General features: G+C 37.8%; 6 protein-coding genes across 14 annotated transcripts; 4 read left to right on the top strand and 2 right to left on the bottom strand.

The window, feature by feature from the left end:
* The first annotated feature begins 39,393 nt into the window (after window positions 1-39,393).
* Window positions 39,394-54,096, top strand: hao2 (hydroxyacid oxidase 2 (long chain)). Of its 4 annotated transcripts, none has more exons than XM_066706503.1 (9): window positions 39,394-39,673; window positions 46,936-47,005; window positions 48,889-49,041; window positions 49,573-49,724; window positions 50,892-51,148; window positions 51,842-52,060; window positions 52,447-52,605; window positions 53,047-53,116; window positions 53,501-54,096. In XM_066706503.1, the coding sequence occupies exons 2-9, from the start codon at window positions 46,977-46,979 to the stop codon at window positions 53,554-53,556; spliced, it is 1,095 nt and encodes a 364-aa protein (XP_066562600.1). In that variant the 5' UTR covers window positions 39,394-39,673; window positions 46,936-46,976; the 3' UTR covers window positions 53,557-54,096. The 4 variants fall into 4 exon arrangements, with proteins under 4 accessions (XP_066562600.1, XP_066562597.1, XP_066562598.1 ...); XM_066706500.1 differs by having other exon boundaries at window positions 50,892-51,175; window positions 51,827-52,060; XM_066706501.1 differs by having other exon boundaries at window positions 39,397-39,673; window positions 50,892-51,175.
* Window positions 54,097-54,172: 76 nt separating this feature from the next.
* On the top strand, window positions 54,173-63,513 carry LOC136751148 (kelch-like protein 9). The gene is made up of 8 exons (XM_066706495.1): window positions 54,173-56,061; window positions 56,923-57,003; window positions 57,093-57,237; window positions 57,424-57,556; window positions 58,631-58,827; window positions 59,209-60,004; window positions 60,317-60,430; window positions 61,076-63,513. Exons 2-8 carry the CDS (start codon window positions 56,996-56,998, stop codon window positions 61,564-61,566), a joined length of 1,884 nt encoding a protein of 627 aa, XP_066562592.1. The 5' UTR covers window positions 54,173-56,061; window positions 56,923-56,995; the 3' UTR covers window positions 61,567-63,513.
* A 1,485-nt stretch (window positions 63,514-64,998) lies between these two features.
* On the top strand, window positions 64,999-69,164 carry hsd3b1 (hydroxy-delta-5-steroid dehydrogenase, 3 beta- and steroid delta-isomerase 1). The gene is made up of 3 exons (XM_066706508.1): window positions 64,999-65,307; window positions 66,709-66,873; window positions 67,688-69,164. The coding sequence occupies exons 1-3, from the start codon at window positions 65,157-65,159 to the stop codon at window positions 68,503-68,505; spliced, it is 1,134 nt and encodes a 377-aa protein (XP_066562605.1). The 5' UTR covers window positions 64,999-65,156; the 3' UTR covers window positions 68,506-69,164.
* Window positions 69,165-69,447: 283 nt separating this feature from the next.
* pla1a (phospholipase A1 member A) lies at window positions 69,448-80,964 on the top strand. Of its 4 annotated transcripts, none has more exons than XM_066706496.1 (11): window positions 69,448-70,534; window positions 71,567-71,780; window positions 72,169-72,346; window positions 72,888-72,996; window positions 74,250-74,351; window positions 74,812-74,904; window positions 75,105-75,290; window positions 76,751-76,837; window positions 77,122-77,230; window positions 78,905-79,057; window positions 79,771-80,964. In XM_066706496.1, exons 1-11 carry the CDS (start codon window positions 70,465-70,467, stop codon window positions 79,874-79,876), a joined length of 1,407 nt encoding a protein of 468 aa, XP_066562593.1. In that variant the 5' UTR covers window positions 69,448-70,464; the 3' UTR covers window positions 79,877-80,964. The 4 variants fall into 4 exon arrangements, with proteins under 4 accessions (XP_066562593.1, XP_066562595.1, XP_066562594.1 ...); XM_066706498.1 differs by having other exon boundaries at window positions 69,453-70,534; window positions 71,535-71,780; XM_066706497.1 differs by having other exon boundaries at window positions 69,455-70,534; window positions 75,123-75,290.
* Window positions 80,965-81,306: 342 nt separating this feature from the next.
* popdc2 (popeye domain cAMP effector 2) lies at window positions 81,307-87,341 on the bottom strand. 3 transcript variants are annotated; one of them, XM_066706506.1, is made up of 4 exons: window positions 86,519-87,339; window positions 84,827-84,935; window positions 83,899-84,228; window positions 81,307-81,717 (listed from the first exon to the last, which is right to left on the bottom strand). In XM_066706506.1, the coding sequence occupies exons 1-4, from the start codon at window positions 87,022-87,024 to the stop codon at window positions 81,565-81,567; spliced, it is 1,098 nt and encodes a 365-aa protein (XP_066562603.1). In that variant the 5' UTR covers window positions 87,025-87,339; the 3' UTR covers window positions 81,307-81,564. The 3 variants fall into 3 exon arrangements, with proteins under 3 accessions (XP_066562603.1, XP_066562604.1, XP_066562602.1); XM_066706507.1 differs by having other exon boundaries at window positions 83,850-84,228; window positions 86,519-87,337; XM_066706505.1 differs by having other exon boundaries at window positions 81,579-81,717; window positions 83,717-84,228; window positions 86,519-87,341.
* A 5,610-nt stretch (window positions 87,342-92,951) lies between these two features.
* Window positions 92,952-96,399, bottom strand: cox17 (cytochrome c oxidase copper chaperone COX17). Its single transcript, XM_066706494.1, has 4 exons — window positions 96,282-96,399; window positions 95,796-95,941; window positions 95,213-95,336; window positions 92,952-93,147 (listed from the first exon to the last, which is right to left on the bottom strand). The coding sequence occupies exons 2-3, from the start codon at window positions 95,918-95,920 to the stop codon at window positions 95,252-95,254; spliced, it is 210 nt and encodes a 69-aa protein (XP_066562591.1). The 5' UTR covers window positions 95,921-95,941; window positions 96,282-96,399; the 3' UTR covers window positions 92,952-93,147; window positions 95,213-95,251.
* Window positions 96,400-101,562: the final 5,163 nt, after the last annotated feature.

Here is a 101,562-nt window from a genome sequence, read left to right as displayed (position 1 = left end):
TTACAATCTATGGTGCTTTGCAGTTGCTATGTTTATGGTCTTGGAAACCCGGACCCAGCAGTAGTATTGTTGGTGGCAGCCCGAACAGTTATTCATTTTACATCTGAGTTTTGTTTTAGACCTCACTAGCAGTGTTTAGCTGCTTTTCTTAGGCGCTCTATGTGGAACAGTATGTATCAATACACAGTAATGCATATTTTAATAGAGGTTTGAAGGCACACACTCACTCCCCTCCCCAAACCCCCTATTTTTCCCCAGCATCTGCTCATGATTTATCTCACTTGCATCTGGTTGTATTTGCACAAATATCATTCCATATTCATTATTATTTCCTGGGGCTGTAAGCCCTAACACATAACCCTGTTAATATTCTCTCACGTCTGCTCTAGACCATTCTGATTAGAACTCAATCTCTATTCCCCTCTTCACATTCTGGGTTTCTGGCCCCTGCTTCCTGACCACCCACACAACTGTGCTTCTTCTCCTCTATCTCAATTTCAAGGAATTTCCTCCCCTCATATTCAAAGTGTGTCAAATATTTGTGTTCATCTCCTCCAAGTGGTAGCTTTAACCACCTCCTTATGCTTCTTGCCATTTAGCTCTGCTAAGACCTCTAGCCAAGTGAATACATATATGGTGTTTACAGGTCACAGTATTCGCTATATGTTATGCTATCTGTCAATAGCTATTTCTCATGTTGTTACAAAGCATTGACTGGAGGATGACACGGTGGATATACCAGATCAAGCATTAACCAATGGAGCCTTGTGTGGCTTAAGAGAAACAGATCATATATAACTTCAACATATGTATGTTTTTCCAAGCTGCCTGGCATTCAGAGAAACAGACTAGAAATGCAGGACGGGATGTGCAGAAAATACAGGGCAGAGCTAACTGAGGGGACCACATGGTTATTTACAATTATGTATTTAAAAAAATACATATTCACTGGCAATATAAGCACAAACCAGACCAAAGAGCCACACCAACCAAGTACTAAGTGAGGATTTTCACGTTGAATGCAGCTCAGAGAGAAAAATAATTTATCTGTAGCAGCCAAAGTATTCCCTTTGAAAACTGACTTTCAAAAACCTCTGTCTAGCTCTTTTGAAGGCACAGGAAGAGAGTGGTGATACACCAAAGACTTCCAACCCCCCATCACCAGATTTACGTCTACTGCGCTGTCTAACCCCATGCCGCTGTGCTGAAAGACAGAACCCTCTCGCTGTTTGTTTTCAGCGAAATGTCTGACCTAAAGGTTCAGCACACTGTGACACTGCTTTCACCAGCCCCATCAGCACAGAGCAGGATTGAATGCAGGACCTCATCCACTGTACCACACAATTTACAATGTACAAGCCAGACTGAATGCACTATTTCTTTGGAGCATTAAAACAAAAACAATAATAATAATAATAATAATAATAATAATAATAATAATAATAACTCTTTAAACATGTCTTATGCATTAATACTTGATGATACCATACAACTTTGAAATGAAATTACAGATTCATCCATTTGAAGAAGTCTAATTTATAAGCCACAGAAAGAATTCACATTGTGAGATGTTGTCATGGAAAGAAAAGAGCATAAAGAAACAACTTGCTGAATTGCTGACCCCTGTGCAGGTCAGGACATTTATTGGTTGATGTACAGAAAGTCACAGGCAGGGGACATCGGCATCATTGCATTACATTAAAGTGGTGGCAATGTACTGCGAGTTAATGAATTCCAAATTTCCAAGTCAAAGCTTTCTCTCACTACCATTACCATTACCAAAATACTGCCTTTCTCTCAACTGAAAGTTTTGGAAGTGATCCTAGTCAGGCCCAATGGGAATAAGGGAACCTTGTCTTTATTTAAACCGCCTTGACTCCCACACAGACCCGCATGTTCAGGCCAGGGCCTACTGACTCCTCCTTCTGTTCTGTCAGAAGAGCCATGAGGGTGGCACTGTCTGACCCCCAGCTGTAATAATACACTCACGTAGGGGGCCACAGCCCAGAACGAGAGCGGCCAGGCTGGGATCTCAAGATGCATGAAGGCCTTAGTCTTCAACAGCCCCTCTAAACAGGCCTGTATCCTGTCACTGAAAGATGGGCCTTCTGCTCTGACTGATGTCTGAGTGACAGAACAGAGCCTAGTGCCACCCAAGTTGGAAGGAAGTCAAATCACTATGAATATCCTAAAAGCTTCACTCCATCATGACAATATCAAGCATACACACCATCTATATATATTTTTAGTTTCAATCCATTAAGGATTTGCAATGAAAATAATCATAGAAGAAACCCATTTTGTCAGAGTTTGCCTTCAAGATGGCATTCTGTTTTTACATCAAATATTACAGCAATGTTATGTGGTGGATATGTGTTGGTTAATTAATGCTGGATGTTAATTCCTTGGTAAATACTATACATTACTGTCACTTGTAATAATATTTATTAAATATTTTATTTAATAATGTACAGTTTATACTTCATTTTCCAGACGGGTCAGATGTTGTAATTAACAAAATAATAATAGAAACAACACTGCCTCCTTTCCAAGTCTGGTATCCGTGTTTCACTGTCCATCCATATTGTTGTGATTTGAAGCTTAAGGCATTTTATTATAAATCATTGAATCTGGCGCAAAAAAAGGCATTCTTGTAAGAACATCTACATTTCTCTAATAAATAAATGTATTTTGTATTTTTTAAAGTTTTTCTCAGGTGTGGAGATATAAACTTGAAACATGTAATATGATTGTATGGTGATATAGTTGAGCATTTCTTTTAAGCAAGGGTGTTAAAATATGTCAGCCTAGATAGTCCTTACTTTTCTTTTACAAATCCCACTTTTGGGGTTACAGTATATATTACAGTATAATCTCATCTGTTGAGCTGATACTGAAGAAAGATGTTATTTGAATCTTCACATCAGATACAACTGTATTCTGCAAAACCAAAGAGTCATAGGTTGGTCTTGCCATTACAAAATGGATGCCATGAAGAGATTGGGGGAAAGGACAGTACAATCATGTACTAATCTGTTGCCTTCCGCCGTGGTTACACGCTCACCCCAGGAGCCCACTTTGACGCTAAGAACTTCATCCACTTCCAAAGCCCCGTCAAACCCTCCCTGTCCATCAGATCAGATCAGGGCCGAAGTGCTGGCGGAAGGCAGAGCCTGCAGCTGCATGTGAGGGGAGTCAGTTTCAGCACCTTGTCTCCTCCAGTGTTCTGTGTTGATGTCACAGGGGGATTCAAGGCTTGCTCCCCCTCAATCGTCCTGGCTGTCAGCTTGAGTAATTCAACTCATACTTCAGGAGATTCGTAGGAGGGGTCACTTCTGAGGGCTAACATTATACTGTACCACAGAATGCATAAAATGTAGAAAAAGAGCCTCCGTTTTATACTAATAGGCTTTCATCCACTCAAAATGTCTGCATACAGCACACAATAACTGGGATATTACCATATATGAATATTGAGGCTGTATTGCTACAGGATCTCATTGATATTTACAGGAAAGTAGTGCAGCACCTTCTTGGGTGTGAAATGCAAGCAAATCACTCCACAAAAGGCAAGATAGAGGAATAATACATTAATTAACTGATAAAATGCCACCTGACATCATAAGGAAATAAAGGCCAACCAGCAGGTAGTCCTGTTCCTGTATCTCTAGAATATTATTGGGGAGAGACATCATGTGTATGCATCTTTTGTCCTATGAATGAATGGTGCTACATTGAGGGAGATGTTTTACATTGGTAAGTAAAACTCTCTTAATCCCACCTCATAAAACAAACTGACATCAATATTTTAATAGCTTTAAATACTCTACATATTCTCTACATATTAAGACTTGTCCTTACAAGGCTGTAGAATCCCCCTAACTTCCAGGGATTTAGCTAATCTCAGGTTGGGCAACACTGATCCTTTATAACATCCTCCCATCTGTTTTACCAACATCAACTCATTTTATATTCAATGCCGAGTTGGCTCTGTCAGCTTTGGAGCCAGAGCTTGAAAAGAGATGAGCATGCATCACTCGTGTTTAAAGTTTTTTTTAAAGATCTGAGTCAGCATCTGTTAGTGATTTCGGTCTGTACAATCTTCTTCTAGCCTTGATACCTTACCAGCCAGCTCGTGCAATCTGATACGGGCACCGAGCGTGGAAGAGTGCCGAGTAGAAATACACCCAGGAGGAAGGCCCTGAAAGTCTCTAATGTGTTCATTACAACAGTTTGGCCCACACAGGGAAAGGGAGGAGGGCTCGTCAAAGCATAAAAAATTGATTTGCTTTGGCACAGACTCACGTCTTTGATGGTTAAATCACATATTGTTTAAAATAGTCATTACGAAACATTAGCACTTGTTACAGCTATTAATGACTTTAGCATCATGGTTTGTCAGAATGTGTAGATTGATTAAGGGCAGTAAAGAAAGGGCCTAAAATAAACACTCTGAAGGACCTGTTAAGGATGTTTGATGTTGATGGTGATGATGGTTTTCTTTTTTATGTATTTAAATAACTTGTATGGAAGTCCACACTAAAAGAACAATTCAGAGTCTCTCTATTTATTTTATTTATACTGGAGTTAACCTCTGGACATCTGCATTTCCGTACATTTCAATTAATGTAATTTCTATTTGGAATTTGAAGAAAATTCAATTTATGATTCATATTCATTTGAATGAGGTGAAGCAGTATAGTGTTCATCCCTTGCGCACAATCTTCTCTATATCCATGATGGTGCATTGACTTCAAAACATATATCTTTAGCAAATTAGATTAGACACTCAAGCAAAAACAACCAAATATATCTCATTTTAATATTTGTATTGTAGAGGTTAGCAAACATATAAAACAAGCATGTTTTGACAAAATGGCTGTCCTCAGGATTTCTCAACTTCAAGGCCAACTGCACTCAATTTATGTAGCCAACAACCAATTAAGGTATTCAGCTATCTTAATGATCAGTTCAACAATTAAACCTTTTTTTTTTTAATATCACTTTCCATTATGTGTTGTAAATTCAATGTATAAAGTTTAAAAAAGTTATACAATTGAATAATGATGTAGTGTATAATTTTTTATACTGAATAAAAAATCTTCCTGAAAGTGTGTATTTATAACAAGGGACGGATTGCTTAATTGCTTGAGTGCGGATATCTAATTTGCTAAAAATTAGATGAAGTAAAAAATCAAAACATGAGCATTTCCATTTGCACTTAATGTGTGTACTGTTGTCAGGAAAGTACATTGTTCAGCTTGATAATCTACTGATACTCTGAACACACTTTTCTTTCAAGCTTTGATAGATAAAATAAAAGGGTACACACAAGAGCAGGCCAGTAGCTGTTTGATCTCAGAACTTCATGCTTGGTGCCTTGCAGTCAAATTTCTGTCCCTAGGGATTTGTAAGTGATTTGGGACAACAGCTTGCACTGTAGCCTGGTGGAGAGCTCAGCATTTAATCTGGATCCCAGATTAATTCAATGTTCACTGCACGTCTCCCTACCTAATACCATCCTAACAACTCTTGGAATTAGCTAGTCAATGAAACTATGTTAATTCTGCCCATAGTTGAATGTGCCAGAGGGGCTCTGTAAAGGCTCCCAAAAAGGGCCTCCCGATCTGAGCAGGATCTTAACTTGATCCCATAAAAACCCTGTGAATAACATTGCCTGGTAAGGACCTAGAGAGTCCTTAGCTGGTAATAGAAGTCTACAGACCACTAACTCCAAAGGGAGAGGACATTTTAAAATTCTGCTCGGGTCACCTCACAAAGGGTCCAAAATGGTGAAATAAGAGACACGATCCTGCAGGAAAGGCAGTATTCAGAACAAAAGAATATATAAGTGTAGATCACACTGTCTTTTGCTTTTATCTGTCTTGAGGTTGTCTTTAACACACAAAGTGTGGATTTCAAACATTTCAAAACACAAAGCAGAAGTTCATCACCTGGTGTTCAATTGTAAACCAGAGAGGCAGTATTTACAGTCAGTACAATTCAGGGTCTGGCAGAATTTCTGTGACACAAGCAGGGAAAAAAGTGCCAAACATGTGCGTGGTTAACAACATCTAGGATTTTAGTAAAGGCTCAATGGAAAAAACAGGATTGAAGATCAAAAATATTAACGACCAGAGCATCCTTATAAAACCCATATAAAATATAAATATGCACCGTGTTCAACATAGGAGCAGGATGGTAATGTGAAGTAAGGCAATCCCTGGAGGAGAACACTGCATACTGGACCTGTTAGACACTGCTGACTTCCAACTCAGCTGGACAAGAAACCCAGACCTTCACATACTGCAAGACCAGTATGAGTAAAACACAAAAGGGAAAATCAGAGTATTAATAATGAAGTAAAGCTGCTGGGACCGAAGCCTGATTTCGCTAAATAGCAATCCCACATGAGGGCGCAGTGAACGTGTATTGTTACAGGACGGTTTTCGTTTCTCTCAGTTCTCTCTGTCAACATGGTCCTCGTTAGCACACGAGGGTATCACTTTACACTGAAGTCATACACTTGGACCCCCACTCCACACCAACCCTACAATTTCAATTTGCATTTCATTTCAATTTAATCTCTTTTAATTCCCGTGGCAAAGGAAAACTGGTGTTACAAAACTGAAAAATCAGCAACAAACGTTCTGTATTAGGATACAGTCTTCAGCATCATGCTCTCAGGGAGTATAAAAACAAAAAATATACATGCATACACATACATACATATACATACCAGTAGTTTTGTTTCTGCTAGGCTCACAGAGGAATTTAATATTGTATATTTTATGCTACAGAGCAGTTGGTAGTTTGAAATTATCTAGGCCATACTCGGACTGCATGCTCCCAAGTACGGACATAGTAGGGCTATCAAGGACTAAAACTAAAAACGACTAGGTCTGGGGGTTCTCCCAGTCATTCCCTTAGGCTACAGTCTCAGACACTCCTGTAAAGAAAAATTCCAGTCACTCAAAAAGGAGTCAGTTTAGTCTTTGTCTTTTGGACATCTAAGTTGTTCTCAAGTTGTATCAGACTCCAGGTCTTAATATGAGGTCATCTGATTTGTTATTCTATTCCATATTTTATACATGTACCTATAGAAAATCTACACCCCCTTTCAACATTTTCATCTAAGGTGACTAAGGAAGGTAAATGTCCCTGAGTGACCCAGTCAGAGCACCAATCTAAATCTAATGAAATATTTGTCACAACTTGAAGATGGATGTCCATCAGCACTCCTCAAGGAACTTGATAGAGCTTTAACAGTTTTGTAAAGAATGGTTAAATATTGCCATATCTAGGTGTCCAATGTTGGCAGCCAAGTAAAGTTTAACAAAAGAGGAAGAGTCTGGCCTATCACATCCTGAAGTTGAAGAATTCAATTAAATGTCCAGGTAATTCTCTCAACTTCCATTATGCCAGTCCTCAGTCCTCATTATGCCAACCTTCCTGATGTGGACTCTGCCCTCTCGGGCTCTAGAAGATAGACCAGACCTCAGAGAGACAAAAGGGAGGGAATCAACACATGCACACACAAGCAATCAGGGCATCAGTTCTCTTTTTCACATTCATACAATCTACAGCGTCTGCGTGCACGTCCCTTCCTCACCACTTTAACCAGTGCATCTCCCCTCAGGTATCGGCACTGACCCAACCACTGGACAGAGCTGCACAAGTGCCTGTAGATATATTATACTAGGCTCTGACATTGCCTTGCTTACTCTATTACAGGTGTAGTCAGTCAAGAGCGCAGGAAGGCAACAGCAGCTGAACAATAATCAAAGTCTAGCTGCAGGTGTGCTTAAAGAGGGGAGAAACAGGGCTCACATGTTGACACATGAACAGTTTGTCCCATCTCAGCCTTGGAACACAGTAGGTCTTTCAAAGTTGTCAATGGCCTCTTGGTGGCTTCTCTGACCAATGCCCTTCTTACTAGTTTGAGAGGACCACTTGCCCTAAGGAGATTCTGGGTGGTGCCTATACCTTCCCCAGAAGTCCAGAAAGACATTGCAGCCTCCCACCTTTCTGTTAGAGTCTTGGGTATCATCTCCTTTTTATCTTTCCAGTGATGCCATTACAAAGGGCTTTTACTTCTTTGAGTGATATTATGAGGTCTATTAGAACTATACATCCTCCATATACGTCTCTCCATACATCCCCTCCAGACCGCTTCGGTCTTCCAGTGCCAGAAGACTAACTCTGCCTCCTCTGCACTCCCCTTCCTCCAGAGCCCGCTCCTTCTCATCCCTGGCCCCTAAATGGTGGAACGACCTTCCCACTAAAGTCAAAACAGCAGAGTCCTTGACCTAATTCTGGCGATTACTCAAACCGCATCTTTTCAGATAGTACTTATTAATAATATTAGTCCTTTTTAATCCCTGTTAGATAGCACTTCACAGATTGTTATTATGCTTCTTGCGTTTTTGATTGTTTTCCTCCTTGCTCCCTTTCCCGTAGCCCTTGATTGTGACCCTACATTAAGATGAGAAGGTCACATAAAAAAGGAGAAATACAATAACAATAAAAACACACACGATGTAAAATGTTGTTCAGTATTGGAATTGTGATTACAATGGAAGCAACCAACAGTGCCAAGTGATGCTGTGAAGAGAAGGATCAGCTAATAACAGCCTAGCAATGTCAGAGCCCTTCATCTCCGACCCTCGGTGTGATCTCTCCTGGGCAGGCAGACTCAGGGTGATGGATTAGTGGCACTGGGGACTTATTATACGTATGTGGCTTTATGCAACCTGTTAGAGATCGGGGAATCATTTCCTGAATAAAAGCCAAATGTTACAATAAGGAACCTCAGTGCTACATGATTTAAAGACACAATTATAGCGCAATTAGGGAACCCGCTGGACATTAATGTCAGTCTGTTGTGCCATTATTATAATGTACAGACATTTCCGCTGGAAACAGAGAGAGAAAATTAGAAGGCCGACAGAATACAACCACAACCCGAAGTTTGCATGTAATTTGAAGTCCAATTATAGCTTGGAAATAGAAAATTTGAAGTATTGTTTTAACTATTTTATGCCTGTTTGCTTTAGGATTTTATCTTGCAATTATTACCCACATTTTGGTTTCTCTAGGTTTTGCAATGAAGGGTTAATGTTGTCAGTGCAGTTCTGAGGAAACTAGTTGTGGAATTCAAGCTTTAGAATAATGAATGAAGGAGAGAAATGCTTCTTCATAAGTACAAAATAACAAGAATTCATGCATTGGCATCATAAGAAAGATAACATGGAATAAGACTTCATTCACCCCAAAATATGAACATTTTACACATTGTTAGTGTTTACTGTTCTAAGACTGAAACACAGAAAAAGTTTGTTTCCAAAAAGTATACATTCTACATTGCTTACAGTGAGCTTCAGACACCACTAGAAAGCTGCCCGATATCAGCCTTCATAGGCAGCTCCTCCTGTGCCTTGTGAACATCACCTCAGATTGAAATCCACCAGCCTTTGGGGGCCCAGTGAGAGAATTTACACAGCTGTGTGCAGCCCAAATGTAGACTTTTTTTTTCCCCCACAACGTTCTGTAAAATTGATTGCTTGAGTCCCGGATTGCTTGTGATAAATGAACCTGACTCAAGCTGGCTACAGCTGAAAGAATAAAGCAACAGGTTTAAATGAAGGAAGGAAACCAGTTTATCATAATTCTTTTGCTTTGCATGCTCTGTTGAAATCTGCAGGTTGTTGTGAGGGTAAACACAAGACGATCTCTCTGTGCTCAAGTGTGCTGGGCAGGGAGAAGCTGGTGAAACTGTAGAGGCTCACAATGTTTCTGTAAAACGCTTTGATGGTGGGGAAGAGCAGAATGCAACACAGAGACCCTGGGGAATAAAATCCCACCTGGCACGTGTGTAGCCATACTCTCATTTGCAGAAAATAAATACCCCCGGAGAAGATCATACATAGGGGTTATCTTCTGAAATTTCCAGATTGAACCGATGAGGTGAAATAAGGCAATTTACCCCTCACAAAACATTTGTCTCATCTGATTGTGTAAAAGCCTGGTTGGTCTAACATGATCCTAGATTTTGCAATGGGATCGAATCTGCACATACATTCTTTCTTCTTTTTCAGTTACTGAAAGAGAAATTCATCACAATGTCTTGGAAAGATACAGCACTGCACTGACCACCATCTAAGTGATTAAAGCATTTCAAACGCATCCACCTCACTTTGCTAAAAACATACTCTTCCTTCCAATCAGGAGTCTTGTTACAGAAAGCAATAAATAGTAATGTTTTATTTTTTAAATCCTTGCCAGGGAGATTTCTGCACCTCTGAAGTGTATCTAATATCCCTCTTTTCAGAAACAGTTTAACCAAATTAATTTAAATCATCTGAAGACCTTCACAGTAATTATGTCCCTAATTGCCACTGAGGCCACCGTTATCTCGCTAATAGAAAACATTTCAAAGCCAGAATTTCTTCACTGAGATATGAATCTCATACCATATGGTTTCTATTGTTTCACTTCCAAGAAGAAAGCATCTGTCTGAAAAGATTACCTTGACCAAAGCCTAAACAAGTGATGATATTCTTTGCTTCCATGTTACAAAATGTACAGCTCTGGGGAAATCAATATCCACGCATCTTTTGATTGTGATTCACTGATTTGGGCTGCACCAGCATATTGCAAAACCAATGTTCACAGACCAATAATTAGTCCTGCTTTTAAAACGTTGATCCTATTTTTTAAGAAAAACTGTCGCTATGATTAAGATATCGGTTGCTCAAAAGACTCTGATTGAAGGGATGCCAAAAAATATCTAAATAATTAATTAAAGTGAAGAACAAAAAGAACAAATAGGCTAAGCATAAAGGATTTTGTAAATGCCTTAATAAAAATCAGAATTCAGCGATTTAAATGTAACACTAAAGCCATTTCAGATGAGAAAGAGCACTCACATTCTACATGTAACATTATCCCGTCCTGAAAAAAACAGGCTGAAATAAAATGCTACATCTTGTTTAAAACAGGATTTTTACCCATTAGTTTACATAGATATTTTAAGCTGATAACGTGTTATATGAAACCCTCAGGTGGCTTGTGAGGGAAATAGCTTTTCTTTCTGTTAAGTAACATTAGTCAGAAAAACTAAATTGAAAAGTAAACATGTAACAAGCTAACACCTATTAGCGAGTCTAAATTGAGCACTTTAAATGGCTTGTGATCTTCCTGATAGCCAGAGCAGGTGGATCTCCATCTGGTGTGGATTCACAAAGTGAGTTTCTGTTTTCAAGCACAGTTGAAATAAAACATGAGGCACAATCTAGGTCTATGTTTTAGTAGTACACAGTACAACATTTATCATTCACAACAAGGAATATACAAGAATTGGAAATACATAAATTCAATCACATGGCACTCTAAACTACACCATATAGAAAACAACTTATATTGATCTCTCTTATCTTCCTACCGAAGCTAAAGATTGCACTTTGGAAAAGGTGTACACTTTACCTTTTGCCGAGACTTGAGTTCTTTCTTATTTCCTTACTCTGCAGGATAATTTCTAAAGATAGTGAGTAAAAAAATATCATGCCTGACTAATAACAGCTTTCACAAGAACAATTATAATCGACTTTTACTTTTATTGAGAAATAGGTGCCGATTAGAACATGTCAATGCAAACTGTAGCTGAAGAAATTCCATCTATGTCACAGAGGTTAAAAAATGCATGGATGATCAACCAACCCAAATGAATACTATTAACTATAATATTCTATATATGAAAGTACATTAAGTATTTTTTCACAATCCATCTTCTCTCATTTTGCTTTCTTCTCAATGCCTGACAGGATCCTCCTGAAAGGAAAGCAAAGATATACCTACTGTATTCTGTGAGCAGTCAAGAAGCAGTCAAAAGAGACTGACCATTAAAAAAACAATACTCTGAATACCTTTATAATTGTAAGTATTATGGAAAGGCAAGTGTAGATAAAATGTAAATGGAATTTGAAAGAAAAACACAAAGCATAGGCAGTGTACAACAGACTAACAGAGCCATCTGCTGGTGCTAAAGGCCAGACCAGGAGCTATTACACTGCTGTGTGTATTAAAACTGAATTAACTAAACCAGCTGAACTGAGTCAACAACTACCTATAATAATAATAATAATAATAATAATAATAATAACAATAACAATACTACTACTACTACTACTACTACTAATAATAATAATAATAATAATAATAATACTACTACTACTACTAATAATAATAATAATAATAACAATAACAATACTACTACTACTACTACTACTAATAATAATAATAATAATAATAATAATAATAATAATAATAATAATACTACTACTACTAATAATAATAATAATAATAATAATAAACAAAAATATAATCACTTAATAAAACATGGCTCATGTCATTGAAAGGCAGTATAAAACCATTCCAACACCCATTAAACCCATTAAATTTTTATATATTTTATGTATATATGTGTTTTTAAATAAATACTATCATAACTGTGAGCAGATTCCTGCTCTACCGAAGCCTGCATTCTTATATAAACACACAGTTTTAAAAAGTTCTGCATGAGTAGAATTTGATTAATAATATCTAATGAGATGTTCACGTTGTAGTCAAGCATTTCACATTACATACAGGTTTCCTGGCTGAAAAAATCAAGGAAGAGGAATGTGGTGGCTTGAAGGAAGGCCAAGAACAGCTTGGCTGAACAATGAATGTTGGAAGAACTCAAAACAACCCTGACAAACTTATTTTTTTCTCAGTTTGGGGCAACTGTTTGTACACAGTGGCTGGGCTCTGCGTGTCAGTAACAGACCAGTAACATAACTAACATGTTCGGGGGTTTTGTGGTAGTATATTTAAGCCTCAGGTAATTTCTGAACTTTCCAGTGTAAACCTGGATTTCGCACCATAATTAATTGCTAATAAGATTTATGTGTTGCCTTTATAGCATTTCAAACCGTCTAATAAGGTCAATTTACCTGGTCACTATCTAATTCCCCAGTTCGGTCATGGTATAGCATGGTATATTGAAACTTGGCAGACACAAAGCAGACTTCATAATATTTAAGCCGTAAGCTATGCACCAGACTGTTTAGATATCTAAAGGTATAATCTTTCGCATGTGCCTTTTACAGACATAGTTATGCTCCCAAATTTAATTTTGGCCTTATTCTTAAGAAGCATATTAAAAATGTGTCAGGCAATGTCACATCCAACCTGACATATTTTTTAAAGACACTAATACAATATATTATTATGTATTCATTTATTGGCACACACAATATAATACAATATAGCAAAAACAGAGGTTTTATAAGAGACTATTGTAGAACAATGCAAATGTAAAAGAACAAGACAAAATTGCTGTAAACTGAGGAATAGTGAGGTGGACTTAAAACAAAACCATTAAGGTACTTTTGCTCCAGTGTCTTATTTACTAATTTTTTTTTCCAAACTAATCAACCAACTTCTAAGGTTACAGAAGTTCATTTCTCAATTTTCTTGCTTAAAGTTATCTTCAGCTTTACTATATAAAAGCAACGATAACTGTAACTGTAAGAGCCCTTTTGCCAGCAGTGGATGCACTGACATTCCTAAGTGCCCCTGTAGAGGGTAGCTCGGGCACAATGGCAGACCAAGAGACGTTGTGGTATGGACCACTCACAACTAAAGGCTGCCAGCTACAGCATTACTTGGCTGTTCCAGCTGAAACCCAAGAAACTTTACCCTTTGGACTTCAATTTCCTATATGTACTTATTTCTGCAGCTCAGAACAAAAGTACCTATTTTTGAGATTCGAGTGGTTTAACTTGGACTGTATAACTCTATAACTCAAGGTTGTGGTTAAGTGGTTAATCGAGGGTGTACAGTTCTTCTGGAGCAGTGAACAGATGGTAGAGCTGGACTGTGGACCTGACCCCTGTGAACAGCTCAGGCCTTCCTTTCACATCTTCAACAACCACCCCCCCACCACACACACACACACTCGACTTTTCTACAAATTCAAAGGTATCAAATCAACATTCTGATCAACCACAATTTTGAAATCACATGTAAACTCTTAGACTTATCACAATTTGAAAGCCACACCCAAAATGTTTTCCATAATGCATTACTAGTCTGAATGTATCCACCCCAATCAATTTAAAGGTATAAACTATGATTGTTCTTGCATTTAAATAAGTCAGTGTGTACCTACCAGTGCACCAGTACATTACATGAAGCTGTGTAGTGTTATACAGTAGTAGGTCAAGAAGGTTGCCATCAAGCATTTTGACAGAGCATCATTTGACATTCCTTGCATAGGATATTAATGGTTGTCCATCATTATTGGTGATGACAGCTTTTGATTATTCTCCTGTTGCTGTGCTTGTGGGCTCTCGTGTGGCTGTACATTTAAATTTGTGCATGGGATATTTTTCTGCCACAGAACATTGCATGTTGACTTGACCTGGGGGTTGTTCTCTCCTTAATTTCTTTGGAGCCCTTTTCATCCCAAACTGTGCTGAACTATCATAAATTAAGGAACTTGGGTGAGAAATGTAAACTATGTTTCAAATATCTTCCCCCATGTGTCAGCTTTTTGTTTTTTGTTTGTTTGTTTGTTTTTGAATAGTGGGACAGGGTGAGCTCCACCCTGACACGTGGACTTGAGCTGCATTCTGAAGACACTGCATTCTGAAGAAAAAGTGCCTTTACCTGCTTCTTGAAATATATGACAAATTAGGCATTTGTTCAAAGAATCCTGTTGGACAATTCTATGAGGCCAGTCTGAAATACAGTGCAAAGGGTACACCCAAGTGGTCACATATGGAAGTGCCTCAATCCAGAAAACCCATCACATCAGACACAGACAAAATCTCAAACGTTTAATAAGCATTCCAACTGTCCATGACAACAGCAATAGATTTTTTTAATAAGAATAATGACACACGTAATGGGTGAATAAACAAGTGCCAGAGTGATCTTATGGAGATGGCATGGATAACCGCTTTTATGTGTGTTAAATGAAAGTATTAAATTTCAGAAGAAACAGTCAACGTTTTATGAAGGTACATTTTTACGACAGATTGTACATCCCCATGAAAATGATCTTCACTCCCCCTAATCATGTCTTGAAAAATTATTTGAGCAAGAATTATTGAAATGGAGCTGGGTTGCTGTGGAAACCAAATACACGTAAATAATGTGATCTATTGGTGCCATCTGGAAAAAATTGGATCGGGTGCCATTTTTATTTTCCTTTTTTTATTACAGGATCCTTTTCCATATTTATTTGCGTAGCTAAGCCTTGGTTCATGGATAGGATTATGTAGGGGGATTGAGAGCATATCCTAAACAAACAGAGTTATTGAGATGGATTTTGGGTACATCCTGAACAATAATAGATTTACAAGGCAAAGTTTTTCTTTTCATAACCTCTTTATTTTTCCAAAAGATTGAAACCAGATCTGGCGATGTAGTGTGCACAGTAAGGGGGAGGACACTTTATTTTTTATTTATTTTTCAACTGGCACAATAATAAAATAAACACCCTTATCATGCAATACTACTAAACACAAGAGTACTGTAGAGAATTATAGGAATACTATATTAAGTATTTTTTTTTACTTTGCTCATTCAGTTTGGTATTTTTGTGCTCTTTAGAAATACTTAACTGAGGGCTAGGAAACTAGGCATAACTAACATTCATTCTTTCTTAGTTGTTGCCTATACATATAAAATAATACAGAAGGAAAAGAAAAACAGAGCTCCAACAGAGTTCTGGGGGACAGTATAATCAGACTGCAAAAGTACACAAAAGTATAAATTCTCTGTGCAGTATAATACAGAACAACTTCTCACATTGGGGCACCAGAATACATCTAATGGAAATTAAGCACGTCACTACTTGCCTGCGACTTGCTGGGCCAGGAGAACCAGTTACACAGAATTATCGCTTTCCCAACAAACCGAGGTGACTTTGTAGGAAATGTAGAAAAAATAATGAAGAGAAGAAGGCCTGGTTGTAAATTAATCAGTCAGTTAGCTGGAAACAACCCCCAAACAACTGAACGCTACCAGTGTTAAATGAACTATACGGCATGAAACATTGTGCACTGGAAATCATAAGGGAGGTCAGGTTCTAATGCAATATGTAGGGCCTGTCTTCTGTAACTGATTAGACATATGTTTTACAAAACCTAAAGTCAAAACATCACCTCCTAGCATTATGAAACATTAAAAGTGTATCCAGAGTAGAACAAACAGAAAAAAAGGACAAGATGTCAACTACAGTACAACACTTTCTGAGTATCTGAGTAAAATAAAGCTGATTGGTTCTGGGGATGTCAGAGCTGCCCAGAGATGAGATAAATGAGAAATTAATTCCAGATTGACAAAAGTATTGTTAACAAAGTTGCACAACTGATCAGCACCTCCTTCTCTTATAGGTACAGGTACATACAAGACAGAGTTGCTGCACTGTGGATCTCCCTATCTAGTTCAGACACGGAACCCCAACAATTATAATAATTAGGTAAAATGGGGGCATTCCTATCAAGTTATTGATCTGCTTCTGTGGAGAGGACAAACATTTCTTAAATATTGAATGAGTGACAATTTTTCCATGTAAAGACTGTAACATCACATTGGCAATGCTGAGAAAACATTTTATTGTTGTGCTTCTGCTTTAAATGAGACCTCTATGTAAAGTATTTTGCTTTGCTTTTTTGCCTGCTTTGACCTATTGCAGGTCCCTCATTGATAGACAACTGAAGCAATGATTAAAACCTGCCAATGACTGCCATTCAACACCTCCAAACTGCTTCCAAACACAATCACAATCACATTAATATGCACAGTGCAAATGGGGCTGTCATCAAGAGAACCATAAGGCAGTCTGAAAAGTAGAATCAGATGTCTTGACCCCTTGTAGTGGCATCCTGCAGAATAGCCCAGAGAGGGGCTGCCAAGTCTCATCGCATGTTGTGGTTTGAGCAGGATTAGCATGTCTCTCAGGGGTTCTTAAAAGGGAGTGAAATCTATGCGAATGACTTCAAAATGTAGGCGTGCAGACAAAACCCAAAAGTTTCTCTCATTTATCGGGTGTCTTCCAACTAGTCGCCACTTGTAAAGGGGGGAAGCCTCATCAACCCCACAGACACACCTCATGTCTACAGTACCCATAATTATGCTATGCCAGACTCCTGCTTTCACACATTTCTGTTGCATTATGAATAGAATATATTTTTAAATATACTGTTACTGTTCTAAAAGTAGTGAGAAGGCAAAACACCTTTGGTAAATATCCAGAAAATACATTTTGGTAGATGTTGAGCACACAGTACTTATTAAAATATGTTTGTGGCAGTGCAACTTAAAAACAAAACATTTCACCTTACTGTATATTTTATTAAAGACAGATCAGATTAATGAAAAAATAACACAAATCAATTTTTGGTGCACAGTTAATTACAGATATATGTATTAGCTAATGGTGAATATTCATTCATTGCCATTATTTTGAAATATAATCAAATTTTTAAATAGGAACTACTTGTAATGTAGTGGTCTGTACTTTTTTAAACTGTAGTTTTCATGATTGAACATGCCAGCTGAATTTATATTTTTAGTTTAGGAGTGTCATTAAATTACATATTATGTTTTGTTCTGATAATCTTAATATTATACAGTATGTAGTTTATGTATTTTTCAGAAGTTACTTTAGTACACAATACAAGATATACTTCTATCTTAGTGAAGGACTTTGTTTTATCTCTATATTGATAATTTCTTAGTTCAGGAACAAACTAAAAATGTTCACTATACAAGATGCATGATGGTAATGTACTTATATTACTGGTGTTTTTAATCAGTCTGTAGTCCTATATAGTGTTGGTATTTTTGACTCCATACTTAAGTGTCAAGTTCTCTTTGCCTTCGCTGCCCCAGGCCTCCATGTCAAAGAAGGAAATGAAACAACCAAGTTCCATATCATTAAACCTAGAGATTCGGTTAGCTGATACCATTACTGCGCTTCAAACAGAATTTACACAATAAATGACTTTGCACTCAGAAAGAGACCCTCAGTTGTTTACCTCCATGTAACACACCCATTCAGTGGTTATCTATTTAGGAAAGACACACACTTGAAACTAAAGTTATAAACTGCATCACATCTTCACTGTAACACATGACACCACATACATAACTGGATTCATATGTGATCTGGTTTCTCAAGGACATTGCTCTCTTACCACACTTTAATTATGTATTGTTACTTTCTACATTTTAACTGAAATTATAGAGATTTTGTTAAAAGATTTGCCACCCTCCAAAAAAACAGGATAGAAAGAGAAAGTTATTTCATAATTACCAGGCCGGTAAGTTGAACGGCCGGCTGGACGTCACAGCTGTAAATCAGAATAACCAACTGGTGAACATAGAAAGGCCTGAATGGGCTCCAATGTATTCCTTCTCAGGGTACCATTGTCACCCTTGGTTAACTTACTTTTCATCTTGTCCATCATGGGTTGTTTTTAAACATGTGCGTTGCAAGTGTAATGTAATCGCTTTTGGGATGGCAGCTTGCATTCTTGCAGAGTATGTGTCTTCGAGATTGTTTGTCTGTGTAATGTTATCAACATCTGCTAGACATAAAGCATTCCTCCAGGCGGGAACTGTACAGGCGTCAGACTCTCCAGTAGCAGGCAGGCACACAGATAAAAAGTTGCCACAAAAATACCCCCTTTGCAAGAATGCCATATTTGTTTAGAAACTTGTCAGCAAGGAAAGGAAGAATTACGGAGGGGGGGATCAGCTGAAGCAACACAAGGTCATACTCTTTAAATGTTTTCTTGATGTCCATAGGTACAAATTCTAAATTTAATTTCCCTTCTGCTTCTGCTTGTATTGTACAGTCTCTTAAGGCATAACGCCTCCTTTTGAGCATATCAAGGCATTGCTCTCTTGTGCCTCATCTCATCTCTCAACTGCTACTTCTGCCTGTCTCCTGACAACTAATTAAACCCACTTAAAAACAACCCATGTTACGTTCAATTGCATCTCAATTAACCATTGTATTTTACCCAGGGGAAGAAAATGTTCTGCAAATAAATAAATACATAAAAATGAACTCATAGGAATGTTTTCAATGACTGTAAAAGAATGAATGTTCACTTTTTTTGGCAAGCATAAAAAAAGATTTGAAAGGGTAATATATGTGTTTTTAACATTTGAGTTCCTTCCAAACCCTGATCCTAAATTCATTCTTCCAATGCAGCTTCCCAGCCTGTTTTCACTTGGCATCTCACTTCAGGAAAGAAAGTTAAGCTTTTTAAGAAATTATATTCTCAGGATGTTAAATATTCTAAGCTTGTTGACTTAGAGTTACACAGATTAGAAACCTCACTGGGGGCTGGGGGCCGGGGAGGCTGATAGGACCAAATGAAGCAACTTCTTTGTAACACACAATTTTTTGAATCGGGGACTGTATTTCCTTACTGCCAGCAAGGTATCAATGTTAAAATGTTTAAATACCTTAATGCAAGCAAGAGATGGTTTGTAAATCCAACCTGTTTTTCTTAGGGTATTGTGTTTATTTGCTCAGTATTAAAACACTTCCAGACTGAAAGAGAGGTTTTTCTTTTCACATTTATTGGAAGAAATCATGGCATCACTCAACACTAATGTTATAGAATGTTATTTATAAATGACTATCCAGGGAATCTTGCCTGAAATGCAGACTTATTCAATAATGAAGTGGCCCTCTGATATACTTATGGTTTTGAGTAGTTACAATTTAATCAACCTGAAATAGCATTATATGACCTGTAAGAAGAGAATGTTTTGTCCCTTTGTATATTACTGTTGGAATACATCATTGCCAATTCCTTAGGCAGAGAAGATGGGGTGCAAGATAGACAAATACGAACTAAAAACATTTTTATGAATGTGCCATCTGTACCTAGACACAAAACAGAACAGAAAATGACCAAGAAAAATGACTCAATAACTAAAGGCAATAAAGGAGCAAAACAAATTATACTAGATTCTTCACAACCTTCACCTGAGGCTTCCACTTGCACAAGATCTGTATTGCTACTGGTGAGTCCAGACAGAATAAAAATATTTCTATTCCAATGCCTCTTAGCCCAGGAGCTAAGCTGACTGACCGATTAGTCAATCAGGGAGCGCAATCATCAGACAGATATACATAAATATGGCATGGGAGATTTCTATCTATAGCTTAGGCCCCTTTTTATTTCAGCCCAAATTATACTACTAAAATAAATAAATAAATAATCAAAGACTGTATGCGCTGTATGTTTTTCATGGATTACTACAGTTAACTACAATTAAACTGATAGTTTGCATCTAGCTTGTGGCAGATTAAAATACAATTACATAAACTGACCAGCAATTCATTTTCATTTAGAGTAAGCTAGCATGGAAAAAGCATACTTCCCTGATAGCATTCTTCCTTTTAGGCTGTTGTACAGTTTCACATCACTCTCACAATGCATCACCCACAACCTCAAACCCATAATCATCAGCTCTGTTGAAAACTTAAAACAACCTGTCAAAAAAGCACATTATCCAGCTGAGGACATGGAACATGTTAACATGTTTGTATCAAGATGAGTTTGTTTCAGTTTTCTGTTATGCGGTTTTTGGCAGCAGCAGCTAACAATCACAGTAGTTGGAGATAAAATTATGATCAGGTGGGATTGCAGGATTTTATATATATATATATATATATATATGAAAATGAATTAATTTTAATAGAAAAGTAGGAGTTCAGTTATTCTTCATTTCTTGCCAGACCCCTGCAAGGATCACATGGTACTGCAAGCTAGCCAATGTCCTCACAAAAAGAGAGGGGGGTAAAAATAGTTTTCCTACCAAACTAAATCCGTGTTCAGAAGCACTGACTGCAGATCAGTTGGGAATAAACATCTCCTGTATTTTTTATACACCGATACCATACATACATTTTTTGGTAAAGGATATTTACCTGAAGACAAAGATTGTTTCTGTAAAAAATTCCATCAGCTAGTTTGAAACACTATTTCCTCAGATCTAAGTTACACAAATTAAATTAACACAAAAATAAGAGATTTTTATTGAAGACTAACTTGTGCTTGGATCAAATGAGAAAGTAAGAAACCAATTTTTCCATTGAGAGGGAAAGCAGTCCTATGCTAAGTCTTGCTGTATTTATGGGGGAAGTGATCAAGGTGTGAAACAGCTGAATGAAAGATATGCAGATATAAGGAAAATTAAAGGCAAGCTGATGAAATCTCCTCTGATATACATGAATAACAAGGTAAGGGAGAAAAGTCCCTTTTTTTTGCCTTTTGCTTCCCATCTGTTTTTGATTTCCTTCTGCTAGCCTCTTAGTGCTGGAACATTTCCACATCAACACACACAGAGCTCTGCAAACTAATTAGACTTCCACAGAGCCAGAGGAAGTAAGACTGCCAAGTCCTTTTTCCCCCACAATCCCTCACCTTGCCGGCCTGCCTTAGGCCAAGTGACTAAGTGTGGGCCTCTCTGTGTGTGAGATGCCGGGTCCAATTTTCCCAACTTCTCTTCACTTTATCATGTCGGCCCCAGGGGAGAGTGTACTTAGGGGATTTTGGTGGTGGTATTTCTTTTCATTTTCTGCATAAATTGTGACTTGTCTCATGTCTAAGATTACAGTGTTGACTTGTTAATCTGTCTTTTATTTACTTATTTTTCATCCCTGGAGTCAGGGGGGCATCAGATGAAAATGCATCCATACAAACATTACAATTTCACACACACACGCACACACACACACACCACACACACACACACACACACACACACACACACACACACACATACACTTTTTAAAGCATGTTCAACAGATGCAAGTGTAGTCAAGGCAGTCCGCAAGCATTATTTAGGCAGTACATGAAGTCACCTGATCATACATGTTCTCTGTGAGACAGCAGCATGTATTGCTGCTTTACTGCTGCTTTAAATCCATTCTTCTGCAGAAATCAACTGTAATGGTAATCACTTTAGGTACAAATAATGCAGGCATTTATTTAATATATAACAGCTTATACTGATTACTCCACAGATTAGAAATCACTGCATCAGTTGTAAGGGCATAGAGTGAGCAACTGGGCGTTCTCACTTGCATTCAAGAATCTAACCATGATTTAATTAAAATCAGGCAGATGATTAGGACATGTATGACACAGTAGATGTATGGACAGATGTGTTTATTTGAATTGCTCAGAGTTCTGAAATGTAGCCATCAATAATTGTGACAAATGCTGCATATTTCTTCCAAGTTGATGATTTAAGTATTCTGACATGCATGTGATATTCATTTCTTGCATTCTCAAACAAATAATGTGTATATTGATAGAATAAAAGATTTTTAAGAATCTGAAAATGAAGATGAAAGAGATTACCCTATTTCAAAGACTGCACATTGATCTATATTCTCTTTAACCTGCAATGGGAACAAACAGCCTGACTCAGATGATGCTACTAACTGCCTACAGTCCACCTTGCTTTGCAGAGCTTTGTCAGATACGTTTCCATCAGCAGTGGGAAACAAAAAGAGACAATCTGTGTACCAGATGTTGCCGAAGACCCATTAAATGATACGTTAGAATCTTGGAAATATGTTTTGCAGCAGAACCAGCTAAATGGAATTGTATACTTTTACTTTTGTCTTATCTGACAGATGTATCAATAAAAAGTTTATTAGTGCATCAATGGCTCCTAAGATCAGACTGATGCAAACCTCCTGTATGGCAGGCTGTGTACATTTTTTCAAAGAAAATAATGTTAATAATACTTTTTATTTATATACCAGTTGTACATTTGTATCCCAAAGGATACCCTAGGCACTTAATCCAACACTATGGAGCACCAACCTTTGGGGCTGTTCAGAGTAGGCATTTGCACCATGTCACAACACAACACAACAGATAATTTGGAGACATAATCTTTTATGTAGCCTATTAACTAGAATAAGGGACATTACTTTTCAATAAATGGCTTTGACAAGCAAGGATGAATTGTTTTACTTTTGTACCCATATATCAAGTTAAATAGAACTTACAACACTTAACACAGATCAAGAACACAAACAATCACAAAAAAATATTCCTAATAGAAGGCCATTTAAGGAATTTATGAGAAACACCACAGCGTTATATAATATAACTCTGCATGCTTGAAAAACCAACATATGACTCATGTTTTCAGAAATATGGTCATGAACCTTCTTATCTACAAACGCATAATTAGAACAAGGTTTTGAATGACATGACATTATTAGGATAACTCCCTGATGTAAATTCCATTTCAGATATTGTTTTCAAATAAAACGCACAATATGACCCTAGGAAAAATTGAACGTTGCCAAAAGTACAAGTTATCCAATCATCCAAAAGCCATACGAATAGGCTTCTTTTGATCAATCCTTCTGGGAAAATTAATATTGCTTTGGAAGTGATAGAAAGTTTATGGTCCAAATGATATAATACACACACACACACACACACACACACATACACACAAACAGATACGGTTAGGTCTAAAAATATTTGGACAGTGACACAAATGTCATCATTTTGGCTCTGTACGTCATCACAATGGATTTGAAAGAAAACAATCAAGGTGTGCTTTAAGTGTAGACTTTCATCTTTAATTTGAGGGTAGTTACATCCAAATTGGGTGACCGGTATAGGAATTACACCCATTTTTATATGTGGTCTGCCCTATTTTAGGGGCTCAAAAGTATTTGGACAAACTAACATAATCATGAATTAAATTGTGAGTTTCAATACTTGGTTGCAAATCCTTTGCAGTCAATGACTGCCTGAAGTCTGGAACCCATAGACATCACCAGATGCTGGGTTTCTTCCCTGCTCTGCCAGGCCTGTACTGCAACCCTTGTGAATTAAACATACTGGTTTCTGTAATTTTCTATTAAAAGTACATACATGTAAATGTGCCCAAACATCTAGGGAGCATGTGGATATTTAATACAGGAGTTGCGTACTGACAGCATCTTTTAATTATTTACATCAGCTGAATTTGTAAGTAACTTCGTTAATTTATATGCAGCTGCAAAGCCTTGCAAAAGTAACAAGGGAGATATTCTACACAGAGGGTGCACTAAATCATCTCAATAACCTTCATGACATTTCTGACAAGTATATAAAAGATCCTTTTTTCTATCAACAATACTGTGTTCATATCCCTAATTTTAATGACACTGTGGTGCGCCGCCAAATTGAAAATGATTTGTTAAAGATGTTTAATTGTGCAATTACCTCATCTCAACCTATATTGTTCTAATAAGCTTCAATTATCATAGGTCCTTCTTTTTCAGCTGCTCGTGTTTCAAGCCCTTAATGATAATTACAGTGTGAGACAATAGACTCTCCCATCTCCCCCATTGTCCCCCCAATAACATAGATCTGGAACTAAATTAGAAAACAGTCTCATTCTGATTGTAAGTCCAATGTTCTGTCTTTCTTGTTGACAGAATGCCTTTGGACCATATTTCTTGGCAAGGTTTTGTTTAACTGTCATATTCATAGAAAAATAATCGCATGGAAAAAGGATATCATTTCAGCAGAGATAAACAGAACCACATTCGGTTGTCTTTTGCAGCTAACAAGCTTTATTTTTAACCAGGGTGAACTTTTCTTTGACCAGATATTTTTACTGGTTTTGACACTTGCCGCTCACTCCCTTTTTAATTTTGTCTGTGGCAGCTTGGAGGCAGCATTTGAGGCTTCAGACAGAATCCCTTATCGCAATGCATCATTTCATTATATGCCATTTCCCTGTGGCAAACAAGAGTACTCTGTTCTCGTTGCTTTCCTAATGGCAAAGAACGATGTTCTTATTCAGTGAAAACATTGTTTTTTTAAATTATGCTGGATTGTTTTACTAAGAAAAACACTATATATGAAGGGTGAATACAGTTTAATTAACTGCTACTGTATGTTCTCTGCAAAGAAACAGTGCAACTGAAAAGGATGATGTTTAGAAATAAATTAGAAAGCATGTATAAAGCATTGGACAAAGGTAATTGTTTTATATAGCTTGTAATGTAAACATTTTAATGTTTTAAAAACCCCAAACTTTCCCCTTTAAGACCCCAGACTACCTGGATCTAAAGCTGTGGACTGGCATTATCCCTCCTAAATGAATTGTGGAAGTGAGAACCCCCAACCAGTAACAGTTTGTGATGAGAAATAACTTCACTTTATGAATGTGGATATTGATTTTTTAACTCATCATGCAGGTATCGGTAGATAGCTCAGAACTGCTTTCTCAGTGTCAAAGTGAGGGTGAAAGTCAAGACACGAGGAGTGTGACTGCTGCTTCATGTCTGTGATTTCTCTCTCTATCACAGACCATAAATGTGTCATCGCCAACACACGCCTTTGAGTTTCTCAGTTGTTTCCCTTACTGGCAAAACAGAAATAATAAAACTCAACAGTATGGTTGCCGTGACTCTCAGAGAAAACACACATGTGTGGGGCACAGTCCAAACCTCATAATGATGATATAAGGCAGATATCATTCTTTTACATATCTGACTCATCTTTTAATATTCTTATTTAGCATTTCTAATTAATCTCATTATTATTATTATTTATTTATTAGCAGACACTTATCCACTATCACAGGCAAACAAAAACAACTACCTGATGTATTATGTTGTTTTTAAATTAAAAGTAAAATATGACAAAACTATACATATTGTAGTAGCCACAACAACATAGCAACAGCTTTCTCTAAGGTCATGCACTTATCAAAGTTCTAACATGTACATATCGTCAAGACTTGAAGAATCCAACTAAAAATATGATAAATCAAATTTTGTACAGGGCCTATTATTGTGTAGCTTTATTCTAAGGGAAATTGAGTTTTAGCATAGTGCATCAGGGTTGAAAAGCAGAGTATTGTAATTATAATGCCCATGCAATTCATACATTATAACAGCTAAAGGCATTAGAAGGCCCTGCCATGACCTTCGACCTCTATACCAGAACTGATCTGTAAATGGTAAAATCCCCCATCTGAAAATAATGTTTTTACAGCATTTCATTAATATAAAACAGGGCTCCAATACAACTCACCTTACATTCACAAATTGTAGACGTGAAAGTTAATTCCTCAATTTCTTATCATACAAGCAGAAGCCTGCGTTTGTTTAACTGGCCATGTACCCCCTTATTGCATTTCAAAGGCTTCTAAAGACTTCCAGAGCTGGAGAGAGAGCGGTACAACAATGAGGAGAGATTCCTTCATTAAATACAAGTGAATTTGATCACTTTGCCCCCATTACATTTTCTCCGAATTGCATTGAAACCCCTCCTTTTGTTGCAGACGGTATCTATGCTGTTTTGGATATTGATTTTGTTTGACAGATCTATGGGTTGGGAGAAAATGCAACCTGACTTTTACCAGTCTCTCTCTTTAGCTGCCGACTGATTTGACTTGTCAGGCTGGGCTACTTATTATTAGATGTCTTCTCCTTGTGAGATTTGAGATTTTCAGAGTGAGCACTCAGGTCACATTCTTTATGGAGCACTGATTACTTATAATGGAAACCAGCACGTGCTAGAATTTCATATTAATAACACAGAATGTTGGGATGCATTCTGGAACAGGTTTTCTTTAGTGCTTGGGAAACAAATACAACAGAACACATGTAATCAGATAGAGAACGCTCTCATATTAGGAGGGGGTATGTTACTTATTTACTGTAAGTCCTTCTTCAGACTGCCTCGGTGGGCTTCCTCTGCCATCTTGTTTGTCAGCAATTTGTTACATTATTCAGCAATGAAACACAGATCATCCAGGTTTTGGCAATTCCAGTTCTAAGGAAACACCACCACTTTTAAAGTTACATAATTGTTGGTAACATCGTTCATGAGTATAATTCAAATTAACACTTTTGACCTTGAGGTAGATGTGCCAGATCAGAGACCAGCTGGGAGGCTTCCTGAGGGTCAGACACTGACATAGGTTTTTGTAACAGTTTCAAACTGTAGGTTTCTCAGACAAAAGAACACACCATGCTCGTACGGCCCTTTATTCAGAAACTGCACTTATATAACCCTTTCATATAATCCTGAATTCTGAGAAACAGGCTGAGGGGAAAGGCTGTATCAGGTGCATTCTGACAAAGCCAGGGTGGGACAGACAAAGGTTAATAAAGAAGGGAATAGGGAACACGTGACACTAGACCCTCCTTAACACCCTCAACTATGTACAAACAGACACTCTCCCCACCATCCACCATTTGTCCAAGCAGGGGGGGCACTCCCGACACGCACCGGTCCACAATATACTAATATCAGCCTCAGCCCCCAAGTGCGGCATCACCAGATGGTGTTACAATACTTTTCCATTATGGGATAAGAATTGCATGAAGCTTGTTTGGGGGTAGAATAAAAACATCAATAAAATGAAAGATCCATAAAAAAGGGGAGCATTTAGTACAATGTACATCTTCAGGAAAGCATTGCCATATGAAAAGTCAAGACAGGACTACACCCAGGACTGCATCTTATCTTGATAAGTGTCTTAAATCTTTCCTATATGAGGTCTGAATAGAGCCACTGCTCTTATAAATACACTTTGGATTAGCAACTGTATATTTCATAACCTACAGCCTGCACTGACAGACAGAAGCAGTGGTTGAATTGGCTGTTTCAGTTGACTGCAAACTGTGGCCTATTAGCCTTTGGTTTGAGGATTGGTAAAGAAGTGATTAAGGAAGAGATATTGCTCATAAATACTACATTTAAAGATTAAGGCATTAAGATATGTTAGGCTCCCACAAACCATTTTTATTATTAAAGAACTTCATGAACGTCATGAGCGATTCTTGTTTTGGTTCTGTTTAAGGAAAATTAGTCTGCAGTGGGGGATGTTCATTCAAAGATCTTAAATCTGGAAAGGAACAAAGCTTTGAAATTGAAATACTGGAACTGCAGATTACAAAGGCCAAGAAAAATGATATTTTGCTTTATAAGGCTCTTCAGAGGATATGGATCCCTTTGTTGTGGGGATTCTACTATAACTCAAAGCATGTCTGTGTTCCTTTTCCTCTGCCTTTTGCTCTGAGAGCCATCCAAATGGCATTATTTGTACCCACAAAAATCTGCCAATGCCACAGCTCATCATTTAGCCAGCCTCCTAATTGCGAGTGACAGCTTATTAAATGTTAACTGCCAATTACACACTTGTCTTGCTGCGAGAAAATTTCTCCTCACGTGGTGATGAATCATTAGTTTAATAATCGCTCACAGTGGACCCCCAGACCAAGGTGAATTACAACCAGACAGGTAGTCGTGATGCCGCAAAGAGGAAAGTGCATAAAGCGCCAGAACAATCTCTTCTTACCTTGTAAATCTGTCAGCAGGCTCTTTATGCTTTTCTTTGTAACAATGTTGCCTTAATCAAAGTTTGGCAGGGATTTACCCATTTCTCCTCAAACAATGTGTGAATTGAGTTTAAAGGTGCAACTTCCCTTCTAAGCATGTATGTGCTTCTTTCTCTCGTTTTCACTTAGGACATTCTTGCTTTCAAGAGACAGATGACAATTCCATGGGCTGCAGATTTTTTTTTTCCCCAGAGGGTGTATTTATTAGCAACATCCCTCCGCTTTCAAACTTCGTAAATAAGTATTGTATTACACTGATCATATCAAGAGATTCAGCTTTAACCATACCTGGTCAGAGACCTCAAAAAGTATCTCTTTCAAAGGGGTTCACTGGACTCAATTTGAATTAAAAGGCAATTAAGACAGGTACATAAAAATAATTTGATATGCTTTACTGCTAATATAATGAAATACATAAATATTAAAGACACAGAGACAGAAAACCAGTGACCAGTGTGACGAGATAACGGCTAAAGAGAGGGAAGCTTATTTTGTTCCTTTAACTGCAGTTTTTTCCATATATTGCATTTTTAATCCCAAAATTCAAACATGGTTCATTTGTATCTGTTTTACTGTCAGAAATCTGACAAACATTACTGTTAGCTATCAAATACGTGACTATAAACAAATGATGACACCATCATTTTTATAGTAATTATGCCTTTTGAAACTCTTTCAAACTCCTTATTGTTTTTTGCAAAAAGACAACAGTCAAACCTTACTAAATCTGTAGGAGTTTGTGTGTCATTCCTGTGGCCTATGCTGGTTTTTAACCTGGCTGCAGTGTTTATTATTTTTGTCATTTAGCTGACACTCTTATCCAGAGCAACTTACATTTGTACCCATTTATACAGCTGGGCATTTTACTGGATCAATCTAAGTGAAGCACCTTGCTCAAGGGTACAGGATTTAAACCCACAACCTTCCAGTCATGAGTCCAGAGCCCTAACCACTACTCCACAGTGCTGCCTTTATACTCTTGAGGTGACAAGACTTGTGCAATTGCTAGGTTGTCAGGGCTTCCTTGTGATGTTCCCTGTAAATATTTGTGATTGCTTTTCTTGGGCTATAAAAGCATGCATTGATCTCTAATTGTAGTTTGTTGGTGCTGTTCCCAGTTAAATTCACAATTGTAAACTGCAGTCCCACACCCTAGTCTTTGCTACCCTTTCAGCTAGACATCTCCCAAAGACATGGTGTACGGAAGAAGCATTCAATGGTTATATGTTTTGCTTATGTAATTTGAAACTGCACTTGCAACCTCCATCTGAGGTTAGTATTTCTGTTTAATGGACATCCAGATAAACCGATATGTATTTATCATCTTCCATTTGTAAATAAATTCCTGTGCATCTATTTCATGCAAAAAACTATTAGAAATTGCTTATTAGCTTGTTTAATTGTAGACAATTTTACAAATAACACAATTATGAAATGAAATACTACTACTACTACTACTACTACTACTACTACTACTACTACTATAACAACAGCAAAATGCCACATAAAGGATTCAATATATATACATACTGTATGATGATAGAACCGCTTTAAGTAAATTATATAACACATTTTACTGTTACTTATATTATTTATTTTCCTTTTGGACCTTTAGAGTGCTGATGTGAATCAGGAACAGATATGATTTTTCCAGTACTGGCTTCTTTGAACTGAACAATGAAATACAACCTCATAATACAAAACAGACTGGGAGCAGGGGAACTGTGTAAGTCTTGGCAGCTAAAGTCAGCTAAGTTTCCCCAATCATGGTAAGGTCCAGACAGAGAGACCAGTGATAACTGAAATAAACCTAAATTAGAAATTAACATTTAGAAATGAAATTTAGAATGGATATTAGGTCAGATTTAACACACTCTGATACTGGCAAAATACCAATATTGTATAAATAATAATAATAATAATAATAATAATAATAATAATAATAATAATAATAATAATAATAATAATTATATATATATATCCCAAGTCAGCTAATAATTCTAGTCACTAGAGGTCAAGAGAAAATCGCTGACCAAGTTCTTTGTTGTCTTTTAAAAGAACCATAATAAAAACCAGTGATGCCAATAATTAATAAATAATGTCAGTGGTGTTGCTTCAGAACTATAAATCCACTTGCAGGGGTTACACCTCAGTTAGGGACTTCAGAAATGTCCTTCAGCACTAAGCTTGTGTATTACATGTAATAATATATGTTTCTTTTGCGACTGCAAGTGACATAAATCACAATAATATTTTTAGTGGTAGCACCCTGGAGACAAACATGTAAAATCAAAACAGAATTTCAAACATCTGTTTCACGAGGCAAACAGAATAATTCACTGCAGAAAGTTTCCCTGCTGTCAGAGATGTACTGCCCTGTTATCACATGGTACTGTGCTTTGAGTATTGAGGAAAACCGCTCAGCATGGCATGTTTTGGGTATTTTTCTGAAGTAAACTCTACTCATGTATATTTTATTTGCTAGTTAACAAAATGCTACCATAGGGAGTCAACTGTACACAAAAATCTAGAAAGGAAATCACTGGATCAATATTTACAAAAGGAGTAGATTAATAATTAAATATCCCAAATAAGCCTTAATATTAATTTTGATGTGTCCTGTTTTTATCATCTTGGGAGTGCTATATGTAGTGGTTTGAAATGTAAAACTAACTTGCACTCGTCTTATTTGTGGAATTGTAGGGTTCAGACTATTCTTTGTGTTGTGCTAGGATTGATGTTTAATTCCATGAACATTTAAATTTTAATTAAAGGTTAGATTTGTGTTTTTAATTATAATCACAGTTTATCACATTTTGTTAATCATGCAATACTGTATAATAACAATATTAAAATAACAAACCCACCACTATACTAAAATGTATGAAGCCACTTTCTTCTAATCATAAATATAACTGCTATGATGTACAGGTTTGTAGTTTGCTATTAGCACGTGGGTCAAAGTTTTGACTTAATCCGGGCCTTGGTTTCAGGCTGTGTGGAGTATGTAAATTGCCATGGATAAGGGTGTCTGCTAAGAAAGAACGGGTAAACATTACTGAGTACAGCTGATAAAAATGTAACTAAAAATATTGAATTTATAGTAAACTTATACATTTTCTGTTGTAGGTATCTAAAGAGTCAAGCATATGGATGGATATGAAAACTTTAATCTTTTTAAAGTCTGAAATACAAAAGTAATGAAATGGAAGAAACAAATAAATTAATGAATAAAAATGATTTAAGAGGCCCCTATATACGAGTTTCAGATTGCTAGTGGGTCCGTTTTTAAAGCTATTATGTCATATGATAAATCTTCCCGGACCACATCCTACCAGAGTTGGCAGCCTGTCTTCATCCCTGTCTGGTTAAAGACGCTATCTGTTATTTAAGAGTCCCAAACGAGTGAGTAATCTGTGAGATGAATGGTCTTTTTGTCCATATTTGTGGATAGGTTTGAGGCTAAAATTGTTCTGACCTATTAAAACTAAAAAATACATATTTTGAAAGTGATTTAATTTATTGTTATGGTCAAAGAACTCTAAATTAAAGTAACACATAATTCCTCCAAGTGAAACATGGGACAGTATCATTATCATTATTAACTGGTTCATAAGTACTATCCGGACTAATACAATACTAATGTTTTTATTTTTTACAGTAGTTAACTGCACTGATTTCTGTTACAAGAGTACATTTTTTTAACATAAATCTGAAACATATGTATTCAGTATTAGTTCTATACATTATTAATTTAAATATCCTATCCTAGGGTTTGTTTTTTAGCCACCATTGAAATCCTATAGAACAACTCCACTATGAACAAGATGGAAAATCAGAGAGGTTCAAGCTTTCTACGGGGCAAGGAACACATTTAAAATACATATGTTGCTAATACAATATTGTTCAGCAAAAGCTTTTCATAATTTACCAAAGGACAGAATACCTCAATTTTCTACATTAAATGCATTGGAAAAGGCATTACACATGAAAAAGGATTTGATAAGGACAGAACCATGGTTTGATATAGGCGTTTAATCATTTCCAAAGCATCATCAGATTTTTAATCCATTCTCAGAGCCATTTGCTCCACATTATTTAAAACACATAAACATCATTTAATAGTCCACAAAAATGTGACTGAATATCTACAAGAATGGAAGAGTGTGCCAAGGAATTTAAGAGCCAATTTAGTACAGTAATATTATTAAGCTTCAGAAGATTATAAGCCTGGGCAACAGGATACAAGAGTGATTATGAACTATAATCAGTTAGAGCCATGTGAAAATAAACCATATACTGTGACCATCGAGACCCATGCCAGTATAAGATAGCAGTGAAACACACTTTCACCTCAAACATTATGACTGCAGGCTTATTACAATTATATGCAGAAACATTCAATTCTTATGAGTCAGTTTGTGTTACATTCCCTGCTGTTCAACACATTATTATGTCACTAAGGAACTTCTAGAGTTGAAAGTTATGAAGCACTTTGCTGTTGATTCTTCGAATGCTTTTCTTTATCTGAGTTGAATCTGCATATCTCATGCTAGTCAGATCTTGTAAACTGAAATCTTGAAAGAGACAATAACTCCTGCATAATTTCAGGGCTGTCCTCCTCCCGAGATATAGTTTAAAACTCCATTAAACACAAAAAAAAAATCACAAAATGATTTAACAGTATTGCAATGAAGAAATGTCATTTTCAGATGAGCGTGAACATGACACCAGCACAGACGGGAGAAATAAATGAATAAATACATACATAAACCGTTTTTCCAATGCAATAATCCTTGAGCATCAATTTACAGACTCTTAAAGGGGATGACACAAATGTCACACTTTGATCAATTCAGACATCTGTAAATGTTCTCTCAAAAGCCATACAAGTTGGAAAATCATTACATAAGTTATGTCTTACTATGGTTATATTTTAAAATATGTTAAAATAGTACTAATTGCTGCCAGGGTACCACATGATCCAAAAGTTCTACTATTCCCAAGGTGGCTGAATAGTGTATATATAGTTAGTGAGCTATATAAGAGTATATAGCTGCTGATGATTTACACAAAATGTTTATCTCAAATGGCTGGCTGGCTATGTGGACCTCCATTTGGAACCCTTTTTTTGTCTGATAGAACAGCAGTGGCTTCTACAGGGATTACACAAACGGCATTTCTCTCACTGGTGCCATTGTTGAATCTCATTCTCCAATCAAAATAATTAGAAACAGCCGGGAGTGACGATACAGAGCTGAACTGCCCCCTTAGATACTGAGGCACATTTGAAAAACTTAATAAGCATATCATACATACTTTTAGAATTCTTTCTTTTTTCTTTAAAATTCATTGCTGAATGACGAATTTAAAGGGCCCAAGGGACATTGTCAAAAGATGTATTTAGATACGGCACAAACAGGAACAAATAAGCTTAGAGATTTTTAAGTGCATTTCTGACCCACAGAATGCGGTGATTTCATTTTTAATGCGTCTGATACACTTTGCTGATATTATTACAGGTGTAATCCTACTGGAGTGGGCAAACGACTGCTGTACCGTATGTAAATTACTAATTTAGTAAGAAAAAAATGCAATACTTTGTTTAATACTATACTAGACTAGACTGTAAAACAAGAAGTTGTCCTTTATATTAAATTTGTGCTTTACAGCTGTATCTGATTGATTAATTAGTAATAAAATATTAAAACAAAACACTTTTATCTAACTTTGATAAAACTATTGGTTTGAATGGTGTTCAGGAATTTGCTTCTTTTTTGTAATGTGTTTGGGGTTACAAGCACACGGGCTACTCCAGTTCCTGCCAAACCTCAAAAGGGGAACATGGTTTCTGTCACATAACAACTCTAGTAATTAAGAATTTCACAACCATCGATCGACAAATTTAATAAGAGTGAAATAATGAAACAAGCTTAGAAAGAAACCACAGCCGAAAATGGTTTTCTTGTGAAAATGTGTGCAGCCCAAGGGAAGCATTTAAATAAAATTTCACTGATGATAATATTTTTCCCCCCTCCAATCAAAGACATGCATGTGAATGGGCTGAAAAATTATCTCATTGTATTACAGAGCTGGCAGGACTTCAGAGGATTCTGCACTTCCATATAAAACTAAGATTTAATGGTAGGACAATATTGGAGGAGTTCTTATGAAAAAGCAGGGGATTAGCAGCCAGGCAAATAAAAAAGAAAAACAGGCTTAAAATGGGGATTCTTAGACACTGAGGAGGAGCCTATACACTTGAGGCACTAGGCCTCATAACTAACTTCTTGTTTCATGCTTTGGACTGCTTGCTTGGCTGGTTTGGTCTGTCTATTTTGTTAATGTTCATGTTTATAGTGTTCATAGAGGGACTTGTGGCACAAGTTTAGTTAGGCTCAACAAAGAGCTAGGGGTTTGTCTTGCTTTTCTTTTGTTTTCCATCACTCCTGCACTATAAATAAATCTACACCATCTGCACCATATCCCCAGTGTTACACATCTGTTTCCCCTGATCCCGCCTATTACGAGAAACCAACACCATGGCTACACGCCGCGGTACGCCAATATATGAGATTATCACAGACATCATCTTTTTGTTGTCACTGTAGTTTTTATTTAATTTTACAATTGTATAATGTGAAATAATTACTGCAAACAATGTCTGTATTTAAATCACCTCCAAAAAAACTAAAACAGCAATAGGCTTCAGACCACTCAAGAAAAAATATTTTACTCTTACAGTTACAAAACAAAGCAAGGTGTAATTCCTTGTCTAGGTGTTCAACCTCTGAGTGGGTTTAGGTAGGATGAGAATACATCTACATTCACATGTATGCTGCTGCGAGGGCAATTTGTCTGTCTCATGTTTTTATTGTACTGCATTACTGTTCACATCGGCTCTGGTCTTCTAACATGCAGTTATCTCAAGTACGACATTGATAGAGGTAAGATCAACCCTAGTAAAATGGACAGTTAACTGGGGGTTCTGGTTGCAGTCTCTCTGCTGAGCGCTGTCCAGAGTGCTGAACACTTTCTATGAACACCTTTTCCATACTGTACAGTGGATTTCACATCACTAGAAAAACAATATTACACCATTACATATGTTTTGATACAGTACTGGCAAAAATAGACACGTTAATAGATTATATTTATCAATTAACTAAATGTAAAGTGAGTGAACAGAAGAAAAATCTACATCAAATCAATATTTGGTGTGACCACCCTTTGCCTTCAAAACATCAGTTCTTCTAGGTACACTTGCACACAGTTTTTGAAGGAACTCGGCAGGTAGGTTGGCCCAAACATCTTGGAGAACTAACCACAGCTCTTCTGTGGATTTAGGCAGCCTCAGTTGCTTCTCTCTCTTCATGTAATCCCAGACAGACTCGATGATGTTGAGATCAGGGCTCTGTGGAGCCACACCATCACTTCCAGGACTCCTTGTTCTTCTTTACACTGAAGATAGTTCTTAAAGACTGTTGCTGTATGTTTGGGGTCATTGTCATGCTGCAGAATAAATTTGGGGCCAATCAGATGCCTCCCTGATGGTATTGCATGATGGATAAGTATCTGCCTGTACTTCTCAGCAATGAGGAGACCATTCATTCTCACCAAATCCCCAACTCCATTTGCAGAAATGCAGCCCCAAAATTGCAAGGAACCTCCACCATGCTTCACTGTTGCCTGCAGACACTCATTCGTGTACCGCTCTCCAGCCCTTCGGGAAACAAACTGCCTTCTGCTACAGCCAAATATTTCACATTTTGACTCATCAGTCCAGAGCATCTGCTGCCATTTTTCTGCACCCCAGTTCCTGTGTTTTCTTGCAAAGTTGAGTCGCTTGGCCTTGTTTCCACATCAGAGGTCTTCCATGAAGGCCACTTCTGACCAGACTTCTCCGGACAGTAGATGGGTGTACCAGGGTCCCACTGTTTTCTGCCAGTTCTGGGCTAATGGCACTGCTGGACATCTTCTTATTGCAAAAGGAAGTAAGCATGATGTGTCTTTCATCTGCTGCAGTAAGTTTCGTTGGCCGACCACTGCATCTACAGTCCTCAACGTTGCCCGTTTCTTTGTGCTTCTTCAAAAGAGCTTGGACAGCACATCTGGAAACCCCTGTCTGCCTTGAACTTTCTGCCTGGGAGAGACCTTGCTGATGCAGTATAACTACCTTGTGTCTTGTTGCTGTGCTCAGTCTTGTCATGGTGTATGACTTTTGACAGTAAACTGTCTTCAGCAACCTCACCTTGTTAGCTGAGTCTGGCTGTTCCTCACCCAGTTTTATTCCTCCTACACAACTGTTTCTGTTTCAGTTAATGATTGTGTTTCAACCTACATATTGAATTGATGATCATTAGCACCTGTTTGGTATAATTGTTTAATCAAACACTGACTATATGACTACAAAATCCCTGACTTTGTGCAAGTGTACCTAGAAGAATTGATGCTGTTTTGAAGGCAAAGGGTGGTCACACCAAATATGGATTTGATGTAGATTTTTCTTCTGTTCACTTACTTTGCATTGTGTTAATTGATAAATATAATCTATTAACATGTCTATTTTTGGAAGCATTCTTAGAGCAGGGGTTTTCAAACCGGTCCTGGAGTACCCCCTGCCCTACTGGTTTTTGTTCCAACCTAGGTCTTAATTACTTAATTGAATGGTACATTGCTTAGTTAGGTCAATTAAGGATTCAATTAAGCAATTAAATCCTCGGTTGGAACAAAAACCAGCAAGGCAGGGGGTACTCCAGGACCGGTTTGAAAACCACTGGTCTAGAGCATTGCTGTTGCCCTATTGCTTGCCCACTGATGTCTCACATCTCACCTGCAGGTTATTTACTATATGCATTCAGTTATTAATTTTAGTATTTCAGCGTAATTAAACACTCCACTATTGAATAAGTGAACAATTAATTGCAAATGCCTACTAAAATACAATTATAGTTTACATTTGATAACATTTGCAGTAGCTATTGTATACATATTTATTCTTACCTACACCAAAGTGAATGTAGGCAAACAATCTTATTATTATTGATAGGAGTGAACACAATACTTATCAATGCTTTTATAATCCTAAACTAAAGGTCACGGTCACAGTAGATGTAGCACTGTATCTAAGATAATGAGTGTTTAAATGGATAACTATTTTTTCACAGAATTAATTAGTTTATACCATAGACAGTGGTTTTCAATGCAGTTTAAAATTGAGAGACATAAATTTTAAATGTAATCCTCCCATGTTAAATATAAATTAATAAGAATGTCTTTCTGATGGGCTGTTACCATGGCATATAAGTTCACTGCTCTTTATGACATGTTTGATGACTGTATCTTAAATCAAAATAGCAGAATGTTTTGTATTTAATGGATCTTTATATTATTTGACAGAGGCAAAATGGTGTTTTCATCAGAGTGGTGTAATGTGACCATTGAGGAGCCTTGTTTTGGCTTTGACTGATGTGGAACAAAAAAGCAGAGAGAGAGAATCCGCTTTCTAAGTCTGTGCCAATGGAACTCTTGTTTTCAGTGTGAGCTAACTCTCAACTAACACAACTTGGAATTCAGCAATTTAAGACACATGTTTTCTTAGTGTATTTAGCCTAAGGGGACTATATTATAGAGATGAAACAGATTTTCTAGCATAATGAAAGAGTGGTCACCAATGCGCACCATAGACATGCTGAAAAATGAACCAGATTGTAGACTCATTCAATTGACACCATACTTAAGATCTGAATGTTTTCCATCTCTGGTTATTTTTTATTCTGAAATTGACTATAATTCGTCAATCAGTTGTAAATTATTATAATTCTTTGGCTGGTCAGTTTAGGACATGAACGTTAATGCAATGTTTACAAAAAACAATATTGAGTCTACTTGGTGTTTCAATCACTACCTGACTGTAAATTAATTAAGTGTTGCATTCAACAGAAGGGAACAGAATTTCAAATGTTCTACTCACTGCTGCTATATTGTGCCTAAATGTCTTGTAGTCCACATAACCATGATCCTGGCAATGATCTGTATATCTGTGGCTGATCCATCTTGGATCTCTTATATTCCACTGCAGTCCTAAAAAAATCCAATACATATTTTACTATTAATATATATATAAAAAAAATGTATTCAGAAATGTATGTTTCCCCAAAACATTTAAATACGTTGTATGCATTATCGTTACGTTTCTACAATGTTCCTTTCCAGCCTTGAACATTTTATTAAAACATTAGTTTCGAGTTACAACTTGGAAAAGTAATAATTACCTTTAATTTAGACAGACAGACAGCAACTCAGTCATTCAGAAAAGAACAGCATGCTACTGCAGTATTAAAAGTGTTTGTATATAGGTGGGGAATTACTACTTTTTTCATTAATTGTGCAACAGAGATGAATCATTAGCCCTTTCCCCAAAATGTATCACTGCAAACAACCTAATCGATATTTCATCACATGTGGCTTATTTGGGAACACTGATTTGGGACCAGTTGAAGTAGAACAAAATAAGACCAGACTTTTAATCTGTCTTCCAGTTGTTCGAGCACAAGAAAAATGCGTACAATCCACTAGAAGAAATAAGTCATTCGCTGGGATATATTGCCCCCCTCAGGCTTCTTGTATCATTGCCATTTCTCCTTGTTGAATAACATTATAACCAATCAATCCATCAATCAGTCAATCAATCGAAAAACATGTATATTTAGAGACTTGGAAAAAACATACTAAACCATTTATAGACAAATGTAATCTATTGTAATTCAAATGGTACTGTCGTACTTTTTTTATATATATATATAAAACGAGGTGTTAATGACATTACAGTACACGCAAACAAAATAAGTAATAAATTAAACATAGTGGCAAAGCCAACCAACACACCCCCGTCTGCCATGAATAAGTGTGATTGCTGAGTATCAGACCACAAGTCCTCAAACTCAGGGACTACATACAAACTCATCGGGGGAGCTGCTGTATCTGCACACAATTGAAACACAAAGTCGCCATCTGCCCATTATGATTCGTGTACAAAAGAGAGCGCTGACAACAGTGGGAACGATTTAAATGCTGTGGAGACAAACAGTGGCTCTAATCAAATGACAGACAAGGTAACAAGAATGAAAAGATAAACGCTAAAGCAGATGAACAAAGCCATGTGCATGCATGGAAACACATCACCTACCCAGAAGGCTAAATGACAACGTAAGTAAGACTTTTATATATGTTTATTGTTTTCTGCTACATGTGTTTCAAACAATGTTACATGTAACGGTAAACAGAGAAATCATGATTTAACTAGTCACTGTGTGGTCACGGTGCGTCACACTATAAATTATATTTGGGTTCTAATAGAATTACGCATTTATGAACAGATGTTTGATTGCTTATTTTAAAAAGCAACAAAACGTATCAATTAGGCAGGAAATTGGATAAGGGAATGATAAAGAAAATGGGTATTGTGTATTTTTTCAACATTTCTTCGAAATGTGTGTACATGCTGAAAACTATTACCTAGATTAAACATTAAACTGTATTTTTAAAATGACTCTGTGTAATTCACAAATAGTGTTGCAACAGAGGTGTTCAGTGTGTAATTTTGAAAATACTGAATCAGCCATTTCTAGCTTTAAAGATCACCGCGGTGGGGGGACATCCATTAAACTCATATTTATTTAACGTCTTCAACTTCTAACTACTTCCTTGCTTGTGTATTATATGCTCTGGTTTACTGCCATTCTTCTAAAAAATAGCACACAAAATGAGACTGAAAATAAAACGTCACCTCTGAATTAGATATTCCTGATAATGTTACTCAAAAATCATGATGGATCCTGTAATTTGAGTTTTGACAGGAGCAATACATTGTTTAAAATAAGCAATGATGTATGTGTCTTTAATTACATTATGAATCCACATGGTCTTACCTGTTTTTGTGGTTGAAGGTTCCAGTAACTTTCATCACTGCCTCCCTGATTTTAATGCAGGCCTAGTCTTTACAGACCGCTTTAGCTTGGGCTTTTCTCTTCCTACTGAAAGTGTTCTAAGAAAAGGTTTAAAATTATAAACACACCCAGTTTAGTACTTCTCACAATGTCTGCCTACTCAAACTGCTTCCCACTACCATTATTAACCATCAGTTGAAAACATACAGTGTACTGTTCTCTTGCAGGATCTGTTGTCTGCCTGTGAAAATATGCATGGCATTGTTCTCTTGCGGGATTATTAGTCTGCATGGGAGAACATACAGAACACTGTTCTCTTTATTAATTATATTAGTCTGCACGTGAGAACATGCAGATGCTTGTTCTCAGATCCATATTATTATTACGTTCCAAGAAACACTAACTCCTCCTACAGTTGTTGCACTACATATCCTAAACTTCATACAGCGATTCACCATAATGTCTATTATATCGATTAGAACATAAGAAAGTTTACAAACGAGAGAAGGCGATTTGACCCATCGTGCTCGTTTGTTATCCATTAATAACTGAGTGAACCAAGGATCCTATCCAGTCAATTTTTAAATGTTCCCAAATTGTCAGCTTCAACCACATCGCTGGGGAGTTTGTTCCAGATTGTGACTGCTCTCTGTGTGAAGAAGTGTCTCCTGTTTACCATCTTGAATGCCTTGAAGCTTAATTTCCATCCGTGTCCCCGGGTGCGTGTGTCCCTGCTGATCTGGAAAAGCTCCTCTGGTTTGATGTGGTTGATGCCCTTCATGATTTTGCTGACTTGAGTCAAGTTCCCACGTAGTCTCCTCTGTTCCAGGGTGAAAAGGTTCAGATCCCTCAGTCTCTCAGTAGGACATTCCCTTCAGACCTGGAATAAGTCTGGTTGCTCTCCTCTGAACTGCCTCTAGAGCAGCGATATCTTTCTTGAAGTGTGGAGCCCAGAACTGTACACAGTATCCAGATGAGCTCTAACTAGTGCATTGTACAGTCTGAACATTACTGCCCTTGTTCTCAATTCTACACTTTTGACAATATACCCTAACATCCCGTTTGCCTTTTTTATTGCTTCACCACATTGTTTGGATGGAGAAAGTGAGGAGTCCACATAGACTCCTAGGTCTTTCTCATGCGATCTAGTTCTATTCATCCCATAGTGTAATTATAGTGGACATTTGTGTTGCCTGAATGTAATACCTTGCACTTGTCCACATTGAATTTCATCTGCCAGGTGTCGGCCCACAACCGAATCTCATCTAAGTCCCTTTGAATAGCCTGTGCTGCCGAGATTGTATCTGCCGAGCCACCTATTTTAGTATCATCTGCAAATTAGACAAGTTTGCTAACTATCCCAGAGTCCAGATCATTAATATAGATTAGAAAAAGCAGAGGCCCTAGTACTGATCCCTGTGGAACTCCACTAACAACCTCACTCCAGTTATTAGCAACTCCTCTAATCGACACCCTCTGTTTCCTATACATCAACCAGTTCATAATCCATCTACTTACATTACCCTGAATGCCTACAGTTTCCAATCTGAGGATCAGTCTTTGGTGTGGAGCCTTATCAAAAGCTTTTTGGAAATCGAAGTATATCATATCATATGCTTTCACATGATCCATAGCTGCAGTTGCATGTTCAAAAAATTCAAATAAATTAGTAAGACATGATCTGCCTCATCTAAACCCATGTTGACAATCTCCAAGAATATGGTTTTCATTAAGATGCTCCTCTATTTTCTGTCTAATCATTGTTTCCAACATTTCACAAGTAATGCAGGTGAGACTGATTGGTCTGTAATTTCCTGGCTCAGTTTTGTCCCCTATATTGTGGATTGATATGACATTTGCCATCTTCCAGTCAGTTGGCACATCCCCTGTTCTAAGTGTCATTTGAAATATTTGACTTAGCGGCCTATAAATAATTTCCCTCTTTTCTTTAAGTACTGTTGGAAATGTACCATCTGGCCCCGGTGATTTGTTTGCTTTTAATTCTGCTAGCCTGTTTAGCCTAATTTATCCTGATCTCTCTTAGGGGTTGACTGGACTGGTTGTTAACCTGTGGCATGTTATCTGTTTTTTATTTTGTAAAAACCTCTGTGAAAAACTCATTTAGAACATTTGACACATCTTGTTAATTTTCCAAGATCCTCCCATACTTCAGCTGTTTCACTTCCTCCTTTATTGACCTCTTGCTGTTGTAGTATTGAAAAAAGCTCTTTGCACTAGTTTTAGCTCTAAGATCTATGTTTCTTTCTATTTACATATTTGCTTTCCTGATCCCTTTCTTAACATCTCTTTGCAGTTCTGCATATTTAATCTCTATCCCTTTTGTATGCGCTATACAGCATTTTCTTTCTCTTGATATTTTTTTGCATACTTGTATTAAACCATTTTGGCCAATGTTTTTTGGTCCTCAATTTGCTAAGTTTTGGTACAAATTGCTCCTGAGCCTCAAGTACTATATTTTTAAAATATAACCATCCATTTTCAACTGAATCTGTATCCAGTGTGCTCCAGTCTAACTCTAAGTGCTGCCTCATACCTTCAAGGTTTGCTTTTCTAAAATTGTAGACCATTGTTTTAGAAATGGTCCTTGTTTTTTTAAATAATGCCTCAAAGCTAACCATATTGTGATCACAGTTTGCCATTGGTTCTCCAACTAGTGTCCCTCTGACTCGATCTTAGTCATTTGAAAAGATCAAGTCAATGACTGCTCTCTCTGGTTGGTTCATTTACAAATTGAGTTAGAAAGCAGTCATTTACCATCTCAACTATTTCTATTTCTGCTTCTGTAGTCCCAACTTCACTTTCCCAGTCTATGTTTGGGAAATTGAAATTCCCCATTATAACAGCCACATCCTTGCTACATGCAGTCCTGATTACATTGTATAATGCAACATCTTTCTGAATATCTGAGTTGGGTGGTCTGTAACACACTCCTACCACTGATCCTCCAGGTCTTTTGTTCAAAGGTTTAACCCACAAAGATTCTGTTTCATTACTAGGATCTAATTTTATTGTACTTTTTGTAAGGGTATGAACAATTATGTATTTACAATCTATCAAATACCAGAAGTTCTATTGACAACAGTGGAACCCTCAAAATTGCATTTCTCACGCAGAGCATTCTAGCGTTGTAGGGGCAATAGCCAATCAGCAGTGAATCTTACTTTCGATAGCCAATCAGTAGCACAGATTTACAGCCGTTAGAACAAGACAACGTTTACATCTCCATGTAACTAAATAATGCTTATTCTCCTGACCGTGATTTCCCAACACGGTCCGCATATTATTTAATATCCCGTTAAAATACAATATTATAATTTTTCATTAATTCAATGACGAAAAATAATGTGAAATCAAATGTATATGGGCCTTTAGTACCGATTAGTAGTAGTAATAGTAGTATTTTAGTATTCGACAATTACTCCTGATTGTTGCTATATGAAACGTGTTTAGAAACATTTATGATGCAGGCTCCATGCCTAAACATTTTAAATGTAATGTTGTCAATCATTAATATTATTTACTCCTACTACTACTGCTGCTGCTGCTACTACTATTACTAATATTAAAACGCTCCACAATATTATTATAATTCCATTCCGAAATCAATCCTGACTAACTTTGTTGAAGTGCAAACCTTCCTCAGAAACAGGCTACATACAGCATAGGCCTAGGACAGGAGTATCATTATCTTTCTTTCCAGAAACACATTTTTCATGTAATTTACATAATAATGATAATAGCCTAATAGGCATTCTATAATCAATAACATAAATAGCTGCTTAAGTTTACTTCAATTATTATTGTGGACATAGCATAGAGTTTATGAAACTGCCATATCACCTGTAAAATAGTTTTGTAATGCTTGTTTGTTTATCTTCGTTAACGATATACTGCCTTAAAAATACTAGGTTCCCAGTCCAATGTAAAGGCCTGCACATGGATATGGGCCTCTGCCTGAGGCCTATTGTATTTGGTTGCTATTCCGGTTTGCAAAGGAGGGTTGGAGTAAAAGCATATGGAGAGCAGAGACACCACAGGTTCCATTCTTGTAGCACAAATTTCCGCCTCTGCAGAATCCCAGCGATCCCATTGGTGGAACAGCGCAGACCTGCGCAGAACTGCGGACAGCTGCGCTACAAGAACGCGACCGAATCTCAGAATGACTGGAGTTCCATATGTGTGAGAGATCAGGGGAGCTGAAGGCGACAAGAAGATGGTCAGTGTAGGGAGTCTTGAAAAAGTAGAGTAGAGTAAATTGAAAGTGGTGATAGTACATTTAACTTTACATGTCGGTGATAAGATCAGTTTAAGCAGTAAAAAACGGTAGTGGTGATTTAAGGGTAGATATTTATACTTTATACAGTGAGGGGAAAAAAGTATTTGATCCCCTGCTGATTTTGTACGTTTGCCCACTGACAAAGAAATGATCAGTCTATAATTTTAATGGTAGGTGTATTTTAACCGTGAGAGACAGAATAACAACAAAAAAAATCCAGAAAAAACGCATTTCAAAAAAGTTATAAATTGATTTGCATGTTAATGAGGGAAATAAGTATTTGACCCTTTCGACTTAGTACTTGGTGGCAAAACCCTTGTTGGCAATCACAGAGGTCAGACGTTTCTTGTAGTTGGCCACCAGGTTTGCACACATCTCAGGAGGGATTTTGTCCCACTCCTCTTTGCAGATCCTCTCCAAGTCATTAAGGTTTCGAGGCTGACGTATGGCAACTCGAACCTTCAGCTCCCTCCACAGATTTTCTATGGGATTAAGGTCTGGAGACTGGCTAGGCCACTCCAGGACCTTAATGTGCTTCTTCTTGAGTGACTCCTTTGTTGCCTTGGCTGTGTGTTTTGGGTCATTGTCATGCTGGAATACCCATCCACGACCCCTTTTCAATGCCCTGGCTGAGGGAAGGAGGTTCTCACCCAAGATTTGACGGTACATGGCCCCGTCCATCATCCCTTTGATGCGGTGCAGTTGTCCTGTCCCCTTAGCAGAAAAACACCCCCAAAGCATAATGTTTCCAGCTCCATGTTTGACGGTGGGGATGGTGTTCTTGGGGTCATTCCTCCTCCTCCAAACATGGCGAGTTGAGTTGATGCCAAAGAGCTCGATTTTGGTCTCATCTGACCACAACACTTTCACCCAGTTCTCCTCTGAATCATTCAGATGTTCATTGGCAAACTTCAGACGGGCCTGTACATTTCAGTCCTTCACGGCGTAGTGTGTTACCAATTGTTTTCTTGGTGACTATGGTCCCAGCTGCCTTGAGATCATTAACAAGATCCTCCCGTGTAGTTCTGGGCTGATTCCTCACCGTTCTCATGATCATTGAAACTCCACGAGGTGAGATCTTGCATGGAGCCTCAGACCGAGGGAGACTGACAGTTATTTTGTGTTTCTTCCATTTGTGAATAATCGCACCAACTGTTGTCACCTTCTCACCAAGCTGCTTGGCGATGGTCTTGTAGCCCATTCCAGCCTTGTGTAGGTCTACAATCTTGTCCCTGACATCCTTGGACAGCTCTTTGGTCTTGGCCATGGTGGAGAGTTTGGAATCTGATTGATTGATTGCTTCTGTGGACAGGTGTCTTTTATACAGGTAACGAGCTGAGATTAGGAGCACTCCCTTTAAGAGAGTGCTCCTAATCTCAGCTCATTACCTGCATAAAAGACACCTGGGAGCCAGAAATCTTGCTGATTGATAGGGGATCAAATACTTATTTCCCTCATTAAAATGCAAATCAATTTATAACTTTTTTGAAATGCGTTTTTCTGATTTTTGTTGTTGTTATTCTGTCTCTCACTGTTAAAATACACCTACCATTAAAATTATAGACTGATCATTTCTTTGTCAGTGGGCAAACGTACAAAATCAGCAGGGGATCAAATACTTTTTTCCCTCACTGTATACCAAAATAAATAGGTAAAGTGTGGTGTAAATGACTGGTTGTTTTGATTTTGCTTTATTATGTTCAAAAGTGTTGAAAATACCATTCATGTCTAATCTCAGTGTATTTGAAATGTGCAAATGTTCTTACTTGTACCACTTTTTTCCCATGTTTTTCCCATGTGGTACACCACATTTCTAACCATATGTTTTATCATGTTAAATGTATACTTTATCACATGTTTACCATGCTCCAACAATCTACACCTCATTGTATTATTCTCATGAAATCACTGTGTACACTCAGTTTTGTGACCTGATGCGTGACCATGCTGGTTGATGTATGGATATCAAAATCCAATACATTTTGGCAGTACATTGCTGTCTAATGTATCCCAACACATTAAGTTACATTTGTAACAGATGTCCAGCTAAGATAGATGTGTTCCAATACTTTTGGTTATAGTATTTTAAACATAGGAACCATTACATGTTGGTTATTTTTAATTTGTTCAGCAATCCATGCAAAAACTCACCATTATTTATAAGATTTTAGAACTAATACAATACATATTTCTGAATGAAACCTATTTTAACATTCATTTTGCAGGTTACAGCAACTCTGCTGTTGTCTACTGTCACCAGAATATAATGAACACATCAGGTTTAGGATGCAATAGGTGAGTCTTACTCTGTGACTGTTAGTGTTAAGTTGCATTTTGTAATTGTGCTAAGTTGCTGAACTTTGTGGCTCCAATAACCACTGATCCAATACCCACCATCCAGCAGCTCTGTGTTATTTAGTAAGCTAGTTAACTTGTGCCTGCGGGGAGTGGGGCTCATTAATGGATAATAATAAAAACATTTTTTTTACCTTTACCAGTAACTGAAGCTCCTTCAGAGGAAATTGAATACATGTGAATATATAATACTATGTAAAAAGCACTTGCCAAGTAACTTAAATGAATTACCTTGAAACTGAGCCAGCATCTATGGAGATTATACATCCACAAATGTTAATCTGTAAAGGAGTTCAGAGTCCACTTTTTACTGAAATGATTTGTGAAACACATTCTTTAAAGTAAACTGTTTTGTGAATGTGCAGTTCCTTTTTTGTGTGTGTGTCCCAACTATCACTGTAACTCCTTGTCTTCTCTGCTTTTGAAGGTAATGACAGATTAAAAAATGTTTTCTATGTGGTAAATGAGGTCAATGTTATTGAGCTTTTCATAACTGTATTCAAACACCTCCATACTGAATATTTATCATGCTTTGAGTTGCTTATTCTTTTTTGCACTCTTATCTTACATTAAATTAATAATAGATCTAAACAATACATGTATAATTCACAACTGCAGAAGCAATACAGTTTTCTAATAATTGTGCTTCCCACTGTACATATTAGGCAGATAAACAGTGTGCAAGTTTAAGTCTGTCTGATGGTAGCTAATGCTTGGATAATATGGCATGTCTTACAGTCTGTTATTTCAATTCAACAGGATGTCACCCATGCACACTAACTTTATTGTAACTTGTGTACAATTTAATGCAGTTGGGGAAATCGTTCATTACTTTCTGTGAGTTTCTGGATGAACACTTTAAACCTGTTCACGGCTATGAACTTTACCCAACTTCTCAGTTGAAAAGAATGTGCATAAATGTTTGATTTGGCTTTGTTTTTCACCAAATACTGTTTTATTGGTATTGTTTTTTGCATTTACACCTTTAGAAACATACACATTTTAATACTTATGATTAAAATGTGTATACAATTCAATTCTAAAATCTCTAATGTTAAAATCATAAAAGTGATTCAAAACAAAAATACAAAGTGAACTCAGAATAAACAAATGCATGAAGGCAATCAAACAATCAATGAGGTAATGTGTCAAACTGCCAAAACAACAACAGTTTAACAAAACAATCTAATACATTGAAAATGAACGGAAATGCATCAGATAAATCAACAAACAAACAAAACATCAAAGGAACAAAAACGGAACAATCTGATGCACTAGACAATGTAAAAAAACAAAACCACCAAACAATCAAAGCAAGACTAAAACGAGTGCATTTTAAAACAAATAGTTTAATTAAAAACAATGTTAAAATGCAAGTAAAAATCAAAATTTTCAAGACTCGGGCTCCAGCAGGGGGAGCATCTGTCCCCGGAGGTGGCATCCCATCATGGGGTCTTAAGCTCCCCCATGTCTTGAATATTCCAGTTCTTAAAGGCTTCCTCCTTGCCCCTCTGGTGGATCTCCAGATTGTTTTTCACCAAATGATTAATGACTGAAATGGTGGCTGATTTATACCCTATGATCACATTTGAAAATCTCCTGCTCTTCCCCTCAGTCCTACCTGACCTTCTTTGCCCTCACGGTGGGGGTCTCTTGCCTCACCTGTCTTCTGGGGACCACCCGTGCCTTCTCTTTGTTCTCCACTCGCCCAGGGCACTTGTGCCATGGAACCAACTACCATCTCCCTTTTTTTGTTTTGTTTTTTGCTTTGCTTAAAGAGTTGGTGCCAAAAAAAAAAAGTTTTGATTCTTCTGTAAATTTAGACCCGCCAGTCGTTGCAAAGAGATGTCGATGGTATGCCTGACGGACTTTGAGGCGTATGCTAAAGAGCATCTCCCAAAAGCCACCTGGGATTACTATGCAGCCGGAGCAGATGAATGCTGCACAAGGGACGATAACCTCCTGGCATATAAAAGGTAGGGAGCACAATGTGAATCGGTAATAGGATCTGGTTAGATCTGTAAATAAACCAAATTAAAAGAGCGTTTCTAATGTGACGGGCCTTATTGTGTGCAATGGTCACTCTTCTGTGTTCAAGTTAGAGTAGCCAATCAATCCAAGCAGCATGTCTTTGGGCTGTGGGAAGAAACCAGCAAGCCCAGAGAAAACCTACACAGACACAGGGAGAACATGCAAACCACAAACATTGACACACAAGTGCTAGAATCAAACCAGGGTGCCAGGAGCTAACTGCTCACCACTGCACCACTGTGTCACCCTCTGGAAACTTTTTAGATTTACTTACACATACTACCATCAAATCAATTGAATGTGTTGAATGAACCTCAATGCGCACTAGGGCCTCTTCTCTATGAGACCACTTCATTGCATACAATATCGTGTGTAAGACCCCTCTCATCTCGGCTCCCAAAACACTAATATTCTTAAAATCCAGTTAATCATGGGTCCAGTGCTAAGGCGTTTTGTATTTTATTTTTGTGTGTCAGAATCCGTCTGCGCCCACGTATGCTGCGGGATGTTTCTGTCAGTGACACCCGGACAACTGTGCAGGGCACAGAAATCAGCTTCCCCGTTGGTATTGCACCCACTGCCTTTCACTGCCTGGCATGGCATGATGGCGAGATGAGTACAGCGAGAGGTTGGTACGCAGGGCTTTCCCTCACAGCTCAGGTTAATAGGATTGTAATTGAACTCACCAGAGCAACAAGTGCAAATACCAGAACTGAACAAACTGAGAAACAGCCTAGAGCACCCTGTGGTTTAAATGGTCTGTACAGAGGTCTTCAAACATAGCTAGTTTATAGCTGAAATAACCTAAAGCAAATATGGCATAATAAAAATTAACTTAATTCTTCAACCAATGACCATTAACAGTGTAAATGTAAGTTCCAAGGATTTAATTCAATACATATTAGTGCCGTTGAAGTGGTTAATTGGGGAGCTGGGAGAATGGGGTGTACAGTCAGAGAGCCACCTGGGTGCGTCCAGGGGTTGTTGGGAGTTGGCTCTTGCCAGTTAGTGTGCAGCTCCTGTTAAAAATAAGACTGGGGGGAACTTGAGTATGTGTGTATCAGTGTATAGAAAACCTGGATCGGAAATGTATGTTAACAGCTTCTAACTCACAATTATCCACAAGATGTCAGTGTTGCTATGCTGTCTGTTGCAGATTTGAAACTAGATCTGCGTTATTCAGATGGAAACATATGTTTAGTCTTTTTAATACAAGTAGTTTTATCATATTTGCAGCCTACTTTACCAATGTACCCTCCTTTTATAGAATGGAACTATACTGAACAAAAATATAAATGCAACATGTAAAGTATTGGTCCCATGTTTCATGAATCTGCAGTTTTGTCACACAACACAATGCCACAGATGTCTCGTGTTTTGAGGGAGCATGCTATTGGCATGCTGAAATTAATTTCAATTGACTGATGTCCTTATATGAACTATAACTCGGTAAAATATTTGATTGTTGCATGTTACATTCATTTTTTGGTTCAGTATAATTTTAAAATGCATTATCCACTCCATAATGAGTTACCTTTATGTGGCATTGATATATTTTATGCATTCATGAGTTTGTATTAAAATCTTTATTTATAATTTTATTTTGGTACATTATTAATATGGTACACCTGAAGTTTTTTTTCTATTACAAAATGTTAACCCTAATCTTTTCTATGGCCTTAATCTTCTGAAATGGCAATTGGTGCCTTCAAACTAAAAATCATCAGGGGAAATCAGGAACTGCATCAGTTTCTTACTTCTTTGTAACTTTTTCTTACTTCACTTGTCTTGACAGCGACTGAAGCAGTGAACACCTGTTACATTACCAGCACCTACTCCACTTGCTCAGTGGAGGAGATTGTTGCTGCAGCTCCTAACGGTTACCGCTGGTTTCAGTTGTACGTGTACCGGAACCGCAAGGTGTCCGAGCAGATCGTGCACCGTGTGGAGGCGCTGGGCTACAAGGCTCTGGTGCTCACCGTGGACGTGCCTTACACTGGCAAACGCAGGAATGACATTAGGAACCAGTTCAGACTGCCACCACACCTGAAAGTAAAGAATTTTGATGGGGTGTTTGAGGTACAAACCACTTAATGGAAAATGTACTAGTTACTAGATAATGTAATGTAACGCTTGTAAAAAATCAAATCTTCAATGTTGCCAAAGCCCACACAGTAATTTATATCGGTCTGGGATTTCTAGGTTATAATAAGATCATCAATAATCATGTTCTATGGGCATTTTACTTATGCAGAATTGTATCTTCTATAAAATATCACTTTCTCAAAACTAAATCTAAGGGCAGCAGTGTAGTTATAATAATAATTCTGGTTGTAGTTCTAAGCTAGATGTGTGGAGTTAAAAAATAAAAATAAAGCAATACTTGGGAGATGTGGAATTAGATTTCCCATTGTCTTATTTATTTCATTTCACTTGTTATTCCTGACAGTATATCACATCAGTGACTGTATTTTTGGAAAGCAAGTTATTTCTGAAGAGATGGTTAGACGGATCATATGCCTGATGTCTTAATATCCTGATCATATTATGCAAGCATACACCCACATATGCAATTAATCCATTAAGCTAGGTATGAATTAATCTGTGAAGAATCAAAATCTATGAAGAAACAAAATATATTGCATTATGAAGCCACAGGTTTTCCATTTGCTATTATCCACTAAATGTTACAGCTTTTGAACTGAACTGCAGCGTGTTCCCGTTACGTAGTTTGTGACATTTCAGGAGAACAATGGCCCTGAGGAGTACGGCATCCCTGCCAACACGCTGGACCCCTCAATCAGCTGGAAGGACATCTACTGGCTGCAGTCCTTGACTCGACTGCCAATCATTATCAAGGGGATTCTGACCAAGGAGGACGCAGAATTGGCAGTGGAGCATGGAGTGCAGGGCATCATCGTCTCCAACCACGGGGGCCGGCAGCTAGATGGGGGTCCTGCCACAGTAAGGGCCTGGTCTTTCCTAAATCCCCTAGCTTAGTTTCATCAGCAAAGCTAGTTTTTCAGTAAAAAAACTGCACAAGCTCTAATTCAATTTTGTTAAGGCTTTTATGGGCTTTTTATAATGTTCTACATGTACTGCTCTGCTCTGCTCTTCAGATTTTTCTTAAATCAGCATCTCTACATGTATGGCAGCCATTCCATTCCTTTCATATTTTTATTTGGAATTTGAGAGAAATGTTGTCAGTAGTTTATAGAATAAAACAACAATGTTCATTTTACCCAAACGGATACCTATAAATAGTAAAACCAGAGAAACTGATAATTTTGCAGTGGTCTCTTAATTTTTTTCCAGAGCTGTATATTATTCACTGTGTTCTTTTTGCACAGATAGATGCCCTCTCGGAGATTGTAGACACAGTTCAGGGTAGAATTGAAGTGTATCTTGATGGTGGGATCCGCACAGGAAGCGATGTGTTAAAGGCTCTTGCCCTTGGGGCGAAGTGCGTCTTCATAGGAAGGCCAGCTGTCTGGGGCCTTGCTTACAAGGTAAGACTATGAACAGGAGTCTAAAAACATCTAGAGCAAAATATATAGTTCTATATATTTTGTATATGTGCTGTATAAAATAATACTTTACCTGGAACATTTCACATCTGCTTTCAAATTGATGTGTGATTGATTTAAATAGTAGGAGAGCAGGTAATACTACTATAAATATAAATCTGCATTTCTCCTGACAGTAGTCATTTTATGTTTTAGTGATTTCATTTATCAAATCATAGTCTTAATAGGCAAGCCATTGATAGAACATTTATATTTTAACATATTAATACAGATAAAACTGCAGGATTGCTTGCAGAGTAGTCTCTGTAAGGCACCGCTAGTCTCCTATGAAGGTAAACAATCGCGAGTTGAAGTCTCCACCAGTAGAAAGGACATGGGTAAATGTCATGGCGGCTGATGTGTGTGGGGTTTACACTGACACAGGGAGAAGAGGGAGTCCGGGAGGTGTTGCAGATTCTCAATGATGAATTTCGCTTGTCAATGGCTCTAGCTGGTGAGACTCAATGCTTTTTTTTCTTGTCCTTTTTGAGCCATGCGTTTGTGTTTTGAAGACTAAAGACACATTTTTCCTTATGGTTAGTCTGGCGCAGCAAGTCAAGACATTTACACTCTGTGTATTAGGGATGCTCCTCCTTTATGAACTCCTTAAAATATTCTTTTTATTCTTTTACTCATCATTTATTTTTGTATTCTTCAAAAAAAAAAAAGTGAAAACTTGTTGAACCCCTGGCAAAAGTCACACAGAAAAGCATATCAGATGATGTTGTATGGATTTTTCATAAAGATTTATAGATATGGTATTTTTATACAAATTGACATTTTTAGTTTCTTCTTGTATCTATTTGTCATGTTAATTATCCAATTGAATCTCTTACAGGTTGCAGGAATGTCTCCGAGATCAACAGAAACCTGATTCAGTTCTCCAAGCTTTAGTCTGATACCTGTTTACAAACAGAGGCTGAGCAGAAAACGCATATAATTCCATTTTAAAGTAACACTTTGAAGGCATCTATGGGGCTATTGAAATTGGAATTTGGTTAAATGGAAATACCTGGCAAAATGACATGTTATAAAAAGAGAGATTTTGTTGTTTTTCCATTTATATCCTGGTAACTTTTACCTAAAAAAAAAAATAATAATAATAATGAGTATTGAACTTAAACAATATTTTCCATTTAATAGGTTATTGTAATGTAATAAAGCAGCAGGTTTGTGTAGGGCAGGGCCAGGGAGGCAGGAGAGTGTCCGCACAGCACTGAATGGATTCGTTTTTAAGTGAAGAAAGTAGGTTGACTGGTATCAATAGGTAACAAGAATATGATTATGGATTAGCTGTTATTTACCCACAGCACCTAAAGACTTGTGTAATGATGGCCTTTGATTAGACAATGCTGTGTCCTCAGGTTTTCCCAAACTGACAAGATGAGAAACGAATATGATTGAACTTGACTCAAATAAAAGGCTTTCAAATTAGTCCTTGCTTTCCATTTCAACTCCTCATTTGCAAAGACAACCAAACACAAAGGTGCTCCTGAGATAAGTGCAGCAGGTATTTACATGAGCTATCTGTTAATGATAGGTTAGCTCTACACCACCCTAGTTTTAAAGTTTTTTCATTTGGGGGTTCCCACGCTATATCATTTCAGAGAGCCATTCAGACACTGGAGTCAGACACTGATAACAATAGAGCTATTTATATTGCACCACTAATAGGACCTTAGATCAAACTGACTCAGGGAGAATTAAAAGAAGGAAGGAACAAAAACTACATAGATCACCAGTAATTACAAGACATTGGCATATATTGTGACAAGAATTACAGCACTATATATTACATCAAGTGTTTACAACAAACCAAACTAAAACAAGTAGGCCTTGACTATAGCCTTTGTATAATAGTCAGACAAACCTTAGGTTACAGCTGAGGATAAAGTTCTTCTAGGACAAAAACAGGTTGTCAGGTACAATGTAAGCCCAGATCTAAATGTGATTAACTCAACTGTGTTTCAAATTATATTATTACAATTAACAAAAATGTATTTAACCCTGATATTCAGCAGCTCTGTTCTAAAGTGAAAGATCTCCTTCACAAATTGAAGGACCCAGTTGCATTACACTGCTATAATTTAGAAAAGCACGGTACAACTTGTTTGGGACAAACTTTCAACAAAGCAAACATTTGCAGGACAATTTGTAACTGCAGACACGGTTACTAGGCAATGGGTAGGAAGGTGTGTGTATTAATAATAATGCACCCCTGCTACATAAAGGTATAAACCAAAACTAATCAGGAATTGGCTGATAAATGTAGAAACACAGGGTTGGTCATGTAAGGGTCTGGAATATTCCAAATGCAGACTGCTGGAGTGGAACTGAAATTGCTGGTTTTGAAGCACATAGAGATTCTCTCCCTTTAAGAAAACTGTGTAATATAAGTAAATGCATAATAAAAAAACACAAACAAAAGAAACTGAATTCTACTCAAAAAGCAAACAAATTCAGATACTGGGATCATAATACTACTCCAACTAAACTTCACAAAACCAAAAATAAACTTTGCTCAAGAGTTTCCCTTGTCTCTGTTTTTGAAAACTGGAAACCCCTGGGTGTCTAATTGGCTGCCTGAGGAAGCAGTGAAACTAACTTCTCTTACCAGTCAAATAGCCAATCAGACACCTGACCGCATACACTCTTGCCTCACATTCTAAAAAGACACTCTCTTAAGGTGTCAGTTGAATAATTTGTCTTTCCTTCAGTGATATTCTCATACCTTCAGCACAGAATAGTTATTACAAAAGTTGTTCACCTTTATTATTAGGACAGGAACTTATAATCCAGTCTACTTTATAAAATAATTTGGCTAAGCTTTCTGTACAGAAACTTATTTTTGTTTTAACTTTGTTTATTTATAAAATCTGTTCCCTAATCCTAATATTACTGTCCTGACTAAATGTAACTCCAAACAGCTCAATATGTTGAATGGCATAACCCACCATTGTTACAGTGGATCTCCATATAGAGTTTCAGTAAACAGCATTGTATATCAGTCAAACACGTTTCTGCTTTAAAAATGTATGCTAGATACTGGACTATGATAAGTATAATAAATCTATAACAAAGATCTTGATTAATTAATGATAATAATAATAATAATAGCATTATCCTTAATAAAATAAAAAGCCCATAGCACTAATAATAACAGAAAAACAGCATTTTATTTTTCCAATATACCATTTTCAAATGGTTAGTATGTGGATGTAGTTTGAGTTTTTAAGCTGTGTTTCTGCAAAAAGCACAGGAAGTCTATACTGGTTGTGGTTAGCGCTACAGAAACAGTTCTGCTTTACAGAATGTGTGTTGTCTACATAAAGGTTAACAAATTATGCACTATGAAATTGAAGCGTGTAAGTAATCAGCTACTATGAAGATTTACTAAAGGTAAGTTCACTTTTATAATATGTGTGTCAGGTGATGCAATTCAGCGTGTTGTTCATCATTGGCGTTGTTGGGTTTTAGTATAGTGAATTAAAATATTGTCATTATGTTTTAAGGATTGATAAATGATGCAGTGTCTAAAGGGATCTAATTTTATAAAAATGAATAATTAATTCAAATTATAAGACTTTTAATAATGAACATTAAAATAAAAAATGTGGCCCAAGGATGGTTATAAACATTTACTTTTAAATAGAAGTTTGTGTCAATTGTACTGTGGTTTCAATAGGAAGTGCCTTTGCTTGCAGTTTTATCGTTTTAGAAAATACTGCATGTATTTCAGAATCAGTTTAACAGATATTACTGCAGCACACTGCTCATATAAATTCATATAAACTTTCACTGAGGACTCAATGAGTCCCTTGGAGCACTCAAATACTTACCAAATAAGGTTTTTTTCCCATAATTATTTTTAGCGTTTAAGCAAATTCATAAAAGCATTTTAAAATGGTTTCCTAAATCCCCAGATTGGTTAATAAATGTAGAATTTGAAAATCAAAACTTTAAATATCATGGTCTTCTCATATCAGTTATTGAGGATTTTTGCTGTACTGTTTTGTTTTGGTTATTTTGCAATGTATAGGATGTCAAAATTGTGCATAGTTTGTGTTTCTCTTTTTTTTCTTTAGGATTGCAGCATTACAGTGTTATAAAATAGTGTGTATATGTATGTATATATATGTATGATATATATATATATATCAATCATACATATATACAGACTGTATATATGTATTACCTTTTTTTTTTTATTATTATTTTTTTTTACCTTTTTAAAATGTGTGCAATGCAATTATTTTGCAGGGTACTTGAACATTCCGGTTCTACCAGGAGCAGTTCTTAGAAGTGACTTCAAGACATACAGTCAGATAACTTGATGATGGGGTAAGTAATGTGTACTTCGATGTATAACCAGAACTCAGGGCCCCTGGTACCCAGGTCTGGTGTAGTGAGCAGAGTCTCCCTGTGTGCAGGAACTGTGCTGAAGAGGAGAAGCTGTGTCGCAAGCTGTCCAGAGTGTGCAGCAGGGGCCAGCTGAGAGACACCAAGCCCCCGGTCCCGCAGAAGCCCAACACCAGGGTATTCACCAGTGCAGCTCACGGCTCTGCCCTCCTACAGGTACACACTGCGGGTTATGCACTCGCTGTTACAAAGATTTTGCTTTGTGTTTTCAAACTGTTTGTATTGTAAGATTTATTGGGCTCTGGTACATTCGATAAAGGTAACCTGGTAGTGCTGGGACTACCACAGACTCTCGGGCAAATGTTACTTGGCTTTTTGATTGTTCTTTTCGTCCTCTGTTAGGGCTTGGAACATTTCCGCTCTGCTGAAACGCTGTGTGACGTGGCTCTGGTGCCAGGAGATGGAGATGAGTCGTTTGCAGTCCATAGGATAGTGATGGCCTCGTCCAGTGACTACTTTAAGGCAATGTTCACAGGTAACTGCCCTTTATCAGTGGTGGTCAGTTAGAGACCTGGCTGCCTCTGTGAAGTGCATGTTATACGCATATTAACGCGCTGGGGCCTGGACTTCTGTTGGATTTTGGGAGGCACTGGCAAGCAGATATTCATTAAAGGAACAAAGTATTGTGTAGTCTACTATTAACTCTTCTTTTTCATACTTAATTGATGTCAGTGTAGTCAGTGGATTTTTTAAAATTAATTTAACTTACCTATTAAGATGAGTACATATATATATTATTATATTCTACTTGCATGTAATAACACATTGACTTATACATCAATTATATTGTTGGACTACATATTGTTTGTATACTGCTTTAGCTTAGATTTGTAATGCATGTATCTACTGCACATAAACAAAAATAAACCATTGTGTAGCATGACAACCTGATTAGGAAGGAAACTATGATTACACAGCTGTTTTGTTTTAGTATTACACATTCAGTGCAGTTTTTTTTTTTTTTTTAGATAGGAGTGTGGTTTTATTTCACTCATGAAAAGAGAACATCATCATTTTAGTGCCTAGTACACATCTTATTTTTATTTTTTTATTTTATTTTGGAAGACATTTCTCTTAAAATGATCAATATTAGTATTGGTATTGTTGTTGTTGAAAGTCCTTACCAAAATGATCCATCAATCATACCTGACCATATAAAACATTGCATATTTCCTTTTATGAGAAAAACACAAGTATGTTAATGCCGGTAGTGCATAATTGAGGAAAAAATGTTACCCTACAGTTCTCATGACTGACAGGAAGTTATGATCATGAGAAATCCATGGTGACTCTGACCTTCTCACGCTCTGCAGCCGTGGTCACCACTATGTGTATATCTACATCACCTATTAACATATATATATATATATATATATATATATATATATATATATGGTCATTGTTTATTTATTTTTTCAGGATTATATACAACATAACATTAACTTTACTTCTGATTCACCAGTACTAAGTGATATCAAAAATATATCTTACTTTTTTTTAGGCTGCTTTGCGCTTTGGCCTGAGAATTTTCATTTGTTTTAACCCAAAGGTGGAATGAAAGAACAAGATTTGAAAACCATCAAGCTTCATGGGCTCAGCAGAGTGGGACTGAAGAACATCATAGACTTCATCTACACAGCTAAGGTGGCTCTGACCATGCACAACCTGCAGGATACCCTGGAGGCTGCCAGCTTCCTGCAGGTCATGCCAGTGCTGGACTTCTGTAAGGAGCTCCTGAGCAGTGAGGTGAGGAGGAGAACTGGAGACAGGATCATAGATAGTGAAAGGGACTTGGGAAAATCATTCTAACATCTACTGAACTGAACTAATGTTTAAAGACACGGCTGTCCTTTGACTGTTCCTTCCATGTTATCAAAGTGTGACACACTGCTTCCCATACTTTTGATTTTATCTGCAAAGATAAGAAACCTAACTTATATTCCTGTTCCAATGGTATTCTTCACTTGGAAAAGGAATTAAACCTTGTTAAGGTGTCAAAAACGCAAACAAGCTATCTACATATTAATGATTGATACAATTAAATCACATGCATTTAAAAATTGGCCTTTGGGAAAGTTTATCTGTTTTCATTTTTTGACCAAGATGCCTCTGTGTCCTTGTATGCAGGTGACTATAGAAAACTGTGTGGAAGTGGGCAGAATTGCTAGCGACTTCCATCTGGAGGAAGTAGAGACCTGCATCAACGAGTTTGTTCGAAATAACTTCTTGACTCTGGTGAAGTCGGGGAAGTACCTGCAGCTCTCTGAGCACAGCATGACCCATGCACTGTCCAGTGACAGCCTGAAGAACTTCTCTGAGATGGAGCTGTACCAAATCACCTGCTCCTGGGTCAAGCACCACCCCGACCGCAAGGTGCACACCTACAGTCTGATGAAGAACATCCGCTTCCCTCTCATGAGCCCAAATGAGCTGCTGCAGATCTCCCAGGAGGACTTGTCTCTGAGGGCTGACACGGCCTGCGTCAACCTCCTCTTGGAAGCCAGCAACTACCAGATGATGCCTTACATGCAGCCCATCATGCAGACGGAAAGGACACGCATCCGCTGTGACACCAACTATCTTGTCACCTTAGGGGGAGTAATGCGGCAACAGCTGGTGGTTAGCAAGGAACTGCGCTTGTATGATGAGGACACCCAGACCTGGAAAGCCCTGAAGCCCATGGACGTGCCAAGGTACCAACATGGCATTGCTGTAATTGGAAACTTCCTTTACATTGTGGGGGGCCAGAGCAACTATGATACTAAGGGCAAGACAGCAGTCGACAGTGTTTACCGGTATGACCCTCGCTTCAACAAGTGGCTGCAGGTTGCTTCCCTGAATGAAAAAAGGACCTTCTTCCACCTGAGTGCCTTGAAGGGAAAACTCTATGCTGTGGGAGGGAGGAACTCTACAGGCGAGATTGGTAAGACACATGTAGCATCATATGACTATACTTGGCAATGGCAGCTCTAGGACTATCACATCTGGTATCTGAAGAAAATCGATCTTTACTGTTTGTCATGGTGGTTATGTAGTAGTAGTAGTTCTAGCAGTTGTATTAAGAGAAAGCATATTGTTTATTAGTTGTCTTTCTCAGTATTTTCTAGAGAAAATGTTTATTACAGAGCAATATTAAACAGGAGTAAAGTGATCTCATTTACATGCAGATAAACATTTATAAATATATTAAAGCTTGCTATAGAATGTATTTGAAAGCCCCTCTGTCCTCCAACAGCCAGTGTGGAATGCTACGACCTCTGTAAAAACGAGTGGACATTTGTGTCTCCGATGGGAGAACCTCACTATGGCCATGCAGGAACTGTTTATGGGGATTTAATGTATGTCTCTGGTAAGCACCTTCAATTTGTTTTTGGTTTTCTTGTCACATCTCTTATAATGGTGAAGGATCAGGCAGCCCTTTTGTGCTGCTCACAAAACATGAATGTGAAGTTAAATGCAATGTCTGTTACATGTTGTAAGACATCTAAGCGCTACCTCGTTCTTGAGTGGGAGTTGAATGCAATCTGTGTAAAGTCCCTAGTGTGTGTGATCATCAGCTAAACTGACCACAAAGTTCAAACAGCAGGCTTTGTGATGGTCAAAACCAACTGTCTGCTCTTGTCTGAATTACCACTTCCTTTTCTGTCAGGCACAATTAGGCATTTCTGAGAATTAGCTGTTTGTTGTCACTAAATATTTATATTCTTTTATCAAAACACATCTGCTCTGCAACAGTTTCCTACTGCCACTTCCTGCTTCTTATCTGTACTGAATGTAGTATTAACACCTTAGTTACTTTGACACAACCTATATTTTCACATGTGGCACCAACCGTATAATTTTTGGCCATAAACACATATAATTCTTTGTAAGCTTTTCTGGTCTATAGGACAGAACAGTACAGTGAAAGATAATGCACAACTGAATTTGCACATCAGTTCCCTATTGGCCGGAGCAGAACGAAGGTGCTGAATAATTCTTGTTTGATGTACAGGGGGAATCACTCGAGACACCTTTCAGAAGGAGCTAACATGCTACGATCCTGACACGGACACCTGGAGCCGCAGAGCTGACATGTGTACCATCCGGGGGCTGCATTGCATGTGCTCCATTGAGGACCGCCTCTACGTCATCGGAGGGAACCACTTCCGAGGCACCAATGACTACGATGACGTGCTGAGCTCTGAGTACTATTGCCCAGGCACAGACCAGTGGACCGCCATCGCGCCCATGCTGCGGGGCCAGAGCGACGTAGGCGTGGCCGTTTTCAAGGGCAAGATCTATGTGATCGGGGGGTACTCCTGGAACAGCCGCTGCATGGTGGAGATAGTGCAGTGCTATGACCCTGAGGAGGACGAATGGAAAAAAGTGTTTGATGTGCTGGAGCCTCTCGGTGGGATCCGGGCCTGCTCACTGACTGTACAGGCACCTGAAACCTCTGTGGAGACTCAGATCCAAGAGTGTCCGCTTTCGACCAAAACCTGAATTTGTGCCGTTGCCATAGCAATAGCACCAGTGGCGGACTAATGGTTCAAACTCCAAGATGGTCCAAAATCTTATTATCATTATCATTACCTTGAGATTATAAAGGTAATTTATCTCAGGATTTTAGGATTTCAAAACCTGTTTTTCTCAAGATCATGCAATGATGGCTTGGAATAACGAGTTCCTTTGATGACTGATCTCATTAGTAACATATTTTCTTATTAACGAGCCACTACAGAGACAAAACAGTCCTGTTACTTATGTGTGCATATCTGGTGCAATCATAATGCTCCTTGCCATAGACACAGTAATTATACAGGGACTATTGTCTAAGACTACTCCTGTCTTCCTGTGTCCCCACAAAAAGCAAGTTGTGATTTCTTTGTGGGATTTTATAATCCATTCTATAGCAATATTTTCATTTTTCTTTCACATTTTAGAATGAAAAATGTATGACAAATTCAGGATATTCTTGTCTGTGGTAACTACACATCAGCTAAATAGGTTTAGTTTATGATTTTTCACTTTAATATATATATTTTTTAAGTATAAAGAGTGAATGTGTATTGTTTTGCAAAAAAAAATTACGCTTTTTACTTTTTGAATGTAGATTATATACGTATACATACTTTGTGAGACTTTTTTCCTTTTGGAAAATTATGAACCTGCTGAGTAATATTTGAATGTTGGAGGCACTTCAATTTGAGGAATTATGAAAATAACACATTTACAAAAGACACCATGGATTATAAAAAGAATAGTGTATTCTCCAGATGCCTCTGTTGGTTATTTTGTCATATATAACACAGAATTAAACATATTGTTTTGTATTATTATGTAGATTTAAGGATCTGGAAATGTTCAGGATAAACTGATTGAGAAGCAGTTTTAAGGATTCTTGGATTTCCACATTGTCTTGTGAGTCTTTGTCATTAAAGCACCACGTTAGTGGAAAAGTAAACAGCTGGAAGTAAGGTCAACAAAAATGTTTATCAGAAGTAGCCTTGGTTTAACATGAAAAAACTTAGATAAGACAAGTGGTGTAACATTAAATCAGACCGCGTTACAAAATGTCAAGGTCTGTTCTCTGAAGGAAGCCAATTAGCATTGCATGGTCGATTCAAAGAAACAACTCAGTTCTAGAAAAACATATTAGTCAAGCAAAATATGTAGTGGTTGAAAGATGAATGTAACAGAGAGCACTGATGTATCATCTAAACATTTCACACATCCTTGGATCAGAAAAGTTACCTAAATACTTTACTAACATTTGAATTACCAACTAGAGCAACTACTCTGATTTTTAAGTTTTGTTTTATTGGTTGGACCTTATGTGTTTAAGGGTTCCTATTTAATCTTCAATTACCTATACCTCTTTAAATCAGTGGGTAGTATAGTCTCACTGTGGAGAATATTGTAGTCTCTTCTGTCACCATCTCAGTTAATCTGCTGGAATGTGCTTCAGGAGTTGTGTCCGTAATAGATGTTCTCAATACTCTCCTCCACTTTGGTCGTACTACCAGACTTGGTGGTTTTAAATTTGTAGGTTTATGTGCCCCTGCAGATAATGAACATACATTAATACAAAGTTAGACAAATCAAAAGCATCCATTGCAAAACGTTATGTAAACATTCCCACAAAAATTCATGCCAAGGACAGAGGTGGGAAGATAGTGATAACTTTTGCAAGCCATTGCATTGCTGCAGTCCCTCACAGAATGAACTATTTACAATGGTGCTTATTCACTATAACAAGCCACATGTGCCACCATAACATATTTTACAATTCTTCAGCTATCTGCATACATTTAATAAAATAAATAAAGTGTAAGGACAGAATGGTGTTCTTAGCACCTTAATTTCACTTCTGAACTGAAAGTCATATTTTCTGTTTATTTCCTTTTTTAAATGTTCACAATGTAATGACTAAGAAGATATATGACCTATTTTTTTACTTTCATTTTGTGTGTGCTTTTTAATTGGACAACAAACTGGACACATATGTTAAATATGTATTTTGTAAAAAGTTTTTTCTGATGGTAATACAGTGGAAAATATCGTTCGACCCACTGGAATTTTTACAGTTCCAATTCCACGAAACTTAACTACATGGAGTGAATATAAAAGGTAGTATTCACCAATTTAATGTACTGTGATGTCATGTTCTATATGACTCAGGGCAGGCTCAGTGAAGGGAGTGCTAACTGCTCTCTGGCCGCAAGATCTGTAACAGCTCTCTCCTTTCTGGTTCAGGGGACAGTAATGCTTCGGTCATCTCAGGAACCGAAGACTGTAGTGACTCCCTCTTCCATTAAAACAGGTGGCATTGAACGTTGCAGAGGCAGTCACAGAGTGCCTGTTTTTGTGCAGCGAGTTGTGTGTGGATAGCCTGCATATAAGGTCTTAGGAGGGCTTACATGGCAAGTCCTTTCTTTTTCTTTTCCTGAACCACAGCACCTATGCCCACATTTTCCAACCAACTGTGGCTTCATGTGAGGTTGGACAGGATGCTGGAGATCTATGGTGTGTCCCCTCGCTCATTTACCTCCCTCGCAGTGCAGCTTAGGGCAATATCCCCTAGAGCTGCAAGGCAATACTTTAAATTATGCAAATACTTTGGATTTTGCAAACATTTAAGATGTGTGGTGGACCGGGTGTCAGATGTTTAAGAACAAGAGGAGCAATTGTCCATAAAAAAATGACATTTATTGTCTTTTGGGACAAACAGACAAACTCAGGAACAAACAGGGTGATCATTCCATTGCCAGCAATAGTTAAACTATAAAGAAAAGGAAAAAAACAAATCTAATCCTAAGCAGGATCAAAAAGGTAAGGGTGCTATCCATTATTTCTTATGCTCAGTTTGGATGGCTTCCAGAAACAAGATTAAATATAGTAATAATGTATCCAGTGTTTGCCTTCACTGGGAAGAGAAATTGGAACACAAGTCAATGATTTATTAATTGCACAAAGTCAACAAAAAAGTTGGAAAAAATCTTAACCCTCTAGAAAAAATATTGAATTCCTGTTTTGTTTTTTAATAAAGGCATGTATTTATATAGAGCTGCCAGCTTTCAGCGTATACTTGCCTTTTTTGATTGGTAAAAAACAAAATTAATACAAATCATTTTAAAAAGCAGTTAATTTAATTGTCAGAGGAAAAAGCTTTTTATGTCAGTAAAATCACAGTGTTAGTTAGTTACTGGAGCCTTTTTAAAGAGACCGGCTCCAAGTCTCTCAGGAATAGCCTCTCCATCTACTCATAGAGGGTCAAGTGTCAGATTTCAATGAACCACAGCCAATAAATCTGTGTCTGTGGAACTAATCAAGGATATATTTACTTTTACGCTCATCAGTTATTTCATAAATAATAAAATAAACTTCTGGCTGACTGTCCTTGGCATTAAGTTTCAGCAGAATGGTTTACAAGGTCAGCCCCAAAATTGTCATTGGCAGGTATCAGTGCATATATACCACACGCAAACAACCAGCATATCAGTTCGAGCTGCAGTGTTGTATTCATTTCCACAACGCTGAACTCCCATTCTCCAATCCATTTACTGAGGGAACTGATTGCTCCACCTGTGGCCATGTCTCTTGCTGGCGAAGTGTGCCTCATCACTGGGGCTTGTGGCTTCCTGGGGGAGAGAATTATCAAGCTTCTGTTGGAAGAAGAGGAACTCACGGAGATTCGGCTCCTTGATAGGGATATCAAGCCTGATCTCATCACATCTCTGAAAGGTAAATGTTTCTCATTCTATTGGGTTTTTGTTCTGTATGTTTCAGCCCCACATGGGGAATCAGACTTTTCTGTGAAGTGTCCGCATTCTGCTTCCTTTTTGTGTTTTTCTTTTCTTCTGAAATCAGATAAATTACCTATTATATTTGACTGGCAATTCAAGTAGTCAAGGGCTGAATTTATATGGTGTTTCCATTTTTCCATGTATACATTATGTTAATAGGCAGATTACAGTCTTCATGATTTAAACTGTTCAGGTTATTTTAGTTGTTGTTTTTTTTTGTCATTTTATACAACCCTTTTTATAATTTCCTACAGTCTGCACTTCCTCTGGCTGTGTTGTCTCTGTGAGCAGCCACTCTTAAAAACACTAAGAAAGCATATCCTCCTGTACAATCTGATCAAACCAGAAACAATGCAAAATCTATGTTTTCCGTTGGCATGAACTTAAAAACAGTATTCAGTTTAACTCCTTTCCATTCATTGCAAATAAATAGATAAAATAATACTTGGAATGCATTTGAACAGTGTTGGTTACCCTCTAAACAATAAGTTAAATGGAAATGTTTTTACAGCAAACAGTACCATGACTGCAGGCACACAAAATAAACTAATTTGTCTATACAAGGGTTAACATTACAAATGGGAAGGGAAACCTGAGGCCTGACACAAACACCTATAGTTTTAGACCTAAACAATCTGAAAACCCCTGAATACCAACCAGCTCAATAAGAGTACATTCCTCATTATCAGTGAGGAAAGAGAAAAACATTCAAGGACTCAAGCCTGTACCAAAAAGAAAGTTTTTCAAGTTCTGTCTTTATAGGATTTCCTAACCCTCGAGTGAAAGATAAAGAAAGAACGAGTTCCTTGCTCAATGGAAAATGCAAGTGCCCTGTAGCTTGGCAACTGTCTATGCCCAGAAGGAGCTGTACAATAAATAACCCCGTGGTGGAAACTGAAATGAGTAAAAATCAAGCAGTGAAGCTGCAACCTGCCATTTAAACTGACTCAAAGTGAAACTACAGTTTGTACTTTGTTTGCTTGTTCTTAGTTGTTTTGCTGTTGATTGATTTGTTTTCTGTCAAGTGATGCAGCCAGTTGCAAAATGTGAGTTCTACTTCCTTGTCTGATGAATGATTGCACCATATAACAGAATTATACAGGGAGGAATCTAACATGTACTTTTACAAATGTGTTCTGGTTCCAAGAGCTTCTTTATAAGATGTACATCATTTCATAACCATGTGAACAAATAAATATATACATGCCCAAAGAGTGGTATGTTTTAATAATATATGAAAGAAAAGTCTGCAAAAAATTTGTAATCTATTGTTACATTTCCTAATTACTTTAGATGGACTTTAGATTATGGGGTCAATTGAACTTGTAATTTATTGCAGAATCCCAAGGTCACACCAAATTGACTGTGTTTGAGGGGGACATCAGGGACCCAGAGCTTCTGAGGAAATCATGTCATGGAGCCACTCTTGTATTCCACACGGCTTCTATCATTGATGTCATAGGATTGGTGGAGGAAACTGAACTACATGGAGTTAATGTAAAAGGTAGTGTGCACCCACATAATGTACTGTGATGTTAGAAATGGTTAGGACGAGGCAGGTGAAGACAAGGACCTCTTCCAGGGCATCATTTACTCATAAATTATCATATTTAATAAATAATAATAATTTAATTATTTATTAAATGTGTGTATATATATATATATATATATATATATATATATATATATATATATATCTCAATTTTGAAAAATAAATATTTGGATTTGAAAGCTTAAATCTTAAATCAAGATTTTGCAAAATAAATATTTAGCCCATCTGTGGTAGAGCAGTCTCTGTGCAGGATGGGCAGGGAATACAGGTGAGCTCTGTAAAAGGTGACAGCAAGTCTAATATTTGTATTTTTCTTAAAATATGTATAACACACACAAAATTGTATCATTTATCATATCATATAGTTAAATATTTAATTGTCTAAATATTTAGTTTGCAAAACCCAGATTTAGGTTTTAGTTAAATATTTATTTAAGCTACAAATATTTTGCATTTTATGTATTCATTTAAAAAATCTTAAGATATGGAAAAAAGGCTTCATTATTTTTAAATCTGGAAAAACACACAAGATTTAAATGAAATCTGTGAAAAAATACACTGGGAAACAATGTGCATTGTATTATATTTGGCACCCCATAAATCTCAAGAATATAAACTATTCACATGTGATTTGCAATTGAAATGCATCTGCCTTTGTCTAAAGCTATTTCCAGCACACGCTCTCCAAGACAAAAGAAGGTTGATGCAAGTGAATAGCATTTAATTCATATGGAAACTGCAAATCAAGTGTATTTTGTTTCTCAAGGTACTCAGCTTTTGCTGGAGGCTTGCATCCAAGAGAATGTGAGGTCTTTCATCTACACCAGCAGTATTGAGGTGGCTGGCCCCAACCCACAGGGTGACCCTATTATCAATGGCACTGAAGACACACGCTACTCCTGCTGCCTGAAATTCCCCTACAGTAAGACCAAGTTCCAGGCTGAACAGTTGACTCTGCAGACCAATGGAGAATTTCTCCGCAGTGGAGACAAAATAGCAACCTGTGCCTTGCGTCCCATGTATATTTATGGTGAGGGTTGCAAATTCCTTGTGGGCCACATGGAGAATGGAATGAGAAATGGCGACGTGTTACTGCGCACCTCAACAAAGGAGGCTGTGGTGAACCCTGTGTATGTAGGGAATGTGGCTTGGGCCCATGTCTTAGCAGCCAAAGCCCTGAAGGACCCTAAAAAAAGAGCAGCGATCGGGGGCAGTTTCTATTTCATCTCGGACGACACCCCCCACATGAGCTACTCGGATTTCAATCATGAAGTTATGAAGCCTCTGGGATTTGGGATTCAGGGTAGGCTCTCCCTGCCTCTGCCTCTGCTCTTCTTTATATCCTTCCTCTTGGAGATGGCTCAAGTGCTGCTGAGCCCCTTCTTGAAGTTCAACCCGCCAATGAACCGCCAGTTGCTCACCATGCTCAACACGCAGTTCACCTTCACCTATGGAAAGGCTCAACGGGACCTGGACTACACCCCGCGCTACTGCTGGGAGGACGCCAAGACCTGGACCACGGACTGGTTGGCGTCTGTCCTGCCCAAGCAACGAGAAATTGTGAGAGCTCCCAAACACCCTTGACTCCCAGAGGGCCCTTCTTGCAAGACTCTGTGTGTACTTGATCTATGCTCTGTCAGACATTGACTCTTTCTTTTTACACAATTAAAAAAATAACAGTGACCGTCCTCTTCTGTTTCCTTAAAGGGGTATTGTTGTGGTTCTGTTAATTATTAGAAATAAAAAATAAATGTTAAATTTAACACAAAATGAAAAGATAACCACTTTAAATGTGGTTAAATGTAATATTAAACATTTTAAACATGTTTTACAACATAGTTAACATGAACACTGTCCACAAACCATCACTGCTGCATTTTCTATTAAAAACATTTTCCTTTAATCTCTGACCTTTCTGATTGATCTACATGAAAGTCAGGTTTTAAGTAATTGTTGGGTTTATTTTCTAAATACAAAATTAGGTGTTTTTCATTTCATATTTACCTGAAATTTCTTATACACAGATAACCTTCCTTTCAAATGTGTATTGTAATGCATCCCTATAGAGAATATTGTTATAACACTGTATAATGTACACAATTGTTGGTTACACTGGTGACTGTATATTATTTGACACCAAAAAAACATTTCAGTCAATACTGAGGCATAATGTTTAAAAACAAATTCCTCTCACTTTTTAATGTTATCAATAAAATAAATAAACACACAATGAAACCTTTTAATATTACCATTTAATTTATTTTGAATTGTGTTGCATTACATAAAGTAATATAAAACAATAATTGTAAAAGATAATGAATCTTACATTGTAGAAATAGTACATTTCTAAAGTTGTATTGTTGTGCTTATGTATTATCAACATACAATAACTTACATTTGATTGAATTTGTGTTTATTACAACCATTTATTATTTTTGGGATACCTGACTATATCAACTTAATTTAAACTGCTTAATGAAAACTAAAATTATGTCAGTTTACTTCAACTGTGATTCCTTCAGTTCTTTGAATGTGCACATGATCAATGAATGTTCCTGCTTCAGTAGTTGCCTTTTTAACAGTTATTGAAAGGTTTTTCTAAAGATTAATTATTAACAAGAAATCTCCCATCAAAATACATCAACCTGGAAGGAGATCTATTTAACTGAGCAATGTTTACAGACTTGTGTAAGTTTCAGCATTGTAGAAGTGTGGTATGTATATCAAAACAACTGTGGTAGCTTCATTACGCAGATAGAAAGCTAAGTGCTCTACATTTTTAATGGCCTAATTCAAACTTGTGCAATTTCTACTGACTGTGCTGTAAACTGCTACACCTCCATGATCTTAACCACATTTCAGTTAACCTTATTGCTGAAATAACAACCATTCAATGCACTTCAATTTTGCAGTAATGGAAGCCTTTATATTTGCCAGTAACAAGTTACTATTATTTTGGGTTGTGTAATACTTACCTAGATGTTGCCCATTGCCTGTAACAGAATGTAGGCCTGCATTTTAGTCATGCGGTAGACAAATAGCAATGCATTCTGGCAAACAGGGGATACAAAAGGTCAGTGTTCTTCAGACAAATGATCATTCATGAATGTGAGATGACATATTTGTCCACACATTTCTGCATATTTTTGTCTCTCTGGAAAAAAAGCCTGCAAGTCCCTGTCCTCCAGCTGCAGGCAGCCTTTTCCTGAGTGCATGAGTCTTGCATGCTGTTAAGAATGGAGATTAGACTGACATAGTGGTAGGATCTAGAAAACAAGAAGTAGACTAGCTGCATATTAGACGTGTCTTGTTTTTTTCTGGGAGGCTTTGCATGAATCATTTTTTTGTGTGTGGTTTCTATAATCCTTGTACTGTTACATCAGGGCAGATACATAATACTAGTGGAAAACAACAAAATGCGCCTGAGGTGATTTTGTATTCCAAAAGATTCCCTGTCTTTCCGTAATCATTAACCAAGTTGAGTAATCATTATCCAAAAAGCAGCTGAGAAGAAAAGTTTTCTGTTGTGACTGCTGTCTGGGAATGGCTTGTATCGGGAGAAAAGTTCTGTCCTTCTTTGGCGTGTTGATGCTCTGTGCTCATTTTAATGCAGGTAAGCTACAAACCAATTTTCAACATAAAAAAATAGCAGAATAGTATTTCTTGGAACACAGACTTCCTTATGAATTTTGTCACTGATTTTGCTGTTTTGGTTACAGTTATGTTCTACCATGTTTGTCAAAGCTTGTAGTAACAAGCAGTTGTGAGGAGTTTTATTTAAACCTGGTGTCTGATAATTTGTATTAAAGAGATGTGATTAAATTCGATAGCTTTTTCACAGACAATCTATTAAATTGTCTAAATTCCAAGCATTTCCCATTTAATACAGTTATAAATGTGTGTGCATGACTATACGATAATGTCTGACACTTTATGTCTGGACATGATAAATGTTTTAGGAGTTTTCAGGATCCAAAATGAGTGAATCTAAAATGAAAGAGTCAAGCGAAAGAGGCTAAAGATTAACTGTTGAGAAACTAGTGACGATTTCCAAACAAGCAAATAGCAAAATAAATTAAAAACACTACGTCGGCTAAATTAACAAAAACAGAATACTTACAATGGTAAAAGACCACAACAGAGACTTTTTATTAGCTTTTAGGGTGCACATGCTTCATGTCTCAGGGAACACTGTGTCTACTGTTGGTCTTGTTAAAAAAATCTGTTTCATGTCACAAAGTGATTCAGTCATGCATTTAGTCCTGTCAGCAGGAAAAAGGAGGTAAGAGGAAGGGAATAACTGATAACAAATAACTTTTTATTTCTATCATTGATATCATCACATAATAATCACATTCAGCAACCTCAAATGAACCACATTCTTCCCTTTAGACATTAAGACAACCAAGACTTGAAATGCACTTCTGAGGCATATCAGTGAAAATAGGTTACAGAATACAATGAATTAAGAAGATGTGAAAGAATGCCACAATCCAAGGTCAAGCACAATCAAAGACACTTAAACCTTTCCCATAGACATCAGTAATGACCTAGCACATTGTGTTCCCACCTAGGAGAATGCATAACCTTTAGACAGACAATTTGTCCATTAGGGGAATTTTCAAAAGCCTCTTAAAAACATCAGGGGCTGAGAATGCCACCGTGTCCAACTGTGCCGCCTTTGGGACCACCACTTGGAAGGAATATCGGCAGGACAAGACACTGCAGATCCAGTACCTGCTCTTCAACCGCCAGGGCATGAGCTGTGGCAAGGTTATGAGCCCCGAGGCAGTTAAGAACATCAGCTCCTCTTACTACACAGCCTCTCTCCCCACCAAAATCATCATCCATGGTTTCAGGTGAGTGAGTCTTAAATGTTAATTATACATACTGAAATTACAATTTCCATGCATATTACCATACACCAAAAGGTGTAATGGCAGTTTTGATTTACTTACAAAATCTAAAGAAATCTAAAGTTAAACTTTACACTGTACACTGTGTCCCAGTTCCCTGGTCTCTAATCTCCCCATTTTGTGGTTGTTTGAGATTAAACAAAGGCATTTAAAGTATGTCAGTTTAATCAGTGATCTCCTAGTGAGAGCATTTCTGTTTGCCATTCTATCTGAATTCAGTATAGTCTGGACTTACTTTAAAAATAAATAAATAAATAAATAAATAACATCTTGATCTCGAGGATGGGAGCTTGATACAACTGCTTTACTAACTGTCTGTCCATCGTTTAAGGGCTTTGGGAAGCAAACCCTCCTGGATTCAAAACCTGGTCCAAGCTCTCTTGACTGCAACTGATGCAAACGTGCTGGTAGTGGACTGGATCCACGCAGCTTCTTTTGCCTATAACAGGGTGGTGAACAACTATCAAGAGGTGGCATTAGAAATCTCACATCTCATCAAAGAGCTTATTGTGAGTCGAGCCCCGATCACACTCTGTCAGACAAAGGGAATACAGGCGGCACTGTGAACAACATTTAAGTGTCCTGAAACTAAAAACAGTGAACATATTGAATGTGAATAACAAAGTTACCATTCTACTTAAATTGATTGTAATGGAGAGATTTTAAGAAAGGTAGCACTTCCCCCAAATGTACTGACAAGTTTTAAAGTATTGTAAATCCTTTTTGAAGCCATCAAAAATGGAAACATAATACTGTACTTGCAAATATTATAGGTAGAAAAATGTCCTATAATCATCCTACAATAGGAAATACAATTTCACTGCTTTGACCTGGAAGATTTTGAAACTGGTGAAATTAACCATTAGTTTAGGAAATATGTATATAACCCAAAGTCATATAAGATATCCAAGAATAACAACATTTTACACATATACATATTAAATAGCTTTTTGTTTTTACACTTTCCAATACGTTTTATATGGTTTTGGTTTTATATATGTCACAACCTCGGAAATACAGCAAAAGTCATGTTTTTTCTCCCCCTTTCAGAATATTGGAAGCAAGAAGGAGTCGATTCACCTGATCGGGGTCAGTGTAGGGGCACATGTTGCAGGATATGTGGGGACACTCTTTGGTGGAAGGCTTGGCAGAATAACAGGTTTGTGATAAATATGAAAATATGAACTTAAAATGTATCTAGAAATTCCCGCATTTCTTTGATAGTGTTTGCACACTATGGTGTTATGAAATAGAAACTATTACAAAACAACAGACAATGAAGGTTGCCACAGACCAGCACCTCACTCTGAAAGCAGTCCTGTTGTGCCACACTACATAAATAGGGCATTCAATGGAAAAACAAAAGTGATCCATTGTTGTCACTGCCATCTTGACAACCACGTGCCCCTAAAATTAAGAGAAAAGAACAATGTGTTTCCTGTAAATATCTGAGTAGATGTATGACATAAACATGGTGCTAGGTAAGTAATGTAGTAGTACATAAAGCTACAAGCCAGTTACATTAATTGATATTCTATAAATTGATATTCTAGTGCATTTCTATAACCCTGGTTTATACACTGATGAATGATAGCAATAACAGGAAGAGCTGAATCTTTCAGAAGACGGGAGCTCCTTTCATTTGAAAGTCACACAGAGCACATTGCCAGAGCAGGTGCATTGGCAGTGAAACCACATCACAACTGTGCCATATTTGGACTGGAATCTCTTCTGAGCATAATGATGTAGAAGGAAGTTGATTTTCAACTTACAAAAATAAATGTGTGGTAAAACAATGGTATCTTAACCCCCATGTCAACCGACCAATAATATACACCAGACAGATTGTCAGGGGGGTGATGGGAATGTTAGGAAGTGTTAAAAAACTAATTTGAACCTCAGTTATTGGGCTGGCAATGAAAAAATAAATCTTCCACGTTCATTTATAAAAGCATTATTTGCCGAATATGCTTTTTCCCCTCAACAGAGGGCCCAGAAGAAGCAAGGCTTTCATAAGCAGATTGGTTGTGTTAGCTGGTATTATGGTATTATGTGATTTATTTTTTTCAGGACCTTAGATCTGGGCCATGTTCCATGGTTTAAAATCTCTTTCACAATGTGCTCTTATCCAAATTCCTGCAAAATCTTTAGGTTCTCAAAACCACAGGATGTTAAGTCCCTAAAAATAATTTACTGTTTAAAACCTGAAAGCACTCCAACAAGGATTAAGAGTCCCTGAAGAAGAATGGTACCTATTGAAACGATTGTACACCATGGAGCTGTGTCTTCTAGGCCAGGACTCTTTCCTATAACCTGTAGCCTGTAACTCTTGCCCAGTCACTATCCTCTCAACCTGGGGAGGTTGTTATTGTCAGCTGACAGAACGTTCTCTCAGATTGTTTGTCCTCCCAGGCCTGGATGCAGCTGGCCCCATGTTTAAACATGCAAGAACTTTCAACCGGCTGGATCACACCGACGCGCTCTTTGTGGAGGCTATTCACACTGACTCAGACAGTAAGTCACCAAAACATTCTCACAATGTGTTTTTGTAAATGCATTGCACTCATCTCACCCGGATCACTGAGTACTGTTTTCCAATTCATACACAGTTTTAAATGTATGTTTTATTTATTTATTCTTAAGAATTGATTTAAGTAACTGTAAATGTATGTTGTTGTTTTATCTTTTGGTTTGGGCTTTTGTTTGTTTTTATTTGAGGTGGGGTAGGGGGTAGGTGTATTAGCTTTTAATGTAAGTCTCAGACACAATTTTTATTGAGGAAATATGATATGTGTTTTCCAATAGTACTCACTGCTGTGGAATGTCCATAGAGTCCCAGCCTGGCAATTAAATATGACAATAAGAAAATTGATGCATTACTTATTGTTTGAGAAAATACCCGTAAGATGAGAATCATTCACATTCTAAACTGAAAGGAAACAAGACATTTGTGTGCCTGTCACCATCCATGCAGATTTCGGGATATCCATCCCCGTTGGACATGTCAATTTTTTCCTCAATGGAGGGAATGACCAGCCCGGCTGTACCCGATCCAGCTTCTCAACAAGTAAGACTCTGCTGAAGCCAAGGTTTACACTATATGAACTTTTTCATATAGAATTTCAACTTTTGTCTGGAAGCTCGTAGCCTCTGTAAACTTATGATCAATTCTATATGAGCTTCTGAAACCCATTGACATTACAGGTGCAGCATGGGAAGGGTTTAGTTAAGCTTGTCATGCTGGAATCATGCTGTGTGTGCTGTCAGTTTTCCTCTACTTCCCAGTGTATGACTATCTGATCTGTGACCACATGAGGGCCGTGTACGTCTACATCAGCGCTTTGAACGGCTCCTGTCCGCTGATGGGCTTCCCGTGTGACAACTATGAACGATTTGTCAGTGGAAGCTGTCTGGATTGCAAAGTACCATTCAACGGCTCCTGCCCTCAGATAGGTTGAGTCTTTTAACTGCTTACAAAAATCAGAGAGTGATTATACGAAAAGGGAAAATAGACACTTATCTTGGATTGATTTTACATGATTTTCAGTAGCACATAGTCACCATTTCCATTAATTATTTGCTTGAATAAGTTCAATATTAAGAAGTAAACTAGCTATAAAGAATTTCTCACTTGTCTATGACTGCCCCAATCAGTTTCAGACAGACAGAAAATTTAGTACTTAGTAACCTACTTTCAAATAGAAATATTGACGCCAATATATGACACGGAGTCACACACACAGATATATGTGCAGAATATATACATTCGGTGGCTCAAGAATTCCACTGGTTTCCATAATATTTGTCATGTTTTCTGTTTAAGATTCACTGGAACACTTTGAACACGTCTCATTTGCTTATGAGCCCCAGGACAGATTTCACAACAATATTATGTGGTGAAAACAAAATCTGAACTGCACTGACCTCTCCTGGGCAGCTAGAGAACATGTGTTTAGCCTGGCAATGTCAATAGTGGTAAAATGTTAATGCAGTCAAAAACCCTGCACATCTTTACATGTGTAATTGTGTAGCTCATTTATTGCTATGCAACTGGGTCTCAATGCATTACAGCAGCAGCTACAGCAGGAGCAGCCACAACAGCATCAAAAACAAATGTTTGGCGTCTATACTGAATTAAGAAAGCATGAATAGGCAGGGATTTCCAAATCATTGCATCAGAATGGCTGCAGCCCAAAGCCAGGACAAAGGCATAGTTAACTCACATGTTCAATTCTACACAATACATTATGATGAAACAGCCAGTCATTGTTTGACTTTCAGAGACTCAAAGCAGTCCAGAGATAAAGTTAATGCACGTGAAGATTTTGTTTTATCTTAAGTGATGATAGGAGGCCTGCATGCAGGAATATGTGGCCCATGTAGATATAACTATGTAAATGAGACCATGTTGCTCTGCTGGCTACAGGCTTTCACATATCTCTCTAGAATTTAATTCCTTTCAGGATGAAAATCTAAATCTAAAATAGAATAATGCCCTGGTTCTACAGGTGTGGTTTTATCAGTGTTTTGACCTGAGAATAGAAGATTATTTACGATAGCAACCTGGTGCAAGTTTTGAGATCAGAGGGATAAAGACAACCAGCTCATGATCTGTCCTCTGGTCATATTGCTGCAGTAGGCCTTGCTAATCACAGGACCCTGCCATCCGGTGATTACAATATGGGTACATCTGGTTACATCAGTTTGAAAGTAAGGTATTACCAGTCAGATGCTTTCAATAGCTATCATTACGTCAACTTGTCAGCTATCTATAAAATCATTCACAAGAATATCTGTTTCTTCTGATTTTCCAGTCAGCCTTTTCCATCCAACATTCCAATCCAATCCCAATCCAAATATCCACTTCAGCTGGTCAATACTTCCCTAATGCTTCAGCCTTTGTTTGTTCCCAGGGCTCCCTGAAAATAACTGGATCAAAGTCACCCCACCGGAAAATGAAAACCTTTTCCTGATGACAACAGCTGCAGCACCTTTCTGTAGTAGGTGTTACATTTTTTCTTGGTTTGGCAACAGGCCACTGTACAATTCGATCCTGCTACAGCTTCTCCCAACTGTTACATTACAATTTCACTGTTACCTATCAGAAAAGGATTGCTTTACTTGTGTGAAACATTGTTGAAGTGTTGTCTTATTTTCTAAGCTGGTATGCTTAAATGTATCCCTCAGTCATTACTAATCATCCAAGGTTTAAGAATCGAGAAATAGCCAAAATATTCCCTTAAATGTTTAATGTAACCAGTAACTAAATAACATGTTGATTCAGCCCATCACTTTCTCCTGGAGCTGGAAATTACGCCACTGAAGAAGAGCACTGAGGTCTTAGTGACTCTGAGAAGTGAGAGGAACAGTGACACGCAAGACAAAATCAAACTGTGGGTATATATGAGCCACAATTATCCAGACAAAATTACATTATATACAAAGCAACATTACCAGTTATATATCACATTAAGTGTTTACTGATATTTTACTAGGCATGGTGTTCTACAGAAAGTTCTCTCCGTTGTTGCTTATAGAAATTATTGTTACACCAGAAAGTTGCTCTTTCAAGTCATAAACACCTAAAACATCAAATAAATCAACCAGTATAAACAAACAATTAAGCATCCATGAAGCCAAATGCCTAACCATGTTTATAAATTAAATATTGTATGTGTAAATGTGTTTAGAAATACATTATATATATATATATATATATATATATATATATATATATATACACTCACCTAAAGGATTATTAGGAACACCTGTTCAATTTCTCATTAATGCAATTATCTAACCAACCAATCACATGGCAGTTGCTTCAATGCATTTAGGGGTGTGGTCCTGGTCAAGACAATCTCCTGAACTCCAAACTGAATGTCTGAATGGGAAAGAAAGGTGATTTAAGCAATTTTGAGCGTGGCATGGTTGTTGGTGCCAGACGGGCCGGTCTGAGTATTTCACAATCTGCTCAGTTACTGGGATTTTCACGCACAACCATTTCTAGGGTTTACAAAGAATGGTGTGAAAAGGGAAATACATCCAGTATGCGGCAGTCCTGTGGGCGAAAATGCCTCGTTGATGCTAGAGGTCAGAGGAGAATGGGCCGACTGATTCAAGCTGATAGAAGAGCAACTTTGACTGAAATAACCACTCGTTACAACCGAGGTATGCAGCAAAGCATTTGTGAAGCCACAACACGTACAACCTTGAGGCGGATGGGCTACAACAGCAGAAGACCCCACCGGGTACCACTCATCTCCACTACAAATAGGACAAAGAGGCTACAATTTGCACAAGCTCACCAAAATTGGACAGTTGAAGACTGGAAAAATGTTGCCTGGTCTGATGAGTCTCGATTTCTGTTGAGACATTCAGATGGTAGAGTCAGAATTTGGCGTAAACAGAATGAGAACATGGATCCATCATGCCTTGTTACCACTGTGCAGGCTGGTGGTGGTGGTGTAATGGTGTGGGGGATGTTTTCTTGGCACACTTTAGGCCCCTTAGTGCCAATTGGGCATCGTTTAAATGCCACGGCCTACCTGAGCATTGTTTCTGACCATGTCCATCCCTTTATGACCACCATGTACCCATCCTCTGATGGCTACTTCCAGCAGGATAATGCACCATGTCACAAAGGTCGAATCATTTCAAATTGGTTTCTTGAACATGACAATGAGTTCACTGTACTAAACTGGCCCCCACAGTCACCAGATCTCAACCCAATAGAGCATCTTTGGGATGTGGTGGAACGGGAGCTTCGTGCCCTGGATGTGCATCCCACAAATCTCCATCAACTGCAAGATGCTATCCTATCAATATGGGCCAACATTTCTAAAGAATGCTTTCAGCACCTTGTTGAATCAATGCCACGTAGAATTAAGGCAGTTCTGAAGGCGAAAGGGGGTCAAACACAGTATTAGTATGGTGTTCCTAATAATCCTTTAGGTGAGTGTATATATATATATTAAAAGTTATCAATATACTTTCTAATGATTTCACCATTATAACAACATTTTGCATCTACGTTCTGTAAGTTGTGAATGTCCTTCGTGTTTCAGGCAATCAAATGTGCCCAGTTTAAAAAAAGTGACATCCCACCCTGCTGCCCTTTGTAATATAGACTCCATTGAGTTGAAGACATCTTCACGGTTCTTTCCTAGGAAAGAAATAACCATTCACAAAATCTGCATCACTCAACTTCCATATGGAAGGTAAGATGAAAATTAAAGAAAGAAAGAAAATAGAAAGGTAGTTACACCTCAGCTAGTAACATGTATTCATTACATGTATTTGCACTCCAAAATATTATTAAAGTTGTTTTTAGGACTTGGAATAAATAAATACACAAATAAGCACATAAAGACATAAATGCATGAACAAGCATATGATTCAGAAAATAATTATTTAACTTGTCCTCAAAATATGGGAGGCATTACCCCATTGTTACAGCTGTAGATAACTAAGGCAATATAAGGGGTATAATATTGAATCCACAGTTATCATCTTTTTTTTATAGGAGACAACAAAACATACAAGTTCCTTTTGCAAACTCAGTGCATTTGACTTATTACAACTTTCTCTTTTACTTTCAACCACATACAATACAGGACACATAAAAATAAAACAGAATAATTTCGCCCCTATAAATATGGTTAGAGAATCTGTGGAAACTATTCAATTTGTTTGAACGTTTGAACGTGGAACCATGTTGTGGCTTCCTTTTAAAAATATGTCAGCCAGGGAAGTTATAGCTCTGTTGCCAAGCTAACCCTAACACACACAATGCAAGGGAAAGCTCATGATCCTCCAGAATAATTTATTTGAGCGTACTGTACATCTGAGACCTGTAATATTTGCTACTGGAAATACAGTAATACATTCATGGAGTGGTGCCATATCATATCATGTTATATTTCTATTGCAGTGGGAAGGAGGAACCTTTATGTGTGGAGGATATAGTGCTCCGAAGAAATGCTCCATGGTCCCATGACTTTGTGCATCTGTGTACCACCAGCAACATGGAAATCTAGCCATGTCTGTACTGTGACTAACACTTCACCAACACATGTGCCTGAGCTGCCTCCTAATACATAACACATGTGTATTTTTCTATCTTATTATTTTAATATAGTATATATAATAATTCTTGTGAAGGCTAACATCTGTGCAAGGAAGTTGTGTTAATTTTAATTAAATTTTGTGTTAGTTTATGTTGATTAACTGTCGATAGCACGTGTTCTGCTTCACTTTAATATGTGGAATTAACCTATATTTTATATATTGAAAGCAATGAGTTGCACAAGTAAATCAGACATTGTCATCCTTTTAAAAACACTTTAAAATTATAAAATTACTAAACTAAAACATATTAAAAAAATGTTTACACCAGTCAATGTGTGATGCATATGCATAATGGCATTTATGAAATAGTTTCTGCATGAGTGTCAGGGTGTGATATAGTTCATATTCCAATACTAAAGTACATTCAGAACAGAAAAGTAAACCTTACATTGAGTACTCTAAGGTTAACAACAGAGAGTAGGGGAATTAAGCATATTTCATTAGAAGAAACGTTTTGTTTAAATTAACATTATTTGTAAAAAGCTACATAATAGCACACAGCATTAAGAAGAAGAGGGCAAAAGTAATTAGACATTTACAGGATTTGAATTGTGATTTATGTTTTTTTGTTTGGGGGGGCGTGAGACTACATCTGCTGTATAGCAAATAACCTTTTTCAATAGTGAATCATTTTTTTTTTCCAATGCTTCTTATCTTTTCTTATTTTTTCTTTTTTTTTTCTTATACATAATGTGTTTTGGCGAAAAATATATAAACATCAGTTTTAAAGTGTAGTTTGTGGCCTTGTCCTAAACGGGAGCAGCCAACATGAAAGTCCAAGGTTGTTTTATTAAACATTCTAGAATCAGTAAGTGCTTCTTTAATCAGTTTAAAATGTCACCCTTTCTAAAGACACGTTGGATTAAACGGCTTTGTGAATCTCCCAGTCACACACTGTGATTATCAAAAAATGAGCGGAATAATAGCCCTGTATTTTTCAAGTGCTAACTGAAATGATCGCAGAGGTCTTATAAATGATTAAAACATATTTGAGTAAGGTTTGTGAAAATATTTTCTGTTTTGAGGAATACCTCTAATCTAATGTATGTTGTTTGTATTTCAAAATAATGTATTCCAAAATCTGCAGGAAGTTAACCATGAAAGTATTATAAGTGATGTATTACAACAAATGTACACCAAGGTTTTTCTTTCCTATCCATATTTAGGAGGTAGTGTTCAACCTGAATGTTTTAGAATTATTGTTTATCTGCAAATATTTTCTTGTGTTAAACTCAAATCTAATGTCTACACTTTATAACATATAAAAACACACCACAATATGCATGTTTGTGATTATTTATGTAAAATCAATGAACAAAAACAGGAATTCCTTACCAAATCTTTACAAAATGCTTTGGTTTAATTAGTAGCAGGACGACAGCAGGATGAAATCAAATTTTGTAAGCTCACATTCAGTTTTCAGTTATCCTGGAAATACATTTATTCATGTAATCTAATCAAACAATCATCATAGTTAAAAAAGGAATCTCTTTTGGTGTGTGAAAGTACAAGTGGGATTTTCTAACTGAAACAATTGTGCAAGTGCATGTCAAACCCATCTCAGGTGAAGTCTAGTGGAAGTGATAGGATGCTCCTTCTATCCTGCACTCTCAGTGAAAGCAGATGTCTGTGCGTCTCTCCATCTGCCTGTCTGTTTCTCTGTCTCAGAGCTCGGGGGTCTCTGTAGGAGCCAACGGGGCCCTTCCTCTATGAATACGGTTTGAAAGACTTCCAGGTCGGCTGTCTCCGGCTGTGGGAGAAAAAGACAAGATACGTGACTTTTGTTCTTCTCTTCTCTACCACAGATGACCTCTCTCTTTCTCTCTCTCTTGTCTATCTATTGATTTAATCATTTATCTATGTTTGAATTTCATATTTCAAAGCTATGCTATATCCAAGGTCATCTGTGTGATTAAGCTAGTGAGAGTCAGTCCAACTCCCTCCCTTCTACTTGCTGTCCTTCACACTTGGTAACCAGAAGTAGTGCAGTGTTGTCTGACAGATACCTGATAAGCATTCGTCTTTAAACAAGCAGCCGAGCACAGTGACATGCATAAGAAAGATAAAACTTTATTTGTGTCACTAGAAATAGATCCGTTCTTTCCTTGTAATTGGTCATGCTTTGAATCAAATGGCAACTAATTATACTTATCTCCCAATGGAACATTTCATTAAATGATTTAGCTCCCAGAACTACACAATCAGACAGTCTTTAATTAGTTTTATTCCCAAGGTCACATGTGTAAAGCCTACTGTGAAAAGAGAGTCATAAACTTCTGAGAGATTGAAAAGAATAGATTTTGTTATATTCTTGTGTTTTCAAGCCTACAATGAAGGAACACAATATATCAACTTACCGTACACATTAAATAAAAGTAAGAAAGCTCTAGTCGACAATGGTTGTAATTGTAAATTGATGATAAATAAGGCATGCAAAAGCTGTATATCTTTATGTCAACAAAAACCTCTTAACCACTACAGAAAGATCATTTGGATACCAATGATGGTCTGCAGTTTGACAAAGAAATAAACTTACGAAGTCTGCAAAGCATTCCTCTTTGAAACGCTAGATCACTCTCTTGGAATCAACAACCAATTATTTTCTTTAAATAGGAAACTGAATCCGGTGAGTGAACCCAACATTAAATTGTTGTTGTCCGGAGAGAGAAGAGAACATCACCTTTTAAATTATCGTCTGTGAACTATCATTGGCACAGGCACAGAGGGAAATATTGTTATCCACTCCAAGCCCCGTGATCTCTTCTTTCACACGGCTGACCTCCGGCCCCGGTTTGAAAACAAGTTCTGAAGGTCGGAACTTTGACATACCAGCGGAATCCTCAGCAGCTGCTCCAGCTAACCACGCCCAGGACACAACCTAACCCGCAGTCCTAGGCTGTTTGCAGGGAAGCATGCAGGATTAAAACAGAGGCTGGTGGCTATCCCCAAACTTGCCAGCTCTTAATTTAACTAAACAAAACATATTTGGGCTACAGGCTTGAAAACCTACTCTACAAATTAAATTGAAAGGCCCTTTCCCAACTATATAGAGAAATACATACCTAGCTGATGGTGTTGGACATTAGTATGTTGCAGATTTCAGCTCTCAAAGCCTATGATTCAGTACTGAGCTGGTAATGCATGACAATGGATCACACACAAAACTACACACTCAGCAAAATCAATCTCCTCAGAGGCCCAGCGCTGCATGGCAGGGGAAAAGGTCTCAATCTGAGGTGCAATGGAGAGATGCCCACACAAGCTATCTGCTGGCACTAGGCCTGACCATAGATATAATACAGTTCCCAGCTCTTTTCATAAGATCTCTAAACAAACATTACACTACTAACACTATTAAGTTTTATCTTGAATTTTACAATATTATCCTTTCATAATTTCTTCACCTATATTTACAGTGGTATATACAATTGTGAAAACAGGCCTCTCACTGTGAATTAAATGGTCCAGTGTAAGGTAAACGTATATCAAAAAGTGATATACTGAGGTAGAAAAGCTTCACTGAAAACTGGAAATGTTTGGCTATCATGTAAGTAATACAGCATTTAATTTCATTGTCCTGTAGCCATGCATTAGACACACCAGCCAAAAGATTGCAGGACAAATAGAGAACTGCATTACATATACTCACACAAGTTCGACTTTTATGTTAACATAAGCGTGAACCAGTTTCAAGGCCAGGTTAGTACAAGTGCAGCTCTTTTTTCCTTTTCAGCACACAGTGTACTTACATGTGACATAAGAACAGGCCAGTGTATTAACTCCTATAACCATTCTCTATGTCAAATAATTCACTGCCATATTCCATAAAGGATCCCGTCATATCTGCAAAGTCCTCCACTATCAGACTGGTAGAGTCCTCACCAGGCATCTCCGTATCTGAGGGCCAGTGCCCGGGGTAAGGGTGGCTCACATTGGGTGCTGAGTTCTTTCTTGGGCCAGCAGGCGGGGTGGTCTTTTGTGGAGCAGGCATGAAGCTCGGCCCCTGCTCCTCTGTCTTCTCGCTCTCTACCTCGCTGGTGGAGGGAGCCAGGACGTGGTACAGGCTGGGCAGACGGATGTCCAGGCGCACGCCACTCTTGGCAAAAAGCTTATTATTGAGGGAGTACAGCTTCTCTGTGATGTCGTTCCCCAGCATCACGGAGAAGAGGCGAGCGATATAGCGTTCTCTGGACAACAATAGGTAGAGCTTTTTCCTCCTCCAGGTAATGTAGCGACAGTCCGTCTCTGCTGTCAAAGTCACCTGGCAAGAGGTCAAAGATGAGAGAGTATTCAGACACAGAACTCATTCCTTGAAACATCTGCTATATAATGCACAGTAAAGCCCTTGGGAACCCAAAGTCCCATTTTCAGGAATAGAAACTTGAAAAAGGATTTCAGGAGACACGAAGACTTGTCTTGAGGCCACTTTGTTGAAGCAAAAGAAGTAAATTTTCCCCTCGTTTCATCAGCAGCCTTGCCAAAAGTTCCCAATAAACACAAACAATAAATAATGTGATTAATTTATGAAATGCAGTTGCTTCACTTCACATATATTGCAAATAACACATGTAATATACATGTAAATTAATATGTATAAATATGCATTCATAAATAGCTGACCATGTATAATTGTGCTTGAGAGTTGAAAATTCTACAAAGAAAATGAAAATAGAATGAGAAACTAACTTGCAAGTTATTGTACTTAATAAAAATTCTGTAAACTAAAACTACAGAGCTGACAGAGGTAACTCTCATTCTTAATAATTCACATACAATGGGTAATACAAATACAAACTTGTACTTTCAGATGTGATATCAGGTTCAAATTGATTGTTCATTTTTCTCAACATGGTTTTTACCTGAAACATTCCTTCTTCCGTAGGCCGCAAGGACTCCCACTCAGGAGAGTCGAGGAACTGGTACGGGAAAATGTAGTGTAGAAACTGGCCTTCTAAACAGACCCGAATCCTTAGAGAAGAAGCAACACTTTGTTTTTAGAGTGGTGAGAGACTAAATTACATTTCTTGAGGTTTACAGCTATGCTTCAGTGAAATAAAAATATACATTTAAAACTGGATGAAAATAGTTTGTGTTGGAAACTAATTTTCAGTATTTTTCATTCACATTTTTCAAATGTTCAATGTTATTATTTGATCAGCCTTTCAATGTGAAAATGCAATCTACTTAATCAATACTCAATAGAAAACATAACACAAATATGTTGCATGAATGATGGTTTTTACTGGATAGAACAGAAAATGATTTAATACATATCACTGTAATCTTTTAGGCAAGCTACAAAGCACAATTTAGCAACATTCATTGAATATGTTAATATAGCCTTTATTTGAAAGTGCTTTAAGTGGGAAATGGCTGATTTGCACCATCTAATATAAAGTTGATTATGTAACTATTTCCTCATAGGATATTCTGGAAAAATCCTTCCTTTCATCCTTGTGGCCCTTTTCAGTATTGGTAGGTAAGAGTTTCATGTCCTTGAGCATGCTTTCATCTGTGAGAATTGAATGAGGTCCACTAAGGTTCATGCTCACAGCACTGCCAAGGTTGTTGAGTTCAAAGACACTGAGACCCTGAATGAAGGTACTTTGCCAAGGCATGCCATCCATTGGACCATTTAACACTTAACGTGCACATCATTGTTCAACTGTTTACAGTGTTGAACGTAAGTTTCTCTATATAATGACATTTCCAAAGACATATTTTTCTCACTTGCTCCATTAAACAGGGAAAATAAATCAATCAATAAAGAGCTACTTATCTTTGGAACTGACAAGCATTGCTATTTACTGACAGAGAATACAATGTAAATGTGAATGTAATCTCATGAAGATAAAGAAAGTCTTTATTATGATGGGTATTAAAATGTCCTATAAGACATTAAGCTTAGGCGAGCCTTAGTGACAGGTGTGAACTTCTAAACAAGCCTCAGACAGAGAAAGCTGAGGAATATGGAAATACATGCAGTCATATCCTGGGTTTATAGTGCCTGTGTTGTCTTGTGTTGTTCTTCATATGAACCCTACACTGCAGATACGGTAACGATGGGGTAGATGGGAAGGTTATATTTGTGTCTGATAGTTTAAATACTATTAAAGATTAAGACACTTTTGAGACACATCTTTCTAAAAAACATAAACATATGTTATGAAGGGAATAATGATATTGTAGCATTTAAATTATTAAAATAAATACATAGATTAATGAGAGACATATTGTACAAAATTGTAAGTTTGAAAGTCAGATGCTGAAGACACTCATTCAAGGTAGAGATGCAGTCCAATGGCTTAGAATAGCTGCTGCCACAAAGAAGCTATGGTAAACAACTTATATTATAACATATTTGATGCTACATTAGGTATTATAATCTCATGTTCAGACATAACTGCATTTATTTCCATTCACACGTCTTTTTGATAGTCATTCTAAACTAGACCTATTGGTAAACACTGACGCATTGAAACATGATGTTTTAGTGCTTGGATGTTACGGCCAGCAGGAAGTCACACTTGTGAAACTCATACTCCACTTACCTCCCTGAAAGCAGGAAGGAGAGCCTGTCTATAGGGGTCTTCCCCTCCACTGCATAGTTCTGGTCCTTGTCCAGGGAGAGGACCTTGCTCTCGCAGGCTGTGACGATCTCTTTGAAGACTAGCACTGGCACCTGCAAGGGTAGGTAAATGCCTTTGTATAGGGTGTCGAACTCCTCCTTGAAGCTGTCCTTCCGCAGCCGGTAGATGAGGTGAGCCAGTTGTAGGAGGCAGAGGATTAACAGGAGCACGCTCCAGAAGACGATATCTGCACCACAAGCCCCCATCCAGCCCCAAAAGGCATAGCACAGGAAGCCTGGGGCCAGGAGGCTGAAGATGTAGATGGCCCCGAACACCGCACTGCCCCCCATGTACCCCAAGACAAATATCGCGTTGGCAAGATGGTACACAGAGCTTTCCAAGTCATTGGTCCACTCCACACACTGAGGGTGCCCATAGAACATGGTCTCAAACATGGCTGAGTTCTCCTTCCACAGAGTTGTGTGCATATTTCTTTCTTATCCAGGAAAATAACTTAAAACAAAGAAAATTAAGAAAAACTAGTATAGCTCCAAAGTATTCATAGAAAAAATAGCTTATTTTTCTAAAACATAAACTCTTTAAAAACACGTTTTGCTCCCTAATGTGGTTAGAAAATGTAATACTGCACCAAAGAACAACCTGGATAAGTTTCTGCACAAGCTGCACTGGAGATCTAAATTAATTGCTCTGCATTCGTTTCTTGCTCACTTTCCCACCCTCTCTCTCTCTCTCTCTCTCCCTCTCTCTCTGACCCTCTGTCGGTCTCCCCCTCCTTCTCTCCCACTCCCTTGTTCTTCACCAAGAGTGTATCATTTGGAATGTGCATCACTTGGCAACAGGGAGACGAGAGAGTCCCCAGAAGGATAACCATGTTTGGAATTGAAACCCAAGGAGGAAAGAGCCATGGATAGAAAGCAGACGAGCCACTTAACATAACACACTACTCAACAGAGGTGATAAGAAGTGGCAGAGAGCCCTGTTTTCCTGGGAACAGCACCGTTTTGGCGAGTCCTGCTCTGAAGACTATCCGGGTTTCCTGATTTCATCCATAAAGATGACAGAAAGCTGTCTGATCAGGAACTAGAAATGGTTCTGGAGTTCGTGAGGGACTCCGGTGCTTTTTTAAAGGCTGAAATAGGTAGGATTACACATCAGGTCGGATTTCAGATCTGACCCCTCGCAATGTTTTACATGCCAGATCCCACTAGTCACTGTCAGTTAAAGGGGTAGTCTTGCATTCAGCAAATGGCATGAGGTTCTGTGATCTGAATTTAAGGACCATTCAATTCTTCTTAATACTCAGGTTGATGTTGTCAAGAAAGACAGTTTCTTCAGATGCAAGTAAAAAATGTGTCTAGATGATGCCAGATGTCTTTGTGCTAATTAAAACATGTTACAATACCCTGCAAAAAGTGTCAGTAATATTTATTTACAAATAAACATACATTTAATGTTTTGGCATTATACAACAATTCAATGCTTCAAATACACTTTAAATATGCCACTAATTCTATTTTTTTTCTTCTTCTATCTTTCAATGACAGGGGGCACTAATTTATAAGTTCAAAAGCTCGTAGCCAAAGAAGATGACCCCAAAAAATAAAGCAATTAAGAATCTGATTGTTTTAACACACGGTGACAAAAATAACTTTAAAAATGGGACAAAGTATTAACGGAGTTTTCGTCCTGGACTGCACTGGAATTAATGATCTGTGAAGCACTTTCACCAAACCCAGTTATTCTTTCCATTAAGTGAGACGGGCCAAGGAGTTGGTTAATTTTAACAAGTTATAAAAAAGCAGCAGTAAGTAAACATTTAGTACCGGACAGGTGAGGTCAATTTAATGACATGAATTCTATTGTCACTATTTTTCCGTCCATAGACATTCATAAATACAGACATGATTAATGATAAACAAAGGAACGAATGACTACTCTCAAGTGAAACATTCCTTGCAGGTTATTAAACCATCTACTTCTGCCAACTATGAAAACAGTGATTGTCCCAACTGCTGCTGCAAAACACCCACTCCTTTCTTCAAACCCCACCTGGGCACCCAGAGATCCCTGCAGGTCACGTACTGATCATAAAAATATGACTGTTTCGAGGTGTTTTAAACCAGCTTTCTGCTCCTAGACCCACGGCACAATGCTGCTTCACCGGATTCACTTTCAGAGATTTATTACTAGGCTGCCAGGCAAACACACAGAATTTATTTTTAAACTGTAATCGTTTTGTTTTTTTTAACTATAGTGAATTCACTGTTACTGATTGGAAAGCCCCACAGTGGCCCATGGCTAACATTTACTGAATGTAGATTTGGGGAGGTGACCAGTCTCCAGAAAGAAACCAAATTATATCAATGGGCACAGTGGCAGTGAGAGGAGGATTGCCTGGCTTCGTCTTTCTTCTTTCACATGCACACAGCTGAAATGCAAACTCTGATCAAGAGCTTTGTTTATTACTACACCAATAGACTCAACCAGAGTGGCTAAATTCTGGAAGGAAAAAAAAAGACAGTATATCAACACTACTGTAATATTAAAGTTTAGTTAATAAATTAAATAACACACTTGATTTTCTGACTTTATACATCAGCCATAGTGTTTTAGGCCTATATCAATGCAATTTAGGTCTTGCATAGAAATACTCCTCAACAACATTCACTTTAATCAGGTATATCCTTACAATACTCTTGCCATCAGCAAACTATATCCCGTTAAAATATTGAGCTCTCCCTAGATCATTTTCTCCACATCAGAGGGTGTTCACGGCTTATCACTGTATATCCCTGCTCTGTGGAATGCCGTGGAAGGAATAATGAAAATTGCTGAACATCTGTTCAGGGAGTGTCAAAGGTCATTTCATAAAGTAGGGATGTTCTGGCTAGAATAACAATATATTTAAATTAATAAAAATGCACATTACCGTTCAAAAGGTGTGGTCAATGCTGTATACATACAATCCTCAGATGCCTGGTTTATGAAACAAATACAACCCATCCCTGTAATTATTTCCATAGGTATGTTGTGCAACTGATAAAACTATGCGCCTACGTCATAAAAACTGTTTCCCTAGCGTTGTTGATTTGTTGCTTCACAATTTCAACTATCAATCTGTTCACAGAATAAAAGGGTCAATCATGAAAAGGCGATATAAATGTATTTCTGTACTTCTCCAACACTATCAGGACTTGTGTCTTTTAGGAGAGTAGCACCTTGTTACGTGAAGAATTCAGATTAGCGCAGTGTTGATTCAGAGCGGCTGTTGTTCTATTAAAAGCTGCCCCGTGTATCAGCAGCAGCAGCTGTTGCCATTCAAACTCCTGGAGAGAATTTCAGGAAACATTTGCTATATCGAGAGAGAGCACCAGCAAAGAAGGGAAAGCCTAAATTACAATGGCAAAGGTTTGACAAATATTACCCAACCTGGGCTTAATTCCTGAACTATCAACATGCCAGTGAATCAAATGGTTCTGTGCTACATTGACATTAAAGTTGCCACTTGACCCAATAACACCAGGAGACAAAGATTGTAATTGTATTTTTTCAAAATTGTATTGTATCCATTGTAACTTATCATTGGACAATACAATGAATTCAACCTACATGGATTTAGTTACCTAATGAGGAGAGAAGAACATACAGTGAGGGAAAAAAGTATTTGATTTTGATTTGCTGCTGATTTTGTACGTTTGCCCACTGACAAAGAAATGATCAGTCTATAATTTTAATGGTAGGTGTATTTTAACAGTGAGAGACAGAATAACAAAAAAAAAAAAAAAGAAAAACGCATTTCAAAAAAGTTATAAATTGATTTGCATGTTAATGAGGGAAATAAGTATTTGACCCCTTCGACTTAGTACTTGGTGGCAAAACCCTTGTTGGCAATCACAGAGGTCAGACGTTTCTTGTAGTTGGCCACCAGGTTTGCACACATCTCAGGAGGGATTTTGTCCCACTCCTCTTTGCAGATCCTCTCCAAGTCATTAAGGTTTCGAGGCTGACGTTTGGCAACTTGAACCTTCAGCTCCCTCCACAGATTTTCTATGGGATTAAGGTCTGGAGACTGGCTAGGCCACTCCAGGACCTTAATGTGCTTCTTCTTGAGCCACTCCTTTGTTGCCTTGGCTGTGTGTTTTGGGTCATTGTCATGCTGGAATACCCATCCACGACCCATTTTCAATGCCCTGGCTGAGGGAATTAGGTTCTCAAACAAGATTTGACGGTACATGGCCCCGTCCATCGTCCCTTTGATGCGGTGCAGTTGTCCTGTCCCCTTAGCAGAAAAACACCCCCAAAGCATAATGTTTCCACCTCCATGTTAGACGGTGGGGATGGTGTTCTTGGGGTCATTCCTCCTCCTCCAAACACGGCGAGTTGAGTTGATGCCAAAGAGCTCGATTTTGGTCTCATCTGACCACAACACTTTCACCCAGTTCTCCTCTGAATCATTCAGATGTTCATTGGCAAACTTCAGACAGGCCTGTACATGTGCTTTCTTGAGCAGGGGGACCTTGCGGGCGCTGCAGGATTTCAGTCCTTCACGGCGTAGTGTGTTACCTTTTGTTTTCTTGGTGACTATGGTCCCAGCTGCCTTGAGAACATTAACAAGATCCTCCCGTGTAGTTCTGGGCTGATTCCTCACCGTTCTCATGATCACTGAAACTCCACGAGGTGAGATCTTGCATGGAGCCCCAGACCGAGAGAGACTGACAGTTATTTTGTATTTCTTCCATTTGCGAATAATCACACCAACTGTTGTCACCTTCTCACCAAGCTGCTTGGCGATGGTCTTGAAGCCCATTCCAGCCTTGTGTAGGTCTACAATCTTGTCCCTGACATCCTTGGACAGCTCTTTGGTCTTGGCCATGGTGGAGAGTTTGGAATCTGATTGATTGATTGCGTCTGTGGACAGGTGTCTTTTATACAGGTAACGAGCTGAGATTAGGAGCACTCCCTTTAAGAGAGAGGTCCTAATCTCAGCTCGTTACCTGTATAAAAGACACCTGGGAGCCAGAAATCTTGCTGATTGATAGGGGATCAAATACTTATTTCACTCATTAACATGCAAATCAATTTATAACTTTTTTGAAATGCGTTTTTCTGGATTTTTTTGTTGTTATTCTGTCTCTCACTATTAAAATACACCTACCATTAAAATTATAGACTGATCATTTCTTTGTCAGTGGGCAAACGTACAAAATCAGCAGGGGATCAAATACTTTTTTCCTTCACTGTATACACCGATCAGCCATAACATTATGACCACCTGCCTAATATTGTGTCGGTCCCCCTTTTGCCGCCAAAACAGCCCTGACCCATCGAGGCATGGACTCCACTAGACCTCTGAAGGTGTGCTGTGGTATCTGACACCAAGACGTTAGCAGCAGATCCTTTAAGTCCTGTAAGTTGCGAGGTGGGGCCTCCATGGATCGGACTTGTTTGCTTGATTGGATTGAGATCTGGGGAATTTGGAGGCCAAGTCAACACCTTGAACTCATGATTCATCAGACCAGGCCACCTTCTTCCATTGCTCCATGGTCCAGTTGTGATGCTCACATGCCCATTGTAGGTGCTTTCGGCAGTGGACAGGGGTTAGCATGGGCACCCTGACTGGTCTGTGGCTACGCAGCCCCATACGCAACAAACTGCGATGCACTGTGTGTTCTGACACCTTTCCATCAGAACCAGCATTCACTTTTTCAGCAATTTAAGCTACAGTAGCTCGTCCTTTGGATCAGACCCCACGGGCCAGCCTTCACCCCCCACATGCATCAATGAGCCTTGGCCGCCCATGACCCTGTCGCTGGTTCACTGCTTTTCCTTCCTTGGACCACTTTTGATAGGTACTGACCACTGCAGACCGGGAACACCCCACAAGAGCTGCAGTTTTGGAGATGCTCTGACCCAGTCGTCAGTTGTCAAAGTCGCTCAGATCCTTACGCTTGCCCATTTTTCCTGCTTCTAACACATCAACTTTGAGGACAAAATGTTTACTTGCTGCCTAATATATCCCACCCACTGACAGGTGCCACAATAATGAGATTATCATTGTTATTCACTTCACTTGTCAGTGGTCATAATGTTATGGCTGATCGGTGTATATGCAGCTCTGGAAAAAAATTAAGAGACCACTTAACATTGATTTCTGAACTTGGAGTGGTCTCTTTGTATATACAGCTCTGGAAATAATCTTTTGACAAATTTTCCTAGGGGTAAATAACTATTGTAAGAAGAAAACCAATTTTTTCAATTAAATATATTTTCCTTCAGCATCTACAAATCAGCATATTGTGTTATTCCAGTTAAAACAACTTTGACAAACAGTACAGAGGCCACTAAATTCTGAGTCTGACTGACACCACAAACAAGAAAGGATTGGAAACCAAAATGTTCAGGATTTTTTTTTATTAAATTATAGACTATTTTCTCATTATTTTAGGAAATACCACAGTTTTGGAGAGAATAAACATTTACATACACTTTGGAGTCGATAGAAATGAGCATCACAAATATTCCATTGCAATTAAATAAATAAAGCTCAGAGGATCACCACAGCATTTCAGTCACCAGACACCAGGAACACACTGAAAGAAAGAAGAGAAATACGTTTAAAAACTCCACTCTTGCATGATTTACAAGGCAATGCTGATGATGCTCCATTCAGCAGACAATGTACTATGAATAATAATCATAAAATAACAATACAATATTAAACTGTGAATGAAAATACGATAAGGGAGTTCACTTATCATTGCTATAAGTAGAAAAAAAAAAACATCTGCACTGGTGATGACTTCCCAACCCTGAGGTCTAAATGCCATGATCTCATTGTTGTGGAGACTTGGCTGTATAATTGATGAGGATTCAGTCATGTATCAGATCATATAGCCAGGCATGACATTCTGTGAAACAATCAATTACTAATTAATCATACCAAATAATCCCTTTGTTTAAAGCAGTTGCAATTTAAGTACATTTAAATTAAGTGGAAGTTAAATTTGTTAAATTTGTCCTGTGACTCATCCCTTTCACTTCCTCAAACCTGAAGTAAAAAAAGTCTACAAAGGCCACTGTTAAAATACACCTACCATTAAAATTATAGACTGATCATTTCTTTGTCAGTGGGCAAACATACAAAATCAGCAGGGGATCAAATACTTTTTCCCCCTCACTGTATCTCAATATGGTGCTATGATGTGAATAATGTCTTAAAATTACTTGACCCAAGTAATAAAGCACATACATGAACTGACAAAAGCCAACTTCTACTGGTTACAGATCAAACATGAGATCATGCACTTTGGATGTTTTTTTCTACAAATCACTGTGATGGCCAGTATGTATGTGACATTTTAGACAAACGAACTGCCATGATTGACAGACGTTTGATGGTGAGAGCCATACATCCAGCAGCCTGATATCCATGGAACAAAGCTGGGAATGTAACACAGTGGTTCATGAAAAATGACCTTGAAACTTTTTCCTAACCTGCTCAGAGTCCTTAAATACCCAACTGAACACCTTTGGTATGAACTGGGATGGTCAATCAAGAAATGGCTGCAAAACATTAAACTTCCTTGTCAGCATTAAAACGTCCTCTCTGGGTCCAATGCCATACTATTAATCTCAGGCTTATAATAAGATGTTATGTTTACACAGGTTCACTGATGTCACAGACAATACTAACTGGTGGGAAAACCAGTAGATTTTTTTCTGAAAACATAAATCAAAAATCAAAAAAATGTTCTGGCCTGCTAGAAAAACCAATTGTAAAATCCTTGTTGATATTTAAAAATGTCTAAATGTTTCTGAATAAAACTGACTTAAACATATGTACAAGTCACGTACATAAATACGTACTCTTTAATTATGATACATCATAAAACAAATTCCAGTTTTCCCCTTTAAGCAAATCTAACAGATCTCAATAGAAAACATTAACACACATTTGGAAACAAATATAAAAATCACCTAAAAGTCTGAATAACTAACTATAAATTAAAAGTTTTGCAGCAGTCAGGAGTGTGCCCTTAACAAAAATGACATCAGCACTGTCCAACTGTTTTAGTGAGCCATACAAAGCGCAACTACAGCAGATTCCATCCAGTGGCGCCTATGAAGCAGGCACTTTTTATTGTTTGGACATTTTCAGTACTTAATCATAATGGAACTAGGAATTACTGAAAATGAATAACCCTGAATGTAAACCAGATTGTGGCCAATTACAGCACCTAGCTCACATGTGTGAAAATATGTGCACTTTACAAGCACTGACAGGGTGCAACACAGCTGGCAAAGTAACATGAGATCACATGCTTTTTAGTGTCATTAACAAAATGTGTTGCAGCATGTGTACTTCACGTTAAGTAGCCTATTACTTGTTCTGCTTGTTTTGTGTGGTTTCAATTCTGCAATTATAGCTAGAATACACTACACGTGGGGCTAACATGTTGAAATACAAAATGTGAGTTATGTAAAATGAGGCTTTCAGTTACCAAACACAATACTGATTGGTTTTGTGAAATCTCCAGAAGCTCAAAACTGCTCTCAAATTGACAAGGATATACAGTTTCGTAGATTATTAGATGCCTGCATTTAAAGTGCTGGTTTGATTATGTTCCTGCTGGGCGACTGGTCCTCTACACTTACCACAAATGCTCAGTCCCACTACGTTTTGTTAAGATGTGGTTAGATTTTAAATCCCAGGGCCCTCATACACTCCTTGTGAGCCTCGATCAGATCTCTGCAGCCCTCTTCGCCCTTCTCAATAATGCTGAAAAAGCAACATTAGTGTTAGGACAATGCCATTCACTAACTTAAATAACTGGCTTTCTTGCACAGATGGAATTCTTATCCATTTGAAGTCCAAGGCACCGAGCATAATACAATTAGATAATTATGTCAAGCAGCTGTCATCCGTCCATCCATCCAAGCACAAACAATCCAAAGAAAATGTATATTATTATTAAAAAAAATAATAATAATTACTCCAAAAACGATTTACATTAATTATTAATAACTATGCACAGTGTGAAAATACTTCAAATTAAGTAAAATAGTAAGTGCACTCTTCACTATTAGCAATATACTAGCTTTATAATTAAACCTTTGAAACTGGAATAAAAAAATATAGAATACAATTAAAATCGCCATAATTGCAGCCATCGAATATTAGATGTGCGTGTACTGATTATTATCCTTAATGAACTAGATATTTGTGAAGACTTGTTACCAGGCATCTCTGACTTTCTTGGTCTCCGGACACGCACAGCACGCCTTCAGGGGCTTCGTGTCCTGCGGCTCCTGGGCGCACTGGCCGCTGCTGGCCTCGCAGCTCGCTGCTGGTAAACTGGCCATTTTCCGGTTGGGTTGTCTGTCCTTGAGACACGGAAATAAATGCAATGAACGAATTCATTAATCAGACCGCGAACCAGTGATCACTTTCAATGAAAATAAACTGAACAAATCGAGAGCAGATCGGACATTCACAACAGCACACACTTCACTGCCATGCCGGTTTGGTTTCAAATACTAAGGCAGCGGTTTTAAAACTGTTTTAATGAGAAACAGATCTCATCTGGGTTTCATAACCACATGCTACGCAATCGCGAAAATAATTCTCATCTCCTGACAGATTTCCATAGCGCATGAAGCCAAAGCAGAAATAATATAATGTATTGAAAAATAATACAATTCTTAATTTCAATGCGACTCTTACTTATATCTCCTTTGCCAGAGTATAGAGCTCACACACGTCCTTCCTTGCACAATTTTGTGAAGATCACGCTTTCAACTACAACTTCTAAGAGGACTCTGGGGTCTGTAGTTTTTAAATGGCCAACGACAAGAAAATGCAAGATTTTATTTTTTAAATGACTCCATCTCCCAGAATGCAGTGCTATCGAACTATCGTAAACAGCCTCCCGTCGTAAAGTGTAGTTTTTCCCCTACTGAATTATTGAGACTCTTTAACCAACATGGTTTTCACAATGTGTACAACAACATTTATAATAAGACAAACAGTGGACACACGGTAATCAAACGTCCTGTTTATCTAAGTTTGTAGATAAATGCTGTAAATGCTTTGGCAATACTTGTCAATCCAAAGTGTCATATCAATAAAGCTCTTTGGGGTTGAATTTGGACTAGATCCATGACAGAATTCTACATATCCATGTGTGGTTCGACTTATTTTTAAAGATACATTAAAAAGCAAGATGCTATGAATAATGTTGATAGCATATGTTCAAGCAGTGTGCCAAAATGTTCGTAATGTCGCACTCGTTTGAAAATTCAATTATGTTGTACGTTAAGAAACAACCATTTGAAAATATCACCAACTTATTATTATTATTATTATTATTATTATTAGTTATTGATTTTGTTGATAATGAATTTTATTTTAACTGCATGTTCCCTAGGTCTGTGCACTGATGACGCCCTCTTGTGTCCAACTTTGGGTAAATACAGAACCCCTACCATGCCTCTACCAATAAGGCATATACACTCACCTAAAGGATTATTAGGAACACCATACTAATACTGTGTTTGACCCCCTTTCGCCTTCAGAACTGCCTTAATTCTACGTGGCATTGACACAGTGGTAACAAGGCATGATGGATCCATGTTCTCATTCTGTTTACGCCAAATTCTGACTCTACCATCTGAATGTCTCAACAGAAATCGAGACTCATCAGACCAGGCAACATTTTTCCAGTCTTCAACTGTCCAATTTTGGTGAGCTTGTGCAAATTGTAGCCTCTTTTTCCTATTTGTAGTGGAGATGAGTGGTACCCGGTGGGGTCTTCTGCTGTTGTAGCCCATCCGCCTCAAGGTTGTACGTGTTGTGGCTTCACAAATGCTTTGCTGCATACCTCGGTTGTAACGAGTGGTTATTTCAGTCAAAGTTGCTCTTCTATCAGCTTGAATCAGTCGGCCCATTCTCCTCTGACCTCTAGCATCAACAAGGTATTTTCGCCCACAGGACTGCCGCATACTGGATGTTTTTCCCTTTTCACACCATTCTTTGTAAACCCTAGAAATGGTTGTGCGTGAAAATCCCAGTAACTGAGCAGATTGTGAAATACTCAGACTGGCCCGTCTGGCACCAACAACCATGCCACGCTCAAAATTGCTTAAATCACCTTTCTTTCCCATCCAGACATTCAGTTTGGAGTTCAGGAGATTGTCTTGACCAGGACCACACCCCTAAATGCATTGAAGCAACTGCCATGTGATTGGTTGGTTAGATAATTGCATTAATGAGAAATTGAACAGGTGTTCCTAATAATCCTTTAGGTGAGTGTATATATCTGATTGTGTACGTTTGCCCACTGACAAAGAAATGATCAGTCTATAATTTTAATGGTAGGTGTATTTTAACAGTGAGAGACAGAATAACAACAAAAAAATCCAGAAAAACGCATTTCAAAAAAGTTATACATTGATTTGCATGATAATGAGGGAAATAAGTATATGATCCCCTATCAATCAGCAAGATTTCTGGCTCCCAGGTGTCTTTTATACAGGTAATGAGCTGAGATTAGGACCTCTCTCTTAAAGGGAGTGCTCCTAATCTCAGCTCGTTACCTGTATAAAAGACACCTGTCCACAGAAGCAATCAATCAATCAGATTCCAAACGCTCCACCATGGCCAAGACCAAAGAGCTGTCCAAGGATGTCAGGGACAAGATTGTAGACCTACACAAGGCTGGAATGGACTACAAGACCATCGCCAAGCAGCTTGGTGAGAAGGTGACAACAGTTGATGCGATTATTCGCAAATGGAAGAAACGCAAAATAACTGTCAGTCTCCCTCGGTCTGGGGCTCCATGCAAGATCTCACCTCGTGGAGTTTCAATGATCATGAGAACAGTGAGGAATCAGCCCAAAACTACACGGGAGAATCTTGTTAATGATCTCAAGGCAGCTGGGACCATAGTCACCAAGAAAACCATTGGTAATGAAGGACTGAAATCCTGCAGTGCCCGCAAGGTCCCCCTGCTCAAGAAAGCACATGTACAGGCCCGTCTGAAGTTTGCCAATGAACATCTGAATGATTCAGAGGAGAACTGGGTGAAAGTGTTGTGGTCAGATGAGACCAAAATCGAGCTCTTTGGCATCAACTCAACTCGCCATGTTTGGAGGAGGAGGAATGACCCCAAGGACACCATCCCCACCGTCAAACATGGAGGTGGAAACATTATGCTTTGGGGGTGTTTTTCTGCTAAGGGGACAGGACAACTGCACCGCATCAAAGGGATGATGGACGGGGCCATGTCTCTCACTGTTAAAATACACCTACCATTAAAATTATAGACTGATCATTTCTTTGTCAGTGGGCAAACGTACAAAATCAGCAGGGGATCAAATACTTCTTTCCCTCACTGTGTGTGTGTATATATACATTAGTGCAAGCATGTCACGTGTGGTCTGATCAATGTTTTGGTAAGCCCTAGCCAATAACAAATAACCATCCCAAAATCCCTAGAACTTTCTTCTACTTTGCGTTCTCTACTATGGAGTTGAGTGCGATTCCAATCCACCTGACTAGAAGGTCCTAGATGTCTATCCATGGCTTCTTTTAGCAAAGCGTAATTACTTTGAGCATCAGGGGCTAAACCCCTATATAGCTCCTGTGCTTTACCAACAAACAACGTCATCTTAAGTTTCTGTCCCTTATTCCAGTTATTGATTTTGCTAGCCAATTCAAATTGTTCAGCCCATTACTTAACCTTAGCTGTAAAACTTTCAGGCATATACAATGGACGACCCATACTAGTTATTCCCTGTAAATCAGGGTTCTCCTATATTGAGTTTCCAGCTGCTTCCATTTTACTTATTTAATTAATTATTTAATGATTTCCCCGAAAAGAAAAAAATATATATATATATATATATATAAAACAAACAATGATGAATAGGAAGACACCTCTGTGCTGAAATATCAACATTTTTGTTATGTGTTATACTAAGAATCAAACTGTAAGCATGCATCAATCCAGATGTCACCACATACATTGATGGACGCCACATTAATTGACGTTAATGTGTCAACTGCACCATTACTTTAAAACTAACAGCACTTGAGAATATTTTAATCTTTCCTCTGCAGAGTAATATTCCATCAACATTTCACTGACAAATTATGAAATAGATAGTACCTTACATCCCAATGATGGCAAATTAATATCAAAATTAAACCTTGGATTACATTTTGCTCAGGTATTTTATGGAAATAGATGTAGTGCTTTTTATGTTTCCAGTTAAATTACTAGCTTCAGAAGAAAGTGATACTGTGCATTTATTTCAAACTGTACTATTGTCATGGCTACAGACCAGCACTCTACACCAGTCTAGCACTTCCACTTTCCCCCACTTGATGTCGCCATCGCCCTTCTTTATCAGTCACTTCCCTTCACTCGATCAACATTCCTGAAACCCTTGTGCACTTCTGTGATCACCCCCTGCTCCCTTTCGCCCCCTGCACCTCTCATCTTGTTCCTCTGCTCCACTTCACTCACTCTCTGTCACTGCAAAGTTTTGTCAGTTCTGTCTACATCTCTGAGAAGTCTCCCCTTGCCTTGTTATAGCCTTGTTTCCTTGACCTCCTGATTGACATCCTCACCACGACCTTGCTCTTATCCTGATTGCCTTCTTGCCTGATCGCCTGACCCTTGCCCAAGACCACGACCTCGTCTTTGCCTTACCACTGATTGCCCTGTCCTGCCGGTATTCAACCCCTGTCTTGACCATCCCGCCAGCACCCGAAAGTGGGTTCCCCTGTTCTTGTGCCGACAGTATGTTACAACTATCAGTTGCTGTTTTGTTTTCTATTAAAAGGGGACTGTATCAGGAAAACCAATAGAAAAGGAAATTCCACATCATTGTTTAAAGGGAAACTAATAACTGGCTTTTAATTATCATTATGTCACATTTTATACAACTACTGGTCTAACCAGTTAATTATTAATTTAATATATAAGATGTACACCTGTTATTAGAGGACAAATGCATGTGTATACATACACACTTGCCCATGGCTTTGACTTAAGAGTAATGCTTATTGTCTGGCGGGACATTTCAAGACTAAATTGTATCCTGATTAACGGCTTTTATTTCTCAGACACACGTAAACATCTTCAGGAACACGTTTCCTGACTCTAAACCCTCATTTATCCCCAATTATAAATGCTCAATGTTGATCAACATCATCACAAATGTCAAAGTCTTCAAAAACGTCATCAAAGTCATCGATCTCATCAATGTCATCAAAGTCATCAATCTCATCAATCTCATCAAAGTCATCAACGTCATCAACGTCATCAATGTCATCAAAGTCATCAAAGTCATCAACGTCATCAACGTCATCAAAGTCATCAATGTCATCAATGTAATTAATCGTCATCAGTCATGAAAGTCATCAACAACATCAACATCATCAAAGTCATCAACATCATCAAAAGTCATCAGTCATCAATCGTTAATGTCATCAGTGTCATCAGTGTCATCAAAGTAATTAAACATCACCAATAATATCAAAGTCATCAACAACTTCAACATCATTAATTTCAAAGTCATCAACATCATCAACAACATCAACATAATCAAAATCATCAGTCATCAGTCATCAAAGTCATCAACAGCGTCAACATAATCTATGTCAACATAAATGTCAACATAATCAAAATCATCAAAGTCTTCAATGTTATCACAGTCATCAGTCATCAAAGTCGTCAACGTCATCAACTGCCATCAGTCATCAGTTGTCAATGTCATCAATGTAATCAACAATGTCAACATCATGAATATCAAAGTCATCAAAAACATCAAACTCATCAAGAACATCAACATCATCAAAATCATCAAAGTCTTCGATGTTATCAATCATTAGTCTTCAAAGTCATCAACAACGTCAACATAATCAAAGTCATCAAAGTCAAACTCATCAATGTCATCAACATGATCACAAATGTAAAAGTCATCAAAGTCTTTAACAA

This window comes from Amia ocellicauda, chromosome 6 (genome assembly GCF_036373705.1).
Source record: "Amia ocellicauda isolate fAmiCal2 chromosome 6, fAmiCal2.hap1, whole genome shotgun sequence".
NCBI lineage: Eukaryota > Metazoa > Chordata > Actinopteri > Amiiformes > Amiidae > Amia > Amia ocellicauda.
The sequence above is the reverse complement of the archived record's forward strand: the minus strand, read 5'-3'. Positions and strand labels throughout refer to the sequence as shown.

Coding starts and splice junctions, on each gene's coding strand:
- hao2 (XM_066706500.1), top strand. CDS start 46,977: ATGAACACATCAGGTTTAGGATGCAATAG. Junction 49,042..49,572: donor AACCTCCTGGCATATAAAAG/GTAGGGAGCACA, acceptor TTTGTGTGTCAG/AATCCGTCTGCGCCCACGTA. Junction 52,606..53,046: donor TCTGGGGCCTTGCTTACAAG/GTAAGACTATGA, acceptor ACACTGACACAG/GGAGAAGAGGGAGTCCGGGA.
- LOC136751148 (XM_066706495.1), top strand. Junction 57,557..58,630: donor CTTTAAGGCAATGTTCACAG/GTAACTGCCCTT, acceptor TTTAACCCAAAG/GTGGAATGAAAGAACAAGAT. Junction 60,005..60,316: donor GAACTCTACAGGCGAGATTG/GTAAGACACATG, acceptor GTCCTCCAACAG/CCAGTGTGGAATGCTACGAC.
- hsd3b1 (XM_066706508.1), top strand. CDS start 65,157: ATGTCTCTTGCTGGCGAAGTGTGCCTCATCACTGGGGCTTGTGGCTTC. Junction 65,308..66,708: donor TCTCATCACATCTCTGAAAG/GTAAATGTTTCT, acceptor AATTTATTGCAG/AATCCCAAGGTCACACCAAA. Junction 66,874..67,687: donor ACATGGAGTTAATGTAAAAG/GTAGTGTGCACC, acceptor TTGTTTCTCAAG/GTACTCAGCTTTTGCTGGAG.
- pla1a (XM_066706496.1), top strand. CDS start 70,465: ATGGCTTGTATCGGGAGAAAAGTTCTGTCCTTCTTTGGCGTGTTGATG. Junction 72,347..72,887: donor ATCTCATCAAAGAGCTTATT/GTGAGTCGAGCC, acceptor TCCCCCTTTCAG/AATATTGGAAGCAAGAAGGA. Junction 72,997..74,249: donor AAGGCTTGGCAGAATAACAG/GTTTGTGATAAA, acceptor TTGTCCTCCCAG/GCCTGGATGCAGCTGGCCCC.
- popdc2 (XM_066706505.1), bottom strand. CDS start 87,024: ATGCACACAACTCTGTGGAAGGAGAACTCAGCCATGTTTGAGACCATG. Junction 84,936..86,518: donor TCCTTCCTGCTTTCAGGGAG/GTAAGTGGAGTA, acceptor TTCTTCTCTAAG/GATTCGGGTCTGTTTAGAAG. Junction 84,229..84,826: donor CGGAAGAAGGAATGTTTCAG/GTAAAAACCATG, acceptor ACCTCTTGCCAG/GTGACTTTGACAGCAGAGAC.
- cox17 (XM_066706494.1), bottom strand. CDS start 95,920: ATGGCCAGTTTACCAGCAGCGAGCTGCGAGGCCAGCAGCGGCCAGTGC. Junction 95,337..95,795: donor AAGAAAGTCAGAGATGCCTG/GTAACAAGTCTT, acceptor TTGCTTTTTCAG/CATTATTGAGAAGGGCGAAG.